The following is a 139897-nucleotide window of genomic DNA, read 5'->3' on the forward strand; positions in this document are numbered from 1 at the left end:
CAATGCAAACATGGCCAAATTTCAAGCCGCGTATATCTTTCCAGAGGTCTGTAATGTCCTTCACTTGCTCTATATTTGGCCTTCATGTTAAGTTGCTCAGTTTGTGTCTCTCAAATATGGCATGGCAAAACCTTTTAATTTACTTGTTCAACTAAATCATAATTAACTCATTAAAATTTACTTTGAGGGTTAAAGACGCTTACTTGTAAAGTTTTTGAGTTTGGTTTATGTTGTTTTAGATTGCTAGAAGAAGGGATGCACACTTGCAGAAGTACCCTGATGCACAAGTGATTAGCCTTGGACATGGTGACACCACTGAGCCCATTCCAGAAGTTATAACCTCTGCAATGGAAAAGGTAGCCTTCTTTGCTTTCATGTTTAATCGATGTACCTTTTGACATAGAAACCGTGATATTCGAAAATGTTCTCTTGCCAGACTGTGAATTTGGACTATGCTGTGCATTTTTTTGTTAAGAACTTGTACATACTGTAACACATGCATTATAATGGATCTTACTTTTTGAAAAGAGAATTTGTAGTAATTGTGGTTTGTGAGTTGTCATGTCTTGCTGATCCATCTTTAAATTGTTTCTAATTTGGCAGAGATCACAAGCTTTGTCCACCCTAGAGGGTTACAGTGGTTATGGACCTGCGCAAGGTGAAAAGGTATTTGGCCTTCTCAATATCTGATTAGCTATTAGGGGCAAAACATGTAGCAAATAGTCATGCCTTTGTTTTCTGTATTGACATTCCTTATTCAAGAAATTGTGCAGGGTTAAAACATATTGTTATCTGTACAGCAATTGAGAGCTGCAATTGCTTCAACATTTTATGACAACCTTGGCATAGAGGAAGATGACATATTTGTTTCTGATGTGCAAAATGCGACATTTCCCGCCTTCAGGTTTTCATATTTTTGTTAATCTGTTGATATTTTTTTGTTTTTCATGATAATTGTCCTGATTGATTCAGAACTATAAACTGTACTTAAATTGTCTCTGCCTTGTTTTTACATTGTGATAGCTTGTTTTCGGGTCTAATGTTACAATGGCAGTGCAAAGTCCATCTTATCCGGTAATTTGCTTTTGATCTTTACTTGCCTTTTATACTGTCTCCTCTCTCTCTCTCTCTCTCTCTCTCTCTCTCTCTCTCTCACACACACATTGTTTAAAACTTGGGATGATTTTCCTTTTTTTCTTCTTTATCTGCAGGCTTATGTGCAATCGAGTGTTGTTATGGGCCAGACTGCACAATATCAGAAAGAAGTTGAGAAGTTTGGAAACATTGAGTACATGACGTGCACTCCTGAGAATGGATTTTTTCCTGATTTACGCAAAGTTGCTCGAACAGATACCATATTTTTCTGCTCACCAAACAACCCTACTGGTTCGGCTGCAACCAGAGAGCAACTGACACAACTAGTACAGTTTGCTAAGGATAATGGTTCAATCATAGTCTATGATTCTGCATATGCCATGTATATGTCAGATGACAATCCTCGCTCAATCTTCGAAATCCCGGGAGCTAAAGAGGTAAGTCTGCAATCGATAATTTGTTTGCAAGGCTCTTGATTCATAGTTTTGTTGAAGATTTATGTATGGAATGGATAATAAATAGGAGGATTTATATGCATTATGGTGGATAAGAAGCCTAATATATAAGAGCATACCAGATCTAACTTGTATGTTTTATGTTTCTGTATCGCCATTGCAGGTTGCAATTGAGACATCATCATTCAGTAAGTACGCTGGATTCACTGGAGTTCGCCTGGGGTGGACGGCAGTCCCAAAGCAGTTGCTCTTTTCAGATGGATTTCCTGTTGCCAAGGACTTCAACCGCATCGTATGCACTTGCTTCAGTGGTGCATCAAACATTGCCCAAGCTGGTGGTGTGGCTTGCCTTTCACCGGAAGGCATTAAGGTCCGTTCTTCTGTATCTCGATTGATTCTAAAGTTTCATACTTGAAACCCACCTGCATGTGTTGTTAACTTGTTACAAGCTTTGCTTACATTTGTTTGATTTCAACTCCTTGTAGGCTATGCATGATGTGATTAGTTTCTACAAAGAAAATACTGGAATTTTAGTGGACACATTTGAGTCTCTTGGCTTTAAGGTGTATGGAGGGAAGAATGCACCGTATGTGTGGATTCACTTCCCGGGCCGAAGCTCATGGGATGTATTCAATGAGATTCTTGAGAAGATTCATGTGGTTACCATACCTGGGATTGGTTTTGGGCCTGGTGGTGAAGGTTTCATTAGGGTTAGTGCCTTTGGTCAAAGGAGAAACGTTTTAGAAGCCTCTGAAAGATTCAAGCAATTATACAAGTGAAGTGACTCTAGAGTGGTATCTGCAGCCTTCTATATGAATCGGAGATCATCGATATTTGCCTCCATTTCTGTTCTATGTTGTGTGCACTAGTAAACTTCTGAAAGTTGCATGTCATTATTTAGATGTTATTGCAGAATGTGATTTAATCAGCAGTGTGTACATGTTACACTTTACTGATGTAATGCTTGCATTAAGATCAGAAGCTTGATTTCTAACTTATTTTGGTTGCCAAGTTGTTTTTTCAAAATAAAGGGCAGATACTACCTATCCTGCAAATCAAGATCTAGCACTCCAAAATAGGTATTTTTGTACTTTTAGAAAACACAGCTGCAGGAAAAAACCACAAAGGCGAAATTCCAAACTGAGAATCACACTGACAAAGGGATAAAAATACGCTGGTTTTTAACACTTCATTATAGCAAGAAACATCTGCAATTTCAGAAGTCCTTCCAATTACACGTACGTCTAATGGCACAATGGACAAATCCTACTTTACATGATTTGAATAACTAGTATGGCATAATTACAGGAACACTATTCTACACTAAGGTAATATAAATATAGTAAACGTTCAGGAGGTGATCTCTAGAATACAAAATTAGACACCTAGAACTGTTCGATACTATCCATAATCTCTGCTTTGCAAGTCTCTGCTTTGCAAGTTGTCTTGTAATGTCCAGTTTGGTTACACCGACTACAATGCACAGTATGTTTCTCACGATTAAGGTCCTCTACACAAATTCGTTTCTTTTCTGGGCGTCCTGGCGGTCTACGAAACTTAGGAGGTCGCACAACTCGAGTATCGTCATCCACACAAGCCTCATCTGCCTTTCTCCATTCAATTTTTCCAGGGATAGGGTATATCTGTTCAGCATATGCCTCACGGTAACTTGCAACGGTAAAATATTTCTCTGTAAAGGCGTATACATCTTTTCGACAGGAGATGAAGGCAGCCACAGCATGGGAACACGGTATCCCATATAGCTGCCAATCACGGCAGGAACAACAACGGGTGCCAATATTCACAATGTCTGATCGGTCAGCTGAGAGAACCTCAAATTCTACTTGATCAGAACGAAGGACCTGATATGTGGATGCATGGCCAATGGCTTCTAAAATATGCTTCTCAGCGGATGGAGCAAGTACAGAAAACCAAGAATTACTCTTAAAACGCCGTTCTTCAAACTCAGCCATCAATCTAATATGAATCGTCGCAATCACCTGGATTATGGGCAGCTCACGAGCTTCGAGAATCCACGTATTGAACTCCTCAATGTTTGATGAGAGATGACCATAACGTGTTCCTTCAAAATACACTAATGCCCAGAGGGAAGGATGGAATTGTTGTAGCCATTTTGCAGCCTCCGGAGATACCTCCTCTATTTCAGCCATTTTTTCTTTAAAGCCAAACATGGTAGTGGCATATGCAGCATTCCATAGAAGATGAACAAGCCTAGAGTTCTTAAACTCTTTTCCAATGCTTTCACTCAAGTGGCGCATGCAAAAAGCATGTAATGAATTGGGGAATTTTCTTCTTACTGCATCTGCAATGCCCTTGTGCCCATCAGATAAAAATGTGAGCTCCGGCATATTCTCAGTGTTCATCTCCAGCGCCTTATGCAACTCTGACAAGAACCACATCCAGCTCTCATCAGTTTCTACATCAACAACACCAAATGCTAGCGGAAATAACCCACCATCAGCATCAAAAGAAGTTGCAGAGAGTAAGGTACCAAGATATTTGCTTTTAAGCTGGATTCCACCGAGCCCAACGATGGGCAAGCAACCATTCAAAAAACCACAAATGGACGCATAAAAGGACACAAACAACCGCTGGAACCGATGATCCACACCAGTGGTAAACACCTCTGCAATGCTTCCAGGGTTGGTCTTCTTTATTTGCTCACAATATGACGGAAGAAGGCAATATCCTTCCTCAGAAGAGCCATAAATCGCAGCAAGTCCTCGTTCCTTTGCACGCCAAGCTTGCTTATACGGTATAGTTATCCCATATTGCTTATGGATATCATGCAATATATCCTTTGGTTTGTAATTAATGTTATCCCGCAGACGTTCTTCTATAAAACTGACAATCCAATCAACAGAAGCCTGGTGGTGCCCATTGTGTGCATTTCTACCACAAGTGTGTGTCCCTTCAAGGCTTCTTATTGTAAAGGTTGGGGCATTAGGAAGCTTCACAGCACGGATGCGCCATGGACAACCATCTGTCGCACACTTCGCAAAGTAGCGGATAAGGTCACTTTTTATGATACGAAGCTCGAAGTGTTGAGCAATTGCAGCTTCTTTAATTGCATTCCTGAAGGCCTTGACATCAGGGAACTCTTGACCAACAACAAACGTCTGGCCCTCCATGTGGCAAACAAAAACAATCAAAAGCTGACAATCCAATCAGCTTGTTTGAAATTTCCTTCAACGCAATCGTCAACTATTCCAATGTTTAGCTTCCTGGGAAGCGAAAAAAGAGATGAAGAATACGACTGTCATTTTGTTGCATCTGACTGGAAACTCCCTGAGGGACATTCTCATCGCAAAAAGCCTACAAGAAGCCATGCAGTGATATTTAAAATCATACAATTGAAATCATTGGTTTCATCCTAAAAAACAAAAAAGACCCGAATGTCTACGATACTCTCTATATGACACTCAACACAAGTCAATTATTCATATCAATGGATTGACAACAACTATATAACAAAATGTGCTCATATATTTCAACAACTCTCTCTCTTTAGTAATGTGCACAAATGACGCTCATTAATTCTAAAAATTTCATACTAACCAGCTGTACTAACTGGGGCACGTTGGCTGATCATTTGCCTTCAAAATACCGTACAAGTTGACAGATTTTTCCATTGTCGCTAAAAATGAATGAAATTTCAAACAAACAGGCTCTGTAATTAAGATAAAATCCAGTTATCATCACAACAAATATGCCATACCCAATTTATAAAAATAAAAATACAGCAAAAATAAAGTGTATTTATACATTCAAACCATATTTTGGGTTTGCAGCTAAGATCTGCAACTCGTATTTTCTAAGGTCAGAATCAAATAGAAAACAGAGCAATTCATTCACCCCTCATACATACAAATATATACATACATGTTAACGATAGAATGAAGTTCGCATATCTGACGTTTGAAAGCAGAACCAGGAAATCAAAGATCAAAACTTGACAGAGCAAGATCGAGGCAGTGGGGGTTTCGACATCAGAGAGAGGAGAGAGAGAGGGCGAGAACTTTGTTGGTATTCTGACAAAAGATTAGGGTTGATTAGGTCACATTTGGAATATTCTGACATTTCGGCTACCAAAGATGGGTATTTCGTAATTTACTTGTTTTATGGGTATTTTCGTCATTGGAACTCATTGACAAGGACGGACGAATGTATTATGTATTCGAGTTTCGAAACCCAAATTTTATTTATTTGAGAACCGAAACCCAAATTTTATACTAAGATCATCTCCAGGAGCTCAGGGTGCCAAACCCACGGGCATAAGAGCAACTCCACCTATTTATCATGGCAAAAGATAAAGTACTATTTATATGAATAGTAGCTGTCTTTGTAAAAAGTAATGTGTGTTTCCACCCGTTGCCATGGCAAAGGGCAAATACTATTCATTTTTCGTTTTAAAAAAAAAAACTAAACAATTAAAAAAATTCAAAAGTTTTTGTGAATTTTTTAAAAAATTTCGAATTTTGTTCACATTTTTTTGCCCAAAAAAAGCCCAATCGTTGGATTTGAAAAAAAAAAAAAACCATCGGAGCACTAGAACGCGCCACACGGCGAGTTACCATTGGTGCTGACATCAGCGTGCAGCAACATCACCCTCCCGCCCGGGTTTGATCTCGGGCTGCTTCCCCCCGCAGGCTGGCCCAGTCTCGTGGGACCTGCGCCTTGCCCAAACTGTCTTGGCCTGCTGGAACGAGGGAGCTTCTATAGTGAGGGGAAAGTTATAAGGGGTTTTTTTGAGGGGTATGTTAGAGCCATTGGATTTCATCCAACGGTGAGTTTTTAAAAGAGGGTGCATGTAGAACCGGGTTGAATCTGACCCGTTGGAAACCCAACTTCAGTTGAAGATATTTCCCTCTCTGAAAAATTCAAGAACACAATCCTCTGTTTTTGAATGTAACGCAAACCCAGAATTAGAAAGATCCAAAGCTCCCAAACCCTATAGTCGCTCCATTGTCATCAGCTCCTTGGGAGGCCTGCGATCTATGGCATCCTCGGTATGACGATTAATGGCTCTTATCTAGCTATTGCCCTGTTTTGATTCTATGGCTGAAGTGAAAACCCCTTCTCTTTTTCGTTCAGCACACGAGATTCCAAATGAAAGCAAAGTAGCATATCTGGTTCTGTAGCTAGACGCCGCAGCAGCATTTGTTCCTCGATTGTGGTAGAGATGGAGTCTCCACTACCAAAGAGTCTTCTCTAATGTCCACCACATTCTCTTAAGCTGATTGACTTCGGAGCTCCCGCTTGAGTTTGAGAGGTAAGTTTACTGTTGCTGGATTGATTTTATTGGGTTTGGTTTGTTTTTTGTGAGGGTGAGAAATTCGTCATTTGTGGCATCAATAATGCGTCATTTCTGCGGTCAATAATGTGTTATTCTGCCGTCAATAATGCGTCAGTTTTCTGTCAATAATGCGTCATTTCCTTATGAATATTCAATATATTTAGTTGATTGTTTTTGGTGGGGGTGGGAAATTATAAAATGTAGGTAAAAGATCCTAAACTTAGGCTTAATGGCATTAGGAGTAAGCATTTGGAGAGGATATTGGGAGAAGTTCTGTAATTGCTGGTTTGAATTACATTTGTGTTCTTAGTTGAACATGTTGGTTCTAATGTTATTTTTTTCCAGATTATTGCACAAGAGATGACGTAACTATTATTAAATTTTGTGTAATAATGGCTCTTACAAACAAGCTAGGCTATGCGTCTTTTTTGTGTCAATTTGGGCGATGTTTATTGTAAGTGGAATGCATTGATATGTTGTAATGCAGTAATGATTGATTAATGAATTAATATTTGCTATGCAGTGATTTAGAAGTAGTTCAAAAATATATGTGGGTAAAATGTCTGGGGGCTCAGAGAGTGATGACTGTGTAACAGCTAATGGGATGGTTTACATTCCTGAAGTAAGAAATGAGGAAACACCAGCGGTTGGGATGAAGTTCGACTCGCTTGACCTCGCTTATAATTTCTATAACAGATATGCATTCTTGGCTGGCTTTGGTATTCGACTTCATTCCAGCTTTCGGGGGACAAATAAGAAAGAGATTCTGAGGAAAGAATTTGTTTGTTGCAAATAAGGTGCATACAGGAAAGATGAAACTCGGGAGAGAAAAAGACAGCGGGGAATAAGTAGATGCAATTGCAAAGCTAAGATTGTGGTTGTGAAGACAAATGGGAGCAAGAAGTATGCCATCTCTCTTTTTGCAGAGGGACACAATCATAAGATGACAGACTCAGAAAGAGTGCATTTATTGAGATCACACCGTCGTATTTCGGATTCTACAAAAGTACTTACAAAACAGTTGGGTTCGGTTAATATCCCCATTCATCAGAAGGTAAGTATTTTCGAGGTGCAATCCGGAGGAATGGATAAAATCGGTTTTATCAAAAAGGATATTTACAATCTTGAATGTAGTGTGAATGGGAAGCTGAGGAACCACGATGTTGAACTAGTGACCGAGTATTTTATGGCTGAACAGAAAAAAAATGAGGCTTTTTATTTCAAGATTGAGGGAGATGGCAAAGACAGGTTTAGTCGATGTTTTTGGGCAGATGCAACTTCTAGACGGGCATACCGGTTGTATGGAGATGTTGTTGTATTCGATACCACATTCAACACGAATCGATACGACTTGACATTTGCACCAATATTGGGAGTTAATAACCATGGTCAGACAATTGTCTTAGCATGCACATTTTTGAGCAAGGAAACGACTGAGTCGTTTATTTGGATGTTTGAGGAGTTTAAGAAAGCCATGCAAGGTGGCGAACCTAAAACGATCATTACAGATCAAGATGCGGCCATCACCAGAGCGATTTCAATAGCCTTCCCGACTACATTTCATCGGCTTTGCATATGGCACATCACATCAAAGTTCCATGTTAAGTTACCACATTCTGCTTATAAGGAGTATTGGCGTGAATTTCAGAAAGCCATATGGGATACTGACAATAAGGATGAGTTTGATGCAAAGTGGAATATTGTGGTTACAAAGGCTGGTTTGACTGACCATCAATGGCTAAGTTCAATGTTTGATTTAAGGGAATCTTGGGTTCCAGCCTACGCACAAGACTTTTTTGCCGCTGGAATGTCAAGCAGCCAAAGAGCGGAAGGTTCTCATGCTTTCTTCAAGCAATACATATCAAGGAGAAATTCGTTGATGGATTTCATAATACGATTTGAGAGGGCACTTTCCCATCAACGTCAAAAAGAGTTAGCTGCTGATCACGTAGATGCATTTGAAGTGGCTCAATGTATTCTACCAATGCCAATGAACAAACAAATGGCTACCTTGTACACAAGGGCAATGTTTCAAAAGTTTGAGAAAGAACTAATACAAAGTACAACATGTTTCCTAGAGCTCAAAACAGAGGATGCTTCAAAAGTTGTCTTTAATGTGAGCGAAAGGAAAAATTGGCAAACAAGAGTGGCAGAAGTTGTATATGTCAAAGATTCTGACCACGCATCGTGTAGCTGCAAAAAATTTGAATTTGTTGGGATTATTTGCAAGCACATCCTAGCATTGTTCAGAAGGGACCAGATTGAATATATGCCCGATAAATATATTTTGAAAAAGTGGAAGAAAACTACGAAAGCTGGATTGGTGTCAGATGCAAATGGCAACGAAATTAAAGACTCTGCAGATCCTGGTCTTTTAATAAAGCGGAGTACAATGTCCCGACTTGCTTCAGATGTGGTTGAGGATGCATTAATGTGTGAAGAAGGATGTGAGCTAGTGTCAGAGACTCTAAAAAGTTTGCGGGTGAAGTTGAAGTTGTTGAAGGATGGACCAAGTAATAACGAAGTTGGAGGGTCTAGCTCTCAAACACAATATATGAAAGACCCTAAGAGAGTAAGGTGCAAAGGAAGGTGGAAACAAGTAACGGGAGCAAAGGAAAAGCCAATGAAGCGAGGGATTCGACACTGTCGGGAGTGTGGAGACATTGGTCATGATAGAAGACAATGCCCAAGAAATTTGAACACACCGTAAGATGTTAAAACTATTTATAATAACACCTAAAATTTGAATAGTTAAATTTTTTATGTGCTTGTGTTTGGTGTTTATGCAGGACATCACCGTCAAACAATGAGGAATCAACTCCAATAGATCTCAGTGACCCATTATTCGACGAATTTTACAGGATGCACGGACCTACCGAATGATTTATGTTTGTATTATACAAAGGCCGGTTGTTATGAAGGCTAATGATCAGGTTAAGTTTTCTATATGCAGTTTTATTTTATTTGTTTGTTCATGTCCACTGCTAATTGAAATGGAAATTTGGTTGGTTTACTTCTTGCATGAAATTTGGACACATGTTAATTTTACATGTCTTCTCCCTATTTGGAAATTTTCATAGACATTTGATAAAGTATCAAATTTTGAGTTTTGTGAAGAAGCAATGACTTTTACCATGTACAATGGGTAGTTTATGCTGAATTATGAACGAGTGACACAGATTCATTGATTATATCACAGGGTAATGTAGCATTTCCAGCAGGGAGCTGTTGTTTCCATCAGCAGTAATGATTTCCAGCACGAATCATTTCTAGCAACACTAATCATTTACAGCAGCAACCAATTTTTCCTAATGTTATGTTCTAGTGCTTGACTGGTTATTAAGATCTGACCTTGACTATGAAGCAATATTGGTGCACGATTTTGTAAACATTCGTACCTGAAGGATACTTGAAATTTGCACTATGTTGGAACACAATGATTAGAAACAGCGTGTAAAATACAAACTACAATACAACATCTTCTATGCATGATAAGTACATTGCAGCTAATCACATTTCGAATGCTTGGAGAATATTAAAGTGTACACCAACATTTCAACTACTCGTAATTTCGCACACACAAGAAAATTACATTGCAAAGCATTTTATGTGCTCCCTCTTAGCAATATCACGATCACCCCAACCAACTGAACAATGGTAGCCATATTCACTCGGTCGTATGGGTCAGCTTTTTCCGAGCAGCTTGCACGTGCTTATGGTCACTCGTGTCCCCACTCATATAGACGAAATAAATATTCAGCAATATTTGTAATATTTTGTTATATAAATAACCCATAAATCATTCACCAAAGAATGTATAGCACATTGGCATGTAAAGTGAATAAGGAGAGTGTTACTTATGACTGACGTGTCAATTTTTTCAAAAAAGTACGCCATCTGTTTAATGTGAAGGGACATGATAATGCGACTTTACTGATTCCCAACGCGTGGTGATATTGACAACTTATTGAATAATATTTCAGTTTTTGCAAAATACAATTTTAGACACAAGGAATTGCAATACATAGTCCCAATAATTATATATGAAGCAAATGAAAGTAATACTTGTGTTATTATAAATTAGATAATGAACATTAAGGAAATATACTTCTAATTTGTCCCAGTTATATGTTGTTGTTTGTACTGTTTCATGTGACACTTTTTCTATCTTTCTTTATATTATATGTTTAGGGAATCCCTCAAAGCAACATATACTGTGAAAAATAAAATATTGTGTGAAGTTCTAATCACTCATATAGACTAGGACAAATATTCAGTACTATTTCAAAATTGCTTGACTGGTGTCAGGCCATCGAACGATGTGATTTGACATGATAGAGATATTTACTACGAACCCAAGACGGAGCCATATTGACAACTTATTGAATAGCGTTGACGTGTTCAAAGATCTAGATGCACGCACCCATGATGGCTTCAGAGCATTGTCCAATTATTATATATGTGGATTATTATAACAAAACAGATACGTTTACAGCCTTTTATATGAAAGGAAACTAATTATTGTATTATTAAAACTTAGATAATTAATATTAGGGAAATATACTTGTGATGTTGGTTGTTGCAAAATATATAGCTAGGGTTAAGAGGAAAGTGAGTTATCTAAAGGCATTCAAATTTTTTCTTTATGAAATTGATGATTTCTAGCTTCCCCTAGTTGTATAACGTCACAAGGAGGCCGGAGTAATTTTCGGGGCATTTTTCCAATTTTCCTACAATTTATTTAACTTTTTTCAAGATTTTTGCACTAAAAAAAAGCCAAAATAATCGCAAGATGACACCTGGCGCGATCTGAGCGCATCACCTTTCACCACTTGCACAAGTGTACGTCAATACACATGGCCACATCCTTGGTTTTTACCCTAAATTCTTATTCTATTGTTTTTTCTTATGAAATTCATAACTAAATACACAAAAATGATAAAAATGTTCCGAAAATTGATACGAACTCATTGACACTTCATCTTCCTTACTGAATTCCCCGTTTCATGGTTATTCATTTTAAAAGACAATTTCGAGCATTCACGGGAGATGCTTGTTGATGTAGGTTTATCTAGGTTAAAGTTAACAACATATATAGCTAGGGTTAAGAGGAAAGTGAGTTATCTAAAGGCATTCAAATTTTTTCTTTATGAAATTGATGATTTCTAGCTTCCCCCAGTTGTATAACGTCACAAGGAGGCCGGAGTAATTTTCGGGGCATTTTTCCAATTTTCCTACAATTTATTTAACTTTTTTCAAGATTTTTGCACTAAAAAAAGCCAAAATAATCGGAAGTTGACACCTGGCGCGATTTGAGCGCATCACCTTTCACCACTTGCACAAGTGTACGTCAATACACATGGCCACATCCTTGGTTTTTACCCTAAATTCTTATTTTATTGTTTTTTCTTATGAAATTCATAACTAAATACACAAAAATGATAAAAATATTCCGAAAATTGATACGAACTCATTGACACTTCATCTTCCTTACTGAATTCCCCGTTTCATGGTTATTCATTTTAAAAGACAATTTCGAGCATTCACGGGAGATGCTTGTTGATGTAGGTTATCTAGGTTAAAGTTAACAACATATATAGCTAGGGTTAAGAGGAAAGTGAGTTATCTAAAGGCATTCAAATTTTTTCTTTATGAAATTGATGATTTCTAGCTTCCCCCAGTTGTATAACGTCACAAGGAGGCCGGAGTAATTTTCGGGGCATTTTTCCAATTTTTCTACAATTTATTTAACTTTTTTCAAGATTTTTGCACTAAAAAAAGCCAAAATAATCGGAAGTTGACACCTGGCGCGATCTGAGCGCATCACCTTTCACCACTTGCACAAGTGTACGTCAATACACATGGCCACATCCTTGGTTTTTACCCTAAATTCTTATTTTATTGTTTTTTCTTATGAAATTCATAACTAAATACACAAAAATGATAAAAATGTTCCGAAAATTGATACGAACTCATTGACACTTCATCTTCCTTACTGAATTCCCTGTTTCATGGTTACGCTATATTAGTATTTTATTATTATTTACCCTACATTATTATTATATTACTTTTTAGCCTCTACATTTGTTAATTATATTTACTCGAAATTATTATTTTTATTGTTATTTTGAGTGAGAATAGACCATTTCTGGTGTTAATCAGTTTCTCTCTTCTTCAATTTGTTAATTTTTTTTTTCCTTTATTAGGGTGAAGGGATGTTTTGAAAAATAAAAAGAACAAATTACATTCCAAGTATTGTATAACATCAGAAAAAAGTCCATGAATAACCCATTATTTGTATAGCTTAATTTACTGCATCCAAACATTTCATTCATTCATACAAAATTGACGAATTACTGACGACTGACATAATGGTCCCATAAGATAGTTTTACATTGCAAAGCATATTATTTGGTCCCTGTTAGCAATACCACGATGACCCCAACCAACTGAACAGCCGTAGCCGCAATTAGTCAGTCGTATTGGTCGGTTTCTTCCGAGCAGCTTTGACGTGCTTATGCTCACTCATGTCACCACCATCGTCTAGTATCTCTCTCACAGCATCAGGGGATACATAGTCCCAATTATAACTTGTATGAGTAGTTGCCGCAAATGCTCGGAAATTTTCGAATCCTTCGTTGAATGCCATCTCCAGTTCACTATGGTGCTCTTCGCATCGCATATGGTTCATCAAACAACCTTTAATTTCATCATTCATTACTGTATCCAACTCCTCTGCTTTCAACTTCCTTGTATGACTCAACTTCAAGTACTTGTTCTTTTGGGAGAACGCTTTGTTAACTCTAATGTTAAGATCAGCCAGAATGGCCTCGTCTTCAACACATTTCTCGTGCCACGAATTGATCAGTCTGGAATTATAATCTAGCTTGCTACTGACTGCATGTATTGCCTCTAATGGATCATCGGAGTCCCCCTCACTCCCAAATGATGTTGAAAATGGAAGGGGTCGGCGAGTACAACGTGGAAATGGAGCCTGCAACTCCAATTTTTCATATTCGACTGTGTTGTTGGCGCCTGAAGAGGATGACATGCTTGAATAATCCTATTTGTTTTTAGAGGATGAGGATTGCATATGCAATTTCGTTTGAGGAAGGGGACATAGCTTTATAGACCAACATACTAAAGCTTGCGTGTAGTCAACATATGTACTTTACTTCAATTTTTAAAAAGAGGTGTCAGGTTTTGCTTTTCAAGCATGTCAACCTCATTACACCACTGTCAGTCGTTGAAAGAAACTCAATGGCAGTGACATCTAGTTAGTGAACCCAACCACAGTGGTTAGGATTAAACTTAGATTGTATCAGACAAAAAATTAATTTATACATTGTCAACCAAATATTTTTTGGCGGGAACCTTTTTATTGGTATTACTATCACATCCTTCATAAAAACTCTCCCTCCACGAAAAACTGACTCCTCCACCGAATCTCTCTCCATCGACTGAAACTCTCTCCCTCCATAGAATGGATTTACTAACCAAGTTTGATGTCAGCATAATAAACACCCCTCCAAACAAAGACCGCCTTCGACACGCAAGTGAGTCACCAGACAAGCAGTGTCACATTCCTAGACAGAATGACCATTTTGTTGGAAGTTTTGAGTCTGAAAGGGTTCTTGGATTCTGGAAGGAGAGGCATCTTCAACTTGGTGATGAAATCCAAAGGGCAAGGGCACGTTTGGAATTTGTTGAAGGCCAAATTGAAGATGACAAAAGGCAGGCCAATCTGGATAGGGCGAAGTTGCAGCGCATGAAGCGTAGACACAAACGACTTCGGAGTGTAGCTGTTCAAAAATACAAGAACTCATCTAATGCAGTGGAGTCAAAGAAGCGTGTGATGCAAGCTGGATTCGACTACTTCCGGTCCTATGCAAAACTCGTCGTACCCGGGTTTGATTGGTCATCTATTACCTTTTCCGACGTTAACAAATATACTCACCAAGGGAAGTAACCATTTTGGTTATCGTGTTTGAGCAGAGGCAAATCAGTGGAATTGGAATTTTCGTTCAACTCTGCTTCAAACCTATTTTGATGCTTACTATTATGGAAGATTTCAACCTTCATATTTTGATGTCTTTAATGATGAGAACACGTGATGCAACGTGGCCATCTACTTCAGTCATATGTTGCTGCCATGTCCATTTTTGTGTGATCACGTATCAGATTTGGACATGGTTGCATCATATGCAATGTTGCCTTTATTTATTATATGTTAGGGCAAGGTTTATGGAAAAGCATTTGTGAGTGCGTTATGTTATTGTTTTTTTGTACTGGTTCATCTCCTACTATTGTTTTCTTCCTTTATATTATATGTTTGTGGAATCCCTCAAAGTTAACATATACTGTGAAATAAATGCAGAGTGAATATATAATCACTTATATAGACTAGGAAAAATATTCACTAATATTTTAAAATTGCTTGAGTGGTGTGAGGTTTTTCAAAAAAGTATGGCATTATTTTATGTGATTGGACATGATGGATATTTTGTACTGATTCCCGATGGACTACTTATTGAATACCTGTGACGGTTCATAACTCTAGACGCAGTTGCATATGGACTACTTATTGAATACCTCTGACGTGTTCAAAGCTCTAGGCGCAGTTGCAATGATGGCTTCAAAGCAGTGTGCAATTATTATATATGTACATTATTATAACAAAACAAAAACAGATTATGTTACATCCTTATATTTGAAAGGAAACTATTTCTTGTCTTATTACAAATTATATAACGAATATTAAGGAAATATACTTGTTAAAGTGAACAGACATATATACTTAGGGTTAAGAGGAAAGTCAGTTCTCTGAAACAATTTGGATTTTTTCATTGCGAAATGGATGCTTTATAGGTTCCTCTAGTTTTATAACGTCACAAGGAGGCCGGAGTAATTTTCGGGGCATTTTTACGATTTTCCGACTATTTCTTACAATTTGTTCAAGTTGTTTGCACTAAAAAACCCCAAATAATCGCAAGTTGACACATGGCGCGATCTCAGTGCATACCTTTCACCACTTGCACAAGTGTACGTCAGTTGCAACCAAACATTCTTGCTTTTTACCCTAAATTCTTATTTTATTGTTTTGCCTTACAAAATTCATAACTAAAAACACAAAAATGATAAAAAAAAACTTCCGAAAATTGCTACGAATTCATTGAGGCTTCATCTTTCTTACTGAATTCCCCGTTTCGTGGTGACGCTAAATTATTATGATATTGTTCTTGACCCTAAATTATTATTATATGACTTTTTACCTTCTATATTTATTAATTTTATTGACCCTAATTTTTTTTTTTTTGTAATTTTGTTATGCGAAAAGACCATTTCAGGTGCCAATTAGTTTCTCTCTTCTTCAATTTCTTAACTTCTAATTTTTATTAGGGTTAAGGGATGTTTTGAAAAAGTAAATGAAAAAAATACATGTCAACCATTGTATGGCATCAGAAAAAAATTAGTTTTGGATATGATAAGTGGGAAAATGTCTTTTCCAAGCACTGGTGAACAGACAGCTCACTCCATGCACGCCTTTTCGTTTACCAAATATTAAGATTGTAGTTGGGCAAAATATCTATGTCAGTAAGATGTCATATTACCCATCTCTGATGTCAGTAAGCATTCAAGTATACAAATATATATACGTAGATTTATATATAAAACGGTTTATGACTGCACAAACACCAGACAAAATACATTAAAACCCAACATTTGGCCAACGTAGCCAGCCAACGTAGAACTGAAGAGAAGCAAGTCAAGAAAGCATAAAAACCTTAAAAACATACTACAACTAATTATAAGGGTATGGATTCCCTGGCACAACATACACACGCATTACCTTGAACCAAAAAACACTCTCACGGTGCCATTTGCATCGATTGCAACAAGTCCAGAACGAAGGATTTATCTTTGCTTCAGTAGGCCAGCCTTCAATAACAAAACACCATTCGTTGTTGTTACAAGCGCTGCAATGATTGAACTTAATCTTCCCATAGTAAAACATATCTACAATATGTCTTGCAACATTCCAAACTCGGCTTAATCTTCGTCTCAAAGCATCCCTGGTTCCTTTCATATCAATGTTGTTACGTTGATTCAAAGAACACAAAAATTCTAATGCATCCTCTTTTGACTGACCAATTCCAGACATGCCAAGAAGTCCAACTATATATGCCGCTTCCATATGGCCTGCCGTGGCTGCGATGCGCATCCCATACAACGCTTCCACGTTACCATGCATGAAAAACACTTCGAACGCCTCTCTAAATATCGACTCAGGGTTCTCGCAAGCTCTGCATTGTTGCAAGAAAAGCTGGACTGCAGGATTAGCATGGTACCAGCTAGGATGGTTTGGGTACTTAGCCATTGAAATGGTGTTCCACACTTGTGGAGTGTTTGCCAACGTCCGGAATAATGGGCACACAGATGCCATACGGAAGAGATCTTCCGAAGATTGGGTTGCCACGTATAACATCACTTTAAACCAAGCCAACTCCGGGATGAAGGCTTGGGGCATCTCCAAATGGATATGCTTCCTTCTCTTTCCTCCGACTGTAGTGAAATATTTGGAATTCATGTGTTTCTATTTTTTTGGAATGGAACGATTTGAGGAGTGGAAGAGGGGAGAAATGAGAATAGATGGGGTTTTGGTTCTGTTATAGGGTGTGTTTGTTGTACCGTTTGGAAAATGTGTTTCCACTTGAGGTTTTTCTCACTTGACCCTTTTTAAAGAAACTGAACCAACACCCTAAAACTAGAGAAAAACAAAAGAGAAGGAAAATGTCATCGAAATGCAAAGTCAGACAGTCAAAAAGTAAATTAAGAACCTATATGCATAGGCAATTTTAGGATTTTCCCGCCCTTTTTATGTCAATGAAACAAATGTGACGGATTACTGACTAGTCACAGAACGTCCCATCACATAACTTTTCATTTTCCCACACCGAAATATAGTAGTAATGTTATTAAAATGTGATGGATGTTTATCCAACTAGTTGGTTTAATGAAATATAATGAAAATAATATAGGGTTTAGGGCAGTTTTCCCTCCATTTTCATATTGGGTTTTGGTAGTTAAATATTATATTGGTTTGTGCCCCATATCTGACGGTACATGTGTCGAAAGCATGCCCAACCCACCCACAGACAGAAAAGAGGATATAATCGCATTTGGGCAGAGATGAGAGAGCTCTGAGTCCGAAGAGGTTTGAGTGAGAAGATCTGAGTGAGAAGGTATGATTCCAAAGAGGTTTCAGTGAGAAGATCTAAGTGAGAAAAGGTACAAGTGAGAAGATTCAACATGTCTTCGTCTTCATCTCCCGCTCAAACAAAGAGGTGTCCGTACTGTGGAGCTGCAATGGTGCTTCGGGTTTCAAAATCAGACAAAAATCGAGGGAAGCCATTTTGGAAGTGCCTAACCTCCTATGTAAGTTTTCATTTCCAGAATATGTATGTGGGTGAAAAAAACCTTGGTCTAACTCTGACACAATTATTTTGCATATATGATGCCTGCAATTAGGGAGCCACCAGTTGCAATGGATTTGAATGGGTTGATGTAACTTCCGCTCAAGCAGAACAGCCAGATGACACGTATGATGCTACGGTGCTGAATATGCTGAAGTCCATTAAGGACTTGGTATTAGTTTTATTACTTTTATCAATTTTAATATTATTTGTTCTTTTAATGACCAATTAAGTGCACAGTTTCAAGGATTGTAAAAGTTCTCCCCAAAAAGACATGTTGCACGCACCACCAATGAGTTTTCAAACCCATTTTGTAATATTTGTTCTTGAAATAGGTGGATTGGCATTGAGTTTAAATTATTGTTCTTGAAATAGGTAGATTGTTTATTGGCGTATACTAAAGGTTTATTGATTGTTTACTGCATGTATATCGCATGTTATAGCGCGAATATTGGATGTTTATTGAAGGTTTATCGATTGTTTACTGCATGTGTATCGCATGTTATTTATCGGATATTGGATGTTTATTGAAGGTTTATTGATTGTTTACTGCATCTGTATCGCATGTTATTTATCGGATATTGGATGTTTATTGAAGGTTTATTGATTGTGTACTGCATCTGTATCGCATGTTATTTATCGGATATTGGATGTTTATTGAAGGTTTATTGATTGTTTACTGCATCTGTATCGCATGTTATTTATCGGATATTGGATGTTTATTGAAGGTTTATTGATTGTTTACTGCATGTATTTCGCATGTTATTGTCCGATAATGAATGTTTATTGAAGGTTTATTGATTGTTTATTAGTAGGAAGAACAACTATTCAGTAGAATTTCCTAATCGATACGACTCCCTTATGGATGGTGAAATTAGGGACTGATGTATATTGCATGTCTATTGCGTATAGATTGCATGTGTATTGCGTGTATATTGCTTGTCTGTTGCCTGTGTATTGTTGTTTATTTCCTTCGTAAGCAATAAACAATCAATACACACGCAATAAATGTACGCTATGCACGCAATAGACAAGCAATATAGATGCACCAATATACATTACTTTTATGCTACTGAGTTGCCCAAGACCAATAAAATAAAGAAAATCAACGAATTTATTAACCGATTATAAAGGAAAGAGGGATTCAAACCCGATGGGCGGTACGGAACCAATAGGAAGTTTTTATAGCATTGCAGATGAGAAATGTTTATTGAAGTTTTATTGAGGTTTATTGACGGTTTACTGAATGTTTACTGAAGGGTTACTGCATGTATATCGCATGTGTTTCTATAAAGAGGGCATGGTTGAATAAAACATTGGAGGCGAGGGCATAGCCGCCTATTTCCCTTACAGAATTACAATCAATACACACGCAACCCATTGCGATTAAGTTAAGGCATGGTGAACGGCTTAAAGATTGGGATGTGATATTTGGAATGGTGGCTTGGATAAATCATGACATATTACTTTGCAATAATGTAATACACTTTAAAAAGCCATCAGTCATTGTTCACATATGCAGTCTTCCAATCCCAATTCAATGCAGTTTGGTTAAGGTTATGTCGTGAAGGAGTTAGGGCAATATTACAGAGATGTTTGTTTCATTAAATCCAAAAAAACTTTACACTCCAGATGCACATTCTATGTATGGGAATGGCATGTGCCTAACTTCAAAAACGCATATGCCTATCCATTTACATTTGCCCACGTGCACTAGATTTACAGATCCATTTACTTTTCTCCTCACTAAGCCTCTGCATCTCCATTTCAGATTCTTCATTTTTCTGTCCATGCTCTGCATCCAGCTACTATATACATTTAGCCTAATATGAGAATAAACGTAGCGTAGTATCACACTAATCAAAATGAAAGCATGCATCTATTGCGTAGATTTAGCTCCACCAAAATGGATTAAGCTGCATCCTCAACTTGTGATACTCGCAAGTGCACGAACCGTTGGTAGTATAGCATATGTAAGTGCGAGGTCGATTCCACAGGGATTGGTGATTGAATGATCCAATTTAGTTTCCCTACACAAAATAGAAACAAAAACAAAGAACATAAAACAAGGAAGAAAGAAATAAGTAACTCAAGCAAATAAGTTCCCAAGTTCAATTTAGATTAATGGATTGATTCTAGCTAAAGTATGATTAAGCCATGGTGTGTGGTCATAACCTTGTGTTCCTAATTCCCTAATTTGATCATTTGTTGTCTAACCTAAAATTAAGCATTAGGAACCCATTAAGCATAGAAGAACATTTTAAACAACCAAGCATGTATCTAATCCCTGTTGTCGAATGTCCATACATACTCTTCCTATTCATAGTTCAATTCGAATTAAAGCATGGTGTATACTCTTAATTCAAACCAAGATAGCTAACATGCAAGCCTAAATGGTGATCAATCATTCAAACTAGCATATTAACTTATAAGCATAATGAATAAGAACAAAAACCATAATTGAAACTTGGAAACTAATTCAACTTGAAAACTTAAGAAAAGAATTTACATAACAAAGAAAAATAAATTACAACTAAGAAAACATTAAGGAAACTAAGAGAACTTTGAGGAAGAAAGGAAGTGTTTGAGAACTTTGAGGAGGGAGAAGAAAGTGTTTGGGAACTTTAGAGAATTTTGGAAGAACATGTGTTTGAGAGCTTTGAGGATTTTGGAAGGGAATGTGTTTAAGACATGGGGAATTTGGAAGAGAGTGTTTGAGAACTTGGAGGATTTGGAGAAGAAAGTAGAGAGGTGTTTTGAGAGCTTTGTGGATTTTGGAAGAGAGTGTTTAGGAACTTTGAGAATTTGGAAGAGAGTGGTTGAGAACTTGGAGGATGTTTGTGAACTTGGAGAATTTGAGAACTTAGGGAAGGAAGAGAAATGTGTTTGTGAAGTGTTTGAGACATGGAGACTTTTGGAAGAGAAGGGAAGTAGAGAGATGTTTGAGAACTTTGAGGATTTTGGAAGAACATGTGTTTGAAAGCTTTAGAGAATTAGAAGAAGAGAAAGGAAAAGTGTTTGATATTTAGTACAAAGAAAATTTAATAGAATGATCTTATTACAACAATTGAGAACTACAAAGGGAAACTAAGAGAATTTGAGGGAGAGAAGGGAAGGGAGCTCTAGAGAAGTGTTTGAGAGCTCCCCCCCCTTGGGGTGTTATTACAAGCTTAGAGAACTTCCCTATTTATAGGCCTAGGGGAAGTGAAAATCAGAATTCAATAAGACTAATGCATACAACACTTGAATTATAAAATCTGAAATGGTTGATGCACTTGTATTAGAAAATCTGAAATGGGTGATGCACTTGTATTAGAAAATCTTGAATTGGTTGATGCACTTCACCACTAAATCCCACCAGCAGCCCTAGCTCATCTTCATGTCACCATGACCAAGCTTCCAACCAGAAATGATAGCTCATACCTAGCTCACCATGACCAAGCATCCAACCAGCACATGCTGAGGTCAGCATGACCAGCAACTTCAAGGGCTTACAACTTGGGCTTCTCTTAATCAAATTAGGACTTTAAGCACTCTAAATTGAAGTTCAGAATGTCTTCTTTCCAGCCATATGTTATTTGGGCCAATCCAAGGTCGGAGGAAGAAGTTAAGGCCGAAACAAATTGCTAACTCATTTTCCGCGCTGATAAGATCCATCCTGAGCATGGTTCTGTGTTTGCTAGGTAACGGACTCCAGATTTATCCAATGGGGCTGAATTTTGGATATGTTATAGTACACACCAATTGGAGCAACTTTCATGAAGAATGTGGCCTCATCCGAGCTATGTAGGTTGCTGAAACAAAGCTTGCAATATGACCTACGGAACTGGACTGGCAGGGGGCTGTAGCCATAATGAATTTGTCTTTAAGCTCTTCATCAATTCATCCAAATTAGGCCTTAACATGCTTGAATTGCATGAATTATGTTCTCCAAAGCCATCATTGTTACCTAAAGCTCAATTAACTGAAAGATAAACACAAAAAGGATTAAAAGCACAAGTTTAACTCAAAAACATAACCAAATCATAAGCTAGAAGGGTAAGAAATAATATACAATTATGAACCGATCAAATACCCCCAAACCTAGATTTTGCTAGTTCTCGAGCAAAACAACACAAAACAAAGTTAAAAACAAAACTAGAAGTTAACTAAACCACTTTCGTAGGTAACTCGATTGCATTTAGCATATGCAACAAGCCTTTAAACCTCTAGGCATCCCTAGTAGGAGGAGTTGTGTCTCCTGAGGGTTTAACAGATACGATACCCACAAACGTTTTACTGACTCTGTAAAACAAAGTAATTAGAAAACTTAAAGATTGTTAGTCCTTAAGCAAAACCAAAAACAAAAACAAACACAAAAACACAAAGAACTTAAAACAATTTTTCCGAACATTTTCTGAAGAGAAATGACTCATGCACATGACTTAAACGTTTTAACAATAAAAGCTCAATTTTTAGACATTATTTACAAAGCGGCAAAGTTCTAAACACAATATGCTCAAAGTGTAGTAGTGTGATAGCCAAATGCAACAAATTCCCCAATCTTAGTTTTCACACAATTTCAAAAATCATACAAAGCATAAGTTCAACTTCAAATCTCACCAAAGTTGTCCTCTCACAAATGAATCACTCAGAAGAGGGCTATAATGCACACTCAGTTATAAACATGAGAATAGAGTTAAACCATAAGGGACTTAACTCGCAATAGAAATATGAAGAACTTGCATTAATATGATCTCAAGAAGGATGTCAAACACTTAAAAGTAGAAAAATGAATGCAATTCAATCACATGACATTTAAGATCAATTTAGGTCTTTAACATGGGTTGTAATGGGGCCAAGGGTGTAAGGTGAGTAAGAAATGAAGGATATGGATAATACAAAGTCCAAGGAACTCGCAATGCAAGAGCATAAAATAATTGTTTACAAGACTTCGAATCATCACGATTAGATTTTTTTCTTTTACCTGATCAAAACTCCTTATACCCTTCATTTACATTGATTCACTCATTTCCTGAACAACCACCAATTTATTTTGAAGGCCCCATGCAAGAAAGTTTCAGCTGAATGAATTGGAAGAAATTAGACATGAGTCTTATGAGAATGCAAAGCTTTACAAAGAACGAACCAAGAGTTACCATGACAGAAACATTCAACGGAAAGAGTTCTCCAAAGGTATGTCAGTTCTTTTGTTTAACTCACGTTTGCGTCTCTTTCCAGGAAAATTGAAGTCTAGATGGCAAGGCCCATTCACCGTGGTCAATGTTTCTCCCTATGGAGCTGTGGAGATTCAAAACCCTAAAGATGGCTCGACTTTCAAAGTAAATGGACAACGTTTAAAGCCATTCTATGAGGGAGTTTCAGCTGGCATCCAAACTGGCCATGTGGTAGATCAACTTCCCTTCGTACCATCAACTTAGCTGATTGCACAATGTCTTGCCAAGACAGTAACTAAGGCCCTTCTTGGGAGGCAACCCATGTGTTCAAGAAGAAGGTGCTTGGTAGCAATCGACCTAATCGCATCAAGGGGGAGCATTTCAATCCTTTCTCTTTACTTGTTATTATTTTAAATTTCTGTTTTTTTTTTTATTTTTATAAAAATTTAAAAAAAATAAAAAAATTTAAAAATTTAAAAAGATTTTTCATATGAGCTAACTTATGGTAACTCCAGTGAGCACTTCCGTCAATACAGTGTCTAGGAGTTCTTTAGGCGACACCTTCGGTGTCTAAGAAGTTTGGGTTTTAAGCGGGACCATTGTGACCCCTCCAACCTTCCCGGATCCCCTGGCTGTGTTTTCTGAGGCCCTTAACTGGTCATCCATGAGTTGCTTATATATTCATTTTTTTTTTTTTTTTTTTTTTTCCTAAACCTTCTTCTAAACTTTTCCCTTTATCATTTGTTTGTTCTCAATCATCTTTTGTATGCTTTCACATTGAGGACAATGTTCAATTCAGGTCTGGGGGGAAGGTTTTCAATTTCAATTTTCTTATCCATTTGTGTTTTCAATTTTCGTTCTCTTGTCACTATTTTTTTTATTTATTTTTTTTATTATTTTTATTATTATTATTATTATTATTTTTAAAGAATGTCATACAATCAATGCTATGGAGCTGCTATTTGAGGTTTTCATATTAGAATTTTGCACTTCACAAAGCTTTTGCTCTTAGAATTCTGGTGGCTAAAGTACCACGCTCAAATTCTTGAAGGAAAATAGTGGAGACTACCCTAGTGAGCTATATCGAGCCTAATTGCTTTCTTGAGAGGGTTTAAAGTGTTCTATTTCTCATCCATACTTATTTTCTTCAATTCACTCTAATTGATCTCATTATTCCATTTTGATTGAATACTAAGGATGATTCTCTTTTGCAGATATCATGTGCTTGCTCTCATTCATGAATGAACTCATTGAAGTGATGCTAGGCTATGTGTGCATAACCATTCTATGTGCTTTCTTTTCACCCTACCTATATGTGTGTTCCATCAACCCTCTTGAAGCCAAACACTTAAAGCCTTTTCTTCTATCACCCTCATCATTTCCCTACCTTTGTATCTCAATCTGAGATACTTGACCTATTGTAGCCATACCCTATAGCTTAGAAATATACCAAGGTGTGCCAAGATAAAGTTTGAAGCAAGGAAGTTGCAGCCATGTACCTAAATAAAGATGATGTGAATCTGTGCAATGAAGTTAATGAAGATGCAGATCAAATCAACGAAGATGAAAGTGTTTCGATTTGATCTAAGTGTGAAAAATAAAGTCTATGCCAGGAGATACCATGAAGTTTGCTGCCATGCCAATCTAAATCAATGATGCCTTGCAGATTAATGAAGCATGCAACCTTGGTATGTTCTTAAGTTATTTGTTTTTCCTTCCAATTCTTCCATTTCCCCTAAACCTTAGCCTTTCATTACAACATTGTGAAAGACCTAGCTGATCTTTGAGGATGTATTCATGGGTGCTGGTAAGTATGTGTGTATCTCTATTCTTAGTATTTAATTCCTTTCATGAGATCTAACCAAATTTGTGCTTCTATTTCATACACTCACTTATGCTTTCTTGAGAGAATTAAAACATAGGTTCTGAGTGATTGAGTGTTATCTGTGAGAATTAGAGTCGAAGCATGTTCTCTATTCAAGGTTTGAGTGTGCTTGCTTTGAAACTGTGTGCCTTTGAGCTATAGCTTCCACTTGTACACACTGATTGATGACCTATCTTGGCAACTCTATGGTGTTGGAGGTATGACTAAAACTTTCTTTCATTTTCATTAGTTGATTTCAAAGTTGTTTTTCTAACCATTTTGTTTTGTAGAGTTAGAAAAACGTTTGTGGGTATCGTATCTGTTAAACCCTCAGGAGACACAACTCCTCCTACTAGGGATGCCTAGAGGTTTAAAGGCTTGTTGCATATGCTAAATGCAATCGAGTTACCTACGAAAGTGGTTTAGTTAACTTCTAGTTTTGTTTTTAACTTTGTTTTGTGTTGTTTTGCTCGAGGACTAGCAAAATCTAGGTTTGGGGGTATTTGATCGGTTCATAATTGTATATTATTTCTTACCCTTCTAGCTTATGATTTGGTTATGTTTTTGAGTTAAACTTGTGCTTTTAATCCTTTTTGTGTTTATCTTTCAGTTAATTGAGCTTTAGGTAACAATGATGGCTTTGGAGAACATAATTCATGCAATTCAAGCATGTTAAGGCTTAATTTGGATGAATTGATGAAGAGCTTAACAACAAATCCTGAGATTCACAACCCCCACAATTCACTCCAACCATCCTCAAACACTCTCAAAATCCCAAACACTCCAACAATCACCAAAACAACTCCAGCAAACCTCTCTTCCATTTCCCTACGAATTTCATCTTCCTTAGCCATCACCACTCACTCAAACTCATCCCAAATCACCTCCATATCCTTCATACATCTTTCTATAAGTGGGGAAGCTCTTGGAGAAGCATTAGAAGTGGAGAAGCACTTGGAGAAGCCTTGGACACCACAAGAACTTCAGAAAAAAGGTTTTTCTACTCTTATTGTATTCATTATGTTTTCTCATTTCTGTTCAAGTCTCTTTTCCATTATGAGTAGCTAAATCCATAACTAGGGCTTCGATGTAACCTAACATGAATATTCTGGGTTTATAAGTTTGGAGTTTCAAGTTTGATTCATGATTCATGTTCTTATTCATTATGCTTATAAGTTAACATGCTTGTTTGAATGATTGATCACCATTAGAACTTGTTTGTTAACTATCTTGGTTTGAATTAAGAGTATACACCATGCTTTAATTCGAATTGAACTATGAATAGGAAGAGTATGTATGGACATTCGACAACAGGGATTAGATACATACTTGGTTGTTTAAAATGTTCTTCTATGCTTAATGGGTTCCTAATGCTTAATTTTAGGTTAGACAACAAATGATCAAATTAGGGAATTAGGAACACAAGGTTAGGACCAAACACCATGGCCTAATCATACTTTAGCTAGAATCAATCTTTGAATCTGAATTAGACTTGTTACTTGAATCTTTATAACCCAGAATTGAATTGTTATGGTGATTCGAATGCCCTAGTCTCAAAATCTGTTTTCCAACTCTTAAAACCACTCTTTGTTACATTTGTTTACTTGTTTTTGTTTGCAATTTCATTTTGCTTCTTTTGTTCAACAATCACAACCACTCTTGTTTTAAATTCTGTTTTAGACATAACCTCCTACTTTCTTGAATTTGGTAATCTAAGTACATAACTAGTTTTAACTTCTCAGTCTTCGTGGGTACGACCTCGTACTTGTCTTGCTATACTACTAATTGCCCCGTACTTGTTCCTTGTTGAGCCATGTCTATGAAGTTTAACATTTTTGTCCGGTTGGAAGGTTAACGTTTTTGTATTTTGTTTTGTTTTGTTTTGCTTAAGGACTAACAAATCTATTAAGTTTTCTAACTACTTTGTTTTGTAGAGTCAGTAAAACGTTTGTGGGTATCGTATCTGTTAAACCCTCAGGAGACACAACTCCTCCTACTAGGGATGCCTAGAGGTTTAAAGGCTTGTTGCATACGCTTAATGCAATCGAGTTACCTACGAAAGTGGTCTAGTTAACTTCTTATTTTGTTTTATTTTTTCGTTTTCCTTTTGTTTTGCTTGAGGACTAGCAAAATCTAGGTTTGGGGGTATTTGATCGGTTCATAATTGTATATCATTTTGTACCCTTCTAGCTTATGATTTGGTTATGTTTTTGAGTTAAACTTGTGCTTTTAATCCTTTTTGTGTTTATCTTTCAGTTCATTGAGCTTTAGGTAATAATGAGGGCTTTGGATAGTAAATGATGCAATCCATGCATGTTAGGGCCTAATTTGGATGAATGGATGAATCAGTTGCATCCTCAACTTGTGATACTCGCAAGTGCACGAACCGTTGGTAGTATAGCATATGTAAGTGCGAGGTCGATTCCACAGGGATTGGTGATTGAATGATCCAATTTAGTTTCCCTACACAAAATAGAAACAAAAACAAAGAACATAAAACAAGGAAGAAAGAAATAAGTAACTCAAGCAAATAAGTTCCCAAGTTCAATTTAGATTAATGGATTGATTCTAGCTAAAGTATGATTAAGCCATGGTCTGTGGTCATAACCTTGTGTTCCTAATTCCCTAATTTGATCATTTGTTGTCTAACCTAAAATTAAGCATTAGGAACCCATTAAGCATAGAAGAACATTTTAAACAACCAAGCATGTATCTAATCCCTGTTGTCGAATGTCCATACATACTCTTCCTATTCATAGTTCAATTCGAATTAAAGCATGGTGTATACTCTTAATTCAAACCAAGATAGCTAACATGCAAGCCTAAATGGTGATCAATCATTCAAACTAGCATATTAACTTATAAGCATAATGAATAAGAACAAAAACCATAATTGAAACTTGGAAACTAATTAAACTTGAATACTTAAGAAAGAATGTACATTACAAGAAAAATAAATTACAACTAAGAAAACATTAAAGAAAGCTAGAATTGAGAACTAGAAAGGAAAACTAAGAGAATTTGAGGGAGAGAAGGGAAGGGAGCTCTAGAGAAGTGTTTGAGAGCTCCCCCCCTTGGGGTGTGTTTACAAGCTTGGGAAACCTCACTATATATAGGCTTAAGGAAGCTGAAAATCTGAATTAAGTATGGCTAATGCATACAACACTTGTTTTATAAAATCTGAAATGGTTGATGCACTTCACTAATGCATACAACACTTCCATTATAAAATCTGAAATGGTTGATGCACTTCACTAATAAATCCCACCAGCAGCCCTAGCTCATCTTCATGTCACCATGACCAAGCTTCCAACCAGAAATAATAGCTCATCCTGAGGTCAGCATGACCAGCAACTTCAAGGGCTTACGAATTGGGCTTCCCTTAAGCAAATTAAGACTTTAAGCACTCAAACTTGAAGTTCAGAATGTCTTCTTTCCAGCCATATATCATTTGGGCCAATCCAAGGTCGGAGGAGGAAGTTAAGGCCAAAACAAATTGCTAACTCATTTTGCGCGCTGATAAAATCCATCCTGAGCATGGCTCTGTGTTTGCTAGGTAACAGACTCCACAATTATCCAATGGGGCTGAATTTCGGATATGTTATAGTATACACCCATTGGAACAACTTTCATGAATAATATGGCCTCATCCGAGCTATGTAGGTTGCTGAAACAAAGCTTGCAATATGACCTACGAAACTGGGCTGGCAGGGGACTGTAGCCAAAATTGAGTTTGTCTTTAAGCTCTTCATCCATTCATCCAAATTAGGCCCTAACATGCATGGATTGCATCATTTACTATCCAAAGCCCTCATTATTACCTAAAGCTCAATGAACTGAAAGATAAACACAAAAAGGATTAAAAGCACAAGTTTAACTCAAAAACATAACCAAATCATAAGCTAGAAGGGTACAAAATGATATACAATTATGAACCGATCAAATACCCCCAAACCTAGATTTTGCTAGTCCTCGAGCAAAACAACACAAAACAAAGTTAAAAACAAAACAAGAAGTTAACTAGACCACTTTCGTAGGTAACTCGATTGCATTGAGCGAATGCAACAAGCCTTTAAACCTCTAGGCATCCCTAGTAGGAGGAGTTGTGTCTCCTGAGGGTTTAACAGTTACGATACCCACAAACGTTTTTCTAACTCTACAAAACAAAATGGTTAGAAAACTTATTAGATTTGTTAGTTCTTAAGCAAAACCAAAACCAAAAACAAACATAAAAATAAAAACAAAACACAAAACACAAAAAAAACAAAATCAAAATAAAAACTCAAAACAATCTTTCCGAACATTTTGTGAAGAGAAATGACTCATGCACATGACTTAAACGTTTTGACAATAAAAGCTCAATTTTAGACATTATTCACAAAGCGGCAAAGTTCAAAACATAATACGCTCAAAGTGTAGTAGTGTGATAGCCAAATGCAACAAATTCCCCAATCTTAGTTTCCACACAATTTCAAAAACCATACCAAGCACAAATGCAACTTCAAATCTCACCAAAGTTGTCCTCTCACAAATGAATCACTCAGAAGAGGGCTACAATGCAACACTCAGTTATAGACATGGGATTAGAGTTAAATCATAAGGTACTTAACTCAAAAATAGGAAGATGAAGAACTTGCATTAATATGATCTCAAGAAGGAGGCCAAACACTTAAAAGTAGAAAAATGAATGCAATTCAACCACATGACATTTAAGATCAATTTAGGTCTTTATTATAGGTTGTAATGGGGCCAAGGGTGTAAGGTGAGTGAGAAATGAAAGGTATGGATAATACAAAGTCCAAGGAACTCACAATGTAAGAGCATAAAAAAAATTGTTTAGAAGACTTCGAATCATCACGATTAGATTTTTTTTCTTTTACATGATCAAAACTCCTTATACCTTCATTTACAATGATTTAAACTCCTTTCCAAACACCAATGAAACCCAAAAACAAAATTTCATTCAACTACCATTTAATCATAACTTTTTTCTTTTCTTTTCTTTCACCAATTGTGTGATTTTCTTTTTTTTTCTTTTTTTTTCTTCTATGTAATATCCCTTCCCAAATTTAGCATGAAAAACACATCCGAATTAGAGCTCATGAGTTCCTTAGAAAGGTAAATATTTATTTTTCGGGCTAAGGCGAGGAAATATAATTGGTAAAATGAAAGAAAAGGTTTACATGTAGGCTCAAAATGGTTAACAATGGAAAATCATGCTTAAGCATGCATAAGGTTAGCTTGAAAGGCACAAACGATCCAAAGAAGGCCTTAATATCATTTCTTTAAATGTCATGAAATCAAATTGCATAAGAATGAATGACTTTTAAGTGTTCAACCAAATCAATGAATAATGAGATCAAACAACAACTTTGATGACAAGAAAATAAGAGTATGTGTATAACACTCATGAAATGAAGCACAAGGCTCAAAAGCTCACATTATATGGTTATATAAGTCTAATTTATGCTTGATACAATTCTTTGGGTCATGCAAATCCTTTAATTGGAAAATTATGAAACAAATGGCAAGTGCAAAGAAGGTTTCGAACATATCATGCTAGAACGATGCCAAATTAATTAATTAATTAATTATTTTATTTTTTTTATTTTACAAGAAGAATTTACAAGGAACAAAAAAAAAAAAAAAATAATAATAATAATAAATAAATAAAATTCAATTTTCATTTAAGTCATGCAAACATTTATCACAATCTCATCAAATGTGTTCGGAAAGTGACTCAAAACAAAACAAGACTCAAAATATAGAAAAAGAAAAAAAAACAAGCAAGAAATATATATATTTTTTTAAATAAGAGAAACTAAATTTACTTGGTAAACTCCAATACCCCCAAACCTAGATATGAACATTGTCCTCAATGTTTAAAAATTAGGAACAAGCAATGTCATAACAAGAAATGAAAGGTACTAAAGTAAATATAAAATCACAAAACACACAAGAATTGAAATAAAATAATTACAAAATAAAAATTACAAACAAACAAAAAAAATAAAAATAAAAATAACGAAACAGTAAAACACTCGAAACAGAAAACAAACAGTCTTACACAAACCAAAACCCAAACGATTGAAAGCCCAACCCAAAAGAAGTTAACACACTTTGAAACCTAACAACGGTGAAAACCCGAAGCCCACAATGAAGTCCGAAGCCCACATGTTATTATTAATTTATTTTATTTATTTATTTATTTTAATTTAATGAAATGTGAATTGGGAGTGCGAAGGCGGGTATTTACGAAACAGAAAAAGTGTGGTCCTTGATGCCTTGGTTCCTGGGAAGTCACGGGGAAAATAGGTGAGGGACGTGTCGGCGTGCAGAGGCCGCTTTCACATCCCCCAAGCTAGAATTATTAGACTCGTAGGAAGGCGCGACGACTTTTTCACTTGAAGGTGGTGAAAGGTGAAAATGCAATTAAGGGGGTTGGGAAACGGGTGCGGCGACATATAGAGATAAGCCGTAAGGGCCGCACAGAACTCAGAACCGCAATGGCTAGGGTTAGCAAAAACTAAGTCTATAAAAGGTAAAAAAAAGAAAGGGTAAAAAATACAAACTCAGAAACACACAAAAGAGAAAAGAAAGAAAGAAGATAAGAAGTGAGAAATCAAATGGCCTCTTCCTACCCCTTTTCGTTGGATCTCAACCTAGCTCCACCGACTCAAACACGAGGCCAAGCAGCAGCACCAGTATGGATGCCCTACTTTGCCTCCTCACGGGGGCATGTGACTGTCAATGACTCAATACTCCTGGACAACGATGTTGCCATTGGAGTTGGCAGAAATTTAGTGACTCCCAAAGATATACATGTGTTCAGGACAAGGGATGACAACCAGGTCACGAGTGATGCCCTGGCACTGAGCGTGCAGAGTACAGCATGTGTCGCAAGTTTGGGTCATCGCCTACTTGCGAAGTCCCATGAGGTAGAGGTGCTTAAAGCTCAGTTGGCGGCGGAGCGAAGTATGGTTGAAGAGTGTCAGACTGCTATAAAAAGCTTGAAAAGGGAGAGGTCAAGGATAGTGGAGGTGAATCGACACCAGCTAGAAGTATTGCGGGACGAGAATAGAAACCTATCAAAGATGGTAGAGTTGTACTCTCGCGACATGCGAAAACAGCTGGAAGACCTAGACCGACCGGGTAAACGCAAGCAAGCAGATCGTGAGAGTAGTTACGCTCAAGCTAAGATTGTGATCTTTGGGAGCTCAAGTGGTGAGCCCCAAGAGGCTGTGCATGAAGCCCAGGAAGAGGACAGCCAGAGGGCCAAACTCAAAGCTCCAATGGTCGAGACACCGAGCACTGTGAAGAAATGACTTCTACTGCATTATTGATGTTTTTATTTTAATTTATTTTATTTTTTTGGTTGTTTTTGTCTTTATTTTGTTTTGGAAATAAAAGAGTAAATTTGCAGAAGGAAAAAGAAAACGGAAAAGAAAGCACACTTTCCAAACTTAAATCAAACGAAGACGACAAACGGAAATGGAAGCACAGTTCCCTAACTAAAATAAAATAAAGATGATAGCCGAAAGGGAAAGGCAAAAACACAAAGCTCTAGAAAATGAAAGTAACGGGCAAAACAATAAAACACCAGAAAACACGGAAAAAAGAAAAGTAAAGTGAAAGTAAAGGTGCTCCCCCTTGAAGCGATTAGGTCGAGCATGCCCGGGAAATCCGAAATGGTGTTGGCACCTTCATCAGCATATGTCTATTTAAAGCACGCCTCTACAAGCGGATGATACCCAGCATTTCTTCCTGCAAACTCAAGGAAAAACATCAAAAAATCCAGAAACAAAAAAATGGCATCCTCATGCACTCACCTTGATGATCTCGACCTTGAGCTGTCCCTTGCACCTCCGAATGCCCAGATAAGGGCTCCTCCAAACCGTGTCTTCCCAAACTCCATATATCATCACGGTACGGCCTCAAACTTTGCTGAGGCAATACCGAACTTTTCTGAGGCACTGCCGAACAGAGCAGTGCTGCTAGGAGGCATGATTAGCAGCAAGCTCACTCCGACAGATCATCTGCATGTGGCACAGAGGTCTGACAAGGCAGCGGTAGAGGAGTCCCACAATTTAACTGTGCTCCACGCGGTCTCCGCTACCAATTTGGGCATGCGCCTACTAGCGAGGACAAGGGAGTGTGCCGCGATGAGCGAGGAAATAGCTTCCTTGAAGGCTATGGTGGCGGACTTGCAGAAGCGGCTCTACTGTGCCAATCAGCACGTGGAAGCACTGCAAAGAAAAAATGAGGACCATGTGGAGCTGCTGCAGATTCTACAAGTGCGAGAAAATAGAGGCAAGCCATGATGATGAAGAAGATGAAGAATATTTCTTTTTTTTGTTTTTTTGTTTTGTTTTTTATTGTTTTTGTTTTTTTTTTGTTTTTGTTGTTTTGTTGTTTTTTTTATGTTTTTTTTTTATGCAATGTTTGAAATAAAAATGTGTTTTAACACTCAGAAATAAACTAACCAACCAAACCACGTAAATAAAAACATAAACTAACTTAACGAAACAAAAACAAAAACAAATCAAAAACAAAGACTCAACAGAAAAGAAAACAAAGAAAATAAAAATAAACTTAATTTAAAAACACACGAATATACAAGCAACTCACGGATGACCAGTTAAGGGCCTCAGAAAACACAGCCAGGGGATCCGGGAAGGTTGGAGGGGTCACAATGGTTCCGCTTAAAACCCAAACTTCTTAGACACCGAAGGTGTCGCCTATAGAACTCCTAGACACTGTATTGACGGAAGTGCTCACTGGAGTTACCATAAGTCAGCTCATATGAAAAATCTTTTTAAAATTTTTAAGATAAGAAACAAAAAAAAATTAAGATAAAATGGAACAACAAACCATAAACGAAAATGAACTAAGTACTCTAAACAAATTCAAACAAACAACATAAATTGTTGTACTAAAAGAAACAAACCAATAAACCAAAGAAAAACACAAACAGCACTTTCTATCACCCGTTTATCACCATTTGGACAGATTCGTTTCTCTGTTTTTCAGCTTCGACCTGTGTTCAGTTTTTAGGCTATAACTTTCCAACCGTGAGTCCAAATTTCACGTTCTTTATATGGTTGGATTCAGCACAGAAAAACAAAGAACTCAACGCAAACCAAAAGGTAAAAACAATGACGTAAATAAACATAATTCAAAGAAGAGAAAGGATTGAAATGCTCCCCCTTGAAGCGATTAGGTCGAATGTGATGCACTTGGAGGTCGCGACTTCTCCCATTGCTCCACACTTCCCATTCTTATGATTGAGGTTGCCATCTCTCTCCATTTTTATTAAGCTATCATAAATTGCTAAAACAAACACACAAACTTGAAATGGAATTAAAAGGATTAGGAAATAAAAACTAAAATGAAAAGGAAAATCAACACACATCCAATTCCATGCTTCAAAGCAACAAGCACCAATGGTTTGTGTAAGCTGGGACTTAAACCCGGTTCTCTTGCTTGTTGGGCAATTGTCCTTTTCTGTTGGACTACAAACACAACTTGTCCATTAACGTCATTAACTTTAAAACTTGAAATTATCTAGAAAAACATGAAAATGAAAAATAAAAATAAAACAAGTAGGGAAAAGAAATAGAACCAAACTATGTTGCCAATCCCCGGCAACGGCGCCAAAAACTTGTTGCGTAGATACAGCTGCACCAAAAATGGATTCAGTTGCATCCTCAACTTGTGATACTCGCAAGTGCACGAACCGTTGGTAGTATAGCATATGTAAGTGCGAGGTCGATTCCACAGGGATTGGTGATTGAATGATCCAATTTAGTTTCCCTACACAAAATAGAAACAAAAACAAAGAACATAAAACAAGGAAGAAAGAAATAAGTAACTCAAGCAAATAAGTTCCCAAGTTCAATTTAGATTAATGGATTGATTCTAGCTAAAGTATGATTAAGCCATGGTGTGTGGTCATAACCTTGTGTTCCTAATTCCCTAATTTGATCATTTGTTGTCTAACCTAAAATTAAGCATTAGGAACCCATTAAGCATAGAAGAACATTTTAAACAACCAAGCATGTATCTAATCCCTGTTGTCGAATGTCCATACATACTCTTCCTATTCATAGTTCAATTCGAATTAAAGCATGGTGTATACTCTTAATTCAAACCAAGATAGCTAACATGCAAGCCTAAATGGTGATCAATCATTCAAACTAGCATATTAACTTATAAGCATAATGAATAAGAACAAAAACCATAATTGAAACTTGGAAACTAATTAAACTTGAATACTTAAGAAAGAATGTACATTACAAGAAAAATAAATTACAACTAAGAAAACATTAAAGAAAGCTAGAATTGAGAACTAGAAAGGAAAACTAAGAGAATTTGAGGGAGAGAATGGAAGGGAGCTCTAGAGAAGTGTTTGAGAGCTCCCCCCCCTTGGGGTGTGTTTACAAGCTTGGGAAACCTCACTATATATAGGCCTAAGGAAGCTGAAAATCTGAATTAAGTATGGCTAATGCATACAACACTTGTTTTATAAAATCTGAAATGGTTGATGCACTTCACTAATGCATACAACACTTCCATTATAAAATCTGAAATGGTTGATGCACTTCACTAATAAATCCCACCAGCAGCCCTAGCTCATCTTCATGTCACCATGACCAAGCTTCCAACCAGAAATAATAGCTCATCCTGAGGTCAGCATGACCAGCAACTTCAAGGGCTTACGAATTGGGCTTCCCTTAAGCAAATTAAGACTTTAAGCACTCAAACTTGAAGTTCAGAATGTCTTCTTTCCAGCCATATATCATTTGGGCCAATCCAAGGTCGGAGGAGGCTGTGTTTTCTGAGGCCCTTAACTGGTCATCCGTGAGTTGCTTATATGAAAAATCTTTTTAAATTTTTAAATTTTAAATTTTTTTAAATTTAAAAAGAAAAAGAAAAAGAAATTTAAAATAATAACAAATAAAGAGAAAGGATTGAAATGCTCCCCCTTGAAGCAATTAGGTCGAGCGTGATGCATTTGGAGGTCGCGACTTCTCCCACTACTCCACACTTCCTATCTTTGAAGTTGCCATCTCTCTCCATTTTTATTGAGCTATTTACATTGCTAAAACAAACACACACAAAAACTTGAAACGGAATTAAAGGATTATGAAATATAAAAAAAAAACTAAAAATGAAAAGGAAAAATCAACACAAGTCCAATTCCATGCTTTAAAGCAACAAGCACCAATGGGTTGTGTAAGCTGGGACTTAAACCCAGTTCTCTTGCTTGTTGGGCAATTGTCCTTTTCTGTTGGACTACAAACACAACTTGTCCATTAACGTCATTAACTTTAAAACTTGAAATTGTCCAGTTAAGAAAAAAAAAATTAAAGTAGGAAAGCCAAATAGAATCAAACAATGTTACCGATCCCCGGCAACGGCCCCAAAAACTTATTGCGTAGATTTAGCTCCACCAAAATGGATTAAGCTGCATCCTCAACTTGTGATACTCGCAAGTGCACGAACCGTTGGTAGTATAGCATATGTAAGTGCGAGGTCGATTCCACAGGGATTGGTGATTGAATGATCCAATTTAGTTTCCCTACACAAAATAGAAACAAAAACAAAGAACATAAAACAAGGAAGAAAGAAATAAGTAACTCAAGCAAATAAGTTCCCAAGTTCAATTTAGATTAATGGATTGATTCTAGCTAAAGTATGATTAAGCCATGGTGTGTGGTCATAACCTTGTGTTCCTAATTCCCTAATTTGATCATTTGTTGTCTAACCTAAAATTAAGCATTAGGAACCCATTAAGCATAGAAGAACATTTTAAACAACCAAGTATGTATCTAATCCCTGTTGTCGAATGTCCATACATACTCTTCCTATTCATAGTTCAATTCGAATTAAAGCATGGTGTATACTCTTAATTCAAACCAAGATAGCTAACATGCAAGCCTAAATGGTGATCAATCATTCAAACTAGCATATTAACTTATAAGCATAATGAATAAGAACAAAAACCATAATTGAAACTTGGAAACTAATTCAACTTGAAAACTTAAGAAAAGAATTTACATAACAAAGAAAAATAAATTACAACTAAGAAAACATTAAGGAAACTAAGAGAACTTTGAGGAAGAAAGGAAGTGTTTGAGAACTTTGAGGAGGGAGAAGAAAGTGTTTGGGAACTTTAGAGAATTTTGGAAAAACATGTGTTTGAGAGCTTTGAGGATTTTGGAAGGGAATGTGTTTAAGACATGGGGAATTTGGAAGAGAGTGTTTGAGAACTTGGAGGATTTGGAGAAGAAAGTAGAGAGGTGTTTTGAGAGCTTTGTGGATTTTGGAAGAGAGTGTTTAGGAACTTTGAGAATTTGGAAGAGAGTGGTTGAGAACTTGGAGGATGTTTGTGAACTTGGAGAATTTGAGAACTTAGGGAAGGAAGAGAAATGTGTTTGTGAAGTGTTTGAGACATGGAGACTTTTGGAAGAGAAGGGAAGTAGAGAGATGTTTGAGAACTTTGAGGATTTTGGAAGAACATGTGTTTGAAAGCTTTAGAGAATTAGAAGAAGAGAAAGGAAAAGTGTTTGATATTTAGTACAAAGAAAATTTAATAGAATGATCTTATTACAACAATTGAGAACTACAAAGGGAAACTAAGAGAATTTGAGGGAGAGAAGGGAAGGGAGCTCTAGAGAAGTGTTTGAGAGCTCCCCCCCCTTGGGGTGTTATTACAAGCTTAGAGAACTTCCCTATTTATAGGCCTAGGGGAAGTGAAAATCAGAATTCAATAAGACTAATGCATACAACACTTGAATTATAAAATCTGAAATGGTTGATGCACTTGTATTAGAAAATCTGAAATGGGTGATGCACTTGTATTAGAAAATCTTGAATTGGTTGATGCACTTCACCACTAAATCCCACCAGCAGCCCTAGCTCATCTTCATGTCACCATGACCAAGCTTCCAACCAGAAATGATAGCTCATACCTAGCTCACCATGACCAAGCATCCAACCAGCACATGCTGAGGTCAGCATGACCAGCAACTTCAAGGGCTTACAACTTGGGCTTCTCTTAATCAAATTAGGACTTTAAGCACTCTAAATTGAAGTTCAGAATGTCTTCTTTCCAGCCATATGTTATTTGGGCCAATCCAAGGTCGGAGGAAGAAGTTAAGGCCGAAACAAATTGCTAACTCATTTTCCGCGCTGATAAGATCCATCCTGAGCATGGTTCTGTGTTTGCTAGGTAACGGACTCCAGATTTATCCAATGGGGCTGAATTTTGGATATGTTATAGTACACACCAATTGGAGCAACTTTCATGAAGAATGTGGCCTCATCCGAGCTATGTAGGTTGCTGAAACAAAGCTTGAAATATGACCTACGGAACTGGACTGGCAGGGGGCTGTAGCCATAATGAATTTGTCTTTAAGCTCTTCATCAATTCATCCAAATTAGGCCTTAACATGCTTGAATTGCATGAATTATGTTCTCCAAAGCCATCATTGTTACCTAAAGCTCAATTAACTGAAAGATAAACACAAAAAGGATTAAAAGCACAAGTTTAACTCAAAAACATAACCAAATCATAAGCTAGAAGGGTAAGAAATAATATACAATTATGAACCGATCAGCATCCGCTATAATAATATTTTGGTTCTAATTGTTGTCCAATAACTTAAACTTAAAATTATGTACAAAAATACACTAAGATTGAGAAAGACGAAGAAGAATTGAGGAGCAGAGGTAGAATTCAAAAAGGAGCCGTGGATCTGTATTGTGTATTTACATGACTTTCAAATTGGAGATTTCCAAAACCAATTTAATCATCACGTACCTGAACCCATTTCAACCACTATCATGGCATGTAAGCATCTCCCCGTAATATCTCTGCAGCCAACTTCAACCGGAAAAAGGGCATGTTCTGCGCGGTGCAAGTAGCTAACGGAATCTCAGCGCTCAAAAGCTCAATGTACTTCAACACAAACATGCCACAATCGCCTCTGAAGCAAATCAAGAACTCGATCAATTCAAGTAATGACATTGTAACGTAATTGACAATTTCAAGTAATAAAATTAAAGAAAAAGTTGTGCTCACTGATTAGATTGTTGTGGAACATCCACACGTTCTATTGGCCATGGACACCACCAATCTCTGCTGCAGTCGTTTGCGTAAACATCTTCTTCATAAAAGTCGATGGAGTTGAGAAGATTTGGAATCGTAATTGAAAGCGGGGCGAGTTCTTCCTTTAACATCTCATCTGGAATAACTGAAACCATTGAATCGTACACTTTGATTTCACACTTAACCAGATCAATCATTAGAGCCACCCAATGCTTATGCTTCGTCAACATACAAGGGGCATACACCTTATACACGTTCTGCCAATCCACCCCACACGCCGGAACCTTGCCATTTACAACGTTCACTAAACTGTTTCTAATTTTCCACCCAGCCTGCTCTTTTTTTCTTTTATTATCCACAAAGCAAGTATGGATGTGATTCTGTGAAATAGAAAACAATCAATGGTTAAACACCTCCACAAAGCAAGTATGGATAATTTGTAATTATTAACTGCACTTGGTCAAGCCCTATGACATACCATGAAAAATACATCGGTCGTTGTCCAGTTCGATATTTCTACAACCTCCAAATCTTGTTGTCGCTTCCGGATGAGATACAACCCCAAATCAATGTGCTGCACATGTTTTTCTAGTCAATCTCATAATCTATGTACATTAAAACAAATGCATAATCAATTAAACTTACATCTCCTGTCAGCCAACCGTCAGCTTTTACGAGGGAAGCGAAGAATTCAATCTCAGCTTCCACGTGGCCAAATTGCATCACTAAACTGTGAATATAACAAAGTTTTAGATCACAACAATTTAAAAATATATACACTAATGCCTTCTATCTCAAAAAACAAGGGACTTACTTTGGGTTAAGGCGCCATTCCCAACAAAGTTTCAGCAATTTCACCATATCATCATGCGGAATCGCCTTCATTGGGTCTAACATCCGAAGTCGGGTTGTCTCTGGCACAGTTTTTTTCACCAATTCACTAGCTTCAATGATCTTCCACATAGGAATAATCCTCTTTCTCTTTCGTAATTGGACCCCTTGTTCCACAGCTTTACCTTTATCATTCAACCAAACGTTCAACTCAGATAGCACAGCTGTAGGTTGATCCAAATCAATATCCCCGAGATTAAACTCAACAGTTGTCCCCGCCGTGCTCTCACCAATGTCATCACAAACCAAAACAACTTCATCATCCGCTTCCTCACATTCCTTTATTTGCACTTCCTTTTCCTCACTTTTTTTACTTTTCACTTCCTTGCCCTCCCTTCTTTTTCTTTGCGGATCCTCTCCATCACTGCTTTTTCTTTGCAGTTCCCCTCCGTCACTGCTTTTTCTTTGCAGTTCCTCTCCCTCACTATTTTTTCTTTTCACTTCCTCTCCCTCACTGCTCTTTCTTTGCAGTTCCTCTCCCTCATTGCTTTTTCTTTTCACTTCCTCTCCCTCACTGCTCTTTCTTTGCGCTTCCTCTCCCTTGCTGCTTTTTATTTTCACTTGCTCTCCCTCTTTTCTTTTCCTTTGCGCTTCCTCTACCTCACTTGGTTTTCTTTGCACTTCACCCCCTTCAATCCCCTCCTCGTCCTTTTCCTCTCCCTCATATCTGTTACTTGGCCCTTCATCCCATTCACTATCATCCATTTCGTCAGATCCCGTAAATAGATGTGAGATGGCACAACGATTCGTCCTCTCTTTCAGTAAAGCTAGGTCCCTCCTTACTTCCTGCTCAAACTGAGGACCTAAACAGTGGTCCAAAAGTTTTTCCATCCGTATGACCTTTAACTCAAGGACGTCATTTTCCCGCTTTACTTGAAACAACTCGGACCTCAACAAGCTTACCAGCTTGTTCAACTCATCAAGATCAGCACATGAAGAAGGAATTGACTCTGCCGAGACAACAGCAGGGCGATCCTGTGGCCAACTCCAATATGATTGTCTCATTTCCTCTTCACTCGGACGTAGCGCCCGCAACTGAACTGACTGTTTCAGAATACAGACAATATTCATATTCAATCATTCTACTTAATAATTTCATTGAATCTTATAAATAGTTTCAAGGGCTGCAAACCAAACCTCTTTGCTCTGGAAAAAATAATTGTTCAACTTCCTCATCTCGGGCATAGACGTAGTCGTTCTCCATCGCAAAATACGCGGGACAGCTGTTGGATCAACAACCTTGCAGTAATTCAGGTCCACCATTCTAGGAATTAATTCATATACCCAAATCTACACAATTCACAGGACAAAAGTCATTATTTAAGTTTTAAAGTTCACAAAGCATAACTGACATGAACATTATTACCATGTACCTGGAAAGCATACGTGAAACCTTTAAAACTCCACCCACCCCTTTGCACTTCACCATGCTTATGCTTCTTGCCCTTCTCATTTTTCCGGCTTGTTCCCGTTACCTTACTTTTCCCCTTCTCTCTTCCCTCTTCATTTTCAAAGCTTTTCATATACTTTGTTGGTGCAGAAAATAGACTGTCTTGGGTTTTGTCAAACGACACCGAACCCCACGGATACCTGTTGAACGCATCCAAGTCCTCTACAAGGGTCAGGTAATTTACATTGATGTTCAAATGCTTGTCCCTTCCCAAAACCACTAACTCAGCAAAGTAAACAAGAGCTAGCTTGTAGACGTCATCTCTCTCTTTGCACCTCATAAATGCTTCTTCTAAAGCATTACATGTAATTCCTTCGTCTATAAAATATCTTTTCTGAAGTCTAATTTCAGCACTTTCTCCACTAGAAACTTCAGGCACTTCCCCAAAACGAAGCCCCGAGATCAAACAGAAATCCTGACGAGTAAACTGAGCAACGTCGCACCCTATTAAGAAACTCAGTCCATCCAAGTCTTTCACACCCTGCCCCGCGACTCGACGCAACACAACTCCATGCACAATCTGCCCGCTAAACTGAATCTTGTCTATATTCAGAAGATGGCCAAAGCATGATGTCTTGAATTGTTCTAATTGTTCCGCACTCAACTTCGCTCGAATTGCAGCTAGGGTTGAATTTGCATGTGAGCAGTTGTTCACCCGTGACGCATATGCCTCTGACTCTGGCCATACCAGCTGCACGTTGGATCCCATTTCCTAAAATACAAGATGAAATAACGTTAACACATATACTACCACCACGTATTTGCACAATCATATTGGTATTTAGTATTTACATAACTAGTCAACCAGGCACATTACAAATTTTATGAAGTACATGCGCATAGGGATTACTGATCGCAGCCTTTAACATCATCAAAGCAATATGACAAATTTTGTGCAAATACCTGTTAATGCAATGATTCTGTGAATTACAACCAATAGCATGTATTTTATTTTTGGATACAAACTCCAATCAATGGTTGATGCATGAGTGAGTGTGAGTGCAATCTAGGCAAGTTCTGCACTTCACACACATGACAATTATTGTCATCTCATACACAACACAAAATAAATAAATAAATAAGAAAGATAGTGGAAGGAAGCAAAGCAAAGAATTTGCTCTGCTATCTGCTTGCTAAGCCATTGCCACATCCTTCTTTCTTTCTAGCTTTTTCTTCAGTGAGCTACTATGATCATGGATCAACCTTCATTTCAAATGCTTTGCACTTTTATTCATGACTTTATTATTATATCTTCTCATTTTTCACAGGCAAATTTAGCAACAAGGGAAATAATATTTATTTCAAAAAATATATATATTATAGCGCCAGAGATATGTTATTGACATGTTATTGACTTCAGGGTCTCCTCCAATTCAACACCATTATCTTATTCATATCATTATTGATATGTTATTGACATGTTATTAACATGTTGTTGACTTGATTTTCATTCATTTTTTAACATATACACAAGCAAAAATTAACATGCAAGTGAAGCACAAGGAAGAGATGCCAAATCCAACAACATTGATGGTACAAATTGGGGAAAACCTTTACTCTAACCCTAAACTCAAATTCCATAAATTACTCACCAAATGTTGGTTATTGAACAATCGCAAGGTGTCTGTGCGGGGTCTTTGTGCGGCTTTGCTCCACAAATGGAACCTTTCACTTCCAACAAATACGGCTTCTCTCCTTCCCCTTCCACTGCTTCGCCACTTCCCCTTCCACTGAAAATAAATACTTTTTCAGGGTTTAGAGAATGGAGTTGCGCTGCGTTCAACCGTTTCCTTCAACCGTCGTTAATCGTTGCCTTCAACCTTTTCTCAGAGCTTAGCAGTTTCTCAGAGCTATGGATTTTAGAGTGATGGGTTTTTTCTGTTCAAACTTCGAATTGATTCAGAGCTATGGGTTTTAGAGTGATGGGTTTTTTCTGTTCAAACTTCGAATTGATTTTTTCTGTTCAAACTTCGAACTTGCCTCTTTTTTTTTTTTTTTTGGGACCAACTTCAATGCTGGATATTAAATTCGGGTTTGGGTTCCTCACCTACCCGATTGCAAAACTTTATCTCAATTCTCCCTAGCCTTTGGATTGATCTGATGGCTATAAAGTGAACCCCTTATAACTTACCACTCATAACTTTCCACTCATTATAGTCTGACCTCTGGAACGACCTGCCCGGGGTTGAGTTAGTTTCTAGAGTTGCTCTAAAGGGTGGAGCCCATGCTCTAACGGTGGCGTTTAGGCCTAAAGGCCAAAATGAAATATTAGATTTGAAAACCACATGTACCTCTTTAGCACAATACTTGTTTTTAGCATTTTCAATATAAATTTTGTTTTTTTAAAGTAAAATAATTGTTTTGAAGAGTTAAAGTTAACTTTGTCAGTTCTAAAAAGAGAAAAATGGGTTGCATAGTTTGACAAGCTTGTTTGGGAGAGTTCTTTTGCTGATGTGCCAAAGTTATTGAAGAGTCTATAAAAGATACTCTAAGGTATACTTGTGTGCGCAAGTACTTGAAAGCTAGTCCATAAGCAAGTTCCAACTCTACAAATTTCAGAATTAAAAATAATAATAAATCTTAGCCCGTTCCTATTATAAAAAAAAAAAAAGAAAAAAAAAAAAGAAAGGGGTTTTGATACCCGAATTTAGCTACAGTATGGGAACCCCTAAAACTAATTTAAGACAATGCCTTCTTTTCGAAAGATGTCAATGCTTATGTGATAGCGTTCACACTAGAGAAAAAAGGTGATAACCACACAACACTATTATTGAGAGCAAGTTTAACTCAAATGAACAGGTGAAACTCAACATATAAGTGATACTCTTGTTGTTAATATTATGTTAACTCGCAATTGTACGGGGCAATTAGTAGTATAGCAAGACAAGTACGAGGTCGTACCCACGAAGACTGAGAAGTTAAAACTAGTTATGTACTTAGATTACCAAATTCAAGAAAGTAGGAGGTTATGTCTAAAACAGAATTTAAAACAAGAGTGGTTGTGATTGTTGAACAAAAGAAGCAAAATGAAATTGCAAACAAAAACAAGTAAACAAATGTAACAAAGAGTGGTTTTAAGAGTTGGAAAACAGATTTTGAGACTAGGGCATTCGAATCACCATAACAATTCAATTCTGGGTTATAAAGATTCAAGTAACAAGTCTAATTCAGATTCAAAGATTGATTCTAGCTAAAGTATGATTAGGCCATGGTGTTTGGTCCTAACCTTGTGTTCCTAATTCCCTAATTTGATCATTTGTTGTCTAACCTAAAATTAAGCATTAGGAACCCATTAAGCATAGAAGAACATTTTAAACAACCAAGTATGTATCTAATCCCTGTTGTCGAATGTCCATACATACTCTTCCTATTCATAGTTCAATTCGAATTAAAGCATGGTGTATACTCTTAATTCAAACCAAGATAGTTAACAAACAAGTTCTAATGGTGATCAATCATTCAAACAAGCATGTTAACTTATAAGCATAATGAATAAGAACATGAATCATGAATCAAACTTGAAACTCCAAACTTATAAACCCAGAATATTCATGTTAGGTTACATCGAAGCCCTAGTTATGGATTTAGCTACTCATAATGGAAAAGAGACTTGAACAGAAATGAGAAAACATAATGAATACAATAAGAGTAGAAAAACCCTTTTTCTGAAGTTCTTGTGGTGTCCAAGGCTTCTCCAAGTGCTTCTCCACTTCTAATGCTTCTCCAAGAGCTTCCCCACTTCTAGAAAGATGTATGAAGGATATGGAGGTGATTTGGGATGAGTTTGAGTGAGTGGTGATGGCTAAGGAAGATGAAATTCGTAGGGAAATGGAAGAGAGGTTTGCTGGAGTTGTTTTGGTGATTGTTGGAGTGTTTGGGATTTTGAGAGTGTTTGAGGATGGTTGGAGTGAATTGTGGGGGTTGTGAATCTCAGGATTTGTTGTGTCTTGAATGTGGAATGGATGTGGTATTTATAGGGAGAGGGGAGTGACAAATCTGAATTCAATATGGCTAATGCATACAACACTTGCATTATAAAAGATGAATTGGTTGATGCACTTCACTAATGCATACAACACTTGCATTATAAAATCTGAATTGGTTGATGCACTTCACCAATAGATCCCACCAGCAGCCCTAGCTCATCTTCATGTCACCATGACCAAGCTTCCAACCAGAAATGATAGCTCATACCTAGCTCACCATGACCAAGCATCCAACCAGCACATGCTGAGGTCAGCATAACCAGCAACTTCAAGGGCTTACAACTTGGGCTTCTCTTAATCAAATTAGGACTTTAAGCACTCGAAATTGAAGTTCAGAATGTCTTCTTTCCAGCCATATGTCATTTGGGCCAATCCAAGGTCGGAGGAGGAAGTTAAGGCCAAAACAAATTTCTAACTCATTTTGCGCGCTGATAAAATCCATCCTGAGCATGGCTCTGTGTTTGCTAGGTAACAGACTCCATATTTATCCAATGGGGCTGAATTTTGGATATGTTATAGTACACACCCATTGGAAAAACTTTCATGAAGAATGCTGCCTCATCCGAGCTGTGTAGGTTGCTGAAACAAAGCTTGCAATATGACCTACGGAACTGGACTGGCAGGGGGCTGTAGCCAAAATGAGTTTGTCTTTTAAGCTCTTCTTCCATTCATCCAAATTAGGCCTTAACATGCTTGAATTGCATGAATTATGCTCTCTTGCTCTATTGGCCTACAAAACACACAAAGGGAGGGAAATAACTTAGAATTATAGGAACTAAGCAAAAGAAGTAAGTAAATTGGGCATGTATATGTATGAAATTATGAGCTTAACACACCCCCAAACTTAGATTTTGCTAGTCCTCGAGCAAAACAAAAGAGAAACAAAGATAAAAACAAAACAAGAAGTTAACTAGACCACTTTCGTAGGTAACTCGATTGCATTGAGCGTATGCAACAAGGCTTTAAACCTCTAGGCATCCCTAGTAGGAGGAGTTGTGTCTCCTGAGGGTTTAACAGATACGATACCCACAAACGTTTTTCTAATTCTACAAAACAAAATGGTTAGAAAAACAACTTTGAAATCAACTAATGAAAATGAAAGAAAGTTTTAGTCATACCTCCAACACCATAGAGTTGCCAAGATAGGTCATCAATCAGTGTGTACAAGTGGAAGCTATAGCTCAAAGGCACACAGTTTCAAAGCAAGCACACTCAAACCTTGAATAGAGAACATGCTTCGACTCTAATTCTCACAGATAACACTCAATCACTCAGAACCTATGTTTTAATTCTCTCAAGAAAGCATAAGTGAGTGTATGAAATAGAAGCACAAATTTGGTTAGATCTCATGAAAGGAATTAAATACTAAGAATAGAGATACACACATACTTACCAGCACCCATGAATACATCCTCAAAGATCAGCTAGGTCTTTCACAATGTTGTAATGAAAGGCTAAGGTTTAGGGGAAATGGAAGAATTGGAAGGAAAAACAAATAACTTAAGAACATACCAAGGTTGCATGCTTCATTAATCTGCAAGGCATCATTGATTTAGATTGGCATGGCAGCAAACTTCATGGTATCTCCTGGCATAGACTTTATTTTTCACACTTAGATCAAATCGAAACACTTTCATCTTCGTTGATTTGATCTGCATCTTCATTAACTTCATTGCACAGATTCACATCATCTTTATTTAGGTACATGGCTGCAACTTCCTTGCTTCAAACTTTATCTTGGCACACCTTGGTATATTTCTAAGCTATAGGGTATGGCTACAATAGGTCAAGTATCTCAGATTGAGATACAAAGGTAGGGAAATGATGAGGGTGATAGAAGAAAAGGCTTTAAGTGTTTGGCTTCAAGAGGGTTGATGGAACACACATATAGGTAGGGTGAAAAGAAAGCACATAGAATGGTTATGCACACATAGCCTAGCATCACTTCAATGAGTTCATTCATGAATGAGAGCAAGCACATGATATCTGCAAAAGAGAATCATCCTTAGTATTCAATCAAAATGGAATAATGAGATCAATTAGAGTGAATTGAAGAAAATAAGTATGGATGAGAAATAGAACACTTTAAACCCTCTCAAGAAAGCAATTAGGCTCGATATAGCTCACTAGGGTAGTCTCCACTATTTTCCTTCAAGAATTTGAGCGTGGTACTTTAGCCACCAGAATTCTAAGAGCAAAAGCGAGCGTGGTACTTTAGCCACCAGAATTCTAAGAGCAAAAGCTTTGTGAAATGCAAAATTCTGATATGAAAACCTCAAATAGCAGCTCCATAGCATTGATTGTATGACATTCTTTAAAAATAAAAAAATAAAAAAATAAAAAAATAAAAAAATAAAAAAAATTGTGACAAGAGAACGAAAATTGAAAACACAAATGGATAAGAAAATTGAAATTGAAAACCTTCCCCCCAGACCTGAATTGAACATTGTCCTCAATGTGAAAGCATACAAAAGATGATTGAGAACAAACAAATGATAAAGGGAAAAGTTTAGAAGAAGGTTTAGGAAAAATAAAAAATAAAAAAAATGAATATATAAGCAACTCATGGATGACCAGTTAAGGGCCTCAGAAAACACAGCCAGGGGATCCGGGAAGGTTGGAGGGGTCACAATGGTCCCGCTTAAAACCCAAACTTCTTAGACACCGAAGGTGTCGCCTAAAGAACTCCTAGACACTGTATTGACGGAAGTGCTCACTGGAGTTACCATAAGTTAGCTCATATGAAAAATCTTTTTAAATTTTTTAATTTTTAATTTTTTTTTAAATTTTTATAAAAAAAAAAACAGAAATTTAAAATAATAACAAGTAAAGAGAAAGGATTGAAATGCTCCCCCTTGATGCGATTAGGTCGATTGCTACCAAGCACCTTCTTCTTGAACACATGGGTTGCCTCCCAAGAAGGGCCTTAGTTACTGTCTTGGCAAGACATTGTGCAATCAGCTAAGTTGATGGTACGAAGGGAAGTTGATCTACCACATGGCCAGTTTGGATGCCAGCTGAAACTCCCTCATAGAATGGCTTTAAACGTTGTCCATTTACTTTGAAAGTCGAGCCATCTTTAGGGTTTTGAATCTCCACAGCTCCATAGGGAGAAACATTGACCACGGTGAATGGGCCTTGCCATCTAGACTTCAATTTTCCTGGAAAGAGACGCAAACGTGAGTTAAACAAAAGAACTAACATACCTTTGGAGAACTCTTTCCGTTGAATGTTTCTGTCATGGTAACTCTTGGTTCGTTCTTTGTAAAGCTTTGCATTCTCATAAGACTCATGTCTAATTTCTTCCAATTCATTCAGCTGAAACTTTCTTGCATGGCCTGCCTTGTCTAGATCAAAATTTAACTTCTTGATGGCCCAAAAAGCATTGTGTTCAAGCTCCATTGGCAGGTGACAAGCTTTCCCAAACACAAGACGATAAGGGCTCATTCCAATGGGAGTCTTATATGCTGTCCTATAAGCCCATAATGCATCATTGAGCTTGGCTGCCCAATCTTTCCTTGTATTGTTCACCACCTTCTCCAGGATGTGCTTAATTTCTCTATTGCTTATTTCCACTTGACCAGAAGTTTGCGGATGATATGGTGTAGAGACTCGATGGGTGATGTTGTACTTCTTCATGAGTGCTTCGAATGGCTTGTTACAGAAGTGGCTGCCTCCATCACTAATGACAGCCCTTGGAGTACCAAACCTTGTGAAAATATTATCCTTCAAGAACTTCAGCACCACCTTATAATCATTGGTTTTGGAGGCTATGGCTTCCACCCATTTAGACACATAATCAACAGCAACAAGTATGTAAGTATAACCAAAGGAAGATGGGAATGGTCCCATGAAATCAATACCCCACACATCGAAGAGCTCCACAACAAGTATGTTATTCAATGGCATTTCATTCCTGCGACTTATGTTCCCCATCCTTTGGCACCTATCACACTTAACACAAAAATTAAATGCATCTTTAAATAGAGTGGGCCAAAAGAAACCAGATTGCAGAATTTTAAGTGCTGTTTTCTTAGCTCCAAAGTGACCTCCACAGGCCAATTCGTGGCTATGCCTAAGTATGCTTTCTTGCTCTTCTTCTGGAACACATCTTCTGATGAGTTGATCCGGGCAATGCTTGAATAAGAAAGGTTCATCCCATACATAATGTTTCACCATGGAAAAGAACTTCTTCTTATCCTGAGAAGTTAGATCATTTCTAAGAACACCACAAGCAAGATAATTAACAAAATCAGCATACCATGGCTCTTTGACTTGGGCAGCATATAGTTGTTCATCAGGGAAAGTCTCATTCAAGGGTAGCACAGCTCCTCCTTTTTCTTCAACCACAATTCTGCTCAAATGATCAGCTACCACATTCTCACATCCCTTCTTATCTCGAATCTCCAAATCGAATTCTTGCAGCAAGAGAATCCATCTAATCAAGCGTGGTTTGGCATCCTTCTTAGTGAGCAAGTATCTAAGGGCTGCATGGTCAGAATAAACAATTACTTTAGAACCAACAAGGTAAGAACGAAATTTTTCTAAAGCAAAAACCACAGCAAGCAACTCCTTCTCTGTTGTGGAGTAGTTGATTTGAGCATCATTCAAGGTCCGGCTAGCATAATGAATCACATGGGGCAGCTTGTTCTTCTTTTGACCTAAAACTGCACCAATAGCAAAGTCAGAGGCATCACACATTATTTCAAATGGTAAAGACCAATCCGGAGCTATGATAATAGGGGCTGAAGTTAGCTCCCTCTTCAAGGTAGAAAAAGCTTCCATGCAAGCTTCATTAAACTCAAAAACAGCATCCTTAGCAAGGAGATTACACAATGGCCTTGTAATGCTTGAGAAATTTTTGATGAACCTTCTATAGAATCCAGCATGACCTAGAAAGCTTCTAATTCCTTTAACAGAGGTAGGGGGTGGAAGATTTGAGATGAGGTCGATCTTGGCTTTATCCACTTCGATTCCCTTGCTTGAAATCACATGGCCTAGTACAATGCCTTGTCTCACCATGAAGTGACACTTCTCCCAATTCAAAATCAGATTTGTTTCCTGGCATCTTTTAAGCACTAGAGACAAGTGGTGAAGACAATTATCAAAAGAGGAACCAAAAACTGAAAAATCATCCATAAATACCTCAATGAATCGTTCCACCATATCTGAAAAGATTGACATCATGCATCTTTGGAAAGTTGCTGGGGCATTGCATAAACCGAATGGCATCCTTCTATAAGCAAACGTACCAAATGGGCATGTGAATGTGGTTTTCTCTTGGTCTTCCGGAGCAATGGGAATTTGATTATAACCTGAAAAACCATCAAGAAAACAATAGTAAGCATGGCCAGATAAACGTTCAAGCATTTGATCAATAAAAGGTAAGGGGAAATGATCTTTTCTAGTGGATGTGTTCAACTTCCTGTAATCAATGCAAACTCTCCAACCAGTGACAGTTCGTGTAGGAACTAGCTCATTCTTCTCATTCTTCACAACGGTGATTCCGGACTTCTTTGGAACAACTTGCACAGGGCTCACCCACTTAGAATCTGAAATTGGGTAGATGATTCCTACATCGAGTAGCTTTAAAACTTCAGCTCTAACCACCTCTTTCATGTTGGGATTTAGCCTCCTTTGGGCATCACGAGATGGTTTGCTGTCTTCTTCCATTAAAATCCGGTGCATGCACATGCTTGGACTAATTCCTTTGATGTCTGCTATGGTCCACCCAATGGCTGTTTTATGCTCTTTTAGAACTTTAATTAAGCTCTCTTCTTCATGTGAGGAGAGACCTGCAGCAATTATAACAGGGAGAGTTTCGTTAGCACCCAAATATGTATATTTAAGATTATTGGGAAGAGGTTTAAGTTCTAGCTTTGGTGGGATGACAATGGATGGCTCCAATTTCGTGGATGATGGTCCAAGAGGCTCGATTGGTGGCCTAAAGGATGGTGGGTATGGCGGAAACACTTCTAAGGCAGCCACCACTTCTTGGAACTCCGGTTCACAAAGATCTTCCTCTTCTTGTGTTAAGACAGCTTCTAGAGCATCATTAGACTTTCTCTGCAAAATTTTGGAAGAAACCTCATGATCCACAACATCAATTGAAAAGCAAGAATCAAGAGAGATAGAAGGTTGAGATAGAGCATTAAGCATTTTAAATTCAACAGTTTCACCCAAAACAGTCATGGAGAGAGTGCTATCTTTCACTTTGATGATTGTGTCTGCAGTGGCCATGAATGGCCTGCCTAGGAGAATGGGATCAACACGATCTCCATTTGGATTGTCTTCCATGTCCATCACTACAAAATCAGCAGGGAGAATTAGTGTATTAACTTGAACTAGAATATCTTCTACAATACCTTTTGGATATTTTATAGAATGATCAGCTAGTTCAAGTCGCATTGAAGTCTTCTTCATCCCTTCTAAGCCAAGCTCTTGATAAACTGAATATGGCAAAACATTGATGCTTGCTCCCAAGTCCAACATGGCTCTTCCAACCTTCTTGCCTCCAATGTTAATGGGAATGTCAAAGCTGCCAGGATCATCTAGTTTTGGTGGAAGCTTCCTTTGCAATACAGCACTTACATTCTGGTCGAGCTTTACTCCTTCATTTGGAACGAAATTGAGCTTGTGAGTTTTCAAGTCCTTGATGAATTTTCCATATGCAGGAATCTGTTCAATAAGATCAAGCAAAGGCAAATTGATATTAACTTTACTCAAAATATCATAAATCTCTTTAAAAGCCTTATCTTGCTTTGCTTTCTTAAGACGGCCTGGAAATGGAATCTGTGGAACATATGGAGCGGGTGGCACGTATCTATCTTCTTGAAGATGTGGTGGCACAAATTTGTCATCCCTTTTATGCAATTGGAATTGATCGGATTTCTGAGAATCTGATTTGGCCTTAGGAGCAGATTGAGAAGTTTTGAGTTGTTCTCCTTCCGTGGCCATGGTCTCCTCCTCTTCATTTTCTACAATCACAACATCATTTGAAAGATTAGAATCATCTTTATTATCAATGATCTTACCTGATCTGAGCACATGAATGGCCTTGGCTTCTGGGTTCTTTGGATTGATCTCAGTTTGGCTTGGCCATTTCCCAGGCACTCTTTGAGTTATTTCAGCAGCTATTTGGCCTAATTGGACTTCCAATTTGGAGATGGCAGCTTGTGTAGTTTGCTGAAAATTGGATTGGTTGATTGCCATCTGCTTCACTATATCTTCCAATGATGATGATGATTGTTGTGGCCTTTGGAATGAAGGGGGATTTGCTTGATTCTGGGTATTTCTCCATGAAAAGTTTGGATGATTCCTCCAACCTGGATTATAACTTTGAGAGTATGGATCATTTCTTGGACCTTGGTTGTAGGAATTTACCAACTTAGCTTGCTCTTGCACAAATTCTGGATATCCAGCCCCAAGTGGACAAGCTGTGGTAGCATGGTCATGAGATTCACAAATGCTACACACTTCCTTCGGAGGGCTTCTTGAGTTTAATGCAAGAAGAGCATCTAGCTTTTGTTCCAGTTTTGAAATCTGCACACTAGAAGCATCATTAGAACCACTAATAACACGTTTACCTCTTGTATCCGTATGTTGGGTCTCCATTGCTATCTCCTCAAAGAGTTCGTACGTTTCTTCTGGAGTTTTGGTTTTAAAAGAACCACCTGCAAAATTGGTGACTATATTATGACTAGAAAGGGTTAGTCCTTTATAAAACATACGCATTTGAAGCTTCAATGGAATCCCATGATGAGGACATTGGTTGAGCAACCCATTGAATTTCTCCCATGCTTCACAAAACGATTCATCATCTTGCTGTGCAAATAACAAGATCTTGTCCCTAAGCATGTCGGTCTTTTGCGTGGAGAAGTATTTTTCCAGGAACTTCTTTTGAATGGTAGACCATGTAGTGAGTGAACCAGGCTTCAAAGAATTCAACCAATACTTCGCCTTATCCTTTAAAGTGTATGGAAACACTCTCATTCGAAGTTGATCTTCTGTCACACCTGTCAAGGGAAAAGAACTCACAACATTAAAAATATCCTTTATATGAGTCAATGGATCTTCATTAGGTAAACCATAAAAGGAAGGCAGCATATTAAGATGAGAAGATTTAAGCTCATAATTTCGAGCTACAGTGGGCAGCAAAATGCTTGAAGGAGATGCTGGAATTGTTGGGATATCAAGTTCTCCCATGAACTCAATGGCAGCCATCATTTCTTCTTCTTCTTGGTCTGAACTTGCTTCCGAATTTGAAAGTGAAGAACCGGGAAGTTCAGTGTGGAGAGCAAGACTTGTAAATGTAGCAAGAGCTTGCTCTTTTGCAGTTGACAACTCCCTTTCTAGACGATTCTGAATTTCAGAGGTCACTCGTCTGGGTTGCAATGATGGTCCTGCGTTCAAAGATCTAGAACGTTGGAACGAAGACCTCACTTGTTCAAGTAATGGATTTTTAGACATAAACTACCTGAAACAGAAAATTAGATTAATTAGAAACACTAAAAAGAATAGGGTAACCTTGGGCACATAACCAGGGAAGAACTTTCGTTCAGTCCCCGGCAACGGCGCCAAAATTTGTTGTTAATATTATGTTAACTCGCAATTGTACGGGGCAATTAGTAGTATAGCAAGACAAGTACGAGGTCGTACCCACGAAGACTGAGAAGTTAAAACTAGTTATGTACTTAGATTACCAAATTCAAGAAAGTAGGAGGTTATGTCTAAAACAGAATTTAAAACAAGAGTGGTTGTGATTGTTGAACAAAAGAAGCAAAATGAAATTGCAAACAAAAACAAGTAAACAAATGTAACAAAGAGTGGTTTTAAGAGTTGGAAAACAGATTTTGAGACTAGGGCATTCGAATCACCATAACAATTCAATTCTGGGTTATAAAGATTCAAGTAACAAGTCTAATTCAGATTCAAAGATTGATTCTAGCTAAAGTATGATTAGGCCATGGTGTTTGGTCCTAACCTTGTGTTCCTAATTCCCTAATTTGATCATTTGTTGTCTAACCTAAAATTAAGCATTAGGAACCCATTAAGCATAGAAGAACATTTTAAACAACCAAGTATGTATCTAATCCCTGTTGTCGAATGTCCATACATACTCTTCCTATTCATAGTTCAATTCGAATTAAAGCATGGTGTATACTCTTAATTCAAACCAAGATAGTTAACAAACAAGTTCTAATGGTGATCAATCATTCAAACAAGCATGTTAACTTATAAGCATAATGAATAAGAACATGAATCATGAATCAAACTTGAAACTCCAAACTTATAAACCCAGAATATTCATGTTAGGTTACATCGAAGCCCTAGTTATGGATTTAGCTACTCATAATGGAAAAGAGACTTGAACAGAAATGAGAAAACATAATGAATACAATAAGAGTAGAAAAACCCTTTTTCTGAAGTTCTTGTGGTGTCCAAGGCTTCTCCAAGTGCTTCTCCACTTCTAATGCTTCTCCAAGAGCTTCCCCACTTCTAGAAAGATGTATGAAGGATATGGAGGTGATTTGGGATGAGTTTGAGTGAGTGGTGATGGCTAAGGAAGATGAAATTCGTAGGGAAATGGAAGAGAGGTTTGCTGGAGTTGTTTTGGTGATTGTTGGAGTGTTTGGGATTTTGAGAGTGTTTGAGGATGGTTGGAGTGAATTGTGGGGGTTGTGAATCTCAGGATTTGTTGTGTCTTGAATGTGGAATGGATGTGGTATTTATAGGGAGAGGGGAGTGACAAATCTGAATTCAATATGGCTAATGCATACAACACTTGCATTATAAAAGATGAATTGGTTGATGCACTTCACTAATGCATACAACACGCATTATAAAATCTGAATTGGTTGATGCACTTCACCAATAGATCCCACCAGCAGCCCTAGCTCATCTTCATGTCACCATGACCAAGCTTCCAACCAGAAATGATAGCTCATACCTAGCTCACCATGACCAAGCATCCAACCAGCACATGCTGAGGTCAGCATAACCAGCAACTTCAAGGGCTTACAACTTGGGCTTCTCTTAATCAAATTAGGACTTTAAGCACTCGAAATTGAAGTTCAGAATGTCTTCTTTCCAGCCATATGTCATTTGGGCCAATCCAAGGTCGGAGGAGGAAGTTAAGGCCAAAACAAATTTCTAACTCATTTTGCGCGCTGATAAAATCCATCCTGAGCATGGCTCTGTGTTTGCTAGGTAACAGACTCCATATTTATCCAATGGGGCTGAATTTTGGATATGTTATAGTACACACCCATTGGAAAAACTTTCATGAAGAATGCTGCCTCATCCGAGCTGTGTAGGTTGCTGAAACAAAGCTTGCAATATGACCTACGGAACTGGACTGGCAGGGGGCTGTAGCCAAAATGAGTTTGTCTTTTAAGCTCTTCTTCCATTCATCCAAATTAGGCCTTAACATGCTTGAATTGCATGAATTATGCTCTCTTGCTCTATTGGCCTACAAAACACACAAAGGGAGGGAAATAACTTAGAATTATAGGAACTAAGCAAAAGAAGTAAGTAAATTGGGCATGTATATGTATGAAATTATGAGCTTAACAACTCTCCTACCGAAAGATCGACACATATACATTAATGATTTATGAGAAAGTCTGTCAAAATGTGTAATTTTATTTATATTAGATATAATGAACTCAAACTCAATCCATTCCACCATTAAAAAGAAAAATGTCTGAAAATAGGCTGGTTGTAAAGGATGATACAATCCATATCCTTTTTCTTCCACACCAATGTAAGTGCCACATTCTTCTTCCCGGCAGTTGTTTTTTCTCTCCTTCTAATTCTTTAATTTGAGGGTTAAAATACTTAATTATTTTCAGTTATATTGTGCCATGTTTTCTTGCGCAAATGATTTTGCAGGTCAGAGCATAAGAATGTTGAGGAAGGGAAAATACCCTCAAGTAGTGCATCTCATATGAATTTAGTTAGGGTCTTAAGGTATGCAATCACTTTTCTTGATGGGAAAATACTTGTTTCATTCCTTGCAAATAAGAACTTTTAACTTTCTTGTCAATTGCAATTTGATGAACAACATATTCCGCATCGAGTTTTTGAGACGGGTAACCTCATTGGACTTGGCTATAACCACAAATAATGTGTTTGCCTTTTTTTTTTTTTTTTTTATTTATGACACAAGTGATATTAGGGAGGCGAAAATCAAACATAGGACTTTATATGCATGAGTAAATCCTGTTAACCACTTGAAATGTAAAATTAACTAAGTACACCCTATTTAACTACCAAAAATACTTCTAGTACACCCTAATACACTATATCACACAACACCCTAATACCAATCCCAAATCTGTCACCTTCTAAAAATCAACAACCACTTGAGAGTCCTGATGTTCTCAAAACTTGTTCTCCAGATAAATTGGCTGGTGATTTACATCTGTTTGATGGCTCCTTGGTCACAGTAGAAGAACTTTCAGGTGCTCCTGCAGAAACTATTGGAAGGAGTTGTCATGGAACAAAGTACAAAGCTATGCTTGACTCAGGTCATGTATCGGCTATGAAATGGCTAAGGGAGGGTATAGCAAAAGGAAGGAAAGAATTTGCAAGAGAAGTAAAGAAACTAGGAAACATCAGACATCCGAATCTAGTTTCTCTGCTCAGTTATTACTCGGGCCCAAAGGAGCATGAGACACTAATTCTATCAACTTATAATAATGCACAATCGTTGGCATTCCATCTTCATGGAAAGACTGTTATCTATCCTTCATTTTATTAGGATTTGAAATGAGAATCTCCCGAATATTGTTCCATGTGTACACCTTGATTTTACTAGCAATTCTTTCTCTCCTCCAAAGAAATAAGATTTCGCCCTGGGCACTAAGCAATACGAAAACTTATCTATGTTTGATTAGGGTTAAATATGGTGGGTAAGGAATATTTATTAAAATTATATTTGTTTCCCAATTCAATATATCCTTTTTGGTCATTTTATGTTAGGATAAATTAGTAATCCAATAACTACTTTGGTAGTAGGGTGTACTCAGTTAATTTTAGGGTTCGTTTAGCAGCACTTTTTTTTTTCTTTTTTTTGTAGGAAATTGATTCTTCTTTTCTTTTCTTTTCTCTAAGAAACCCCCACCTCAATTACCTATTCTCCAAAATTACTTTCTTCCCATGGTTGTAAATATTTTTATGTGGCTGTCTTTGTAATTATTATTTTTTAAAATTATCATGTATTTATCTTTAATAATATTTCTAAAACTCCTAGTCGATGTATAACTAGGAGACCATCCATGACCATGCCCATCTCTAATCACCTGGATCCCTCAAATATTTTATCAGAACGGAAAAACACAATCTCAATTCTCTCAAATATTCTTTACTTTTACAACATTCATCACTATTTTGTTTTTATTATATTCCTGTACAATGATCTTGTTCATGTTGAAAATGGACTTTTCAGAAAAATAAAGAAAGTTAAATAGATTTAAAGGAATTATACCATAAAAAGAAAAAAAAAAGGAATTGAGAGAGAGTTGTCCTTTTGTTGTCAAATTCCCCCCCACTTCCCATTTACGCGCACAGCACACAGCACACAGCACACAGCAGCCACCCTTTTGGTTCTTCGCTCCTGCCGCCCCTAGTTTTTCTTCGTTGCTTCCTTATTTACTTGTTCATTTATAATCCCCTCCTCCTTCCTCTTCCTCCTGCCTTCACTTTTCTTCTAACCCTCTTGTTTTTCACACAGTCCTCTCACAGTCCAAGTTCGGGTCTTGGAGGGGTTTGCTCAACCCAGTGCTCAAAGGGCCAAAAGGTACTTCCTTTTCATTGTCTAATCTTCCAATTTCTCTGCTGAAAGTTTGGTGTTAATTTATTATTGCTCATGTATTTGCAGTGGTGATGTTTAAGGTTTATCTATTCGATTGAGAGATTCATTGGCATGGCTAATAATTGCAGAAATTTTTATTGTAAAGCGAACTAACCAGTCAACTTTGTCCCACTCAGCTCTGTTCGTTAGTGCGAAGTTTTTAGAATTAATTAGCAAAATTTTAAGTCGTGATTGATGAGTTGGTTGCTTACTAAAATGTAGTTTGTGTATGACAAAATGAGTTTTTGTACTCTGAGTATGAAATTTTTGCTTTTTGTTTCATTCTTGCTGTCCTTTTTGTTGTTGTTGTAATTCTGGTCTTGGTAAATTTACCAGTCTGGCTAACTGTAATGATTCATAATGCAAATTGAATGTTGTATTGTTACCTGTTTATCATACTAAATGTTAGTCATCTCTCACCCCCAACACTATGATTGGGGATTGCAATTTTTTTATTTATAATGTTTTCTTCTTGTTTAGAGCAATATATGTAGTTCTTGTGTTCATATTGATCTGTTCTCGGCCTAATAATGGCAGTTAGCATTTTTTATTTTATGGTATGGGTGTTTTCTTCAATTGCTCAAAAACAGTCTTTTAAGTTTGAATAGTAATTGATTAAACATTTTCTTTCTCATTCAGCGGTTCACCATGAACAACCTCTCGTCCTTCACAACTCTCGACTCCAATCCGCTCTCTAAGCCTCGCTCATTTGGTCCCTACCTCCACGGGCCCATTCACCTTCAGCGCCCCAGAAATGTTGTCGTATGCTCAGTGAAGCCCTCAGTTGCCACTCCCTCACCTCTAAGTGTGTCTGGGTCCCCTAACCAGGGCCGAAGTCGAATTGAGTCGCTAACCCAGGTCTCAGGTGTGTTGGGCTGCCAGTGGGGAGATGAAGGAAAAGGCAAACTCGTTGACATCTTGGCCGAACACTTTGACATTGTTGCTCGTTGTCAGGTAACAGAAAACTCTCACTTCTATAACCAAATTTTGTGGTTTCCTGATTGGTTCTTGTACCTTTTCAGGGTGGAGCAAATGCTGGACACACAATTTACAATGCAGAGGGAAAGAAGTTTGCGCTTCACCTGGTTCCCTCAGGTATCCTTAATGAAGAGACTCTTTGTGTTATTGGGAATGGAGTTGTGGTGCATCTTCCAGGGCTCTTTAAGGAGATTGATGGCCTTGAATCTAATGGAGTCTCCTGCAAGGGAAGGATATTGGTCTCTGATCGTGCTCATCTCTTATTTGATTTCCACCAAGTAGTGGATGGGCTTCGAGAATCCGAGCTTGCTAAATCTTTCATTGGCACTACCAAGAGAGGTATTGGACCTTGTTACTCTAACAAGGTTATCCGAAATGGTATTCGAGTCAGCGACTTGAGGCACATGGATACTTTTCCTCAAAAGCTAGATCTTATATTATCAGATGCTGCAGCAAGATTCCGAGGTTTTGACTATGGCCCCCATGTGCTCAAAGAAGAAGTTGAAAAGTACAAGCGATTTGCTGAGAGATTGGAACCCTTCATTGCCGATACTGTGCTTGTCGTGAATGAAGCCATCTCTGAGAAGAAAAAGATTTTGGTCGAAGGGGGCCAGGCAACAATGTTGGATATTGACTTTGGAACTTACCCCTTTGTAACATCCTCTAGTCCTTCAGCCGGTGGGATTTGCACTGGCCTTGGCATTGCTCCCAGAGTTCTAGGCGATCTGGTTGGAGTGGTAAGTAGATTGTTACTCTTGTAGCTGCAGAATTGATTTTCATTTGACTGATGTCATCATTGTCATCCTTGCCTTGCCTCAATTAAACGGGATGGGAGGGATCAATTACATGAATAAACCAACTAAATCTATTTTTTCAAACAGGTCTTTTATATTATTTGTTTCTTGTTATGCTTTCTCCTTGCATATGATTTTGGCTTTACTAATGGAATATGTATCTGGGAGTTGTCTGGTTGAAATGCCTTCAAGGGAGACAGAACACCATATGGTAGTATTGGTCATGACATGTATTCTTGAAGTTAGTACAAAGGCCAATTGAGATGGTGAAGTAATGTTGCTAACTTGAACTTCGTCTCTGCAGGTGAAAGCATACACTACAAGAGTTGGTTCTGGTCCTTTTCCCACAGAAATCTTGGGTAGTGGGGGTGACCTCCTTAGGTTTGCTGGTCAGGAGTTTGGCACAACTACTGGCCGCCCTCGTCGTTGTGGTTGGCTAGATATAGCAGCATTGAGATACTGCTGTCAGATTAATGGTTTTTCTTCTCTCAATCTCACCAAACTTGATGTTTTGTCGGATCTTCCGGAAATTCAGTTGGGTGTTGCCTACAAAAAAACTGATGGTACACTAATCAGATCATTCCCTGCAGACCTTCGTGATCTTGAGCAGTTAAAGGCATGTCCTCTCCTCTCCCTTCTATTTGGATATGCTGTTTATAGTTTTGCTAAATTTTCAGTTGGATAATTTATACTAATTATTTTCTTAGTAATCAAGTCCCTCATTATATTTGATATCTTAAAAGATAAACGTTGTGTAAACTCTTGTTGATGCTATTGTTTTTCTAAGTTTTGGTGGATACTTTTTTATATATTGGAAGACGCACTCTTGTTGATGCTATTGTTTTTCTATGTTTAGGTGGAATATGAAGTATTGCCTGGATGGAAGTCTGATATATCTTCGGTCAGAAACTATTCTGACCTTCCAACGGCAGCACGCCAGTATGTGGAAAGGATAGAAGAACTTGTCGGCGTACCCATCCATTACATTGGTGTGGGGCCTGGTCGTGATGCACTCATTTACAAATAATCATCACAATATTTCTTTCCATTAGATTCCAGATGATTTTCAAACTACCAGAAGTAATACGGAACTTCTGGTGCTGGAGAAATTCCCTTCTATGCTGGGAGATTTGTTTTTTGGGATGGAATTAATTTTTCAAGGTTATGAACTTGATGCAACGCATTCTCCACCCAATGGGGCCACATGAATTCTATGCTCTGTTTAGATGTTGGGAGAATTTTGTTTCAGTAACATTACTTGTTGTAATGCATGTATTGCTAGGATAGCAAGTTGGCAATAACTTGAAGTTGAGAGAATACTGTGGGTCATGTTTGTAGTTTACATTATTTCTCGGCTGTGCATTATTTGATAGCAGGTAGCATCTGTTGCCTGGGCTGATCTCTATTATGGGAATCTATTCTCTTTTGATCGATAAGAGAATATCTTTTTGGGGGGAATCTTTATTGCCTTGATTTCTATTATCAGCTAAACAGGATTACGGAATGTTAAACAAACAATAAATTACAATTACCAGATGAATCTTTGTGCTCATTATCTGAAGTTTCTTAATCCTGATATATGTAATTCAAATGTGTTTAGATGAGTGGGAAATAGTAACACAATTTTCTTAGATCCAAATTCTGGAGCTAAATTCTTTGATTTTTTTTTACTTAAAAAACAGTATTTCAATGTTGTGGCCTAAACCAACACGAACTTTTTACAACCTTTCATAACTTTTGTTGAGTGGTTTTATACCTTTCATCCGTTGAGAAGAGAGAGTTTAGTATTATTTCTTATTGTCTGCTCAAACTGCCTACAGCCGTCTCTTGTTTTGGCTACGCTTGACTTTCTAATCTAGTGGTTCATTAGAAATCCAAAAGTTTAACACAGTTTGGAGCGTAATTACTAAAATCTTAAAGACAATGAGTAATCCTTAAAATTCTAGAAGATTATTTGAATTAGCAGTAAAAAATAACCATCGCAATAAGGGAATCCAAATTTCGTGCTGATACAAATGTTTTTTGAAACCATCCTAATTCTCCTTAGTACTTGAAATTTCTAATGAACTTAAGTCCTAAAAACCATACTACTTTTGCTTTGCAACCTATTTGCACATTTATACAACTATCATCATGAAAACTAGTCAATTTAAATACAGCAAAAGTAACTATACATCTGTACATCACCCAAAAAGAAAAATGAAGCAGATAAACTTATGCTGTACTCTGCTAGGGGATCTCAAGAAATTAGGCATGCTAGCAACTTTCCGCAGACTTGCCGTAGCTCGACTGAAGGATCTGTTGAAGATATACTTGACAGTATGGATCTCGCTTCTACTAATCTTCCTGATATAGTTTCTAAGATTGCATCATCACTAGCCATAAGAGACCCCAATAGCTTTGCACCTGCCATCCTTTCCTGAAGAACAATATGGGCCATCAGTTCACAAATTGGGTGTTTATGAATGCCAAGGCATAGAGACAGTAACTAATATATCAAAACTGCGCTCAATACCTTCTCTGATCCTTTTCTAAGAGCTTTTAATGACACTTCAAGAAGATCAGCTGAGTAAGGAAGAACTGTAGATTTCAGATGGTACACAGATGAAAAGAGAACCTGAATGCATGCAGCTCTTATCTCTGAGTTCGTCATGACCTGCAGTATTTGACACCACATTTAAGAATGAAGTGAGACAAAGCATGACTTTATGAGCCACAACAGATTTCGATAACATGATAATCTACTGATAGTGAAATAAATAATCAAAATACCTTAACAGAATGGATGAGACATGGAAGAGTTTTTCGAACAAAAGGCTTTTTTCCAGAGTCCAATATCTTTTGGCAAGCACTGATGAGAACATTAGCCATGCACATATAAAATGAGAGTGGAACTGGCACCTCAGACGAGCATTTCACATCATCCAAGTTGGATGATAAAACAGGTTGGTGGTTATCTTGTATAAGTTTATTGATCACATAGGTGAGGACGGAGTTTCCTGATGAAGCATCACCTGCATTATGGATCATAAAAGTCACATGTGCCCTACAAAATTTAAGTTCATACTTAGGATAATGCAATAACCAAGATCACCTTTCTTCCCAACAATGCTAAATGATTCTGGATCTTGCAGCTCAGCACATATCATCAGTGCCAGGGAATCAATGCACCCATGCTGTGCTTTAGATACTGAGGGGATAGAAACCTATCAGCATCAAACTTAACCAATTGAAACAAAATTGATACGTGTTTGAGAAACTTTACTTATCACACACCTTCATCCCCATCAACAGAAGGCCATAATAGCATTGTCTCCAATGTTTTTCTGATTTTGAGCATAAAAGGATGAGAAAGTGATTCCCTGCCTCTGACCTATCCATGACAGGAACCTCAACATTAGATCAATGCAAATAAAACAAAAGATGCCAGAGGTCGTGGCAGAAGAATAAAGCACAAACTCTGCCAAGATATTGACCATAAAAAACAATTACCACAAGGGAAGTGCAAACTGAAAACAGACAAGCTTTAATCTTTAGTATATCCCGAGAACCTGTAGCAATTTCTAGCTGGGAGCTGACAACTGGAATTAGCACCTACAATATGAAATGGCAGGTACAGATTAAAATATTGGTGTTTTATCCAGTACAACACATACAGAAGCACAGTCAACAAGAAATTAGAAAGCAATAACCTAATACCGAAGTAACTAACTGGTTCATCTTCTTCATGTACAACATTTCATATGGATACATGAATTCGACTTCTTAACTTCCACAATCACATTGGAGGTAGATTTTAATTTGTAATTGCTACCACAAATAAGATGCGTGGGTATAGTTGATATCCTTTATGGAAAAATGAAATGCAAGCTGATGAGCAAACATTCTGGAATCATTCTTGAGCACTGAAAATGGATGAAATCCAATTGACAGTACAAAACTAACAGACCAATAAACGAAATTCCCAAGGATCCAAAATCAGAGAATTCTTTCTGAAAAGCAGATGGATTCCCAAATGGATCTTAGCTAACACTATAAGTGGGCACATCCAATCTATATGTTCATAACCCAACTTATTTTATAGTCGAAATGATATAAATAACCATACTGACTTATTACAAGAAACAACAATGAGCTTCTTTAATGGTCAGTGTGGAAGTTAACGGAGAAGTAGGCAGGTAGATAGACATGTGATAGTGACAATACATTTTTAAAAAAAAATTCGGTCACATACTTATTTGCTAGTTAGTACCACACATTGATAGATTTGGAATCCTGATATAGTAGCATTGGCGCTGCTTTAGACCAATGGCTGCTAGTCCAGTTGAAAGAAAATCTTACATAACTGATAAGACAAGCATAAAAGTGTACTCCTGTATGTTCCACAGAGATAAACGCTTTGCTCACTTAATGTTAATGCCATGTTAGCATAACAAGCAGAAACTGCAGTTGCGATCCACAGAGGCCTCACATTTTAAAGCTCTGAATAGATTGTTTATGGATGCTAACATGCATATCATCACATAACCAAGTTGAAAACCTTATTTGAGAATATATATATATCCATGAAGGCACAAATCAGTCTTCTTGGAACATGTATTGGAAGATGCAATCATAATAAAGAGTAGGTAATAAAAGTCACTGTTATATACTTTGGGATGAAGACGCCCACAGAGCTCAGCAGCAAGTTTCCGTACATCATTGAATTCAAACTCACAAAATGTCCTGAAATAAAAATGTAACCAGAATAAAAAAAAGAAGAAGTCAGATTCCAGTCATATGAATGAATCTTTCTAACGAGCACATTGATGGACTAACCTTTTCAAAAGAAGAATGGTAACACAATCCTGATTGATGGCATTGATATCTCCACAGTCTGAAATCAAACAGAAATAGGTTAAAACGAGAAGTGTGTCTAGAGAATTTTTATAGATGTTTCACAAAAATCATGCAGCTATTGGAAAAACAGTAATTATGATTTTACATAACTGAATTTCACAATGTGGTAAGAGATCTGTACTAACTACTGACTAACATGCGTCAATGTTGTTGAAACCAGTTTGGACAGATTGACAGAATGTACACGTTTGTAAGATGCGCACAAAAACATGCATCTTCAAATCGAGGATTCCTAAAACACATACTGTCCAATTGCTAAACCGTTACATGCAAGCATCCAATCCTTCTTCCATATATAGTTGATTCTAAATTGACAATCCACCAGTTGTTTGTAGAGAGACAGATCAGATCTCTCTCTCTCTCTCTCTCTCACACACACACACACACACACACACACCAGAAACCATATACCTCCTAGATTTTCAAATCAGCAAACTTGTTTAATATGGAGATGGAGAGAGAGTATACCGTGAAAAATGCCTTGATTGAAAAGTTGGCCATACACTAGAGATGAATTAAGGTCATTAAAGACTCTCAGTGGAAGCATCCTAATTATGAGTAGCGGGCAAAGGTGTTCAAAAAGAGTCTGCTGCATTTTTTCAGAGTCATCACTTCTATAGGTTTGACACTCCTGTCCAGAAAAACTGTTTTCATCAATCCTGAAAGAGAGAAAGGACAGAACAAATTAAAGAAGAAAACTTTAGCATAGAAAGTTGAAAAAAGTCTTCAAATAAGCTGAAAAGTAAAGAGAAAGACAGATATAGGAAGTCACTGTATAATCACTAGGTATTAGTATAAACTACAGACGGCTAACTATTAAGAAGGATACGAGCCTTATATTTGATAAATGCTATATAACATAATGTACTTACTCTTTCCGTCGCTTAGCATGCAATAGAACACAAGAGAGGACTGCATCAGCAGCTTCTGCCAAGTGCTCACTTATATAACTCAAAAACTTGACAATTGTTGCATTTGATGGCTCTGCAAACATCTTCTCAATCAACAGTCCAATCAAGACGTCCCAGCTTTGAACCTGTGATAATTCAATAGATAACAAAAGGATCATCCAGCTGAAACTTTGTATGAAGCAAATGACGAAACGACCAGAATTTGAGGTTTCATTTGAAAAGCGTGAAAGAGATATAAAACATATTGTGGTAAAATCAATCTTACACTTTTAGACCACTCTGGGATCAGCCTAAGCACTCGATCACTATCAAATTTCGATCCTGCAAGTTGCAAATGGAAGAGCTCAATTTGGAAATAGTATTTGGCAATAATAGAATTAATAAATTAGAAAATTTAACTATGAATACTTGATGCTCAGTTGCTCACCACAAAAATGGAAGAGGAAAGCAAAACTAAGCTTCAAAACTACCTCATTAGTATTACGAACTTCCAAATCTTCAGTCCATTTAAAATCCACAAGAAAAAAAAAAGCATAAAGGAAATATATGTTCACACAAAAATATACACAACTGAAAACAGACAAAAAGCATTTAATATTAAGCATCTGAAAGAAACTCTGTCAGTGTATGATGTAGAAGAACCGTGTTTTAAAGATGCAGAATTTATGTTAGACTTATAGTTACATGCTATACTCATTGTTCCATTTGGTCTCTAAAGAAATGAAAGAAACCGAAGAAAATTAAGATCTTTACAGTTTAATTTCTCCCATGTAAAATTTGCTCTATTGTTGTAAGTCATTTGAACATTATAGTCCAGACATCATCATATAGATAATTAAAGAACAGTGGATATAAGACATAAATGACACAAATTTGGTTATGCAATTAGAGGGAAAAGATGCATATACAAGTTCAGCACAGTGAAGGATGTCATCTGGCAAGTGGTGACATCAAAACAGTTACATACCTACAACCCCTGCCGTGGTCTGAAGATCTACGCTTTGGTTGAGGTTGCTGCAAACAAGAATAAATAATAAATGGGAAAACTGTTATCTGCTGTTGAATATATTCATAATTAGCAGCTTTAGCTCAATAGACATTTCTCTAACCCAAACCCAAAAAAAAAGAAACAAAGTTTTCAACAGACATATTCATAGCAAGATAAACAAATTAAACTTTGAGAACAGGAGGAGAAAACAATGAAATGAAAAGGTAAATACCTAAGACAGTCAAGCAGCATACATATAACTTCAGCATTCTGGCTATGATATTTGAGCACCCCAACACAGGCATCACTTGCAGTTGATTGCAAGCTTTCATCCGATGAGTAAATTAGATGAACTAAAGAAGGCAAAACTAATGAAGGGTCTGCAAGAACAGGTATGTGTAATTCATCAATGCAAAGTACTGAGATCAAAATGTCAATCTTTACTGCTAATGGTAGTGCTAAAGAAGTTACAGTGGATATCACTTTTACTCAAAGAAGATGAAAGAGGAAAAAAAGATCCATACTAAAATATAAAGGGAAGAGCTAAGTTTTTGGTTCATGCTCTTCCCACAAACTAATCTTATAATTTTTTTTATTTATTTGAGGTGTTGAAATGTATCTGCAACCCAAGAATTTGAGTGGATGATAAATAATATCTACCTAAAACTGTTTTAATCATATTATAACTATTCCATATATCAAAATAAAAAGATAATAATTCATGAAGAAAAACAAGCCACCAAATGCCATTATGCACCAAGCAGTTTATGCTTAGTCAAAATAATTTTCCTTCACAGCTTGGATTTACAGTTTACTATGGTTTAAAAGAGTATATAGCAAAGAATCTGGAAAATGTCAAACAAGATTTGGCATGAAACAATTTAAACTGTAAACGAACCAATCATTGGAAGCAAAGTGGATGTTTGTTTCCGAATTGCAGTTTCTCCATCTTCAAGTCGCTCAAGCAAATGGTTTGCAATATCTTTCCTGCAATTATCATAGGGAAAAGATAGAGAAGGGCAGAATGGTGAAAACACCATAATATGACAAAATAATAAAAGCTGACGGAGCATTTTGCATACCATGCTAATTGGGAAAGTTTGTCCTTTGAATCTGACGACATACAAATGAGTTCTGATATAACATCAAGGGCATTCGTCCTCTGTTGAACATTTCCAGAAGTAAGGCGCTCCAGAACTTCTTTAAAGCAATGACTGTCTTTGCTCCTGGTGAACCATTTATACCAAATTGACAATCAGGTACCCATAAACAAACGGAGAGATAATATATTTGATTTGCGCTTCCAAGCACCAAAAGATAAAAAGAAGTAAATAAGAAAAATACATCAAACAGTATTCTGCTATAAGCATAACAACAGCTCTAGCTGTGCCATCCCGTTCATCTAGAAGGTGAATCAGAAATGGTAGCATAGCATCCACCTCTCTAGTGTCAGTGAGACTGCTTCCAGATGATTTTGGCTTAAAAATGACTGCTTTGAGTATGCAAACAACCCCGTCTACCACATCATCATCAGAAGAATGGAGCTTCATAATGTAATAAAATGTTAATGTTAGTAAAATGACAACAACAAAAAAGGCCTTCCAATGGCAACTCTAATATTATGGGTATTAAAGAATCAATCTTAGTTATCCGTATGAGTATTATATCAAGATTGGATGCAAGAATTACTACCTGTGGTAAAAGAGCATGTGACATCCTCATCCCATATTCTGATACTATGGTCTCAAATTTCTTGTGTTCAAAACGCCCCAATAGAAGGCATAAACAATTTAGGAAAAACTTTCTGGTCTCTGCACCACCATCCTTGTTCTCAGGATGCCCTCCTGCATAATTATCTGCATAAAGCTGCATATGTTTTTCTTATCAGAAAGTTAACGATTGCATCAAGTAAAAGTAAATAAAAATTCACATTAAAAGAGAGACGTTGATGCACCCAAAAAGTGGAACAAATCATGGCCCAGCATGAGAATTTAAAAATATACCGTAACAAACAACAGTTCTTATTATTTTGCAATTTAAAACAATTAAAAGTCAAGTTCATATAGTCCTGGATTATATTAATGAAATTAGGTGTTTGTAATGCTGAGAAAATATAACCTGTATGCCGGCTAAGTATTGGTCCAATAATTCTTTGTAATGATGAGAAAATTTCTGATCTTCCAAATGCATTAGCATGCCATAATGCTTCCAACAAGAAGACAGTAGCAATGCTCCAGTCTTGATAACCTTCGAACCTGTCTTTCATGTTACAAACAAGGAAGCCATGACCCATAAAAAATTAGACACCATTAGAGGTGTGATATTTAATAAAAGAATGGGTAGAGGACCTGCCTCAACTTCAAAGTGGCGATAATGCCCTTTTATGTCCTGTAACCACTGAAGCACTTGCTCCAATCCTTTGGCATGTAAAGATCGGCTTTTTCTGCTCCACTGCAGTAGAGTAGGTGACAAAATGTAACAATGTTCATGTTTGAAACAAGTTAAATATAATACAGAAATAGTGAAACCAAGACTAATCATAAATATCTAAATATTGCGTCTAAAACTACAAGGAAAGATTTGGTAAAAGAATATAAGAACTGCTGATAGAAACTCCTAGTTTTTACAATTTATAACTAATTGGGATGTGCATACTAATTATTCAACTTATTTTGAAAAATAGCAACATCACCAAATTAAAAGTTTGAGATTTGAGGTGTTGGAATATATGACTGTAACAAAGTCACAAGAACTTACAGCAAGGAGTTTCTGCACGAGACAAATAAGTTCCTCTAAATGATCCCAGAGTATAAATTCCATTTCCATATTTGAGGTTACTAAAGATTCAGAAGCTGGTTTTGCTTTCTTATCTCCACTGTCAATGGCCACTAAAGTAAGCTGTCGCTTTGGTGGATTTGAATCTGACAATTTGGGCTTGTTACTTGCAACCTTTGCTTTTTTCGTCAATGCTTCTGTGAGAGCTAAAAAACAATCAGCAGCAGAGACAGCAAGCCGAGATGGCAGTTCATGTCCTTCCTGCAAAGTGCTACAAAAACAAGAGGCCAAAATACGACCAAATAAAACCAAAAAATAAGCATTGCATTTATTGTGATTTGTCACATAATACATTAAAATTGTTTGCCTAATTTTGTAATACAAGACATTAAAACTATTTCAAACACGACATGCATGATATTCAAATCCTTATAAATCTGAATATGACAAGTAAACCAAAACATAAGTCATATAACAAAAACCATACAAGATGTGCATTCAATTTGCATCAAGTAATCACATACCTTCCTTTTTCGACAATATGCGACAGGTGCGGAATACACGAAGAGAGTATCTTCAACAAATCACTGTACCTCTCCATTATTCCTGTCATTTGAAGTGGTAAAACCTCAAATTCCGCTGTTAAAGATAATTAAAGCAACGGCTTTCGAACTAATTTCACTTCAAAAACTCCACATTAGGCTTTCTTACCATTCATGGGAAACTGGGTCATAGCAGTCTCGTGGTCCAAAAGAGCACGCACAAGGGTACACCAGCCAAGCGCTATAAAGCGATCATCTTTCGTCGAAATAACTTTAGCCAAGTCCGTTGCAATAGCTTGGAAGAGAAAATCGTCTTGAAAAAGCCAGTTCAAAAGCACCATGGATTGGCCACCGTTCTTCGTGTCCTTGTACCGCAATGACTGAATTTGGAAATAATAACAATAATTTTAAAAATTTGAGAAACCCAAAAGCAATTGCATTGTGAACGAATGAAAAATGCGAAGAAAAATGAAATTGGATACATTTTCAAGCATGGGGATGAGAATTTCATGGAGGGGCTCGTTCTTCTCAGCGGCGTCGTTTAGGGACGTGTGCAAGAACCGCAGGGAGTCATCGAGAGAAGCTGAAATGGAGATGTGACCGATTGAGTTGAGGGGGTGAGGGGAGAGTCGAGAAACGGCGTCGTTTAGCTTTCTGGGGCGAGCGGAGAGCAGAGCGGTCATTGCTCTACCAAGCGTCACTGACATCATTGCCTGCGAAGAGGATTCTGATGGCTCCGATAAGTCTGATTTCCATAGCAACTGTTGGGATTGTTCCATTTGGATTGAGAATTTGAGAACGAAATTAGGTCTTGTAGCTTTAGCTATGGCGGAACTGTTGTAAAACCTCACTTGGGGGTTTAAGAGAGCCACCGAGAGAGTTCACAACTTACAAGTTACAACGGCCATGTTGAACCGCCAGTTTTGACCCGAGTAGAAATTCGGATCCAATCTGATCCAATGCACGTTTTAATTCGGGTCAAAATTTGGATCCTATCGGCCAATTTGGATCCAAGCCCATTAGTTGATAATTCTTTAACAATTCATATAACATCCATCGTATTAACATTAAAAAAACAAGTTTTTTCTCCCCCTAGTATGTTGTGTTAAATCACATCTTCATTATTTTTGCTAGTAGGTGAAACTAAATCAGTTAGAGTAGTTCACTCAAACTATACTTTATTTTGGGTTTGAGTGTATTCCAAATCGAATTATTTAAAGTGAAGTTTTTGAGTATAATCACGTAGTGTTATTAATTCACACCTAAGTATAACATAATATAAATATATACAACATATACATCGTCGACTCATCTAACATAGTCACATATGAACATAAAGAACATAGAGAAGTATGTGTACATATATATATATATATTTTACATTTTTCTTCTTCCATGTACTTCTCCAATTTCTTTGATGATTTGGTCCATCCTTGCATGTGTATATGTTGGCAAGGAAATGGAAGAAATGGAAGAAAATGGAAATGGAAATGGAAGAAACAATTTCTTTGATCATTCTGGCTACAATCCACAACAACATAAACACACACAGCAAATAAGTTGAGAAGCAAGCTCAGTGGGCGAGGGTCTAGACCAGAGAGAAGAGCCAGAGGACCATTTGAAAACATGCTTCCAAGGCTCAAATAGTTAAAACATGGTTGGCACATTTCCTTCCTTGTTGAATTGGGGGATCCAGAGAACACCTTGTACAGGGCACCTACCAATATGTTTATGGCAAAAGCCTCCCTCTGCAGCAAAACCAGGCATTATCTATACTATAACAAAGAGAACCCGCTTAGATTGTTGTGAGTTCTATATGAGGTGTGACTAATCTCATTCTTATTCATGGCTTGTATCGATCCACTTTGAAACATTAGCTAGATATTGCGTAGGTTTCGAGGTATTTGCAAAGGGTGGGCGCATCATTCAGACTGTGCATAGGTCTTAGAAGATTCCTTAGAAGAACAATTCAGACTGTGCATGTCGAGAATTTTTTTTTGACCCTGTCTATGTGATGCACACTATACATACCATGTGGTGCAATTTTAAATGGCCTTTTCATGTTTACAACTGCCGACATCCAAGTAAGTGACGTGGCATGTCAACTCATGCAAAGTGTATTTTAACTTTTTATTTTATTTTTAGAATTGTATTTTAACTCTTTTATTCCACTCTCCCTTCTCGAGAGGGTATCTGCTGTCCCTATTTTTCATGGAGTTTTTTTATATCAAAAATAGCCAAAATTTAACCCCCAAATTCATAAATGTCAGTTTTTTAAAAAACTTTCAAATATAGCCAAAAACTCACTTAAATTGACCCAAATGCCCTCTAAATTAAATGGTCTGCTTGCTGCTTTTTGGTGATTATGGATCAATCTGACTTGATGCCAGTGGTGGTGAGTTCTGATATCTTGCTTATTCTCTCCTTGCTGTAGAAACGGAGATTTTCTTTCTTACTCTTTTCATTTTTATTTTATTTGGGCTGATTCTTCTAATAGAAGTATGAGTGCAAGTGCAACTTGGGAAGACGTTGTGAAGCAGATAACTCAAGAAAGCTACACAGATGTTGTGAAGGAAAGAACTCAGGAAAGCGACGCAGATGTTGTGTAGGAAAGAACTCCGGAAAGAATGAGGGAGAAAAAGGTTTGTACAACTTGGTTGACAAAATTGTGAGATGCCAGATGAAATTCTTGTCAGTATATTGTCTCTTTTGTCGCTAAAGGAAGCAACCGCTAGTATCATCCTTTCTAGACGTTGGCAGTGCTAAAATATGAATACGGGTTTTCAATATGTTCAGATGATTTATTCTTCTCCATAAGGAGGTATATATAAAGAGTTTACAAGAGTGCTATACAAGGAATTAGATACATGAAAGAATTAGGAAAGTATCTCCTAATTATACAAAGATTTATCAATTATATAAAATAGGAAAGTAAATCCCTTAATTAATCAAGGAAATAAATCTCCTTGATTAATTAGGAGACTCACTTCAACACTCCTCCTCAAGTTGGTGCATATACGTCACCAATGCCCAACTTGGTAAGTGAGTCATGAAATACTCTTCCACAAACAGCTTTGGTTAAGATATCTGCCAATTGATCTTCTGATTTTACGAATGGTAGGCGAATGATCTTCTTCTCAATTTTTTCCTTGATAAAATGTCTATCCACATCAACATGTTTAGTTCGATCATGTTGAACTGGATTATGAGCAATATCGATGGCTGACTTGTTATCACAATGTAACTCCATTGGTTTTTTTTGGCTTGAAACCCAATTCTGTCAACAATCTTCTGATCCATAGTAATTCACAAACTCCGTGAGCCATTCCTCGACACTCTGTTTCAGCACTAGACCGAGAAACTACATTTTGTTTCTTACTCCGCCAAGTGACTAGGTTACCTTCCACAAACGTGAAGTAACCTGAAGTAGAGCGTCTATCAGTAATAGAGCCAGCCCAATCAGCATCTGTATATCCCACAACTTCGAGATCTCTATTTTTTGAGAACATTAATCCTTTCCCAGGTGCTGACTTTAAGTATCTTAAGATCCGATCAACTGCATTCCTATGTGACACATTGGGTGAATGCATAAACTGACTAACCACACTCACAGCATATGCAATATCTGGTCTTGTGTGGGCTAAATATATCAACCTTCCAACAAGGCGTTGGTACTGTTCCTTATTGGTTGGTTCTTGATCCATGTCTTCACATAACTTGTGATTCATCTCGATGGGTGTATCAGCAGGTTTGCATCCAAGCATTCCTGTTTCGGTGAGTAGATCTAATACATACTTCCTTTGAGACAGACATATACCAGTTGTGGATCTGGCTACTTCAATTCCTAGAAAATACTTCAGATCACCTAAATCCTTCATCTCAAATTCTTGAGACAAATACTTCTGCAGTTTTATTTGCTCTCCTGTGTCGTTTCCAGTCACGACTATATCATCCACATACACAATTAATGCAGTAAGATTTCTTCCATCAAGCTTCAAGAATAAGGTGTGATCTGCATTACTCTGTATATATCCAAAATTCTTCATGGATTTAGTGAATCTGCCAAACCATGCTCTGGGGGATTGCTTCAACCCATACAGTGACTTTCTGAGTTTGCAAACTTGATTCTCCTTGTCATGAGTGAAGTTACATCCTGGTGGTAAGTCCATATATACTTCTTCTTCCAGGTCTCCATGTAAGAATGCATTCTTTACATCAAACTGATGTAATGGCCAATCGAGATTTGCTGCTAGAGACAGGAGGACTCTGATAGTTTTGATCTTGGCTACTGGGGCAAATGTTTCTTGGTAGTCTATCCCATATCTCTGTGTGTATCCCTTTGCCACCAATCTAGCTTTATATCTTTCAATTGATCCATCTGCCTTGAGTTTCACAGTATAGATCCACCTGCATCCCACTGTCTTCTTTCCATGAGGTAATGGCACGAGTTCCCATGTGCCATTCTTCTGGAGAGCTCGCATTTCTTCATTCATGGCTTCTTTCCATTTTGGGTCTTCTAGTGCTTCGGTTACACTGTTGGGAACAGGTATGTCGGCTAACTGCTTCACAAAGTGTACCCGTGACTCAGATAATCTGGTGAGGGATACATAATTGTTGATGGGATATTTCCCCTTTGCATTGAGATCTGCTTCGTAGTGAACTGGGGGTTTACCACGATTCTTCCTTTTTGGAATTTGATATGTAGGCTCTGCGCCTTCTGAAATGCAATCAGTTTCAGGTAGAGAATTTACCTGAATGACGTCCTCAACAGGTGATTGGTGTGGTACTGGAGCTGAAGAATTCTCCAGAGCAGGCACAAACTCTTCAATTCTCTCCTCCTGAGTGTGATGGTTGGGATCGGACTGAAGCGGAACAACTTCAGAAAAAACTGGGGGGAGCGACCGGTCGTTAGGGTCAAGCGACCGGTCGCTTTCAGGCAGAGTCGTTTGCGACCGGTCGTTTTCATCTGGCGACCAGTCATTTTCGTCGGGCGACCGGTCGCTAGAGGTCGGTGACCGGTCGTTTTGAGTCTGGAACGAATCTGGAAACCCGGCTGAAGGGAAAAAATCTGAAATTTGAGAAGTGTCCTCCTGTGCATCTGAAAAATAGAGCTCGTGTTCCCGGAACACAACATCCATCGAAGTATAAACCTTCTGACTAGGAGGATGATAACACCGGTAACCTTTCTGATGAGGTGCATAACCAATGAAAACACACTTGTCGGCGCGGGGATCCAATTTGCTGCGTTGGTGATCATGTAAGTGGACAAACACCACACAACCTAAAATGCGGGGTTCCAGGTTTTGGGTGGGAGGTATTTGGGTATGGTGGTGGAGTGTTTCAAGGGGGGTTTTGAACTGGAGGATACTGGAGGGAATCCGATTTATAAGGTATGCTACAGAGAGGACGGCCTCTCCCCAAAAGGACCTAGGCATATTTGCACCAAAGAGTGAGGCACGAACTACTTCCAATAAGTGGCGATTCTTTTGTTCTGCCACACCATTCTGTTGAAGAGTGTAAGGACATGAGCGTTGATGTATGATGCCATGATCTTGAAAGAACTGATTCAGATCGTGGTTGAGAAATTCTCCGCCATTATCGGAACGAAGAATCTGAATTCGAGTATGAAATTGAGTTTCTACCATGTGATAGAACTGTTGAAATTTGGAACTGACTTCCCCTTTGGTTTGGAGAAGGGAAACCCAGGTCATACGTGTGCAATCATCGATAAACGTGACAAACCATCGAGCGCCCCCTGAAGTGGGAATTCTAGCCGGGCCCCAAACATCAGAATGAACAAGAGAAAAAGGAACCAGACTTTTAGCTGAGCGTAAGGGAAAAGGAACACGATGGCTCTTGGCCAGTTCACAGATGTCACACTGAAAACTGGAAATATCTAACTTTGAAAATAAGGAAGGAAATAGCTTCTGTAAGTATCCAAACGAAGCATGTCCAAGACGGCGATGCCATTGTTCGGACCACTTTGCAAAACCCAAGGGAGGTGTCGTATAGCAGTGTAGCTCGGAAGTCCGAGTGTTGTATCCACAGAGAGCAGTGTAAAGAAAATAACAGAGATGAAAAAGAACAAGTGTGATTGAGAGGTTGATTTATGCAAGATTTGATTTAGAGAAAATTTAATTGATTAAAACACTAAGGCATTGGGGTCCCACTTTTAACATAAGCATGCAACTCTTATTAATTTGATCTACAAAATATTTTCCATTGTAGTTGTTCAAAATAATTAAAGCTCTTTTTAATTTCCTTTAGAAGTATTCTAAGCATAACTTGTACCATTGGCAACAAACTATCAAAAAATAATCTTCATCAAAATTCTATTAATCTTAAGTAATTCTCTTCTCTTTTAAAAGCATGAAAGTTTTTACTACACAATGGGAAAAACATGATTGAACCCATGAAATAGATTATCAAACATTCATCAATTAATTAAAAAGAAAACTACAAATTCCATTTGAACGAAAACTACAAATTCACATTAAAGCTTAAGTTTGGATCAAACTAATAAAAATTACACACTTATATTAAAAGCTTTCTCCCTAGCCTTAGCAAGGGAGTTAGTTCCCCATAATAAAATAAAACTAAAAATAGAAATTAAAACTTAGAAAGATGGAGGGAGGAGAGAAAGCTCAAGAGTTGTGGAGCTTGGGTGTGATTTTACAATGCCATAGCTCCTCCTATTTATAGGAAAATGGGAGCAATTCTAAATTCATTAAATCCCTCCATTCATGAATTTAATATGTATTCCACTTGCATCAAACCAATTGCCAATTTGCTTCCATTACTAATTCCATAGTGTTGATGACTCCATTCTCCAAATTCTTCATCTTATTCAATGCACAACCGTAACCCATCTCTTCATTGTTTCTTCTTGTGGCATGAGTGTGGCACTTCATGCATTCTTTTCAATTCTTTTCTTCTTGGTTGCTCCATCCATTGCTTCTTTTCCTTTCTTTTATGCCTTGGTGTGGCACTAATTCTTCATCATTCATTTGGTCATTCCCAACTACAAATTGTTTAATGCCACCAAGTCATGTTTGTTAATTCCTCAACCTTAAGATAAAATAATGAAATCATCATCAATTATGTAATGGGTATGTAAGCAAGTGCAAAAGTGAAAAACAAACCTAATTAACTAAAATTGTAAGAAAATCAATTACTAACAAATATATTTAGGGATAATAAATGTGATAGTTTATGTGCTCATCAACCATAACCATACTTTGGAAGTGTGCTTCTCAACACTCGCACCCCCAATTTTGTAAGCTTGACTGAGGCTGTCTTCACTGCCAGAAGCCAAGTCCAGATAGTAGAGTTTGCCCCTCCTAGTACCACAACCAATCGTCTTGCTGCTGAGAATGTCCTGAAAAACACAATGAGTAGGCCAAAAAGTTACAGTACAATTCAAAGCCGTAGTAATTTGGGCAACAGACAAGAGATTATGATGTAAGGATGGAACAATCAACACAGAATCCAAAGTGAGGGAGTTAGAGAGAGAGAGGGAACCCTCCCCAATTACTGGGGAGGGGGTACCATTGACATTAGACACCACCGATTGAGAAGACGGTGTATGAGAGTAAATGTGTCCGGGATCAAAGGTCATGTGATCAGTGGCTCCGGTGTCAATGACCCATGTGTGTTTCTTTGAAGAACTATGCAAAACATAACCCGGGGAACCAGTGGTGGCAATTGCGGAGGAAGAGACGATATCCATTGCAGCGGAATGATTGAAGAATACGAAAAAATATTTAGGGTTTCGGGTTTGTGTTTAGGGTTTCGGGGTTGTGTGTAGGGTTTCGGGTTGTGTTTAGGGTTTCGGGATTCAGGATTCAGGATTTCAGGATTCAGGGTTTCGGGATTCAGGATTCAGGATTCAGGGTTTCGGGATTCAGGATACGAGGATACGGGTTCGTGTTTCAAGGAATTCGATACGAGGGATTCGGGTTTCGAGAAATTCGATACGAGGATTTAGAGACAACCTAGGATCGATTGCTCTTATACCATGCTAAAATATGAATACGGGTTTTCAATATGTTCAGATGATTTATTCTTCTCCATAAGGAGGTATATATAAAGAGTTTACAAGAGTGCTATACAAGGAATTAGATACAGGAAAGAATTAGGAAAGTATCTCCTAATTATACAAAGATTTATCAATTATATAAAATAAGAAAGTAAATCCCTTAATTAATCAAGGAAATAAGTTTGTGTGGATGTCCAGTATGTTTCTTAACTTTGATGCTAACTATGATACTAGTAAAAATATCCTCCGCTTCTTCCTCCTTAAAAAAAAATTAAGATACCTGGAAAGCGGCATGTAGGTCAATTGGGTGAATCGTGTGGTGGAACAACATAGAGGCCCAAAAATCGAAGAATTCAAGGCTTGCTTCCAACTAAATAGTCGGTTTAGAAGTTCCATTGACAAATGGATTGTGTTCGCACCACTTTGCAAAACCCAAGGGAGGTGTCGTATAGCAGTGTAGCTCGGAAGTCCGAGTGTCGTATCCACAGAGAGCAGTGTAAAGAAAATAACAGAGATGAAAAAGAACAAGTATGATTGAGAGGTTGATTTATGCAAGATTTGATTTAGAGAAAATTTAATTGATTAAAACACTAAGGCATTGGGTTTCCACTTTTAACATAAGCATGCAACTCTTAATAATTTGATCCACAAAATATTTTCCTTTGTAGTTGTTCAAAATAATTAAAGCTCTTTTTAATTTCCTTTAGAAGTATTCTAAGCATAACTTGTATCATTGGCAACAAACTATCAAAAAATAAACTTCATCGAAATTCTATTAATCTTTAGTAATTCTCTTCTCTTTTAAAAGCATGAAAGTTTTTACTACACAATGGGAAAAACATGATTGAACCCATGAAATAGATTATCAAACATTCATCAATTAATTAAAAAGAAAACTACAAATTCCATTTGAACAAAAACTACAAATTCACATTAAAGCTTAAGTTTGGATCAAACTAATAACAATTACACACTCATATTAAAAGCTTTCTCCCTAGCCTTAGCTAGGGAGTTAGTTCCCCATAATAAAATAAAACTAAAAACAGAAATTAAAACTTAGAAAGATGGAGGGAAGAGAGAAAGCTCAAGAGTTGTGGAGCTTGGTGTGATTTTACAATGCCATAGCTCCTCCTATTTATAGGAAAATGGGAGCAATTCTAAATTCATCAAATCCCTCCATTCATGAATTTAATATGTATTCCACTTGCCATCAAACCAATTGCCAATTTGCTTCCATTACTTATTCCATAGTGTTGATGACTCCATTCTCCAAATTCTTCATCTTATTCAATGCACAACCGTAACCCATCTCTTCATTGTTTCTTCTTTTGGCATGGGTGTGGCACTTCATGCATTCTTTTCAATTCTTTTCTTCTTGGTTGCTCCATCCATTGCTTCTTTTCCTTTCTTTTATGCCTTGGTGTGGCACTAATTCTTCATCATTCATTTGGTCATTCCCAACTACAAATTGTTTAATGCCACCAAGTCACCATTTGATAATTCTTCAACCTTAAGATAAAATAATGAAATCATCATCAATTATGTAATGGGTATGTAAGCAAGTGCAAAAGTGAAAAACAAACCTAATTAACTAAAATTGTAAGAAAATCAATTACTAACAAATATATTTAGGGATAATAAATGTGATAGTTTATGTGCTCATCAGATTGAGTTTGCAATGGAAAAGGGAGTTGAAACACTCGTGTTGAAGTTTTTTTTTACGAAATGGCATTGTTTCAAAAAAGATGTATGCATTTCCCCACAAACTATTAGGTCTCGAAAAGAGGAACTTGCATTCTTACCTTCCAAGTCTACGCTCTTGTGGATACAAAATTGGATTTGAAGACCTTAAAGTTCTTCATTTCCAATGTGTTGATGTGACTAATGAAGTTCTTGAATACTTCTTGTCCAATTGTCTAGTTCTTGAACAATTAACCGTGTCCGAAATGAAAAGTTTGGTTAATATAAGAGTTGTTCATCCATCGGTTACGTTTAAGCATTTAGTGATAAAACATTGTCGTGCCCTTCAAAGCATTGAGATTTCAGGGGCAAACATGATTTCATTTATGTACCAGGGTGTTGTGATGGACCTGCTTCTCAGTAATGTACCATTGCTTGTGGAGGTGTCCATTTCCTATATTTAAAGTAATTGTTTGTATGCATGTAATGAGTGCAACACAAGGTTTATATGATCTCGAGATCGTGCACTTATTTATTAAGTACCATGTTTTGATTAATTGATTTGTAATGATTATGCTTTTTCGGTTTTTGTTTTTCCAGTGCAAATTCTTTTTTTGTTATGGTTGGGAAATAACAATTAGAGTTTTCAGACAACATAAAGTTTGTGTTGGATTCCGGCTAAGAGCATCTCTAACAATAGTAACAAATAAAACCCTTCAAATTGAAGTTTATTGACCTACGCGTCAATTTGAAAAGCCTTATTTGCTACTTTAATATTTTGTGCGCCATTAGCCTCTTCTATTCAATTAATACAATATTTGACTTAAAACAATGATAATTAATAACATTGCAAGATAATTAACCCCAGCAAGCAAACGTGATTATCCAAGGTCATATTGGATAAATCATCAATATGATAAATCTATATCTATATATATAAAGCAAAAGGCAGAGAATGATGAAACATTCAAAATACCAGAAAATGCCCTTAGTTAATGCAAATATTAAGAATTGAAATTATTAATTAAATGAGGATAATATGGTAAATCCACACTTTTTCATATTTAAACAATTAAAATTAAAAGAAAAATCAAATAATGGATCCTATTTTTATGGAACACAACTATCCATTATCATTTTTAATTCTAAAATAAATTTAAAATTTATATATATATATAAAACTTCTTGCAGGTGCGGAAGCGCGTGTAAAGAGGCTAGTATATATAAAGCAAAAGGCAGAGAATGGTGAAACATTCAAAATACCAGAAAATGCCCTTAGTTAATGCAAACATTAAGAATTAAAATTATTAATTGAATGAGGATAATATGGTAAATTTACACTTTTTCATATTAAAAAAATTTAAAATTAAAAGAAAAATCAGATAATGGATCCTCTTTTTATGGAACACAACTACCCATTATCTTTTTTAATTCTAAAATATTTTTAATTTTTTTTTTAAAAAGCCTCTCGCAGGCGCGGAAGCGCGTGCAGAGAGGCTAGTAACACCCAAAGCCCAATATAGAGGCCCAAATTATAAATATAAAAAAAACATATATGAAATAGACTTTAGAAACACCCAAAGCCCGTTTACAACATAACAAAGAGGCTTTTAACTTCTTATAAATTACAAAACTGCCATCGATTTCTTAAAACAAGGTCAACCCCAAAACCTCATTAAAAAAACTCAAAACACTCAATAGGGTATCAAAGTAATTTAATAATCAAAATTAAATTTAATACAGCTAGCTGTCATTTTTTGGGTTTTTTTTTTATAGAAATTAAATGATGTAGGGTTTATTTATATAATTAGTGCTAATAATGGGACTAAATATCTTTATAAAAAAATGAATGATATTCGTCAGAAAATTTTTTATATACAAATTTTTTAGAGATTTCTAAATGCAGTGGAAGCCAAATGAAATGCTGAAAAATAAAATAAAATTCTAAATGCAGTGGAAGCCATTTTCCAGTCACTGCAAAAACATGGCTTGTATCGATCTGCATTGAAACATTAGCTAGATAGGCATAGGTTTCGAGGTATTTGCTAAGGGCGGGGGCATCATTCAGACTGTGCACAAGTCTTAGAAGATTCCTTAGAAGAACAATTTCTGATTGAGCCACAGTTTACAAGTAGGTCAAGAAATTTTTTTTGATCCTCTCTATGTGATGCACACTATACATACCATGTGGTGCAATTTTAAATGGCCTTTTCATGTTTCAACCGCCAACATCCAAGTAAGTGACGTGGCATGCCAACTCATGCAAAGTGTATTTTAACTCTTTAATTTTTTTTTGTTGAGAATTGTATTTTAACTCTTTTTATATATCTATATATATAAAGCAAAAGGCAGAGAATGGTGAAACATTCAAAATACCAGAAAATGCCCTTGCTTAATGCAAACATTAAGAATTGAAATTATTAATTAAATGAGGATAATATGGTAAATTCACATTTTTTCATATTTTAAAAAAATTAAATTAAAAGAAAAATAAGATAATTGATCGTATTTTTATGGAACACAACTACCCATTATCTTTTTTAATTCTAAAATAAATTTACATTTTTTTTAAAAAAGCCTCTTGCAGGTGCGGAAGCACGTGCAGAGAGACTAGTATATATATAAAGCAAAAGGCAAAGAATGGTGAAACATTCAAAATACCATAAAATGCCCTTGTTTAATTTAAACATAAAGTAGGACCTATTATATGATTTTGTTTTTAATTTTAATTTTTTTAAATATGACTACCCATGTTATCTTTTCTTAATTCTAAAAATAAAATAAAAAAGAAAAAAGAAAACCAATTGGCACATGCGTGAGGGCTAGTCTCCTAATTAAAGCAGTAATAGATTCGACTCTCTCTTCTATCTACCCTGGTGCCTTGTTCACCACGGCAAATCGTGTAAAATTCCAGCGCGAAGAGTGCTGTGGGGAGGGTGGGCTCTGTCTATTTTTTCGATCAACTCATTGGAATCGTCCTCCTCAGTCGAGCATCTCAGGCTCTCCCTTCCTTCCGCGACACCTGACTCTTAGTCCCTCGCCTAACCCTTTCGAGCCAAGAGAAAACCCTAGCCAAGCCGTAGTCTATTTCCTCTCAGAGATTTGGTAAGCATGTTCAACAATCTTTTAAACCTGGAGTTAATTTTTAATTTTTCTTCTCATATTCGTTTTAAACTTTATATGTGGATTTAACTGGTACAGGACCCGGATTGTTAACTGATCTGCTTGCTGCTTTTTGGTGATTATGGATCAATCTGACTCGATGCCAGTGGTGGTGAGTTCTGATATCTTGGGTTTCTGTTAATTAACATTTAGCCTTATAAAAATTGGTGATCTTTGTTGTTGAAGATTTTTTTTTTTCTGTTGTTTCATGATCTCTCTTATAGATTAAGTCTTTATTTGTTGTTACATTGGAGTTCGACCCTGGGGTTCGAACTGGGGTGCCGTGGGGGAAGGGGAAGCCACCAACACTGTGGTGGGAACCCATTGGCATTGAGTCTTTATTTCTGCTGTTTCATGCTTTAATACTCTCTCACACTATAATTAATTTTCTGTTTCATGTTTGCTGAATTGTGAATTGTGAATATGCTAGATATGCTTGCTGAATGTTTAATGTGTTGGAAATTAGTGAACTTAGATGATCTATTGTAGGTTTGATGTGCTGGAAATTAGGATTTTTTGATGAAATATTGATGTTTTGAAAGTTTTAAGTTGATAGAATGCTTAGCACTTGTAAGCAGGTTGGGTTTGATTGGATTTTTTATGTTTTGAAAGTCAGTAGCGGATCTGTAAATGTGGCAGGAGGTGGGGAAAAAAAAAATTTGGTTAAGGCTCAAACCTGCCAAATCAAACCAACCAACAATGGTTTTGTTTGGTTTGGTTTCCCTTGTGGTTTTAGTCAAAACCAAACCAAGCCAATCCGTTGTAATGTAATCAGTTGAGCTGTGGTTTAGGCGCAAAACCAAACTAATCCGATCCTTGCACATTCTCTATATCAGGAATATCTAATTGGTTTGAAAGTTGGATCCTTTTCGTTTCCCAGATATTACACTGGTATATAATTGGAACCCTTTTTTTCAGTTACCCAGATATATAAACAGTTTAAAAGTTGCATCCTTTTTTTATTTATCCATATCTAACTTTGTAGAAAAAAAAATTCTTCCGTTGTTCTTTCTCTTATATGTAGGTGCATTATGGTTGGTTTTATTGTGGTTGTCATTGTTTTATTTATTATTTCTTCATGTGAATTAAATATAACAATGTGATGGAATCATGACATTAAAGAGAGATAATTACCCAGTAAAATTCCCCCCTCTTTACTCTTTTCATTTTTATTTTATTCGGGCTGATTCTTCTATTAGAAGTATGAGTGCAACTTGGGAAAGCGACTAAGACGTTGTGAAGGAAATAACTCAGGAAAGCGACACAGACATTGTGAAGCAGATAACTCAAGAAAGCTACACAGATGTTGTGAAGGAAAGAACTCAGGGAAGCGACGTAGATGTTGTGAAGAAAAGAACTCGGGAAAGAATGAGGGAGAAAAAGGTGTGTACAACTTGGTTGACAAAATTAGTGAGATGCCAGATGAAATTCTTGTCAGTATATTGTCTCTTTTGTCGCTAAAGGAGGCAACCGCTACTAGTATCCTTTCTAGACGTTGGCAGTATGTGTGGATGTCCACTATGTTTCTCAACTTTGATGCTAAAAACTATGATACTGGTAAAAATATCTACCGCTTCGTCCTCCTCAAAAAAAAAAAAAGATACCTAGAAAGCGGTATGTATGTCAATTGGGTGAATCGTGTGGTGGAACAGCATAAAGGCCCAAAAATCAAAGAATTCAGGGTTTGCTTCCAACTAAATAGTCGGTTTAGAAGTTCCATTGACAAATGGATTCAGTTTGCAATGGAAAAGGGAGTTGAAACACTCATGTTGAAGTTTTCTTTACAAAATAGCGTTGGTTCAAAAAAGATGTATGCGTTTCCCAACAAACTGTTAGGTCTCGAAAAGAGGAACTTGCATTCTTACCTTCCAAGTCTACGCCCTTGTGGATACAAAATTAGATTTCACGACCTTAAAGTTCTTCTTTTCAAATGTGTTGATGTGACTGATGGAGTTCTTGAATACTTATTGTCCAACTGTCCAGTTCTTGAACAATTAACCGTGTCCGAAACGAAAAGTTTGGTTAATATAAGAGTTGTTCATCCAGCGGTTACATTGAAGCATTTAGTGATAAAATATTGTTGTGCCCTTAAAAGCATTGAGATTTCAGGGGCAAACATTGTTTCATTTATGTATCGGGGTGTTGCGATGAACCTACTTCTCAGTAATGTACCATTGCTTGTGGAGGTGTCCATTTCCCATATTTCCCTGCACCCTGCATCCATAAAGCTTTACTCTAGCCAACTTTCATGTTATCTTTCTCAGTTGGAGAGTCTCATGCTGGATATCACTGGATCGGTTAGTATATGTAATTACTATTGTGTTGGTTTTTTTTTCTTCTTTCATGGATATGTAGCTCATTATTGCTCCTTGTTTGGTTTTCAGGTTTACAATCGGGAACATGTGTTTCCTACACTAGCAAATCTCAAGCATTTGGAATTAATACTTTTTGCGGAGTACCGTCTGGCTCTTCATCATTTAACTTCTTTTCTGAAAGCATCTCCTTTCTTGCAAAGACTCGCGTTGAAGGTATGTATGTTTGTACTCGTAGATTACAGAGTAAAACTACATGTAGGTCTTTGTATGTGCACTTTTGGTGATTTCGTTCATGTTCTTTTTGTTCCATTAACAATTTTGAAGAATGAAAAGTACAACAAAAAAAGGAAAATTTAGTTGTGTGATGCCAACTTGCTAATAGAAATTATCCTTATGTTTCTTCTTGTGCTGTACACTAAATTGTTTTCTTGGTGCAGTTGGATTTCTCTCTACCCATAAACGGTAGAAAAATAAAGAAAGCTGCTAAATGCCCCCATCATTACCTCAAGCTAGTAGAAATAGTAGGGTATCGTGCCCGTGCTTCTGCTGTTGAACATATAAAGTTCTTAATAAAGAGTGCTACTGCGTTAGAGAAAATTGTTATTGATCCTGTCCGGCGTTGGATGTATCCTAGTGAAACGTATCCTAGTGAAATGGATAGGGGAAGTAAAGAAGTCGTTGAGGAAGCGAAGGCAAGAGAGCATGCCATGCAACTCGTTAAATTAAAATTGCCTTCAAATGTTGAATTTGTATGCCTGTAGTGAGTACGTACAATACTTAAAAAGTAATTGTGTGTATGCATGTAATAAGTGCGATACAAGGTTTAAATGATCCCGAGATCTTGCACTTATTTATTAAGTACCGTGTTTTGATTAATTGATTTGTAATGATTATGCTTTTTTTATTTGCTTATTTTTTCCAGTGCAAATTCTTTTTTGGTTATGGTTGGGAAATAACAAGAGTTTTCGGACAACATAATGTTTGTGTTGGATTCTGGCAAACACTTTCAAGTACTTGACACACAAATTCTACCTTAATTAGGGGAATTTCGTGAATGTATAAGTAGTCATGAATGACAACTGGAATTTCTAACTGGGAGCTGACAACTGAAATTAGCACCTACGATATGAAATGGCAGGTACGGATTAACATATTGGTATTTTATCCAGTACAACACATACAGAAGCAGTCACCAAGAAATTAGAAAGCAATAACCTAATACCGAAGTAACTAACTGGTTCATCTTCTTCATTACAACGTTTCATATGGATACATGAATTCGACTTCTCAACTTCCACAATCACATTGGAGGTAGATTTTAATTTGTAATTGCTACCACAATTAAGATGCTTGGGTAGAGTTGATATCCTTCAATGGAAAAATGAAATGCAAGCTGTTGTTTGTTTTTTTTTTTTGGACAAACTAGTACTTGAATAAAACAAGGGCGCAAACAAAGCACCAAATACAAACAGGCAGGAGTCCAATGACAGGGGACTACAGGCAAATAAAACATCAAAAGTGGACATAGCTTGTGGATACATATTGGAAAGAAAGAGACACTGCTTCAAAAAGCCTTAGGCTAACCATTTTGTGGCGGTGGGCATGGTAGGCCATCCTTGTTTAGAATGCCTATCAGAGAGGATGGAGGTCGGTCAACCCGGACAAAAGAGCACATCCTCGAGGAAGATAGCTTGGCCAAATGATCAGCTGCCAAGTTGGCAGTTCTAGGAATCCAGGACCACATTGATGAAAATTACTAAAGAATAGTCGAATGGTTTTGAGAAGAGGGTAGAATTGCCACCTCCCTCTCGCAATGCTTCCATGAACACTAGAAATCTCCTCGCGTGAGTTGGATTCAATTATCACATTATTCAAACCCTCATGAAGAGCAAACTTGCAGCTTTCCATTATTGCCGAAGTCTCAGCCTCAATTGAGGAGGACACATTGGTTTGGCCTGAGAAACCTACCAGGAAAGACCCATCGGCTCTTCTAATTATGATCCCCACTCTGGCCACATCCATACCTTGCTTCCAAAAGGCGTCTACATTAACTTTTACAAAATCATTACAACGAGGCATCCACCGCTGAGTTGGGGATATATTTTGAGGAGGCAGCCTATGGATGACATTCTTGTGGATCTGTGCACTATTGAACTCTGCATAGGCTGTTTGAGACTCTCTTATAGCTATATCTAGAGAGGGTCTGCTTTGCTCAAAGGCCATCTTACAACGCAATTTCCAAATATGCCAACATGTGAAAGCAATTATAGATAGTAAAAGTAAATAAAAATTCACATTAAAAGAGAGATGTTGACACACCCAAAAAGTGGAAGAAATCATGGCCCAGCATGAGAATTTAAAAATACTATGTGCACTCGTGATGTGTTGTATGTATTTCAATGATCACGTGAGTCGAGGCAATACGATTTGGTTTAGGTCTCAAATTACACATGGAACTAATGTTTAGACCTCAAACTAGTAACACAACTGAACTAATCGAAAATCATTCTTATATATCAAAAGGAAACTTCTCACTATTGAAGATGGAGAAATTTTGAGAGAGAGGTCAAATTCGAATGAGTTAGGGATTTCAGGTTTTAGTATTAAATGGTTTATATCAATGTGTAATATAAAATATGATAGTAAACGGTGATAACTAATAAGAAAATGTCAAGTGTTGAAGAAAAGTAAAATATGCGGTTTCGTACAAGTTAGACGGTGTTTTAAATATGTCAAATTAAACCAAATCTATCAAAACTAATTACGATTTGGTTCAAATTGGATATAAAAGTTACACATTTTAATGTTAAAACTAAAATGTGGGCTGGATTGGTTTCTTTTGCATGTTTAAACAATTCAAACGGTTGTACATATGAGTTAGGCTAGTTCTACATATGTCCGCTTAGGGGTGGGCATCTAAAACCGAAATACCGAAACCGTACCCTAACCAAACTGTACCATACGGATTTCATACCGTTTCATTTGGGATAGGGAGATATTTGGTACCGTACCGTACCGTACCAATAGAGTATGGTATGGTAGCGGTATCAAGTATTTGGTACCGGTCAATACCGTACCGTACCGAATAGTATTGAAATATAATTTATTTATTTTCATTCTCTCGCTGTCTCTCACTTGCCTCTCAAACGCCAAAGCCAAACCCTCACTCTCCTCCATAATTTTAACTATTTTGGTTTGTAAGCCATAAGGCATGAGTTTTAACCATTTGGATTTGATGAATCTGTTGATGGATAAATATTGATTTGGTTGATTTGGATATTTAATATGTTGATGGATATTGAATATGTTGAATATTTGAATTTGTAATTTAGGCATCACTTATTTTGGTGAATGAATATGTTGAATATTGAATTGGTTCATTTTTAGTTGTGTCAGTTTGGTACCGAAATGGTACCGATACCGATTTGGCACGGTACGGTACGATACCAATTTTGACAAATGATAATCCCATATCGTACCATACCGATTTAAATTTCCGGTATCGGTAGCGGTACGGGCTCAATACCGTACCATACCGTACCGTGCCCACCCCTATGTCCGCCTCCTTGCACTTGAGTTCTCTCTCCTAGAAAATTATAATAATTTAAATTTTCACCTTAGAAAAATGATTCGAGAGTGATTTCACAGCCATTATCAAATGAAAACACTCGACTCCTTACACGTTAAGACTCATTTAGCTTTACAGGATCTGGTTAAATCTAAATTTAACAAGTGCCTAAATCATATTGGGCTGAGCTGGTTCATTTGAGTTGAGACCAAATTCTCGTTTAATGATCTGGTTAAATCATATTGGGCCGGTATTGGGTCCCACTACATGTTATCACCTTGGGTTTGGTTGCACTTATATGACTGTTGCAGCCAATACTATTTTTTTTTATAAAAAAATATTTTTAAAAGGGCTATTTTTTTATTTCTACTTCTAATATGTATCACTGTGAAGAACTAAAATTATAGAGAACGAAATTTGGTAAAGCAACTAAAATTGACCAAATGTAACAATTCATCCATATGTAACAATTCTTATGTAACAATGTAACAATAGTCAATGTAACAATTCATCCATATGTAACAATTCTTATGTAACAATTCATCCATATGTAACAATTCTTATGTAACAATTCATCCATATGTAACAATTCTTATGTAACAATTCTTAGGGTTTAGGGAGGGGAAAGAAAAAGGCCAGAAGAGACATCACAGAACCTTTTTCTTTTCTTTCCTTTGTTTTTGCCACCACTGCACAAAATCAAATTAGCCATTAGAACAAATTCACACATAGCCCTAAATTCACTAATCAGAAGAATCAGTAGCATTTGGTACAACATAGAATTTGAACAAATTCACACATAGCCCTAAATTCACAAATAACAAGAATCAGAAGAATCACAAATAACAATAATCAGAAGAATCAGTAGCATTTGGATTCAAATTAGCCATACAACACAGAATTTGAACAAATTCACACATAGCCCTAAATTCACAAATAACAAGAATCAGTAGCAGCCCTAAATTCACAAATAACAAGAATCAGAAGAATCAGTAGCATTTGGTACAACACAGAATGGAGTGGAGGCCTGTCAAAGTTTGGGTCTGTACTGATAATCCGGAAGACAATCGCCGCATGAAGAGAAAGCTCCTCCGTGCCGGCCTCAGGTGCAATAAATTTCCAGTGGCCATAGGATGTAAAAATGGGATGGCCACCGGAAATTCATTGCACCTGAGGTCGGCGCAAAGGAGCTTTCTCTTCATGCGGCGATTGTCCTCCGGATTATCAGCACAGACCCAAACTCTGACAGGCCTCCACTCCATTCTTGATTTCTTGAAGTCTATTGCTGCTTCAATCTCAATGTCTCGCGTGATGGTTAAACCGACGTGGTTTCCTATATTATGTGCACAATGTCGAACATCACGTGTTGCTTGGCGCAGGCGAAGACGGACATCATTGATGTGACTATCAGCACGTATCAGTTTAGAGATTCTAGCCATTTGTAGAGGGAGAGAGAGAGATTTTCAATTCAAAAACCTTAGTAGGTTTTAGGGGAAGAATTGAGGTTTATTTCAATATTATGTATAGGGGCTCTCACTTTGTGTTAGCTGTGCCCAAACCTTTTAATAAGCACCGTTTATGACCTTTGCGTGTGTTGCCAGTTTGGATATAAAATGTGTCTTTAACATGTTGAAAAATTTCGGGAAAAGTTCAATATTATGTATAAGCTCTCTCCCTTTGTGTTAGTTGAAAAATTTCGGGAAAAGTCCAATTTCCACAGTGTGATGTGGGAATTTCCACAACATTCGTCTCGAGTTCCGAGGAATTCGGGGTGGGTCCTGTCAACTAACAAAAAGAGAGAGCTTATACATAATATTGAACTTTTCCCGAAATTGGAATTTTCCCGAAATTTTTCCCTGCAAATTGGACTTTTCATGAAATTTTTCAACATGTTAAAGACACATTTTATATCCAAACTGGCAGCACATGCAAAGGTCATAAACGGTGCTTATTAAAAGGTTTGGACACAACTAACACAAAGGGAGAGCCCATATACATAATATTGAAATAAATATCAATTCCTCCCCCAAAACCTGCTAAGGTTTTTGAATTGAAAATCTCTCTCTCTCTCTCTCTCTCTCCCTCTACAAATGGCTAGAATATCTAAACTGATGCATGCTGATAGTCACATCAATGATGTCCGTTTTCGCCTGCGCCAAGCAACACGTGATGTTCGACATTGTGCACATAATATAGGAAACTAAGTCGGTTTAACCATCACGCGAGACATTGAGATTGAAGCAGCAATAGACTTCAAGAAATCAAGAATTGAGCGAAGGCCTGTCAAATTTTGGGTCTGCGCTAACAATCCAGAGGACAATCAACGCATGAAGGAAAGCTCCTCCGCGCCGACCTCAGGTGCAATGAATTTCCGGTGGCCATCCCACTTTTACATCCTATGGCCATGTTGCAATCCTAAAAGGACACAAATTAATGTGCAAACAACCAATTAAAAATACCCGCAAGTGCACGAATCTAATGAAGTATAGATTATGTAAGTACGGGGTCGATCCCACGAAGAACTTGTCGGTTTCCTATAAGTTCTAATTTGAGTACGTAAAGAACACTAATTTTACACAACACACAAACACAATACAAATTGGAAACTAAAAATGAAGTAAGGAAGATAAAAGAAATGAAACAACACAAGAAAACAAAGAAAAACACAAACAGCACTTTCTATCACCCGTTTATCACCATTTGGACAGATTCGTTTCTCTGTTTTTCAGTTTCGACCTCTGTCCAGTTTTTGACCTATAACTTTCCAACCGTTTATCCAAAATTCACGTTCTTTATACGGCTGGAATCAGCACAGAAAATGCAAGAACACAACGCGGACCAAAAGTCCAAAACAATTACGGAAACAAACAAAATTCAGTGACAAAGACACAAAACGTGTCAAACACGCAACTCACACACACATTGGGGGGGTTTTTTGATTTGGTTCAAGTGACCTATTTCTATTGCATGAAAGTAAATGGACTTTGAATTTAAATGTGAATGGCAGAGATGAATTATCAAAATGTGAAATTAAAATGTAACAAACACTAGGGTTTCGGAATCCACCCTAAACAATTCTACCCATGTTCATGGATACTCAAGTGATGAACTCTAAATGTATTGATGAAGATGTTCGCAATCAAGACCATGGGTCGTGGCTCAAGACGCATTGATTCTCTCTAATATACGTAAAGTGCATGGTTCGTGCTACAATACTTGTGCCCTCCTCATAACCGAACCTAGGTATGGTTCGTACTTCAATTCGATTGCAAGGAAAACCCATTAAGTTCAAAGAGAATATGAACATCACAAGAACCCTAATAGCATGGTGTTTACATTAGGTATTCAAGAAACCAATTCACATGGATGGTTCTTACTCCATCCATCTATTGCTTAGGAAAACATGAAGATACACATAATCCCAACAACCTCAAGAAGCATGCTTTCAAAGGTAATCAATCAAGGAAAACACACATCAAGGATAGATTAATTTGGTGAATTGGAATTCATCAATTGTTGTCAAGAAACCAATTCACATGATGCTCACTTAAACAAGTTCAATCATTTGTTGCTAATTAGAAATTGTGTTCTTGGTTATCTTACACAACTTCTCAACTTTAGCTACATGCATACAACCTAAGGTGATTAAGCAAAGGAAGCAAACACATATCATAAAATTCAATTAGTGAATGGGGTTCATCAACAACATCTAGAAATTCATACACTCAAGCATCAAAACAATAAGGTAATCATGTTTAGGGCTTCAACCTAAGCCCTAGCTATGGAGTTTAGTTGCTCATACTTATTCCAAATACAAACTCGAAATATAACTAGAAGGAGTTTACAGATTTGGAAATGATGAAAGCTTGAAGTCTTCAATGGTGGAAGTCTTCTCCTTTCTTCCTTGGCTGCACCTCCTTCTCCTTCCTTGCTCTTAGCTCCCCAAAAGCTGCTCTCAAGTTGTGTAGAATGTGGAATAGCCTGATTTCCCACGATCAAAAGGCTCCCAATATCAGATTGCAATTTTGACTTCTCCTCCCTCTCTCCTCCTTTCCAGCTTTTACCTTTTAATATAAAACTACCACCTTTGATAAAGCCTTAGCCCATTGTCCCCTTGCCATGATGGAGCTTTGACTTCACAAAGATGCCAAAAGCTCAGAAAATATCTATTTTACAAATGTAATTCCTTGTTACCAAGAGTTATGGTAACAAGAAGTTAAGATGACACAAGGGAGGTAAAAGCTGGCCAAATCCGGATTTCCAGAACTGTTGTAACATGATGGATTGGTTGGATAGGCAATACTTGTCCAATGAAGCTCAAATTTGGATATGTTGTAGTTAACATCCATTGGAACAAGTCTCATGAAGATCATGACCTCATCCGAGCAACAGAGCATGTTGATCCCAGGCCAAGAAGTTGACCTACGAAAATGAACAAAAACAGAATTTATAACTAATAATGCACTTTTAGCTCATTTTCATCCCAACCAAGGCAAAATCTAAGAAAACACAAAAAGGAAGTAAAAAGCTATAAAATGTCAAGAACTAACTCAAAATAGTGGGTGAATAACATGAAAAATCATGTGTAAAAATGAACCGAACAGGCCACCAGAAATTTATTGCACCTGAGGCCGGCACGGAGGAGCTTTCTCTTCATGCTGCGATTGTCCTCCGGATTGTCAGCACATACCCAAACTTTCGGGAAAAGTCCAATTTTCAGGGAAAAATTTCAGAAAAAGTCCAATTTCGGGTAAAGTTCAATATTATGTATAAGCTCTCCCTTTGTGTTAGTTGAAAAATTTCGGGAAAAGTCCAATTTCTACAGTGTGATGTGGGAATTTCCACAACATTCGGTTCGAGTTCCGAGGAATTCGGGGCGAGTCCTGTCAACTGACACAAAGAGAGAGCTTATACATAATATTGAATTTTTCCCGAAATTGGACTTTTCCCGAAATTTTTCCCTGAAAATTGAACTTTTTCCGAAATTTTTCAACATGTTAAAGACACATTTTATATCCAAACTGGCAGCACATGCAAAGGTCATAAACGGTACTTATTAAAAGGTTTGGGCATAGCTAACACAAAGGGAGAGCCCTTATACATAATATTGAAATAAACCTCAATTCTTCCCCCAAAACCTGCTAAGATTTTTGAATTGAAAATCTCTCCCTCTCAATCTCTACAAATGGCTAGAATCTCTAAACTGATGCGTGCTGATATTTGCATCAATGATGTCCGTCTTCGCCTGCGCCAAGCAACACGTGATGTTCGACATTGTGCACATAATATAGGAAACCACGTCGGTTTAACCATCACATGAGACATTGAGATTGAAGCAGCAATAGACTTCAAGAAATCAAGAATGAAGTGGAGCCCTGTCAAAGTTTGGGTCTGTGCTGACAATCCGGAGGACAATCGCCGCATGAAGAGAAAGCTCCTCCGTGCCGGCCTCAGGTGCAATAAATTTCCGATGGCCATAGAATGTAAAAGTGGGATGGCCATCGGAAATTCATTGCACCTGAGGTCGGCGCGGAGGAGCTTTCCTTCATGCATTGATTGTCCTCTGGATTGTCAGCACAGACCCAAAATCTGACATGCCTTCGCTCAATTCTTGATTTCTTGAAGTCTACTGCTGCTTCAATCTCAATGTCTCGCGTGATGGTTAAACCGACGTGGTTTCCCATATTCTGTGCACAATATCGAACATCACATGCTGCCTGGTGCAGCCGAAGACGGATATCGTTGATGGGACTATCCGCACGCATCAGTTCAGAGATTCTAGCCACTCGTAGAGGGAGAGAGTGAGAGAGAGAGATTTTCAATTCAAAAACCCTAGCAAGTTTTGTGAGTTCTGGGAGAAGAATTGCGGTTTATTTCAATATTATGTATAAGCTCTCCCTTTATGTTAGTTGACAGGACCCGCCCCGAATTCCTCGAAACTTGAAACGAATCCTTTGAAAATTCCAACATCACACCGATGTCGGACCCACTTACAGAAGAACGAGACTTTCTGTTGAAATTTCGGCAGTCTCCCCTGAAAGTTGGACTATTCCCGAAATTTTTCAACCTGTTAAAGACACATTTTATATCCCAACTCGCAGCACACGCAATACACAGTTTACAAAGATAGGCTTTCAACCTCCAAATAAATCAAGATATAACCACTATCAGTTATAAAGTTCTCAGGCCCGTTATACAATATAACCAACCTAGAATCAATCGTTTACTTCGAAAAGGTCCTCAGACCTATTAGAACCACAGACACTATTTAATAAAATTCATTTAAGTGATAACTGAGGAATAAACAAGCATTTAATATCGCTCAAGTTTAAATCAAGCTTCAGGCATACCAACATATTCAAAACCGAATCCAACAGTGCTAATAAATAGGGTTCGATTCCAATAACCACATCAAAATCTATTCACATACTCAGAATCAATCAAACCTTTTAAACATAGAATATTTCGCGGCTGCACCTTAGTGAGACCCCAGGCTACCTATGTACTCTTGGGTGAGGGATCAAGCCACACGTAGTTCTTTCATCAACGGTCACAACTCCGATAATATACGATCATTTAAAGTAAAACCTACGAATAAATTTAAATTCCTCGCTACATCAGATTCGACAAGGCAACTCCTGAACACTTTATGAGTTCCTTTCCTTTTATTAGTTCTTTCCGCGCAACCATACTCTATCCAACGTGTATGTTGCCGAGTAGCACTTCCCAATCCAAAGCTTAAACATTCATACACATACAAGGTGCTTAAGAAGCACAACTCAAGAATCTCGACCTGACAACGAATCCACATATACCTATATGTAATATGTACGCATATATATATATATAAAATAACACCCACCTCTCACCATTATCAGGTACCAGGGGACAACAATCCAAACCGGGGATTGTTTAACTAGATCACATGGAGGAAATCCTCAACACCCATGTGGCTAGGGAACGAGTCGTTCAACCGGGGGACTAACTCTCAGCCAGCATGTACGATCGAAAACCTCAAGACTCGTACGCCTGAAACAGCCCTACAGGCACAGACTCGTACGCCTGAAACAGCCCTACAGGCACAGAGTATCCAATTAAGGGTTTACAGCAACACCCCATTAAGGATGCACCGGGTTCTGTCATATCCACGTATCCATATCCACTATGTCCAAGTATCAGTATCCAAAGGGGAGGTATATATGATGATGCACATCATGTAATGGGGAAAGCAATCCAACTGGGGATCGTTTAACTAGTCCACATGGAAAATCCTCAAATTGACCATGTGGCTAGGGAACGAGCCATCCAACTGAGGGACTAACTCTCAACTAGCACATACGATCGAAAACCTCAAGACTCGTACGCCTGAAACAACCCTACGCACTCAGACTACCCAATTAAGGGTCTACAGCAACACCCTGTTAAGGATGCCTCGGGTTCCGTCATATCCAAACCATATCCACCATTTCCAGGTATCCCAGTGTCCATATCCACTGTTTCCAAGTGTCATCATCCAAGGGGAGGTACATATGATGGTGGAGTTCGTAACCCTTATATAAATATTATAGAGATAATATTCCCTTCCTTAATTTAATTTTTCCTATTTTACCTATTCATAGTATAAACAATAACCTCTCAAGCATATATCCCATAACCGAGGAGGTACCTTAGGTAGTGCTAATAGCACTCAAACTAACATTCTAATCTCACATCTTTCCTCATCTCACAACAACATCCCAAGTAACCCACACATAATCAATAAAGATAGCACTTTCTCAAAAATTATATATAAATATGACTCGAGATACTCGAATATGTCAAAACTCACATATAATGCAAATACTTTATAAAGATATTATATTCAACTATTGAATATAAGAAATATTTAATAAATCATTTAAATCGATATGCATAATTTTTCCATCATAAAATTAGGCTTATTATTTGAAAACAATGTCCACTCACTCCCTAATAATCATAGTCGAGCCCAAGGCTCAAGTATCCCATACTCATCTATTTCATAATTTCAATTATCAACATAATAACCAAGAATTCCATTAGATATTATAAACAAGCTCATACTCCCAATAAAATCAAAATAACTCAAATAATGGTTAAGACTCGTTCACACGGTCATGCTAGTACTTTACGAAGGGTAAAACTACCTCGGAAGACTCACGGTCAACCAAGGGTCAAATTGTCCAAACTTGGTCAACTGGGCCCGCGGGACCCACGACTTCCATTTTACGATCCAAAAGTTCCTATAGGCTCCACAAGGTCTAGGATACACGTCCTACAAGTTTGGTTCGGATCGGACGGTCGGATCACTCGCGATCGTACGATAGGACGGTTATCGTAAAACGCAAACTTTAACTTATTGAATCGGAACATTCGGGGTCTCGATTCACGATCCGCGAATTCCTACACGATCCTAGGAAAGTCTAGGTCAACATATATTAAATTGGAAGCGATTCAACGGTTCTAACGTATCGAACCAGGAAATCGCACAATAGGCAAAATCCGTTCAGGGTTCAAACGTTATCCAAATTGGAATCCGAAAGTACCTACGCGCTCGTGAGAACCAGGAGATCATTTTAGGACAAAGAGTGGCCCCACTACCCTGCCCACGCGCTGCCAGCACGTGGGTGTCTATATAAAATTCCGGCGGCCGAAAAAACTCCAAACCACCAGCCAAGCTTCCTACCCTATGTGTAAAACCTCATTTGGAGTCACTTTTGTTCTTGGACTTACCCCAAAAAGTCGACGGGAATGGCTGAAATCGGAGGCTAAAACTGGCAGATTTTTCAATCGCTTATACGACTACCAACACACAGAAATTTCTCAAAACTAACACAACCAGCAGCAAGAAAAGCTCGAGAGGTTCAAGATCCATACCTGGATCGCAAGATTTGGTTGCCGGAATCACCCGAACGAGCTCCGTGAAGTTTATGAAAATTTCGGCTGTTTTTCTGCAATTTCCGGCGAATTCCAACGGCGGTGGCGGCTGTGCTTGGCAGCCTGCGGTGGTGGCTGCGAAGGTGAGAAGGCATGCGGCTGTGCTTGGGGGGGGGGGGTTGTCGTGCGAACCAGCGAGAGGGAGAGGGAGAGAGAGTGTGGAGAGAGATTTCTGAGATTTATTAAAATAAATTTCAAAATAATTACGGTTGTGCCACTGAGAGTTTCTAGATCGTAACTTCCTCGTTACAACTTCAATTCAAGCCTACCGCATGTTTACGGACTCGTCTCAGTACGACCTACATAAAGGTACCAGCCACTGCCCCGAAATCCTTCCGGATTAAAAATGACCAAATTACCCCGACTACGAGGGAAAAATTCCAAATTCATAATTCTTGAAATTAATTAATTCACTATTCCTTTTATTTTGGATCTGGATGTTACATTAGTTGTGCCCAAACCAGTTTGGACAGATAGACAAAATGTACACGTTTGTAAGACGTGCACAAAAACATGTATCTTCAAATCGAGGACTCCTAAAACAAATACTTCCCAATTGCTAAGCCATTACATGCCAAGCATCCAATCCTTTTTTCCAGATATTGTTGATTCTAAATTGAAAATCCACCAGTAGTTTATAGAGAGACAGATCAGATCTCTCTCTCTCTCTCTTTCACACACACACACACTCCAGAAACCATACAACCCTTAGATTTTCAAATAAGCAAACTTGTTTAATATGGAGATGGAGAGAGAGTATAACATGAGAAATGCCTTGATTAAAAAGTTGGCCATACGCTATAGATGAATTAAGGTCATTAAAGACTCTCAGCTGAAGCATCCTAATTATGAGTAGTTGTTCGGTTCATTTTTACACATGATTTTTCATGTTATTCACCTATTATTTTGAGTTAGTTCTTGACATTTTATAGCTTTTTACTTCCTTTTTGTGTTTTCTTAGATTTTACCTTGGTTAGAATGAAAATGAGCTAAAAGTGCATTATTGGTTATAAATTCTGTTTTTGTTCATATTCGTAGGTCAACTTCTTGGCCTGGGATCAACATGCTCTGGTGCTCGGATGAGGTGAAGATCTTCATGAAACTTGTTCCAATGGATGTTAACTACAACATATCCAAATTTGAGCTCCATTGGACAAGTATTGCCTATCCAACCAATCCAGCATGTTACCACAGCTCTGGAAATCCGAAATTGGCCAGCTTTTACCTCCATTGTGTCATCTTGATTCTTCTTGTTACCATAACACTTGGTAACAAGAAATTACCTTAGTAAATGAGATATTTTCTGAAGCAATTGGCATCTTTGTGAAGACAAGGTTTCATCATGGCAAAGGGGACAAGGGCAAAGGCTTTAACTAAAGCATGAGTTTTATATTATTTCTTTGAGCTGGAATTGATGGGCAAAAGGCATTTGGGAGGCAATATGAAGGGGGAGAGCTTCTTGAACGTGGGCAATTAATTCATTCTATCATTCTACACATAAAAAGCAGATTTTGGAGAGTTTGGAGCTAGGAGAAAGCCAAGGTGCAGCCAAGCAAAGTGGAGAAGAAAGCTTCCACCATTGATGACCTAGAAGCTTTCACAATTTTCTCAAAATCTGTAAACTCTTTCTAATTTTATTTTGAGTTTGTATTTGGAATAAGTATGAGCAACTAAACTCCATAGCTAGGGCTTAGGTTGAAGCCCTAAACATGAAAACCTTATTGTTTTGATGCTTGAGTGTATGAATTTCTAGATATTGTTGATGAATTCCAATTCACCAAATTAATCTATCTTTGATGTGTGTTTTTCCTTGGTTGGCCATCTTTGAAAGCATGCTTCTTGAGATTGTTGGGATTATGTGTATCTTCATGTTATCCTAAGCAATAAATGGATGAAGTAAGAATCATCCATGTGAATTGGTTTCTTGAATACCTAATGTAAACACCATGCTATTAGGATTCTTGTGATGTTCATATTCTCTTTGAACTTAATGGGTTTTTCTTGTAATTGAATCAAAGTACTAAGCACACCTAGATTCGATTATAGGGAAGGCACAAGTATTGTAGCACTCGTACTGCACTTTATGTACATTAGAGAGAATCAATGCGTCTTGAGCCACTCGTATTGGTCTTGATTGCGAACATCTTCAACAACACGTTTAGAGTTCATCACTTGAGTATCCATGAACATGGGTAGAATTGTTTAGGGTGGATTCCGAAACCCTAGTGTTTGTTACATTTTAATTTCACAGTTTGATAATTCATCTCTGCCATTCTCATTTAATTTCAAAGTCCATTTACTTTCATGCAATAGAAATAGGTCACTTCAAACAAATCAAACACCCCCCCCCCCAATGTGTGTGTGAGTTGCGTGTTTGACACGTTATGTGTCTTTATTACTGAATTTTATTTGTTTCCGTAATTGTTTTGGACTTTTGGTCCGTGTTGTGTTCTTCCATTTTCTGTGCTGAATCCAACCGTATAAAGAACGTGAATTTTGGACGTACGGTTGGAAAGTTATAGGTCAAAAACTAGACAGAGGTCGAAACTGAAAAACAGAGAAAACGACTCTGTGCAAAAACGACCGGTCGCTTTTACCTGACGACCGGTCGCTCATCACGTCAAAATTTGAGTTTCGACTCTGTCCAAAAACGACCGGTCGCTTTTACCTGACGACCGGTCGCTCATCACACATTTGAGAAAAAAACGATTCTGTGAAGAAACGACCGGTCGCTAGTGTCTCACGACTGGTCACTCATCACACAATTCTGAAATTTCGATTCTGTGAAGAAACGACTGGTCACTGGTTACTGTTCACAGCACACTTCCTTTTTGTTTTGTTTGTTTCTTTTACATTTCTTTACTTTCTTTTTAGTTTCAAATTTGCATTTGTGCATTGTGGTGTGTTAATTAAGTGTTCTCTTTGTACTCGAATTAGAACTTATAGGAAACCGACAAGTTCTTCGTGGGATCGATCCCGTACTTACATAATCTACACTTCTTTAGATTCGTGCACTTGCGGGTATTTTTAATTGGTTGTTTGCACATTAATTTGTGTCCTTTTAGGAATGCAACAGTAGTGGGCAAAGGTGTTCCAAAAGAGTCCGCTGCATTTTTTTCAGAGTCATCACTTCTATAGGTTTGACACTCCCATCCAGAAAAGCTGTTTTCATCAATTCTGAAAGAGAGAAAGGACGAAACAAATTAAAGAAGAAAACTTTAGCCTAGAAAATTGAAAAAAGTCTTCAAATAAGTTGAAAAGTTAAAAGAAAGACAGATACAGGAAGTCACTGTATAATCACTAGTGTTGTGAAAATTGGCTCGCATAAAGGATACAAGCTTCGGAGACAGAATAGGGAGCGATCGGTCGCCCGTTTCAAGCGACTGGTCGCAGGAGACTTTGCCTAAAAGCGATCGGTCGCACGAAGCAAGCGACTGGTTGTTTTCAGGCAGATTCGAAGTCTGGAGCGAAAACTTCTGGCGACCGGTCACCAGCTTCATGCGACCGGTCGCTTGCGACTCTGTGCAAAAACGATCGGTCACCCAGTACTAGCACATGCTGTTTCGGATTTCTCGAGTTTTGAACTCTAATTCAAGGGCTATCGCCTCCCACCTACTTGCAAGGACCCTAGGGGTCACTTCTGAGTCAGAAGAACGTTGGCAATCAGTTGGGAGGTTTGAGGAAGCATTGAAGGACATTGGAAGACTTGTTTCAAGGTGTAGCTACCCTATGGTTCTATATAGGGTGGCTGCACAAGTAGCCATCAATACATAGCTTGTGGCTGGCCTAACCTGTGGTCCACGTCAGGTATTCAAGGGCAGAACGTGGGAGACAAAGCAAGGGTCTTCCCTCAAGTCTAGTGGCTTATGTATTAAAGGAAAGAGGGAGCAAGTCTGAACTAAGTAAGAGTGTTAGAGAGAGTTGGAAGAAAAGTAGCTGGGAACTAGTGAGTCAAGAAGAGGAGAGAATTCTCAAGTGTATCAAGGTGTGAGCAAGGGTGAGAGAGAAATAAATTGTGAGGGTAGTGTTCTAAGGGGGTTTCTGTGTAAACCAAAGTTGTAACCTATCTTCATCAGTGAAATTTCTCAAGGGGATCACCAAAGAGGATGTAGGCAAATTGCTGAACCTCTATAAACACTTGTGTCTTGTGTGCTTGATTATTTTCTGTGTGTGTGTGTGTAAGATTCATCTATCATTGAGTCTTGTCCAAAGTTCATCAACAACAAGGTCTAAAGGGGAGTGAGTTGGTTCTAATTTACAACAACTAGGTACTAGTATAAACTACAAACGGCTAACTATTAAGAAGGATACGGGCCTTATATTTCATAAATGCTATATAACATAATGTACTTAACTCTTTATGTCGCTTAGCATGCAATAGAACACAAGAGAGCACTGCATCAGCAGCTTCTGCCAAGTGCTCACTCAAATAACTCAAAAACTTGACAGTTGTTGCATTTGATGGCTCTGCAAACATCCTTTCAATCAACAGCCTAATCAAGACGTCCCAGCTTTGAACCTGTGATAATCCAATAGATAACAGAAGGATCATGCCGCTGAAACTTTGTACGAAGCAAATGAAGAAACGACCAAAATTTGAGGTTTCATTTGAAAAGCATGAAAGAGATATAAAACATATTGTGGTAAAATCAATCTTACACTTTTAGACCACTCTGGGATCAGCCTAAGCACTCGATCACTATCAAAGTTCGATCCTGCAAGTTGCAAATGGAAGAGCTCAATTTCGAAATAGTATTTGGCAATAATAGAATTAATAATTAGAAAATTTAACTATGAATACCTGATGCTCAATCGCTCACCACAAAAATGGAAGAGGAAAGCAAAACTAAGCTTCAAAACTACCTCAATACTGTTACCAACTTCCAAATCTTCGGTCCATTTAAAATCCACAAGAAAAAGATAAAAACAAAAAAAATATCATAAAGGAAATATATGTTCACACAAAAATGTACACAACTGAAAACAGACAAAACAATAAGGGTGAAGGATCTGCCAAAATTATGTGCCCATGATTTGCGTAGGGAAGCTGGAAATTCTTGAGAACCAAGCCAACACAATAAGAAGGAATGTCAACCTGCACAAATAACAATGACAATGGTTGATGTGCTATTCGAAAGTCCATAGATACGTCATTCAATTTAATATTCTATTTTCTTGTTTATTTCACAAAGCTAAAGTTCTGACATGTTATATCTTCACATTAGGATCGCAGAGGGAGCGCCGCAGGTTCGAATAGCAACCATCACATACTATTATGAGAGGAGCATGTGCAGTCCGGATTTATACTGCACCCCTTTGATAGTACCCTTTTCTTCCAGCAGAGATGTCACTTTTCCTTGTTCCAATCCTACACTAACGTCGAAAATTTTATAAAGGAATGAATGAGATTGTCCAGCAGAGATGTCACTATTCCGTTTTCCAATCTTATACAGTAAAAAACATGTTATGTTGCGAAGCTGTGAATCTGCACTATCGGTGATGTGGAATTGTTGTTTGAACGTAGTCTTGTAACTTAAGAAAACATTAAGAACCCTAAGGATTATGGATAAGCAGTCAAAGGGCCTAGCTTTAGAGCAGAAACAATCCAACGTTGTATGACAACACCATTCTATAGATGCTGATAAACGTAACAATTAAAAAAGTAAAATAATGTGAAGGTGCAAAATGAGTAATGAAGATGATAGTGCCATATTGCCACCCTCTGAATTTAATTTAATTGTTATTGTCTCTTCAAGACTTCAACAACACGTAACAAGTAAAAATAATATCGGTATATATCTACACAGATGCATATATATAAATATCTTTTACATTTTTCATTTTTTCCATGTCTGCTCCTATCATTGGATGATTTGGTCCATTTTTGCAGGTGCATGTGTACAAATCTTTAATGTCCCAATTTGGAGGGAGTCAGTCATTTATTTTGAATTGCAATTCAACATCAAGAAGTGAAGAAAGCATAGAGTGCGAAGAATGATTTGTTCTTGGTACACTGTTTTCTTTTTTTCAAGCATGGATGACCAGCTGAAATTGTTACATGGAAGAATCTGCATTCCTAAAGCTGTGCTAAAACATATCTTTGTGTTAATCTTGTCAATTAATTAACCGGAGGAGCTCTGTAATATGATAGCACTGTCACGGGGAAGAACATTTGTCTTACTCCTTCAGAGTTGATTATGGGGAATATGATCCATGATGCACCCTGCAAAAGATTTGGAAAAATCAAAATAATTATAAGAAGGGCATTGTTAGATGCAACTAAAAGTCACAATGAATGGAGATATTTACACACCAAAATCAGTCTAGCTCCAACCCACATGCGTCTGGGTGAAGGAAATGGAATCAACAAGCGCCCAACAGCATAGACAGCCACAGCACAGAAGTGAAGAACCAAGCTCAATGGACGAGGGTTTAGACCGGAGAGAAGCGCCAGAGGTCCGTTTGAGAAAACACCTCCGAGGCTCAAGTAGTCGAAGCATGCTTGGGTCATTTCCTTCCTTGCCGGGTCAGGGGATGCACAGAACACCTTGTATAGTGCACCTGCCAATGTGTTTATGGTAGAAGCCACAGGCTGCACCAAAACAAATCAGCATTGGCCTCATTAAGTACTTTCTTATTGAAATGCATGGTGGGCATAGGAGACTTACCTTGCGAAGGGTATAGAAGGATTCGAGGTATTTGCAAAGGGCAGGTGCATCATTCAGATTGTGCAGAGGTCTCAGAAGGTTCCTCAGAACAACAATGTCTGATAGAGCCACAGTCATGCCTCCTCCAGTTAAAGGATGCCTCATGTTGACAGCATCCCCCATTAGAAGGGCACCAGGCTTAGGATGAGGAGCAGCAGGCATGCTCCTATTGGGCATGGATTTTACGTTTCCTTTATCAGTGGCAGCCATGAAAGCGGCATACATCTCAGGAGGAACCTGAGGTATTCAATTTACCCCTTAGACATCAAAACAATGAGGGGTGGTATTTAGATCACATTTACTGGTCACCTTGCAAAATGGTCAGTAAATGTGGTCCAAATAGTTTTATTCCAAAACAGACTGTGAAACACAATATACATACCTGGGGTGCCACTTTGGTTTTCAAGTAGTGAGCCATTTCACCACCAGAAATGCAAGGTACTTTTTGGCCTGGTACATCAACCAGACACCGAATCTCTGCGCTGCTGATAGGATAAAACAGTATCGGTGAAGGATCTGCCAAAATTACATGCCCGTGGTTTGCGTATGGAAGCTGGCAATTCTCCAGAACCAAACCAACAAAACAAGAAGGAATATCAACCTGCAGAAATAAAATGAAAATGAATTGCTTTTCAAAAGTTCGTGTGTATCTCAATCGATTATTCTTTCTTGTTTTTGTTATTTTACAAGATTGGCATGTTATCTTCACCTTAGGATCGCAGAGAGAGCGCCGCAGGTTTGAGTAGCATCCATCGCATACTATCGTGAGAGGAGCATGTGCAGTGAGATCTAGGTCACCACCTTTGGATTTATACTGCACCCCTTTGATAGTACCTTTTTCTTCAAGCAAAGATGTCACTGTTCCTTGTTCCAATCTTACCCTGATGTTGAATTTTTTATAAAAAAAAATGGACAGGTCAGCAGAGTATGTAAAACTCTTGATCGAAAGTTTGACATACAAAAATCATATTATAACAGTACTTAAAAGAAATGACTGAAGCATCAAGCAGAGAGAAACCTCCACGTTTTAAGTTCTCTACGGCTTTTGGATTACAAAACACATGGCCAGCCTAGTGAAAGCAGAATTGTTTGAAAGCATTTAAAGGGAGGAAGAATACTTGGGAAGAGATGAAGCTTTTTGACGCATCCTTTGAATGAAACGCCCATGGTGAAAGCTTCTCCCAGCCACATCTGGATGGAAGTTTTCCAAAGGATATGGCAACTTGGTACTTTTCCCATCCTTGTAAAGAGCATATCCAAAAACCCGCTGAGCATCAATCTCACTCACACAATCTTCAACCAAAAAGGCATATAAGCAATTAGCCTAAATTCAAAGATGAAAAGGATAAAGAAAGTTCAACTAATTCAGAACCTGCAGGAATTATAAGTACCATATGCCTGAACTCCTTGCTTACCCTCAAGGCCCAACTCAATTAATTTCAGGTAGCCCCCTGGTTGTAGAAGTTCACCAACGATTCTATCTGGCTCAGCCAAGTCTCTTTCAATCACATGCACTCGGCGCCCTTCCTGTAATATGCAGACATTGTAAACGAAACATTACAATATATTTTTTGGTCTGCAACATTGTAATATATAAGATCTGTATCCCATTTATCATTAGGCCCAAACCAAGAAAATTTGAGGAACAAAGACAAGACATGATAATTTAGAACAGTGAAATTGCAATCTCAATCTTGATGTTAATACATACAAGCTAACAAAATTTTATTTAAAATATTTTCCAAATTATTCAAATTCAGCTGATCTGGGAGACCCCAAACAGATGTCAAAGTCTTCTATAGTTCTTATTATTTCTTCCAAATCAAGCAGAAATAGAATCCCATAGAAAAATGAAACTATTATTACATACTTTGCATGAACTTAATGACCATCCTGATCTTGAACACATAAAAGTTTAACCATTGATTTCCATAAAACCTTAAACCTCAACCAGTTATGTATCAAATTCAAACAAATATAGAAACAGGCATGAGCCCCTAAGGGAGTAGGGAGTTAGAGAATGTCACCTTCCCAAGAGTGTAAGCAAGCGCCGAACCAACAACCCCAGCACCAACAATGATAATGTCCGTACTTGTACTTATCTTCGCCTCACAAATTCCATTTTCAGAGCTCTTCAAACAGTTCCCATTCTGATCAGTCTTCACTAAAGCTCTGGCCTTCTTCTTCCCTCTTAGTCTGTACAAGAAAGCAAACCCCAGCAGTGAAGCTATGACTGCACCAAATATATTCTGGTAAACCATCTCCAAAGATTGGTGCAAAAAGGGTTAAAGAAGATTATGGTGACACTCTCTGAATTTAAGTTTTTTTCAGGTGCAAGTGTTTGAGTTTGTGCTGAGACTAAACTTGGCGCCTTTATATAGAGTGAGCCAAAGTTCAAAAACTGTTTTTCGGCATTGTAAATTTTTGTGATAGAAACGTGGAAAAGTCATGCGCCCACCATTGTAAAGGGGTTGTTTACCAGGCCAAATTAGAAGCCCACAAAGTAAATTATTTGTATATGAATGCACAGGAAATTTAAGGACAATTTTCCATCATGTAGTGGCAAAATTTGAATCTGAAATTGTCAATGTTTTGAGGTCTTGGATTTTTGGAGCTAACCAGTACAAGATTTTATGTCCATGGTAAGTGAGTGAGTGAGTTCTCCAAGTAAGACTTGATGTAGTCAAGAGAGGGGTTGGTAAGGTGTGAGATGGATGATATGTTTAGTGCAAACTATTAATATTCCAGCCATGCAATGCAAGGTCAATATATTTTTTTCCTGGGTTTTAAAAACCATGGGTGCCAAACAGGGGGAGACAACTTGTAGTGTTAATTAAAAACAGACAAAGTTAGGGAGGAAGAAAATAACTTCTCTGATTCTGTAAACAAAGTACAGCTTATTATTATGACTTAGAATAATATGTCAGAAAGGTGGCTGCTGGGTCAATATGTATTTGTTTAATTGAATAAATAATTTTTTATTTTCTTTGGATATGATGGAAATTATAGATCATGTAGTGTATTGAATGATATATTTTTAAGTACACTTTAAGAAAATAAAAAAATAAAACTCAGGCATGAATTTCCACCTGAAATTTTTACAAGGGAGAATCTGTCTTCATACAAATTAGCTTATCTTAAAAGGTTGAAAAGCTGTGTTTCACCATTCTTGTTTTTTGTTTCTCTGGGTATGTTGTTTATGTCATGTCAAATGATAGGAGGACCTATGAGATATGATTGCAGGCCAGAACATTTGTCTTATTCCTTCAGCGTTGATTATGGGGAAAATGATTACTAATCCAACCTGCAAAATGGGAAAAACTAAGAGGTATAAGGTTGTTCATTTAGTTATAAATTAGGAAATTGACAGGCTTTACATGTGAGTAAAAGTCACGATGTCTTGTGTTACAAGTTAACAACCCAAATGTTTCTATACTCTCTAACATAGGGCTCCTAATATTGTGGTGGGACCGATGGAGGACTCGAATGATTGTCATGTGGGTTGCGAAAAAATTTAGGAAAATATTAGGGTTTTGCAGCATTTTGTTTTTTCCAATAGAGACCAAGATCAATCTGGCTACACTCCAGATGCGGCTTGGTGAAGGAAATGGAAGTAAAGAGCGTCCAACAGCATAAAGACCTACAACAAAGACCTGGAAAATCAAGCTCAATAGACAAAGGTTTAGACCAGAGAGAAGAGCAAGAGGTTTATTTGAAAAGGTGCGTCCAAGGCTCAAATAGTCGAAGCATGCTTGGTGCATTTCCTTCCTTGCTGGATCAGGGGATGCACATAACACCTTGTACGCGGCACCTGCCAATGTGTTTATGGGAAAAGCCACTTGCTGCAGCAAAACTATCTATGTAAATTTACCACTAAAGTTGAGCACAAAATCAAGACCCATAGGCCTCATTAAGAACTTTCAAATAATTTCTCATTGAAATGATGTTAATGATGTTCTGTGAAGACAAAATGCATGAAAATAGTATTAGATAGGCATAGGCTGCTTACCTTACGTTGGGTATAGAAGGACTCAAGCAATTTGCAAAGGGAGGGTGAATCATTGAGATTGTGCAGAAATCTTAGAAGATTCCTTACAACAACAACGTCTGATAGAGCCACAGTCATGCCTCCTCCAGTTACAGGATGCCGCATGTTGACTGCATCCCCCATTAGAAGGGCACCTGGGGTGGGATGAGGAGCAGCAGGCATGCTCCTATTGGTCATTGATTTTATATTTCCTTTCTCAGTGGCAGCCAAAAAAGCATTATTCAGCTCAGGAGGAACCTGAGAATTATACAACCAGATTGATTAGTCCAAAAGGTCAGATGAGCACCTTGTGTAGCTGCCAAGTACACCCTATACATACATACCTGGGGTGCCACCTTTGTTTTCAAGTAGTAAGCCATTTCACCGCTAGAAACAGAAGGTGCTTTCTGGCCTGGAATATCAACGAGACAGCGGATCTCAGTGCTGCTGATAGGATAAAACAATATGAGTGAAGGATCCGCTAAAATTACATGCGCATGATTTGCATATGGAAGCTGACAATGCTCAAGAACCAAACCAACAGAACAAGAAGGAATATCAAGCTGCAGAAATAACAACGACCATGGTCGATTTGGTATGTGAAAATTCAAATATACATATTTATGTCAATCTATTTATGTTTTCTTGTTATTTAACTAGATTGACATGAAATTTTCACCTCAGGATTGCAGAGAGAGCATCGCAAGTTTGAACAGCACCCGTCACATACAATTGTGAGGGGGGCATGTGCAGTGATCTCCTGATGACTACCTTTGCATTTATACTGCACTCCTTTGATATTACCATTGTCTTCAAGCAGAGATGTCACTGTTCCTTGTTCCAACCTTACACTGGTGTCAAAACGTTGAAGGAAGACATGAATTTCAAGTATGCAAATCTTATCTTGTAATATTGAACTATGTTTGTATAGTAGAAACTAGGAACATTCAGAAATCAAATTATAACATTAATTGAAAAATTAAGGACCCGTGTAGAGAGAAAGTCCAAGTTTTCAAGCTGGCTACCAGTTTGAAGATATATGAGTAATGCGACATGTACCATATTTATGAGGTATGAGTTCAGCAATATGGTACACAATGCCAGGCTAGTGATTATTATGCATGTCTTACATGTTCCAACTATTTATAAAGTAGTATTTTCTTCAATTTCTAGGCTACAATATCAAAGAAGAAAATTTGGGAGTGTTTGAAGGGAAGAATACTTGGGGAGAGATGAAGCTTTTTTGCGCATTCTTTGAATGAAATGCCCATGGTGAAAGCCCATCCCAACCACATCTGGATGGAAGTTTTCCAAAGGATATGGCAACTTGGTTTTTTTCCCATCCTTGTAAACAGCAAATCCAAAGACTCGCTGAGCATCAATCTCCTTGACACAATCTAATTCAGCCACATACACATATTAGCGATCAGCATAGATGTCTAACATAAAGAGGAAAAAGAGAATGAAACCACTTTACAACCTGCAGAAATTACAAACAAATTATGCAAATCATGTGAGTCTTAAGGTTCATTCTTGAGACTATAATATAGGCATAAATTCCTTGCTTACCCTCAAGGCCCAACTCAATTAATCTCAGATAAGCCCCAAGTGGTAGCAGTTCACCAACATTTCTATCTGGCTCAGTCAAGTCTCTTTCAATCACATGCATCGGCGCCCATCCTGCAACATATACGCAGATGTTGTAACTGATCACCATCTTAAGCATTAAAAAGAAATAATATACGTTCAACCAATTCCATAAACCAAATGAATCCAGCATACACCTTAAACCTCATCAAGTTATATATCACAACAATATGTACAAAAGGCATAGAGATCCCTTAGAGTGTGAGACTGTCACCTTCCCAAGGGTGTAAGCGAGTGCCGAACCAACAACCCCAGAACTAACAATGATAATGTCCGTACTTGCACCTATCTCTGGCTGGCACATTCCATTTTCACAGCTCTTCAAAGAATTCTCATTCCCATTCTTTGCTGAAGCTCGGGCATTTTTCTTCCCTCTTAAACTGTAGGAGGAAACAAACCCCAACATAAAAGCTATGACTGCACCCAACGTTTCATAAACCATCTTGAAAGATTGGTACAAAATGGGATAGTGCACCCTCTGAATTTTTTTTCATGTGCATGAGTTTGTGCTGAACTTTGCCGCCTTTATATAGAGTGAGTTGTTCAATAACTCCTCTCTTGGCTTTGGAGCAGAGGCTTATACGTCCCCCTAACAATCACTTGGACATGAGCATTACGTGGGTAGATGAGAGAAGAAACACGTATATATAGTTTCGTTCGTTCCATCCCAGAATTTTTGCTAAGCAAACTTGTTCAACTAGAGGCACAATCTTTGCCAGTGTGCCGGTGTCTGCTTTCACACTCATCTTTGCTCAATCCAAGTTTCGTATCCGTAAGATGCAACCAAACTACGAAATTCAAAATTTAAGAAAATAAAGAAGAGCTATAATCAAAATGTTTCTTAGAGAACTATTATCAAACACCTGGTGTGCAGGTTTGGAACATAATTATGCTTTACAATTCTAAATGTTTCTTCTTTCTTTGTGCTTTACTATTCCTTCTTCAGAGTGTTGATTATTGGGTCAACAGCCAAAATGTCCAAAACCTAGAAAAAGGAAATTGAAAACACGATTACCCAAAATAAAAGAATGGGAGAGCAATTTAGAAGATTATGCAAAATTAAAAAGCCCAAGCTCCAATCTTGAAGGCGGCAGCTATCAGATTATGCTAATGGAGGTACGTTGGAAGCGGAAAGAGGAAGAAGAAGTGTAATGTAATCTGTTCTTTTCTTAAGCACATTTTGCCATACGACAGCGTTTAATGTGAGCAGAAAAACCAAACAACCTTTGGGTTCCGCACTAATTACCTAGTGGACCACCTACAAAGGATAGTTATGACTATAATAATTCGAACATGAAATCATTGGCCTACGAGTTAAAGCCTTTTTTTAATTGAGTTTGAGTCGAGATTCGTGGTTAGGTACCATATCAAGTTGTCACTTGAATTAACTTTGGACGAACTATTTCTTTAATATTAAATTTAAAGTTTGGACAAGTTCAGACTGAACCTACCGAAATTGAACCATATACAATTAGTATGGTTGGGCAAGTGTTAGGTTAAATGGTCCTCTCCTCTCTTTGGACCGTTACATTAAACATACTTCAAACGTCGCACATCACCGCAAATATTGTTATCTTTCTCTTCACAGCACGCCAAAATTGATATTCCAAATCTGCCTAAACACCATTATTTCACACAACTCGTGAATAATAATGATGCAGAAGAAGAAAAATACAAGAAGAAAATGAAGCAAACCACAATTTTCAGCCCATTAAATTTTGGTGGTCCCTCCAAATATAATATCCCCTCAAGTCACATACGTGATATGTCATGCATAATGCACAAGAAAAAATCAAGCCGAGACAAAATCATATTAGTTTGAAAATGGAAAAGCCAAAAGCATATTCGTGTGGAACTCTGAAAAGCAAAAAGCCAAAAGCAGGGGTAGTTGAGAGCCTGAAACTTGCAAGAGTTGAAAACTTTAACGTGTAGAATTTGATTAAGCCAAAAAGAAAGTTTAAAGTGTAGATTATTTACGAACTGCTAGAGATCTTGATACAAGTTTCTTTGGGAAAATCTTGTTCCCCATTTGCAGAACAACAAATACGTTAAAAAGAATTAAGAACATATATATATAATTGCTTTCTCTCTCCTAATTTCAGCATTGACCCTCTCCTTGATTTTTATTTTTTGGGAGAAGTCTTGCTGATTTGATACAACTTAGTTTCCCATAGCAATTAAAAAAGAACTGGGGTAACAATATTGTCTTTGTTTTCTTCTTCTTCTTCTCAAAATGCTTTTAGCTTGTTTTCTAGAGGAGCAGGAGGGGCTCTGTAGTATGCTGGGATTGTTGCAGGGAAGAACATTTGTCGAACTCCTTCACCCTTAATGATGGGGAATATGATTCCTGATGCACCCTGAGAATTAAAAACCAGAAAGATTAGTTTAATTAAGGTAGAGCTAGCTTTGTTTTTGTGTTAATTTGTAATTAGCAAGCATGTTGATGATGTGAAAGTACTGGGAATATGAGTGGACATACCAAGATCAATCTAGTCCCGAGCCACACGCGTTGCGGGGTAGGGAATGGAATCATTAGGCGGCCGACTCCATAGACAGCCACGGCAAAGAAATGGAGAAACAAGTGCATCGGACGAGGGTTAAGACCAGAGAGCAGAGATACAGGTCCATATGAGCAGATGCCTCCCAGGCTCAAATAGTCAAAACATGCATCTCGCATTTCTTGTCTTGCTGGGTCAGGTGATGCACAAAACACCTTGTACAAGGCACCGGCCAATGTGTTTATGGTAGATGACACAGGCTGCAAGACAAACCAAGCACTATTATCAGCAAACCAGAAACTATAGAAAATCTCATCAGACACATTATACCATTTTGCATAAAAGATAATGCGGTCTTGCCAAGATATATGACGTGCTATGTTGTTAGACTGTGAATTAGGGCCGGACACAACAACATAGCATATCAAATTGTCTGGCAAGAGAAAAGTTTCCTTCACATACAAGAAAGGAGTTTGATTTATACCTTGCGCAGTGTGTAGAATGATTCGAGATATTCGCACAAAGCATGTGCATCATGGAGATCGGTTAGGGGTCTGAGAAGATCCCTTAGAAGAACAATGTCTGAAAGCGCTACAGTCATTCCTCCTCCGGTTAAAGGATGTCTCATGTTGAATGAATCCCCCAATAAAAGTGCACCAGGAGTGGGAAGAGGAGTGGCAGGCATGCTCTTGTTTTGCATTGTTCTGATGCTTCCTTTCTCAACTGCTGCTAGAAAAGCCTTTAAGAGCTGAGGGGGAACCTGAAATACCAAGTCCACAGATTAGTCCCTTTCGATCGGTGGGATATGTGTGTTTGTCAGGTTGAGATCAAAATGACTGGAAATTAAAACTTAACAGATCAAGCAAACAATAGATACCTGAGGAGCCACCACAGTTTTCAAGTACTTGGCCATATCACCATTAGCTACTGAAGGTACTTTTGTGCCAGGTACATCGACCAAACAACGAATCTCAGTGCTACTGATAGGGTAAAACAAGATGGGTGAAGGGTCTCCCAAGATCACATGTCCATGGTTTGCATGAGGAAGGTCACAGTTCTCCAAGATCAAACCAACAAAGCAAGAAGGACTATCAACCTGCAGTAAAAACAAGTACCTATGTTGGTCTCATGAAAGAACAAACACCTCCTGTGCTAAAATTGAGTCTAATATTAACAACAAATGCTTCAATTTGAATCATTACCTTTGAAGTACAGAGATTGCGGCGCAGATTCGAAAAGCAGCCATCGCATACGATTGTTAGAGGAGCATATGATCTCATCTCCTCCCCAGCCTTGTTCTTGTACATCACACCCTTGATGATGCCCTTTTCTTCAAGTAGAGTTGTCACTGTTCCTTGTTCCAAAGTCACACTGCAGGGAAAAATTTGTGAGACATGAGTTGGTTGAAGAAGATTACACAAGAATAATTAAAACCAAGAAATCATGGAAATCTATCATCTAATATTCTGAAGGAAAATGGGAATTACTTTGGAAGAGTTGCAACTCTTTCGCGCATTCTCTGGATGAAACGCCCGTTGTGGAAACTTCTCCCGGCAATATCTGAAGTATAGTTTTCCAAGGGATAAGACAGTTTGGTGTCATTCCCATTCTTGTAAAGAGCATAACCAAACACTTTCTGAGCATCAATGGACTCATTAGCACAATCTGCAGCCACAAATACAGATTGTTGATCAAAATCGATGCGTGCCAATTTAGTACTAATTAATCGATTAGATCAGAAACAAAGGCAAATTATTGAACCAATTAAACAACTTAAAGCAATTGCTTACCCTCAAGACCCAACTCAATCAATTTAAGATAGCCTCCAGGCTGCAATAATTCACCAACAATTCTGTCTGGCTCACTCAAGTCTCTTTCAATCACATGTACACGGCGTCCTTCCTGTAACAAGAAGCAATTTGAATGCTTAGCCAACCTTCTCAAAATTTTGTCAAATTTACTAGTGTGAAAAATAAAATAAAAAATATTAAAAAGGTTTGGACTGCCCTATTCAAATTAGCACCCAATAGAATCAAATCAAAAGGGGTAAAAAGAAATCAGCTTTTTCACAATATCATCTATTGACTGAAGCCGGATTTGTACAAACAAGAAAAATGTTCATTAAAATTCATATCATATGCTAAGTCCTTGTTTTCTGAGAGATAAAAAAAAACAGAAACCAATAAAAAGAAAAAGTCAGAACAACACAGCTTGAAGGTTTGACTGCTTTGCTTAGCTTAGCTGGATTGTTGAGGAAAATAGAGTTGAAAAAGTAATACTAACAATTATTAACAACTACGTCTTCTATGTACAGCAATGAAATGCAATTTTTTAAAATTTTTCTTTGATTTTCTCTGTCACCAAACAGAACCCCATTCACCACCAAAATTCTAAATTCATGAAAATAAAAATAAAAACTTCTGAACTTGGGAAATATTTGAAAACCATATTGTTCATTATGATGATCTTTAGAGAGAGAATTAATTATCACCTTCCCAAGAGTGTAAGCAAGAGCAGCACCAGCAACTCCGGCGCCGACAATGACAACGTCAGTACTCTTCTCAATCTCCGGCAGGCAATCACCGTTAGCCGGCTGCATCCGGACAAACTCATTTCCATTAACAGCCTCTGAAACATCTTCGGCCTTCTTCTTTCCGCTCAGAGTACTGTTTATGATCATGAAAAAAACAGAGCCCAGCAGAGAAACCAAGACCCCGCCAAGAACATACTGGTAAACCATCTTCGCAAACTACGGGTCAAGATTGAAACTTTGGAAGAAATGGGATCTTGGGTTGCCTCTGGTTTTTCAATCTCTCAGCTGCTTTATCTTTTACGTGTGATTTTGGTTGTGAATATGAAGAACTGCTTATGGTTATGATGAGATAGCAATGGAACTTGAATGCGTTTATATAGAGAGAGGTGGGCTCTGCGTTTTACTTGAGCGTTGGTTCACTAAAACGTGTAGGCGCCTACCGATTAGTTTTTTTAGGCCCATTTTTTTAAAAAAATTATGTGGGTTTTGATTTGATGTGGGTGAGCCTAGGGGAGAATGGGGTGGGCTAGAGGACAAAGGTAGAGTCACTTGAGGACAATTTAATGGTGTCAATTGCAACATAATTGTGATCAACGGTCAGTGATCGTTGGACCCTACTAGCTGGGTACCTAATATATACACACAATCATCTTCAGCTTTATATAATTTGTATTATTGAGATTCAACCTTTCTTTAAAAATGTGGCATATGGATGGGATTCCGAATACAACCCATCAATTAATTGCTTGAGTAAAGATGGGAAATCATATTATTATTGTGGTGCATAAAATAATCCTATTTGTGATATGATATTTTTAATGAGGAATGCATTTTTTTTTTATACAAAGGAGAGGGGATTCGAATTCGGGTGCAAAATGAAGAGCACATCTGTTTTAGTCAATTTGACTCAGTTTATATCTCCATGAGAAACGCACATTTAAACATGATGTCTTAGTTGAACATACTTATTATATAACTAATCCTTTTTCTCCTTTTCTTGCCATGATATCATACAAATGTATACATAGGGCAAAATTTTCTTTTGATTTTGACATGTGATGTTACGACCATTATACAGTTAGAGGTATATAATTATATCTAAATGTGCAATCTAAATCTATACTATCTTTTGCGTTAATGCCTAACAATGACCTCATAATACACTCAACACATGAGCTCAGGAAGGAAATTAGTCCACGAGGAGCACTAAGAGATATATTATGTTCAAGGCGGGGGGAATTACACTACTACTACTATGGATGAGTTGCACTATTTTCGCAAGCTTAACAAAAAAATTTGTGGAACCACCTTAGGTCGAGGGCGCGACTCTCGATCATAGGGTGGCTCTACCTTACCTCTGCAATTAGGTTGAATGCCAAACTTTTCTGTATGGGGATTATAATTAATCAATAACTTTTTTTTTTGGTCAAACGAGAAGGAGATTGCATTCATAAATTATGTCACGACGCCACTACAACTACCTATAAAGAGGTTACAACTAATACAGAGGGATCCAACGGCAACATCAAACTCATTCAATGTACTTCCATTCAAAGCCACACGCGATTAGAGACAGTCAGATAAACGTACATGTCTGGAAAAACCAAATCTAGCACCTACACTACATATGTATTTTCGTATTTCTAATATTTTAATACAACTCTGAATGCATGTGTGGTTGATTAAACAAAAATCACATACCGAGATCGTAGAGTTGAACACATGCGAATTCATTTTAAAAAAAACTTAGTCAAAGAGTTACACTACCACTGAGAAGCTTGCTAGCTCTCCAATTGAGACTAAGTTTTGGTCAAAGTCTACTATCTTGATACGTACGTGGGCAATTAGATGGCATATGAAATAAATTACAAGCCCAATCAACGTTATATTTTCAGTAGTTTTTAAAAACCATGGGAGGCAAAAAATAATTAAATATGTATAGACGAAAATTAATTATTAAATAAATAAACAAATGACCGAATAAGTCCACGAGCACTATATTGGCATATGGTTATGGAGATATGAAGGCAACGGGGAAGTTGGGTTAAGTCATCAGTGTGGACTGGAGCAATACTTTGTCAAGGTCCTCGTTATTAAATATTAACCATGACTTTTCGTCTCTTTGTAAAAAAAAAAATTGTTGAATTTGTTGAAGGTTTAGTAAATTAGAGAAATCTTTTTTTTTTTTTTTTTTGGTTTACATATGATAAAATAGTTTTTACATTAACCTCCATATTCACATCTCCAATTCTTCTTTTCATTCGGACTTTTGCACGTTAATATCGTGCGAAAGCCATTACAAATAATGAGGAAATAAAAAAGAGTAGTAAAAAATACATGGCGTACGATGATAATAACATTCGAGCATCCGTATAAGAGAATATTTCACATCTCTATGTGTTAAGTCCAAGCCTGTCGCAATGTTCTTGTCTCTATCTAATAAAATGCCTAGACTAAATGCATATGAATTGGAACAAAAGAAAAAAAAGAAGAGAGAAAACAACATCTTCACCGCATTTATCAATGAGAAGACAAATCCAAGGAAATTATTTTAGTTTTGATCGAAAGTAGATTTCAATAGAACCCCACAAAAGGGCATAACAATACAAGAAAATCTTAATCACACGAGAAAATCATCTTTGCCAGAAGGGCTTATGATATATACATCTATGGTTAGAGCTACGTCTTATAGGATGATAATTAAAGTGGTCCACAACAATTATTCAACAAATGCCATCAAAAAACAATAAAACCTTTAAAACAAAAAAAAACAAAAACAAAAAAGTAACACGTTAGCTCCAACAGAGCATCATATCTTTACTCACAACAAGAATTATATTCGACTCTACCTTCTCTTTTTTCTAACACCACTTTCACTTGAATTGTTTGCATTGAGAAAGTCAGATCATATTTTATAAAAATTATAAGAGGAGGGGTTTTTCACACACACATTAGAGGAAGTCTAGCGGTTGGACTTGTCAGGTAAAAAGGCCTCCCAAGCCAGCAAAACCCACTCATTGAATCCAACCTAGGCAGATGGTGGGCTCCACCAAGCCTGAGCAGGCCCGAAGGCAAGAACAGTCCGAGCTGTATTTTAAGGGCGATGACGTCAGCGACAAAAAAAAAAAAAAAATATATGAAAAATTACCAAAAAATTCAGATTTTTTTTTTATACATACCTAGAATTTTTTTTTTATTAATCTTGTACATATAAATAAAATTAATCCCATGTGAATAGTAATTATCCTTGGGTTGTCATGGCAATGGGTGAAAAAACAACAAAAACATTACTAGGGCAGATACTATTCATGTGAACTGTAAATGTCATTGTCTTTTGCCATGAAAAATAGGTGAAAGTGCTCTTACTACGGTGTCATGGGAGTTCAAATCTGAGACCATTAATTTGCAAATCGAGGCATTTTCCAACTACAAGTCAAGTGATATTTAATCACGTTTATATTTATTATTTCCTCTAGTAGAACAAATTCTTCTTTTGTTGTGAAGTAAGAATTGTGGGTTTGATTAACCTAAATATAGATTGTAAAAAACAAGTTTTGATATTCTACTCACTATTACTATACAAATATGCTATGAATGGCAATTATGACCAACGAGTCTAGTCCAGTGAAAAGGGTATTGACTTGCGGACAAAAGATCTCATGTTCGAACCTCCATGACATTTTAATTGTGTGCGTGTGTGTGAGAAATCCCCTCCCAAATAGTTTAGACTATCACTTGTATTAAAAAAAAATCCAATCAATGCCTTGTCTTACTTTTATATTACCTTTAATTATAATTTAGAAACCTCTTACACAATGCTGCATTTATTGAGGAGAAACTTTTGACTGTGCCACAGCTAATTTATTCAGCAATATAGTAATAGCTTGAGTGGTTTGGTATGATGAAATAATGATTTGTCCTATAGACTCCTAGTTGATATAAATTAAAATTTATTTTTTGAAGACCTCATGGTGGATAGGGATTAGGACTAATTATTAGAGAACACAACAATATTATCTTGTGTATTAAGTTAATTTAGCACTCTTGGGTGATAGGAAATGCTATTTGCTTTGTAAGAATAAGAATAAACTTCTATGAAATGAAAGAGTTTCGCGGGAATTGTCTTGATCATCGGATATATATATATATATATATATTTTTTGTTTTAGAATATATACTTTGAATGATATATATGTAGGGACAAAAAGAAAAAGACATGGTTAAATGCTAATGCTAATGTTAATGTCAACATTGTCCTGCCACACTAAGGTGGGGGATGAGCTAGGTCATATATGGAGGGAGTTGGCAAGGTCTTTGATCCCCACTATAATAATTTTGCTTCCTTGAAGTTGCCATCTAGCTACCAAGAAGATGCCAGTATAGTCGACTTAAGCATACTTGCCAAGTCCAAGCAATCATGGTTTGTTAATTCATTTGTTGATATTATCATATGGAGAAGTTGCAGGGATAATAAATTATAATTAATCACACAGAAAATAAAATAAAAAGATTTTATTTTTGAATATTATGCTCTCGAAAGAGATGATATATATATAATATGGTTTTAATTAATTTTGTTTGCTTAGAACTGGTTGTTCTAACGTTCTTCTCATAGAGGCACATAGACCTTAGAGACAATTGATTTAGGATTTTAATGGCCTCTTTCGTGGGTGTGATGTAACAAAGTTTGGTGGTGTCACAGGTCGGTCTTTCATATCATGTTGCGTGTCCAAAAATTGATAACCTATAGTTATAATTAGAAGAAAAAAAAACATATTGCTTCTACCTCCATTAATGCGATTATATATTTACATATATATTTTTATATGCAATGTGAAATTTATTAAAAAAAGAATATGGTTGTTGAGGCGTGGATGTGTCTATATTGACTTTGTTGCAGTGTGAAGATACGTCTAAATAATATGCACAGGATAAAAAAAAATACAAGAATACAGTCCTAGTGGTCTGCAGTCGGCCTGCAATTTCTGACCAATAGCATCATCCACTACTTTGCATGGAATGAAGATCATATTGTATGTGGCAGCTTCAAGACCAATTATATTTCCACGATATTTCCTCAACATGCATTTTTGGACCAGGATAAGCTGGTTTTTTTTTTCCTCTCTCTTTTTTGTTTTGTTTTGGGGTCTGTATAAGATGATAGCACACCAAAGTATACCAGATGCATCACTAGCGGCAGCGAAATGGGTTGTTATGATGAAGTTCGGATTGTCTAACAAATAATCTTGTTTATGCAGAAAAAAAGTAGCTACTCCCACTTTTTGACCAATCACGTTGTTCTACAGTTTCATCAACTAAGTTATAAGTGCCATAACGATCCAATCATCTATAGGTCGCATACGCTTTTTGTCATGTGAAAAAATGAATGGCAACACTATGCTTAGACCACTTTTTCTATGTCTATGTTCAATTTGTGGCCAACACACTTGGGCCACAAAAAAACCTATGATGTGCGGCGGATACATATCCAGTAGTGAATTATGTGTCAGTATGTTTAGGTTTTCTGTGTCGATATTATGTTTGTCCAAAACTTCAATTAAGTTTTTCGTTTTATTTTTTTTATGAGAATGAAACTTCAGTTATGTCTTAGACAAACATCAGTTAAGGTAGCTTAGCTTGCTTGGTAAAGATTTTGATGCCAAAGTATTTGGGGAAGCTTAGTTGGTAAGGATCTTCGTCAAGATTGGGTGTATATACGTACGTATATAGGATGCCCCTTTTATTTCAAAATTTGCTGACACAAATTCTCTATTTTCCTCGCATGCATGTAGCTCCCTTTATTTGAACAAATCTGACTCAATCAAATCACTCTCTTTTATCTCCTTTGCATGGGCCAAGCCAGGACGTCCTTAGCCAGGTTAGTCTAATTTGTTTGCTTTCGAAAGTTTCTCTGACAAAGACAATATATCTTTTTTTTTTGGTCGAAAGACAATATATCTTTAACGATTGAATTGCCTGCTTTCTTTCAAGTCAAGTCAGTACGTAGCAGGTAAAAGCTTCACGCAAATACCTGATTGCCCGCCCTTCAGTAACGAGGTTCAATGGATGAAAAAGCTTCACCCCTTAACATTGCCCAAACAATCTCATCATTTATTCCATTGTTTCTCTACAGAAACAGAAGGCGGTCTCTTATTTTTAAGTACAAGCGATTGGGAGAGGAGAGTTTACATGAATATTCATTAAGTGTTTGAGGATTTCGAACATCTGCCAACATGAATGAAAGTGATCCTCTTTAAATTAAGTAGAAAACTATAAAATCACTCTTAATAAATCATTAATTTTTTAGTATTTATCTGTTTCTCTTTTTTAGTTCTTAATAAAATTAACACCTTATATATTTGATGATAATAGTGGGTCTTTAAGCAAAATTTAATTGTTTTCTATTTTTAATTAAACCTTAAACAATGTAAAATGAGATATATTTTCAGTTGTGTCCTTTGTATTAATCCCACATAAACTATCACTGCCTATTCTGACTATCAATTAACAATCAATACCATACGTATTTTTTTAAGTTTATACAAGCGATATTAAAGAAGGGGAATTCGAAGACATGAACGTACTTATCATCACTTATAATAAAACTTCAGTAAAAAACGCTTATGAAAAATTGAAATCCTATCCATACTGATTTCAAGTTTCAAAGTTTTGCTCTTTTACAACAAAAACATTTGAGTTTTGACCTCTTACGTTTTGGAAACTGTGAAGACTTGGGCCTACAAATGAAAGCAAAAAAGAAATCTTGCATGAACCCAAAGCCGAAATATAATCGTTGGGTTTTCCATAGAAATTTCAGCTCTTCGGCAACCCTCAATTGGTAAGGCCCAATATACAATAGAGTTGGTACATGAAAGGAAAGCCGTCAAGAAGAAGAGTAATTAACCATTTACACAAAACAATTGTAGCATGGCAATTTAAGTAGATTTGGATTGATTATTACTTAACAGTGACACATACCCTCATATCATACGGCCTTTAACACAAAACAATAAACGAGTTGAATTAGTGTCAAACACGAGAAATTATTGAATACTACAATAGTATAATTACGTGGTACATCTTATATACGTGTTATAATATGGGTGGACGATATGATTTATTTTCCCCTTTTTAAGGGAATAGTATCTATAAATATCCACTTATATTATAACACGTGTACAAGATGTACCACGTAGCCGTACTACTGTAGTATTCTATAATTTATCGTCGAACACGAATAATCGCCAATCAATTCCCACCACAGTAGTGGTGGCTTCACCCTTCACTATGGTACCCCAATTTGAACTCCAATGTAACCCCAAAAGAAAAAACTCGAATAATCGAGACTCGATTAGGACATTTAATTAATATTACTATCTACAATAAATGATTAGTTTTTTAATTTCTTGATATGATATATATTAATTCTTATAGAATTATATGCTTACTTATTAACGTTTGCTTGCGTAAAAAATAGATAAATTGTTTTTTTTTTAATTTACCAAAAATATATATTTATTTTGTGGATCAACTTGGGCTTGGGCCCAACACAGTCCCCGTTGGTAGATCTGACAGTTGGACAGGAAGAATCAAATGACGAAAACACCCCTAAGAAACCGTTTCAGTGACATCCTTGTCCGAAAATCAGAACCTCTCCCCAACGGCTACTTGCAGAGACGGCAAATTTAAAACTAACGACTCTTTCACACTTCACACTCTTCTTCGCTGACCTCCATTCCCCAAATCCAAACTCGCTTTCTCTGTCACTCACACAACTCAGGCTCCCTTCTCTTTCTCGCTCTGTGGAAATGGAGGAAGAAACTAAGTGCGTGCAGATCGACGGCCAGGAAGGCGGGGACGAGTTCTACGAGAAGATCGAAGCGCCCAAGTTCGTCGACTTCACCGAATCCGACCCGTACCGACCCGACGACCGCTACTGGTTCTGCATGCGAGTTGGTTCGTTTCACTCTAACCCAGCAACCCACAAATTTATCTCTTCCCTTTATTTGTTTTTCGCTAATCAGATGAAGCTCTTGCTTTTAAAGTTTTAAGCTTGGAAATGAATTTTATGTCTCTGTTAGCTTTTGATCCGTTTTATTATATTTGGTTCTGTTTTTGATGTGTTTGATTTGGAGCTCTCTGTTTGGTTGCTGGGAAAATTGAAGGGGTAAATTAATTAAGTGAAGATTCTTTATTAGGAAATGAACAAAATCAACTAAAAGGTCATTAATTTGAGTTGAAAACTTTAATGGTTGATCCAGTTGACATGGTAATATGCAATTCAGAATCACAGTGAGTCAGTGATAGGGCTAAGTCAGGAAAGCCTAATTATAGAAATAAAACCCCTTTTTTGTCAGATAAGGAAGTTTGTGTTGGTGTTTATTTTGTAGGATGTGATCAGAAGCATGAAGAAGAATTAGACTCTGAAGCAATCTACAAAAACTTTGTTCTTCGGGTGAGTATTAAATTTTGTTTTCGGTTCGAATTGGAACTTACATAATTCACTTTATTTTGATATGACAATAATGAGTTTTGCAGGTCATGGCAGCAAGAAGTCCTAATGTAAGACTTAGAAAAACACTAGCTAGAAAAACACCAAGGTATATATGCAAAGCTTTCAATTTGATTAAATTCCAATGGTTTTCTCTCCTAATTTTGTAATTGGGCTTATAATGATATATTCTTTTATTTTTATTTGCTATGTAGTTTGAAATGCCCACTTACTGCTCCTGCAAAATCTTCCAAGCCTAGAGTATCAAGGTTGGCCCTGATTTCTTCGTTCTCTCGTAAGATGGTTGATGTCAAAGATAAAGCCAGACCTCTTCAAAAGATCAGTGCAACCCCAAATGTTAAGGCAAAGCAACCATCTTCTGTGGCCAAAGCTCTCACTAGTCCGAGGAATAGAAAACCCATCTCAAATCCAGACACATTTCGAAGTGTTAGGAACCCCAAACCGAAAAATGTTGTGGTGCCAAAGAGTAGGGTGGTGGCTAAAGCTCTGGTATTTCACTCTCCAAAGAAGGCTGTAAGAACCAAAGTTTCGAAGGAATGGGGTAGTCCTGTGGGAAAAATGTGTTCAGCCATGAAGAAACTTGAGATCACGAGTGGAAAGAAACATGTATTGGGGTATAACAAGCCATTGCCTTTAGATACTTCAAGAAAACAATTCAGAGGGCGGGAGGTTAAAAGCCGGGTTTTTGATTCATTGCATTCCAAAAATTGCAAGGGTCAGGAAGCCAAATCCATGAAGAGAAAGAACAAGGAAACAGACTTGAAACAGTGTTGTGATCCTGTGCCTCATGAAGGGGTTAATGACAACGATACCACCGACATGGAGGTTGATGAAAAATCAAGAAATGGTACTCTTGAAGGGTTCTCCTTGTCAGGTACTGCTAAGAGCAGTGCAGTAAATGGTGACGAACAGTGTATGGGAACTGGAAAAACCTCAGAACCTCCACTAGGTGAGAATCAAGTTGAAGACCTATCAGAGACCTCCAAAGGTGACCCTACCTCCTTGTCAAGTTCCAAAGACAGGGATTCATTAGAGAATGATGATAAGGAGAATGCCAAAGATGGAAATGGTCATGTGGAGAAAATAAAGTCAAGTTCAGAGAAGGCGAGCACCGTTGAAAACATGGACAAAGATGATGATAAAGAAAATGCTTTGGCCTCTGACAACCCAGAAAATGAAAATGAGGCATTTGAGAGTGAAGATAAAGAAAATAATAAAGCTTCTCATGAGAACAGGTGTGTGGACTTGTGCTTCTTTACTTTTCAGTTCTCTGTATTTTTTGTAGAACTCAATTGTAATTAAAAATTTTCAAGTGATTACAGAGACCTGAATACTAATGGTCACTCCAAGAGGAAAAATATGGGCAAGCATGATCCTTACTTACAAAAGGTGGCTTCTTATAACCCCTTGAAAATCATACGATAATATCATATCTTCTAGTGTACTATCAGTTTCTGTTAAACTTTTGTCATTCATGTTTTTTTATGCCTGCTAACACTTGAACAATGATGCAGGTCAATCAAGCAGATAAGACTAAGAAAGAAAGCTCTACATCTGCTGCCACCAATGCTCAAGGGATGAAGAATAGGAAACCAAAGTCTACAAACCCTAAACCTTTTAGGTTTAGAACTGATGTATGTGAAACCTTTTCTGACCATTTTCTTTAATAAACAGTCAACGTCCAGGATATCTGATATGATTTTGGTTCTCTTTCTAGGAAAGAGGGATGCTCAAGGAAGCAACTTCGGAGAAAAAAGTTCATGCACCTCTTAAGGAAATCACATTAGTCAAGCTCCCAGGGGCAAAACCAATAAATAAACAGAACGTGATACAGGTAAGTCTGTAGTTGAACTTTCTTTTACCCCTTTCTAGCATGTCATAAATAAAGCTCCAGGCTAATACATTCATTCCTGATTAGATGACTAAAAACTGCCTTGGACAAAGTGACAATGAGAATGATACCCAAGGAAGCAGTGAAAAGAGATTCAACAGAAGAACACAACTAGATGAAAATGTAAGTCTTGTTGTCATAGCGAAGCTGAAAATAGATTACTCTTGAGGGTCTTTGCCTAGGTATCTGATAAAGTTCTTATGGTCCTATGCAGGGAAAGAAGGGAGCTAAGAAGACTTCAAAAAGAAACTTCGAAAGAAATTTGTCTGCAGTAACTCCGCAAAATGAAACTGGCCAGGACAGAATACAAAAACCAGATAAAGAAAGGACTAAATCACCAATGGTGCAGAAAAAATTTGTGAGACCGAGAGGGTGAGTGTTAACTTTTTCTTCTCAAAACTTTGAAAGAAATTTGTCTGTAGTATCATCTTCAGTGACAAAGAGCCTATGTTCATCAAAACTTAATCATACTAGCCTTTTCTTTTGCAGGGCAGATTCAACTGGGAGGAAGGCAATGGTTTCCCCCAAGACACCTTGTCAACTCAGTGTAATAAAGGAAACCCCGTGGACAAATATAAGACCCAAGAAAGCAGCAAACCCCTGCAGTGCTTCTCCAGCAGCCAATTGCACCCCTTCCAGGTCATTGTCAAGGGGAAGAAGGCCTGCAACCATCCCAAAAGAGCCACACTTTCACAGTATTCACGTACCGAAGAGCTGCACGGGGCTGCACAAGGAAAATGAGTTAATGGATGCCCAACAAAACTAACTTATTTTCTTCTGTTGTATGATATCTTCTTGTTTGTTCAATAACATCATTGAATTGTATTTGCTTGCTTATATGTATTCTGGTTGTTAGGCTTGTGGGGGCGTACTGAAACATGAGAGAATTGAATTGTATTTATTCATTTAAAGGGCAGAGGCAATATATACTCACCCTTTAATCAAACATGAGAGAGGATTGAATTGTATTTATTCATGTACCCTTTAATCAAACATGAGAGAGGATTGAATTGTATTTATTCATTTACCCTTTAATCAAACATGAGAGAGGATTGAATTGTATTTATTCATTTAAAGGACAGAGGCATCATACCCGGTCCTTAATTTTCTAATTGTTTATTTTTTAGGTACTGAGACTTATGCACCTGGTGCAATTTGCAAGCTCTCTGACTCCCAAAATGTGGGAACCAACCATCTCTATCTTTAAGATATATATATATATATATATCAGTTATTCTCTTATCCGGATGTCCGCACGTTATTATCATGCGGATCCTATTGTAAACAGACAAGAAAACAGAGAGGGGTAGTACAAAATACACTGCGTCCGCACGATAATAACGTCCGGATGTCCGCATAAGAGAATTTCTGATATATATATATATATATAAAGAGAGGAGAGGAGGGATGGGAAATAGAAGAGAAAAAGTTTATTATTTTAATCATTAATTTGAAGCTAAAAAAAATTAAACCATTCTATATGTTTTCTCCTCTTTCTTACCCAGACTGAGAGATGAAAGGTAGAGTTTCAGTTTATAGGCCAACAAATTTATGAGCATATCAAACAGAATGTCTACATATTCAACAGCCCTCATCCAATTCCCCATCAAACAGCTTTGATACGAAGGGGAACACTAAACAGCTTTGATACAATATTCCAACACTTCCATAGCAATTATGTGCATTAAGCCGGAACGGACTTGTTTGCAACCAGCTTCTTTGTAGATGTCTGAATTCCTTCTGAAGATGAATTCACGCTTTCTGACCGGAGTCTACACCCACCACAGGGGAAGACTGTCACTTATTCACTGATATGTAGTCTTGTCTTTGTTTTCCTATGCCCCTTTCTTTATGTGTTTCAGCTTCTCATTTGCGGCCACAAGTTCTGCAGCTATTCCTGGTTCATTAGCAGAATGCCCTGCATCTTGAATAACCTGTTAAGAGCAAAATTGTTCAGTAATTTCTTCATAAAAAGGGAACTATGACTACTGCAATTCAGGTGAGCGCAATTAGCGGTACACATGATGCAGGACGTTCTGCATCTCACAGTTACGTAAAATATTTCTGGAATAAATTATTATGTAGAATACACCTAAAATTTCCCTTTATTGGCATCATAAACACGAGAACGCATAACTTTAGTCTACTTTTTGCTCATGCAGAAATAATTTTACAGCAATACAAATGCTTGGTATATAAAGCTGAAACCAGTTTACAGCAAGATAAATGGTCTAATTACCTTGAGATCAGCTTCTGGCCATGCTTTATGAAGATCCCAAGCTGACATCATGGGGCAGCAAACATCATATCTTCCCTGCAAAATCAATTGTTAAAGTTCTTTCAACTCACAATTGATACTAGATTGACAATGTTACCTCAAGGTGCATACATAAGCACATATGTTTACTGGATGTGGAAATGATGTTGGACATATTTATCATACTAATGGAGAAAATTTACATATATAAATATATCAAGGTTCCTACAATATCAAATCTCAGTTATTAGTCTTCTACTATCGAAAATAAAATATCAAGGTTCCTACAATATCAAATCTCAGTTATTAGTCTTCTATTATCGAAAATTAAGTTTTTGCCTTCAACCCCATGATGCACACAAACGTCATCCACCGAACTAAATGCATAACAATGGGCAGTAAGCAATGGGTCTATTAACTCCATTATCCATTTAAACCAATTCCTGAAATACGTACTCATAAATTTTAAATGATACCCTAAGCCAAAAACACTGGCACAGCGACAGCAGATGATACATCATTAGGTCACCAAATATCGTGCCCCTAATTAAAAGAGTACGTAAATGATGTATGGAAGAATATAAAATATTTACCTGTACAATTGTAGTTTTTATATGCCTTATCTTATCAATGTTATCTAACAGGAACCCATCTGAAGGAAAAAATCCTCTATTCACAAAGTAATGATTTTCAATCCTTGCGAATGCCTGGACACAGCAAAGCAAATACCATTATAAGTCAGAAGGGAATTTCAGTCAACAGTGCATAAACTATGCATGATACTTTATACTCATCTGTGAATCAACCTACCAATGAAAACTTATCGTCCTCTCCTCTCTTGATGTTATCATTATTTGGAAAAAGATGGGCAGTCATCATTTCCCACATGGTCCATGCTCTAGCAGCTGCATACTAAGAAATTTGGAAAGATTTAAAGAGAATGAGCTTAAAATATCATTTTTTAAAAGCAGCATATGCCCAAAACCAGGCACGTCTTACTTGTACTTCCTGATCATCAGAGTTTAATCTCTTCCCGTAGGCATCGACAAAACATCCCCTCTCATTTTCTGGAATAAGATCTCGAAATGGCTCCCAAGCTGTATATTTGAAAATGGCACAAGCAATCAGCCACTTAAAAAACTAATAAACATGCCAAGGCCAAGCCCATAGATGCATGAATTTATCAAGTATAGTTAATTGAAAGAAAAAAAAAATTGTCATTGTTTATGATTTTTAAAACTATAAATCGTTAACAAGTTTTATCAACTTCCAACATTACTACATCAGAAACTCAAGCCCCCAACAATGTTTTGTAACATCTAATAATTGGAATCTCTTAATAATAATAGTTGGAAATTCCACAATTGCACTTCTTATGTGACAGATATAATGGAAGAACAGTGCAGTAATCATAGTCAATGCAAAAAGGGTTTGAGAAACTACGAAGATGTACTTCAAAACACCCATTTATAGAAATTTCTATCCAAAACCTGAAAGGTAGATATTATGGTTTATGCCAACAGAAAAGAAATTGTAACATACCGTCAGGAAATATGGAAGCAGCACCACCCTCATAAAACCAATCAATCTCTTTCTTTCTCAAAAGAAAAATCCCTCTAAGAACCATGCCAGTGACCTTATAACAACATCAAAGTATAGTAAAAAACTGTACCATGTATTAGATAATTAAAAGTGCAGATGACCTGTATCAAGAGATTTGGAATCCCAGCAAAAGAATTAATTGTAACATCAACAAAGTTATGCACCTTATCAGGGTGTGATTGGCTATATGCAAGGGCAAGTGTACTACCCCATGACCCACCGAAAACCTGAATGACATAGTAAATAAAATTATATGTATTCAGGCATATCAAACAACCATGTTTTTACTTTATCGAGAGCTAGAAATTACATACTGACCTGCCATTCTGGAATTTCCAAGTGTTCCCTGAGCTTTTCAACGTCACTAATTAGATCCCATGTGGTATTTTCTACCAAGCAAGCATGTGGGGTACTTTTCCCAGCACCTCGCTGGAGATAAGGAAATAATTTCAGATAAAAACTGTGGGAGAAATTAAAATGTATCTAATAACGGCTGAAGTCCTAACCTGATCAAATAGAATGATTCTGTAAAACTCAGGATCAAAGAATTTGCGATTACTTGGTGCAGTTCCTCCTCCTGGACCCCCATGAAGAAATACTACAGGCTGCAGGATAAAATTCACAACATTTTAAACAAAAATTTAGTATCAAAATCACCAACCAACATGGAACTTTCAGAAATACAAAATAAAATTAGTACACTACATCTTCTTTAAACAACACCCATCTCATATGTAGCCGCATATTCTTACTATGGAACATTTTATTCCTTCGATAAAACAGACAAGGAAATTTGGGTAGGCCCAGAAATGAGAAGAAAAATTAAAGTTCCCTTTTTTCCTTTCCACCTGGAGGACAAGAGGGTCAGAGTGAGTATGAATCAGTGTTGGAACTCACATGAAAACCTTAAACAATTCGAGGTACCTCCGCCAACAGACCTTGCCAGTTGAAAGTTTCAACAAAGTTTTAAAACATACAACAAGTCTCAAGAGGGCAAACCATTCAAGCACCATCAAGCTACAATAACAAGAAAAAGGCACACTTTACAATAGCAGAGCTCATTTACAAAATGCAAATCCTATTACTTTGAGATGATTTGCAAATCCCAGTTCTTAAAGATTTGGAATTTGAAATCTTAATATATGAAGAATTCACACTCTAAATGAACAAGATGGAAAAGGAAAAAAAACTCAAAACGAAATAACTTGAAAAACCCAAATCGCATAGGCAGTGGGGCACTTACATGCCCATTTGGATTTCCAGACTGCTCCCAATAGATTGTATGAATATCCGAAACCTTCAGAAAGCCAGAACTGTACGGCTCTATACTCGGGTAAAGGTTTCGGTTGAATTCCGGGAATTCCTTCTCCGATTCCATCAAACCACCGGGTTTGAGCTCACTCTCAAAGCCACCACTTTGCCCGCGTAAAACTAAATTCCTCTTCCCTGTTACAAACAAACCATAATTTCCTGTCAAGTTGGGATTTGAGAGAGAGAGAGAGAGAGAGAGAGAGAGAGAGAGAGACCTGAAGCTGAAGGAGTGAACTTGTTGGAGAATGAGAGAGAGGAAGTTGAAGAAGAAGAGGTGGAGATGGGTGGAATGAGGGAAAGGGATGCGCAAGAATAGGAATTGGAACTCAATGCTATTCCCAAGATGCTCAACCTCATCACTGTTCTTCTTAGGTGGCGTTTGGTTAATTGCTAATCCAAAGTAAAATGGAATGGAATAATTTTTTTTATAAGACAAAATGGAAATCTATATATTCTATACAATAATAATAGGAGGGAAATTATAATAATTATAAAAAAAGAAAAAAAAAGAAAAGAGGATGGATAGAATGGAATCCAAATTAAAATAAGAATAAAATGTAACCAAAGTGATTGCTTTATTGCACAATTATATTACAAAGTAACCCCCTCTGAATTAGCAGGAAAAAGAAGAGGGGGCAAAAAAAAAAACCAAAAAAACACTAAACTCTCCTGCAAGCATAGATCTAAATACTAGAGCTCCTTCCCAAGTTTTGTAGGCAGGAGCTTCTCTGGGAGCTAGGAAGACTATTGGGGTTCACAGACAGAGCATTGCTTGTGTATTTTTTGTATTGTGTATTTTGGGCTATATATGAAATGAACCATAACTTCTGCCTTCAATTGTGCTACTTCTGTGCCATCTTGTGGGTATTTTTACCCTTCTTTTGTAATATTTATGCTGGTGAGTTTACAAGGCTCTGCCTCTTCCAGCATTTGAACCACCATTCTCATGGAGGGCCTTAGAACCGGCACCCTAGCGGTGCAGTGAATTGCAATGCTCAGCACCTTGATGGCATCTTCTTTTAGATCATCTGAGATGCTTGCGTCTACCAATTCAAGCGCACTCTCCTTGTACTGCATTTTGCTGCAAACCCAGCTCACTATATCCTTGTTTTCTCCAAACTCAGGCTCAATTGGCCTCTTCCCTGTGACCAATTCCATCAAGACCACCCCAAAGCTATAAACATCACTCTTCTCATTGATCTTGCATGTATATGCATACTCTGAACCACAAAACACAAAGACAAATTTAATCAGATTTTTCAGTGTCAACTGTTACATGTTAATTCATGAAGATAAAAAAAAGGAAAGAAAAATTACCTGGAGCTATGTACCCAAGTGTCCCAGCAATGACATGAGTGCAATCTGCACCAACCTGCATAATCTTGGCAAGCCCAAAATCAGCAATTTTTGGTTTCCAATCCCCATCCAGCAGAATATTGCTAGACTTCACATCCCTGTGTATCACAGGTCTGTGATTGCCATGGTGAAGATACTCCAACCCCCTTGCAGCCCCCAATGCAATTTCATGCCTCACCTCCCACCCCATCTTCATCTTGTTACTTGTGTGCAGCTGATCCCATAAGCTCCCATTGGGAAAGTACTCATAAACCAGCAGATTGCTGTCCTCACTTGTTATGCTGCAGTAGAGCTTCACCACATTCACATGCCTCAGAGAGCTCAGTGTGGCCACTTCTGCATCATACTCTGAGGACCTGGGTTTGCACTTCTTCAACATGGAAGCGCTGCTTCGGTAACTTTTTCGGTCACCGGTGTCAGAAGTGGTCCAAATGTGCTTTACAGCAAGTTCTTTCCCATCACTCAGTGCAACTTTGTATACATTCCCTGACCCTCCTTTGCCAATTAAATTCTCAGCTCTGATCGAGTCCAGGATTTCCTTTTCTGTGAAGCTTAGCACGTGGTACTGCTTCATAGTCCAAGAATCACTCTTCAATGGATGGTCAAGACTCTTCCTCCTCAGCTTCAAGAGCGAGAAAACAGCAACCACAACAAACAGAACAAGTACTCCAGCAATGAAACTGGACAGGAATATTCGGGGTCCTCTAGAAGTCCCTGAATTTGAAGAACAAGACCTCATATTTTCCATGTTCCGACTGCACAAACCCGGATTCCCATCAAAGCTTCCACTAAAGGCTTGAATGGATAGTGATTCCGGTATGCGTCCAATCAACCGATTGTTTGTCAGATCAAGAAGGCTGAGTTTGAGGGATGACAAACTGGTAGGAATTTCACTGGAAAGTTGGTTTCCAGATAGGTTCAAGGAGTTCAGGTTATGTAATGATCCAAGACTTGACGGGATTTGGCCAGAGATATTGTTGTGGGCAAGGTTTATTTCAGAGATACCAACACATGAGCCTAATGAGTCTGGTATGGTACCAGACAACATATTTTGGTCCAAATGAAGACTGCTTAATTTCTTCAAATTCCCAATTGTTTCTGGGATTTGACCCTTAAACTGGTTCACACTTAGCTGAATTGAGACCAATGAGGTAGCTTCAGACAAAGTATCAGGCAACTCACCTGAGAATCTATTATAAGCTAAGAGCAACAATGACAAAGAGTTTGCCTTACCAATATCTGGTGCCAGAGGACCTTCAAATTGATTCATAGCAAGATCAATGATGATAAGATTTGGCAAGCTCCACATTCCAACAGGGACACTACCCGAAAGCGAATTGTTACTCACACGAAACCGATTCAAAGACTTGCAATTGGCATAGTTTTCCGGGATCCCACCTGTGAAATTGTTCTGCAGCAGAAGAAAATCAACCATTTTTACATTGTTGCACATGTCAGGTGGTATAGGACCAGTCAGATAGTTCTCTGATACATCAATATAATCCAAGCCTGCCCAAGAACCAAGCTTTTGAGGAAGAGTACCAGTGAGCTTGTTCTTGTAAAGTGAGAGCTTAACAAGGCTCTTGAACTCCCCAAACTCCTCAGGAATCTCTCCTTCTAATTGGTTTTCAAAGAGGTGCAGAGAGGCAAGCTGGGTCAAGGACCTCAGCTCAGAGAGATCACCTTCAAGCTTATTAGCGGAGGCATCAAAATTCACAAGGCTTGGAAGGCTACCAAGCCCAGCTGGGAGTTTCCCAGTGAGCAAATTCTCATAAAGCTCAAGCTGCCTGAGCTTCTTGAGATTTGAAATGCTTTGTGGAATTTCACCAGACAGTTGGTTACCAGAAAGCTCCAGATTTTCAAGCAGAGTAAGGTTTCCAATACCCTCTGGGATTTGTCCAGTGATGCTGCAATTTGTGAGGTACAGCCAATAAAGCTTGTCAAGCTTTACAACCTCTGCAGGAAATGAGCTTGGGTCAAAAGGGTTGTCTCCAAGGCTCAAGAAAGTTAATTGGGTAAGATTTTCTAGTGATTTCCATGGAAATGCCCCTGAAAATCTGCTACCATTCAGACTCAAGAGGGTTAATTGGCTCAGAGGTGACAAGTCAGGAACTGTCCCTGTAAATGAATTGTTACCCAAATCCAACTGCTCCAAACTCGTGCAGTTTTTCAAGTCGTCTGTTACGCTTCCGTGCAAGCCATTCCAGCCCAAAGAAAGCTTCTTTAAAGATTGAAGCGAGCAAATTGAGTCGAATGGAAGAATCCCAGAAAGCTTTTGTTGAGAAAGGTTGATTTCAGAGACGAGGCCATTGGAGTTGCAGACAACACCAGTGAAGTTGCATATGGGAGTGGCTTCTGTCCAAGAAGTGAAAACACTTGGGTTTGAGCTTTGAAGGGCGGTCTTGAGCTTGAGGAGCGGTTCGAGCTCCTTTGATGTGGATGGAGAAAGCAGGCACAGGCAGAGGAAGAGCAGAATGAGAAAAGGTGTCGGAGGAGGAAGCCGTTGCCTGAACGACATGCCGTCCAGTGGTGGTGGTGGGTGTGAAGCCGGGAGTGCTAGATTTTGGTTGTCATGGGGTGGCAACTTCGAAGGGAAGTGGAATATGAAAAAAAAAAGTAGCTTGAAATATGAGTTCATGGGTTCACATCGTGAGAGAGAGACATTCACATGTGCTGAGAGAGTGTGGGGAAAGAAGAAAATTTTGGCACGCAAAGTTGAAGTTTGAAGCATGGTTTTCATAAATCGGATGAATTCCATTAAATAATTGCGCGATAATTTCAGTCTAAAAGTGGATACTATATTTTATATTGATTATCCAAAATACTCCATTGATTATACTGGGTATTTCTCAATGTTACGCTACACAGTATTATAATAATCTAACGATTAAAAACATGAGACACCATCAAACTTTGAAATTTTTAAAATTTCTTTTGAAAGCAGCTTTGAGTTCTTTTATGTTTTAAGTAAATTAAAATGTGTTACATGACAATACGTTTCTTGTTAAATAAATGAGGTTCAAATTGCAAACTAGAAAAACTGTATTTACACTAAAAATGCATTGGCTTATTATGACTGTAAAATTTCAAAACAAAAGTCTTATTGGTTTTTCATTTCATTTGAGGTTGAAAGTGCAAAAAAAAAAAAAAGTATTGGCTTATGATTGCAAAATTTCAAAACCAAAGGCTTATGATCACAATGTTTGATCTATTATAAAGTTATATTTAACTTTTTATTTCAAGTAGCACTACTATTTCTAATTAGATTAAAAATGAAGGAAAAATAAATAAAAAGAAGCAGCTCCTCCACCGTCCAATCAGTCTAGTCGGCTGTTTAATTCACACTGAGACTTGTCGTATAATGCTTCCAAAACCAGCTATTCAAGAAAGAACAGAAGAAAAGAGAAGAAGAAGAAGAAAGTGGGATACAAAGCAATTACTAACCTTTGGACTCTCACCTGTTCATGCACGTGTTTGATATCACAGGACAGGACCGGCACAGACATAGAATCTGATCTAGCCGCCAGGGTTGACTAGGCTTTCACCTTCTGCTACGTGTAGCCTATGATGCCATGTATGCATCACTGGTAAATTACCTGGAAGCCTGGAACCATAAATGAATGATTAGGGCTCAAGAAAATTCCACATATATTGGTGAAAAATATACACACAAGATAAGCACATGAAGTTGACACAGTTGGATTTACTAGCTAATTGCAATACTATATTTACTTCAAAGGCTGATAATTCAAATGTGTTAACCTTAATAATTATCTTATGTGTAATTTTTTACGTTCACGTTGAGTCACCAGACGATGCCGTGCTGTATGAAAATAGTACGATGGGGGTGAAGAGTTTATTCAAAATCCAACAACCATCTCTCTTATGTATAATATCTGATCTCTTAATGTCCACCACCACCGGTCATCACATCACTAATACTAATCCTTGGACAAAATTCCTAATGGTCCCTTTTCTGTTGGCATATAATATATAATACTGAAAGCTTAGCTCAACTCAAGCATCTTCTTTTTGTTTGAAACATCCTATAAAGTTACAAAAAAGAAATTTGATACTTCTTTTCTAAAAGTATCTTTTGAGGAAACGAAGGGTACTTTGCTGCTCAAGTTAAATGTAATTATCAACAGGGGTTGGTTCAGTTGGTAAGGTCCTTGTATTGTGTGTTGTTCTATTTGTGTTTGAGTCCTGCTGTTAGCAGTTCCGTGTTTAGTGGGTAATGTGTAAATTATTCTGTAAATTTGAAAAAGTCTAGAGTTTGCCCTGGTTCCGAGTGTGCTAAACCTTTTGTTTAAAATAAAAAAAAAAAGTTAAATGTAATATTTTGATGATGCTAAAACTCTTTAAATTTGAGTGAGCAAGTCAAAATGACAAAGGAGTAAAGGAGCTGGTGGAAGCTCTAGGCCTATTGGGAACTAGTTCAGTGAATGTTAGCTAGACATCAAGCACAGAGTCAAAGACATACCAAACTTGTGGCCCCATGTACCCAACAACCATGAACACAAAAGATCCAAGAAAAATTTCTTTGATTCATGGACTTTAAAACCTCTTTGCCTTTACGACCAAAAGAAACCTCTTTGCCTCACTTATGCCATCCCATCTCACTTTTTCTGGTGTCTTTTTCTCTTTATCTTCAACTTTGTAGCCGAAAATTCAACAAAATTGTTAGCATTAATAGTTTACTCGCATGTACAACGTGGATGACTGACAATCGTTAATGAGTATTATTTTAATTCAAATTATAAACCTCACATCCATTAACCGTTGAAAATCACCAAATAATAATAACAATTAACTAAACTTAAGTTTTCAATTCTATACACCCTAAACTTTTTTGAGATATTCACTATTATACCCAATATAGGTGTCCAAATTATAAAAACATCTCAAATGAAATGGACTTTAGAAACACACCCAAAGCTCATTTACAACATAAGGCTTCAAACTTCCTATACAAAACTGCCATTTATTTCTTAAAACAAGCCAAACACCAAAACCTCATTAAAAAAAAACCCAAAACACTCAATAAATTATCGAAGTAATTTAATAATCAAAATTAAATTTAATAGGAACAATTGTCATTTCTTGGGTTTATTTATAGAAATTAAATGGTATAAGGTTTATCTGTATTGCTAAGAATGAGTATATAACTAAATATCTCAACTTTCTTTTCATGATCATACACCCTAGATTTTTATGCGTCTACTTTACCTATATTTTCCAATCTTTTAAGTTGTATGAGAATTGATGGAATTCTCAAGTTGTATGGGCCTTACTTTTCCAGTCCCCTAACTCAATAATTTTGGGCTACTATAGGCCCTTGAGTGGCCCAGAAGTTTTTTTTCCAGCAAATCCTTTTTCTGGGTTGCCTATTTATCCAAGAAAATATAGTGATGAACAAAATTGGTGGGCCACATCTAGGAATGGGCCACGTCACTATAGCAGAGTCTGCATCAAACTGAGACAGGTGTATTCTTACTTAAAAATTGTGAGAGCCACAATTGAGAAATGGGATAGGATAAGAATTCAAAATAATTAGTTTCCACACAATTGAAATACGGAAAAAATTATGTATCATTCCTTCAAAATTATCTCTTTCTAAATGGAATTCTTTGGATTTATTTAATTATTTATTGTCCATTGCATGTAAGGTATAGGCTAAGCTTGTGATATACCTTACACTTCAAACCTCTCTCTCCCTCGTCTGAGAAAACAGAGAGATAATGGAGCCAAGTGTGGAAGCTAATGGACGCATTGCAAGGATCTCAGCTCATCTGTTTCCACCAAATCTCCAGGTTTTCTCTCTTGGGTTTTTCTGTTTGCTTGCTACAAAGTTGACGGTGCCTTTGGCTTCAAACAAATGCATGCCACGCTTTCATTTTCTTTTCTACTTGGTTCAACATAATTATTTTCTGTTGCATTAGATACATAAACAAAGTTGTTTAACTTAGAATTATCAATCAGGAACGTTCAATTTGTTGTTAAGTTGAGATTGATGCTGCTAAACTATATATATTGATGTCTGGATTGTGTGCTGCAAAATAGATGGAGGATGGTTCTGCTTTGAGAAGAGCTGATTGCAGAGCCAAAGGCGGGGCACCAGGTTTTAAAGTGGCGATTTTGGGTGCTGCCGGAGGCATTGGCCAACCTCTTGCAATGCTCATGAAAATGAACCCACTGGTTTCAGTTCTTCATCTCTATGATGTTGTTAATGCCCCGGGTGTCACAGCTGACATTAGTCACATGGACACTGGTGCTGTGGTAATTCACACTTCATCAACTTTAGTTTTCAATCTACTTTTGATAAACATGTCGTTACATTTCCATATTGCACTGAGGCTTAAGTTCTTCTGTTGATGTTTGTAAGGTATGGAACTTGCATATGAACTGTTAGATTAGATATGAACGGATAAGATGTTCAGTTTAATTAAGTGGATGAGATTCATCTTAGTCATCCATATCTGATCTAACGGCTGATATACAAGTCTTGAAATTAAGTTTTTTGATCAAGTACTCGACTTAGGTCCTTATTCTGCCACCATTGTCTAATTACCAAGTAAATATCATGTACTTGGAATTTAGGTGAGGGGTTTCTTAGGCCAACCACAGCTTGAGAGTGCTCTCACAGGCATGGACCTTTTGATCATACCTGCCGGTGTTCCAAGGAAGCCGGGAATGACAAGGGATGATCTTTTCAACATCAATGCCGGAATTGTCAGGACCCTCTGTGAGGGAATTGCAAAGGCCTGCCCTAAGGCAATTGTCAACTTGATCAGTAATCCAGTGAACTCTACAGTTCCTATAGCAGCTGAGGTTTTCAAGAAAGCTGGCACTTATGACCCAAAGCGGCTTCTAGGAGTTACAATGCTTGATGTCGTGAGAGCAAATACTTTTGTTGTAAGTATTAGTCAATGAAGTTTGTGTGTGTACTTACTGTCATTGATGTTCATGGTTCTCATTTTCCAATCTCATAATTTTGTCGTAGGCTGAAGTTCTAGGACTTGATCCTAGGGAGGTTGATGTTCCAGTCGTTGGTGGTCATGCAGGAGTGACCATTTTGCCACTTCTGTCACAGGTCTTACATAGATCTATACAAGTTTCAGCTTCTTTAGATGTTTCTTATGTTTCCTTCAAACAGTAAACTGGCTGCAGTACAAGTGGGAAAGATTCTCAAAAAGGTGTCTGTCTTTACAGGTCAAGCCTCCTTGCTCCTTCACCAAAGAAGAAACAGAATATCTGACAAACCGCATTCAAAATGGTGGAACAGAAGTTGTTG

The 139897-nt window shown here is 37.4% G+C and overlaps 13 protein-coding genes, 2 long non-coding RNA genes, 1 other non-coding gene and 1 pseudogene across 22 annotated transcripts in view; 8 read left to right on the top strand and 9 right to left on the bottom strand.

Annotated features, from left to right (window-relative positions):
* The first annotated feature begins 797 nt into the window (after positions 1-797).
* On the top strand, positions 798-2897 carry LOC110757245 (LL-diaminopimelate aminotransferase, chloroplastic-like). Its single transcript, XM_088246040.1, has 5 exons — positions 798-904; positions 1024-1074; positions 1212-1532; positions 1714-1920; positions 2036-2897. The coding sequence occupies exons 2-5, from the start codon at positions 1048-1050 to the stop codon at positions 2327-2329; spliced, it is 849 nt and encodes a 282-aa protein (XP_088102166.1). The 5' UTR covers positions 798-904; positions 1024-1047; the 3' UTR covers positions 2330-2897.
* On the bottom strand, positions 2715-5627 carry LOC110757222 (uncharacterized). Of its 3 annotated transcripts, none has more exons than XM_021958791.2 (3): positions 5454-5627; positions 5130-5208; positions 2715-4886 (listed from the first exon to the last, which is right to left on the bottom strand). In XM_021958791.2, the coding sequence occupies exon 3, from the start codon at positions 4700-4702 to the stop codon at positions 2936-2938; it is 1767 nt and encodes a 588-aa protein (XP_021814483.1). In that variant the 5' UTR covers positions 4703-4886; positions 5130-5208; positions 5454-5627; the 3' UTR covers positions 2715-2935. The 3 variants fall into 3 exon arrangements, with proteins under 3 accessions (XP_021814483.1, XP_088102165.1, XP_021814484.1); XM_088246039.1 differs by having other exon boundaries at positions 5130-5241; XM_021958792.2 differs by lacking the exon at positions 5130-5208.
* Positions 5628-6302: 675 nt separating this feature from the next.
* LOC148292580 (uncharacterized) lies at positions 6303-7611 on the top strand. The gene is made up of 3 exons (XR_015826624.1): positions 6303-6580; positions 6666-6843; positions 7391-7611. It is a non-coding gene; the product is annotated as an uncharacterized LOC148292580 (long non-coding RNA).
* A 62-nt stretch (positions 7612-7673) lies between these two features.
* LOC148292581 (protein FAR1-RELATED SEQUENCE 5-like) lies at positions 7674-10294 on the top strand. 2 transcript variants are annotated; one of them, XR_015826196.1, is made up of 3 exons: positions 7674-9573; positions 9657-9800; positions 10067-10294. XR_015826196.1 is itself a non-coding variant. In XM_088245227.1 (2 exons), the coding sequence occupies exons 1-2, from the start codon at positions 7811-7813 to the stop codon at positions 9748-9750; spliced, it is 1857 nt and encodes a 618-aa protein (XP_088101353.1). In that variant the 5' UTR covers positions 7674-7810; the 3' UTR covers positions 9751-10294. The 2 variants fall into 2 exon arrangements, 1 of the variants encoding a protein (XP_088101353.1); XM_088245227.1 differs by having other exon boundaries at positions 9657-10294.
* A 28695-nt stretch (positions 10295-38989) lies between these two features.
* LOC148292582 (uncharacterized) lies at positions 38990-43665 on the bottom strand. The gene is made up of 8 exons (XM_088244908.1): positions 43408-43665; positions 41739-42527; positions 41503-41655; positions 40289-41409; positions 40120-40204; positions 39953-40048; positions 39448-39854; positions 38990-39352 (listed from the first exon to the last, which is right to left on the bottom strand). The coding sequence occupies exons 2-8, from the start codon at positions 42522-42524 to the stop codon at positions 39208-39210; spliced, it is 2793 nt and encodes a 930-aa protein (XP_088101034.1). The 5' UTR covers positions 42525-42527; positions 43408-43665; the 3' UTR covers positions 38990-39207.
* A 9886-nt stretch (positions 43666-53551) lies between these two features.
* Positions 53552-53658, top strand: LOC148292583 (small nucleolar RNA R71). Its single transcript, XR_015827208.1, has one exon. It is a non-coding gene; the product is annotated as a small nucleolar RNA R71 (small nucleolar RNA).
* A 4697-nt stretch (positions 53659-58355) lies between these two features.
* Positions 58356-61889, top strand: LOC110757221 (adenylosuccinate synthetase 2, chloroplastic-like). The gene is made up of 5 exons (XM_021958790.2): positions 58356-58603; positions 59297-59611; positions 59680-60372; positions 60734-61045; positions 61286-61889. Exons 2-5 carry the CDS (start codon positions 59306-59308, stop codon positions 61454-61456), a joined length of 1482 nt encoding a protein of 493 aa, XP_021814482.2. The 5' UTR covers positions 58356-58603; positions 59297-59305; the 3' UTR covers positions 61457-61889.
* Positions 61890-62388: 499 nt separating this feature from the next.
* LOC110757258 (ARM repeat superfamily protein) lies at positions 62389-71422 on the bottom strand. Its single transcript, XM_088246176.1, has 23 exons — positions 71027-71422; positions 70714-70924; positions 70527-70608; positions 69985-70273; positions 69576-69678; positions 69346-69482; positions 68920-69093; positions 68572-68771; positions 68310-68453; positions 68126-68214; positions 67460-67607; positions 67207-67253; positions 66505-66560; positions 66201-66364; positions 65797-65987; positions 65248-65305; positions 65082-65154; positions 63922-64023; positions 63706-63802; positions 63524-63619; positions 63202-63443; positions 62945-63085; positions 62389-62848 (listed from the first exon to the last, which is right to left on the bottom strand). The coding sequence occupies exons 1-23, from the start codon at positions 71321-71323 to the stop codon at positions 62669-62671; spliced, it is 3321 nt and encodes a 1106-aa protein (XP_088102302.1). The 5' UTR covers positions 71324-71422; the 3' UTR covers positions 62389-62668.
* Positions 71423-83151: 11729 nt separating this feature from the next.
* Positions 83152-86654, top strand: LOC110757244 (putative F-box/FBD/LRR-repeat protein At5g62970). The gene is made up of 5 exons (XM_088245449.1): positions 83152-83367; positions 83464-83536; positions 84624-85721; positions 85809-85952; positions 86177-86654. Exons 2-5 carry the CDS (start codon positions 83507-83509, stop codon positions 86498-86500), a joined length of 1596 nt encoding a protein of 531 aa, XP_088101575.1. The 5' UTR covers positions 83152-83367; positions 83464-83506; the 3' UTR covers positions 86501-86654.
* A 14527-nt stretch (positions 86655-101181) lies between these two features.
* LOC110757201 (uncharacterized) lies at positions 101182-103003 on the bottom strand. The gene is made up of 3 exons (XR_002526766.2): positions 102922-103003; positions 102618-102781; positions 101182-101439 (listed from the first exon to the last, which is right to left on the bottom strand). It is a non-coding gene; the product is annotated as an uncharacterized LOC110757201 (long non-coding RNA).
* Positions 103004-104159: 1156 nt separating this feature from the next.
* Positions 104160-108313, bottom strand: LOC110757254 (squalene monooxygenase SE1-like). 2 transcript variants are annotated; one of them, XM_021958828.2, is made up of 8 exons: positions 106997-108313; positions 106385-106496; positions 106088-106262; positions 105679-105850; positions 105352-105570; positions 104931-105206; positions 104576-104854; positions 104160-104485 (listed from the first exon to the last, which is right to left on the bottom strand). In XM_021958828.2, exons 1-8 carry the CDS (start codon positions 107228-107230, stop codon positions 104381-104383), a joined length of 1572 nt encoding a protein of 523 aa, XP_021814520.2. In that variant the 5' UTR covers positions 107231-108313; the 3' UTR covers positions 104160-104380. The 2 variants fall into 2 exon arrangements, with proteins under 2 accessions (XP_021814520.2, XP_021814519.2); XM_021958827.2 differs by having other exon boundaries at positions 106361-106496.
* A 108-nt stretch (positions 108314-108421) lies between these two features.
* LOC110757255 (squalene monooxygenase SE1-like) lies at positions 108422-111873 on the bottom strand (annotated as a pseudogene). Its single transcript, XR_015826293.1, has 7 exons — positions 110858-111873; positions 110566-110676; positions 110219-110393; positions 109676-109847; positions 109341-109559; positions 108979-109254; positions 108422-108811 (listed from the first exon to the last, which is right to left on the bottom strand). The product of XR_015826293.1 is annotated as a squalene monooxygenase SE1-like (transcript).
* A 704-nt stretch (positions 111874-112577) lies between these two features.
* LOC110757217 (squalene monooxygenase SE1) lies at positions 112578-116034 on the bottom strand. Its single transcript, XM_021958785.2, has 8 exons — positions 115633-116034; positions 114932-115043; positions 114629-114806; positions 114344-114512; positions 114019-114237; positions 113626-113901; positions 113123-113401; positions 112578-113000 (listed from the first exon to the last, which is right to left on the bottom strand). The coding sequence occupies exons 1-8, from the start codon at positions 115879-115881 to the stop codon at positions 112872-112874; spliced, it is 1611 nt and encodes a 536-aa protein (XP_021814477.2). The 5' UTR covers positions 115882-116034; the 3' UTR covers positions 112578-112871.
* A 7307-nt stretch (positions 116035-123341) lies between these two features.
* LOC110757204 (neurofilament heavy protein) lies at positions 123342-127092 on the top strand. Of its 2 annotated transcripts, none has more exons than XM_021958772.2 (10): positions 123342-123630; positions 124065-124129; positions 124213-124274; positions 124381-125421; positions 125509-125575; positions 125701-125820; positions 125904-126020; positions 126105-126200; positions 126292-126449; positions 126552-127092. In XM_021958772.2, the coding sequence occupies exons 1-10, from the start codon at positions 123483-123485 to the stop codon at positions 126841-126843; spliced, it is 2166 nt and encodes a 721-aa protein (XP_021814464.2). In that variant the 5' UTR covers positions 123342-123482; the 3' UTR covers positions 126844-127092. The 2 variants fall into 2 exon arrangements, with proteins under 2 accessions (XP_021814464.2, XP_021814466.2); XM_021958774.2 differs by having other exon boundaries at positions 126567-127092.
* A 400-nt stretch (positions 127093-127492) lies between these two features.
* Positions 127493-131653, bottom strand: PIP (proline iminopeptidase). The gene is made up of 11 exons (XM_021958841.2): positions 131463-131653; positions 131180-131382; positions 130443-130541; positions 130255-130365; positions 130101-130163; positions 129877-129970; positions 129334-129431; positions 129145-129246; positions 128928-129041; positions 128317-128391; positions 127493-128011 (listed from the first exon to the last, which is right to left on the bottom strand). Exons 1-11 carry the CDS (start codon positions 131602-131604, stop codon positions 127913-127915), a joined length of 1200 nt encoding a protein of 399 aa, XP_021814533.1. The 5' UTR covers positions 131605-131653; the 3' UTR covers positions 127493-127912.
* Positions 131654-131805: 152 nt separating this feature from the next.
* On the bottom strand, positions 131806-135325 carry LOC110757264 (receptor-like protein kinase 7). Its single transcript, XM_021958840.2, has 2 exons — positions 132565-135325; positions 131806-132467 (listed from the first exon to the last, which is right to left on the bottom strand). The coding sequence occupies exons 1-2, from the start codon at positions 135239-135241 to the stop codon at positions 132118-132120; spliced, it is 3027 nt and encodes a 1008-aa protein (XP_021814532.2). The 5' UTR covers positions 135242-135325; the 3' UTR covers positions 131806-132117.
* Positions 135326-138200: 2875 nt separating this feature from the next.
* LOC110757231 (malate dehydrogenase, glyoxysomal) overlaps positions 138201-139897 on the top strand; it is a 2605-nt gene continuing 908 nt past the window's right edge. Inside the window, exons 1-5 of the mRNA XM_021958803.2 lie at positions 138201-138416; positions 138667-138882; positions 139204-139518; positions 139607-139696; positions 139816-139897. The exon at positions 139816-139897 is cut by the window's right edge and continues 2 nt beyond it. Coding sequence (XP_021814495.2) covers positions 138345-138416; positions 138667-138882; positions 139204-139518; positions 139607-139696; positions 139816-139897 — 775 coding nt within the window. The 5' untranslated portion in view covers positions 138201-138344. The remainder of the gene's footprint in view (positions 138417-138666; positions 138883-139203; positions 139519-139606; positions 139697-139815) is intronic.

Source organism: Prunus avium, chromosome 8, assembly GCF_965620075.1.
Source record: "Prunus avium chromosome 8, drPruAviu1.hap1.1, whole genome shotgun sequence".
NCBI lineage: Eukaryota > Viridiplantae > Streptophyta > Magnoliopsida > Rosales > Rosaceae > Prunus > Prunus avium.

Bases quoted from the DNA above. Each gene is read 5' to 3' on its own strand.
- LOC110757245 (XM_088246040.1), top strand. From the start codon at position 1,048: ATGGCAGTGCAAAGTCCATCTTATCCG. The intron at 1,533-1,713 runs GTAAGTCTGCAA...TCGCCATTGCAG, and splicing joins AAATCCCGGGAGCTAAAGAG to GTTGCAATTGAGACATCATC. The intron at 1,921-2,035 runs GTCCGTTCTTCT...AACTCCTTGTAG, and splicing joins TTTCACCGGAAGGCATTAAG to GCTATGCATGATGTGATTAG.
- LOC110757222 (XM_021958792.2), bottom strand. From the start codon at position 4,702: ATGGAGGGCCAGACGTTTGTTGTTGGTCAAGAGTTCCCTGATGTCAAG.
- LOC148292581 (XM_088245227.1), top strand. From the start codon at position 7,811: ATGACAGACTCAGAAAGAGTGCATTTATTGAGATCACACCGTCGTATT. The intron at 9,574-9,656 runs GTAAGATGTTAA...GTGTTTATGCAG, and splicing joins CCAAGAAATTTGAACACACC to GACATCACCGTCAAACAATG.
- LOC148292582 (XM_088244908.1), bottom strand. From the start codon at position 42,524: ATGGGATCCAACGTGCAGCTGGTATGGCCAGAGTCAGAGGCATATGCG. The intron at 40,205-40,288 runs GTAAGTCCCTTG...TTATATTCACAG, and splicing joins GAATGGCGCCTTAACCCAAA to TTTAGTGATGCAATTTGGCC. The intron at 39,353-39,447 runs GTGAGCACAACT...GATTTGCTTCAG, and splicing joins GTTCCACAACAATCTAATCA to AGGCGATTGTGGCATGTTTG.
- LOC110757221 (XM_021958790.2), top strand. From the start codon at position 59,306: ATGAACAACCTCTCGTCCTTCACAACTCTCGACTCCAATCCGCTCTCT. The intron at 60,373-60,733 runs GTAAGTAGATTG...TCGTCTCTGCAG, and splicing joins TAGGCGATCTGGTTGGAGTG to GTGAAAGCATACACTACAAG. The intron at 61,046-61,285 runs GCATGTCCTCTC...TTCTATGTTTAG, and splicing joins GTGATCTTGAGCAGTTAAAG to GTGGAATATGAAGTATTGCC.
- LOC110757258 (XM_088246176.1), bottom strand. From the start codon at position 71,323: ATGGAACAATCCCAACAGTTGCTATGGAAATCAGACTTATCGGAGCCA. The intron at 67,254-67,459 runs GTATTTACCTTT...TCTTGTTTGCAG, and splicing joins ATGCTGCTTGACTGTCTTAG to CAACCTCAACCAAAGCGTAG. The intron at 63,444-63,523 runs GTGATCTTGGTT...TCCATAATGCAG, and splicing joins TAGCATTGTTGGGAAGAAAG to GTGATGCTTCATCAGGAAAC.
- LOC110757244 (XM_088245449.1), top strand. From the start codon at position 83,507: ATGGATCAATCTGACTCGATGCCAGTGGTG. The intron at 83,537-84,623 runs GTGAGTTCTGAT...TTCTTCTATTAG, and splicing joins CTGACTCGATGCCAGTGGTG to AAGTATGAGTGCAACTTGGG. The intron at 85,722-85,808 runs GTTAGTATATGT...TTTGGTTTTCAG, and splicing joins TGCTGGATATCACTGGATCG to GTTTACAATCGGGAACATGT.
- LOC110757254 (XM_021958827.2), bottom strand. From the start codon at position 107,230: ATGGTTTACCAGAATATATTTGGTGCAGTCATAGCTTCACTGCTGGGG. The intron at 105,851-106,087 runs GTATTCTTCCTC...ATTCAACATCAG, and splicing joins AAAGCTTCATCTCTTCCCAA to GGTAAGATTGGAACAAGGAA. The intron at 105,207-105,351 runs GTATGTATATTG...TGAATACCTCAG, and splicing joins AAACCAAAGTGGCACCCCAG to GTTCCTCCTGAGATGTATGC.
- LOC110757217 (XM_021958785.2), bottom strand. From the start codon at position 115,881: ATGGTTTACCAGTATGTTCTTGGCGGGGTCTTGGTTTCTCTGCTGGGC. The intron at 114,807-114,931 runs GTAAGCAATTGC...TTGTGGCTGCAG, and splicing joins GATTGAGTTGGGTCTTGAGG to ATTGTGCTAATGAGTCCATT. The intron at 114,238-114,343 runs GTAATGATTCAA...TTTTTACTGCAG, and splicing joins GCAATCTCTGTACTTCAAAG to GTTGATAGTCCTTCTTGCTT.
- LOC110757204 (XM_021958772.2), top strand. From the start codon at position 123,483: ATGGAGGAAGAAACTAAGTGCGTGCAGATCGACGGCCAGGAAGGCGGG. The intron at 123,631-124,064 runs GTTCGTTTCACT...TTTATTTTGTAG, and splicing joins CTGGTTCTGCATGCGAGTTG to GATGTGATCAGAAGCATGAA. The intron at 125,422-125,508 runs GTGTGTGGACTT...AAGTGATTACAG, and splicing joins AAAGCTTCTCATGAGAACAG to AGACCTGAATACTAATGGTC.
- PIP (XM_021958841.2), bottom strand. From the start codon at position 131,604: ATGAGGTTGAGCATCTTGGGAATAGCATTGAGTTCCAATTCCTATTCT. The intron at 129,432-129,876 runs GTATGTTACAAT...TCAAATATACAG, and splicing joins TGCTTCCATATTTCCTGACG to CTTGGGAGCCATTTCGAGAT. The intron at 128,012-128,316 runs GTAATTAGACCA...TGCTCTTAACAG, and splicing joins GGCCAGAAGCTGATCTCAAG to GTTATTCAAGATGCAGGGCA.
- LOC110757264 (XM_021958840.2), bottom strand. From the start codon at position 135,241: ATGAACTCATATTTCAAGCTACTTTTTTTTTTCATATTCCACTTCCCT. The intron at 132,468-132,564 runs GTAATTTTTCTT...TTTGTGGTTCAG, and splicing joins ACTTGGGTACATAGCTCCAG to AGTATGCATATACATGCAAG.